General features: G+C 39.1%; 3 protein-coding genes across 10 annotated transcripts in view; all 3 read right to left on the reverse strand.

The window, feature by feature from the left end:
• Window positions 1-4,306: 4,306 nt before the first annotated feature.
• arhgef9a (Cdc42 guanine nucleotide exchange factor (GEF) 9a) lies at window positions 4,307-88,876 on the reverse strand. Of its 8 annotated transcripts, none has more exons than XM_036523612.1 (13): window positions 88,332-88,876; window positions 84,415-84,556; window positions 83,737-83,822; window positions 36,278-36,457; window positions 35,689-35,778; window positions 28,490-28,690; window positions 25,615-25,794; window positions 23,200-23,432; window positions 18,777-18,906; window positions 13,710-13,841; window positions 9,681-9,924; window positions 9,086-9,154; window positions 4,307-7,221 (listed from the first exon to the last, which is right to left on the reverse strand). In XM_036523612.1, the coding sequence occupies exons 1-13, from the start codon at window positions 88,800-88,802 to the stop codon at window positions 7,040-7,042; spliced, it is 2,340 nt and encodes a 779-aa protein (XP_036379505.1). In that variant the 5' UTR covers window positions 88,803-88,876; the 3' UTR covers window positions 4,307-7,039. The 8 variants fall into 8 exon arrangements, with proteins under 8 accessions (XP_036379505.1, XP_036379506.1, XP_036379508.1 ...); XM_036523614.1 differs by having other exon boundaries at window positions 7,149-7,221; window positions 9,063-9,154; XM_036523613.1 differs by lacking the exon at window positions 35,689-35,778.
• LOC118774442 lies at window positions 88,828-108,703 on the reverse strand. Its single transcript, XM_036523788.1, has 3 exons — window positions 108,458-108,703; window positions 88,920-89,980; window positions 88,828-88,833 (listed from the first exon to the last, which is right to left on the reverse strand). Exons 2-3 carry the CDS (start codon window positions 89,934-89,936, stop codon window positions 88,828-88,830), a joined length of 1,023 nt encoding a protein of 340 aa, XP_036379681.1. The 5' UTR covers window positions 89,937-89,980; window positions 108,458-108,703.
• Window positions 108,704-139,268: 30,565 nt separating this feature from the next.
• Window positions 139,269-144,179, reverse strand: part of amer1 (APC membrane recruitment protein 1) — a 5,721-nt gene continuing 810 nt past the window's right edge. The window contains exon 2 of the mRNA XM_036524496.1: window positions 139,269-143,056. Coding sequence (XP_036380389.1) covers window positions 139,566-142,958 — 3,393 coding nt within the window. The 5' untranslated portion in view covers window positions 142,959-143,056 and the 3' untranslated portion in view covers window positions 139,269-139,565. The remainder of the gene's footprint in view (window positions 143,057-144,179) is intronic.

Below are 144,179 nucleotides of genomic sequence, written 5' to 3' on the forward strand. Positions count from 1 at the left end.
TAGATTTACAAACAAACATTTACAAACAAACTCTGTGATCTGTTTATAGTTACTGTAGATAGGGTTGCCTTCTAAATTAGTTGAAATGAAATCATTGTGCACAAGGAAAACTTAAAGTTTCACTCTCTCCAATAACAACACAAGAGGTGCGTTGAAAATTTGGAATGATATTTACATACTGACATTCAAAATCTGCATATTTCAATTAAAAAAATTAAACATTTATATTAGGAAAATAATATAATTACATTCAGTCTTAAATAGTGATATTTTATCTTGTGTCTCAGATATTTAGTATTTTTTTTTAGTTTCTATGATATTTACTTTTATTACTCCCATTGACTGAAACTAACAACTATTCTTTTGAAAGAGGCTGGTGATCTGATGTAAGACTATGTAATGGTATGATTTTATGTGTAACACCATGATTTAAATGTCTAATGAGGAACAACTAGCCATACAATTGCACAAAATTTGATATATTTCCTCCATTGCAACAAGTAATCACATGCTGCTGATGACTTTGGAGTACTTGCTATGATATAAAACTTCAATAATCTTTAATAAATTTAGTTTTGATGTTTTTAATTAAGCGTTCCCTTCACTGACAGACAGCTTACCCATTGTCTGTTGATACAAATAATTTGTGCAATTGTACATTTCTGCAGCAATCAGTGTGTGTCTAAACTATATTCAACTTTCAACACTTTCAGTGACTAAATTCCTATGCATTTTGTGTCTCCACCACCAACAACGACACAGTTTCATGGTAGACGTTGTGATTAAGTACCAAGCATATATAAAAAATGCCATGAAGAATATTAATGCCCTGAAAATTGTGGCTGTATATAATGCAACTAAGAGGCAATAGTAAATGTTTTCAATGAAAAATCTTTGTACTGTGATGGTTTTCAATCAATTTATGCATTGCACGATTATTGATTGTCAGTAAAAAGATGTCCACAAAACCCATGTTTTAGTTTGGATGTAGAGTGCCAGTTATTGAACTTATTGTAACTCATAAAAGATGAAATGCAAATGTCATTGCAGGGGGGTTGTAAGCAGGCTTTTGAGTTAACTGTATTAAGACTGCTGCAGAAGACTTGCTGAGTACATGTGGTATTAATCCTCTCTAACTAAAACTTTTTAGTTTCATAAAATTAACATTTTAGCTGTGTATCATATACATAAATTGCCAAAATTTATGCTAATGCTATATGCTAATTCTGGTGCAGTTTGTGGCCACTGCTCATGGAGCTCAAGAACTCATGAACTGCCCAGAAGCTCACATGTTACACAGGTTTATTTTTGAGGTATTGAGGTATCCATTGAAAATAAAAAATAACACTTTTTAAAACTGAAGAGAGTTCAGAACAAAATGCACCAGAATTCAATCAAAGTCCAACTCTGAACCCATTGGTTAAAGCAGTATATTTTTCCCATTGATATCTATCTATCTATCTATCTGTCTGTCTGTTGTGGGTGGACTGATGCATTCTTCTCAGCTCTAGGAAACAATGAGAAAAATCAGAAATGGTGACGCACAATGCAGAAGATATGGCACTTATCCCAGCATAGATATACTTTGCTCATTTATGTTACCAACATAACTGCAAGCGGATAGAGCAGGTAAGAGTGAGCAAACGCCACACGTAATGGAACACTATGGTGGAGGATGCAGACATTGAAAAACAAACTTACGTTCTGATGACATAAAATAAAACATGACTCTGCTTTTAGTCACATCACCCTGAAGGAATGTGAACTATAGCTTGTATTGTCTAACAGTTGTGAATCGTGAATCAATTCATATTTGCAGATTTGGAACATGACTGCACCGTATTGCTTTAAGCTTTTCAAGTATACATATTACATGATTAAGATTGTCTGTTTTTTCAAAAACATAAAATGCTAACATGCTGACAAATAAGATGGTATATTAATTTATTACTTGATGAAATGTAAGCATATGAGGATTAATTTTCTGTATGTTTGCAGGAAAAACATCTGTGGTTCCTTAAAAATACATTTTTACATGATCAAATGGTAATGCACTGTGTCATTCACTTTCCAATTATTTTGTATCTCACATTTGAAGCTTGATGGAGAATGAAAAACAAATGATGTATTTACTTGGACATACACTGAAACACTTTGGTTAAAGTATAAGTTAATTTACAAACACACTGTTTGATGTACAATGATGTAAGGCTACAAAGGATATCTTCATTAGTAGAATGGGTAATAATTATTGATGAGGGTCAGGAGAGGGCAATATAAAGTTGAATAATGAGCAGCATACTGTAATTAGAAGTGAAGGTAAATTGCACTGCAGTCATGGTGTTTAATAGCATTACAAGCTGCTCGAATTAACATTGTAAATTTGAACATTTCATACAACTACAAACTTCTTACAATGCCAAGAGGTCTCCCAAGGTAAAATATCAGATGTTCCAAAAACACTGACATTAGTAACATAACAGTACAACAATGAAACAATAAAAACGTATTCTCAGTTCTCTGGTGTTGCAGATGTTGTTGTTCACTAAAAATTTCAAGTGATCATTGTTTTATCATTATTAACAAAATATTTTTGTTTATCAAAAACCACCAAGCTCTATTAATATTGTGTAAAATAATTAAAAGATAACATTTTTTTAGCTGAAGTTTAGGGCAGTGAGACCCTACTGTACCAACACCCTGTACTTGTATGTAATGTGAATGTGTAAATGAGTGAAATATACATACACATATCCTGGATGATAGAGTAATAATCCTGACACATTCCAACATATTTCATGTGATTTAACACATTACAATGCTGTATCCATGTCATGTAATCAAAAGTATGTATTCAGTTGATTAATACAGATACATAATAGTATTTTCAACTTTTCAGAATTCATGAAACCTTTGATACGTAGTAGTGAGGCCTCCAATCTAAAGTCTGCAAGTGGTACACAGTGTTCACAAGTTATACAATGTGTACCTGGTACACTGCACAGTGTATTGTGCAATACATGTATTTTTCTCACATTTTTATCACATGAAAACATGGGGAATACATTTTCCATTTTAGATGGTGAGGTCCTATCTGAGCATCTGTTTTCACCTACAATCGGGATACAACAAATACAAGACACAACCATAGTAACAGATGCTATGGAAACATGGCGATATGAAAAGAACTGATTGTGGTTCTCTTGATAATGGAATAAAAAAAAGAGCAACCCAAGCAGATAGTTGTCATGCAGAACCTCTGTTGTGAACATGCATCTGTTTGAAATCTAGCCTGAACCTAGACCTTAAAGCACATGTTACTCATAACATAATGATAATTACAAAATATATGATATATCATCTTTACATCGCATACATGATTGTACTGTTTTTTTGTGGTTTTTTTGGTAGTTATCTGTTTATACAGCGTAATCCTTCTGGCTGTTTGATTTGAGAACCTTTCATTCTAGCTGATGCAGTCTGAAAGAAACTGGATTTTAGTGGTTTGAATATTTTAGTGGTTTCAAGAAACTAATACTTCATCTTGTCATCTGCAACACTGGGTCACAGGAAGAGCCATATCCAAAACAAGAAGAGACGGCAAACAGCTCTGTGCTGAGTCACCTCAGTAATGCATGTAATAATTTCTCAGTCTAACAACAGATCATAGAACTTTCATATAGCAATGTACATATCCTGTAACCTTCAGCAGGACATGTGAGATATTGTATTTCACTGCCAAGACATGTACACAAAAAAAATTGTCAGCTGAATAATCAAAAAGGCTTGGTTCAATCAAGCATATTGGATCAAATATGTGTTAATAAATTTTGTTTATTAGTTCATCACTTTTGCTTAAAATGAATGCATCCTTATACTTTAACTTTATTTATTTAAATACATATATAAAGACATTTGTATATATAAGAATTATTAATTTTCTGAGACAATCCATCAAAATACTCCCATGATATTTCTGACTGTATCTACACCACACTCAATGAGGATCTGGGACCACAAGATTGTACTGCATTCATGAATTATTGAAATGACTGCACCCAGATTCAAAAATAATAAACTGACTTTAATCCAGACAAAATTATGTATGCTTCCTGTTATTTTCTTCAGAAAGCAAAAATAAATGTATCTAGTTCTGTACTATCCAAATTGTTTGAGCGATGCATCTAGTCACCAAGAAGAGCTATTTGATTGTACAGAATGCATATTTCTAAAACTGATCTCAAAATGTCAGCTACAATTTCATGAATATCTCTAAATCTTGCACAATGTTTTGGTATGTATCATTTAGACTTACGTAATTCTAACACAGGTTTCAGTCTCATGGAGGTTGGAATTTTTAAATGTCTGACATCAAAAGGACTAACACTACTTCTCTAGTTTAAATCTACCCATCCCTGCAAATATTACATTTTTGACACATCCCAACAATAACGGCCCTGGAATCATGGTTTCAAAACATCTGCCATATGATTACTTGCTAAATAATCAAAATGCAAATTTGCCACATGACTGCTGAAATATATTAACTAACAATTAAATTATTTTGCTACTATTATATAATACACCGTCACAAATGAATGACAGCTGCAAAAGAAAAGCATCTCCCAAAAATGATCATCTAGCAGTGATGTTTCTGGGATGCATTCTGTAGACCTATCACAGTTACATTACGGATAAGGTGCCGCTCAGAACCTCATTCTGGTAGCAGTTAATGCAGTTAAGCATGAACATTTCAAAATGACCTCAATGGACCATGACAACTGCAACTGAAATAATCATCATGTTAGAAACTGCAATTCAGGCATCTTTTGAAATAACAGAGTAGGTGAATCATGTTTTAATAACAGCACCCGCCCACCAATGTGGTTCAAATAAACAAAGCTACACAAACAGCGAAGCTGGAAAGAGAGCGTCTACGCATGTCAGTTTACCAAGGGTTTGGCTGCATCGCTGAATCTCACTACACCTCAAAACCAACCAGAAACGTAAGAGCTCCAAGGCACTGTTAGACAGGATCAGCGTCTTCTGTACTGAGTTTGAACAAAATTTCCAACTATATAGTATTCTAGTCTAGGGAAGAACACGATCCTGCTTTGGAGATTTTGCCATCACTTTAAATAATAAATGGAGGGAACTGCTACTTTTTTCACTGCTTGAATTTCTGATTAATTTGGCTTGAAACGAACAAAAAAATGTTGAATCCACAAGGAGCCAAAGTAAAAATTTTAAATCCATTATTCAAATGAAGGCGAAATCACACAAAGATGATACGTCAAACCCTGTCCCTACTCCTAAGGTTCTCATGAGTTATGAATAAAACACATGAGGTAATCTCATCCCATACACAACCTTCTGAGATTGCCTAAGAGTGCTTTGGGAGCATGTCATTCAATTGGTTTCTATTGGCAAGGCCAAGCATTGTTTGTTTTGTGTACATTACATTATGTATAATGAGAATGAAGGGAGTGCGAACATAGCATCTGCTTCCTACAAGTATCTCTTCTGAGTGGTGTGACTAAGGGCCGCAGTGTGACGTACTAATAAGGAGCGGGGCTTCTTGCAGGCTGCAGGTTCAATTGCTGGGTCTGGCGCTACTGTTGCACCCTGGATAAGAGTGTCTGCTAAGCAAATGTAATGCAATGTGATGAAGTCACTTCATGAAACGATGACCTCTGGATAGAGTATGGCAATGCAATCAAGTAAGACAAAGTAACTATGAAGTGCGCATGCTAGCTGAATGGGTGACATCCACCAATGCCAACACAAACCATGTTGGCTTAGCACCACCACAACCAGGCTGCCAAATTTCATTCCAAATTCATTTTACCCAATACAAAGCAGAATTCAGTGTGCCTTGCTCTGTTCTTGTCTTGCTCTGGGAGATTCATTTCTTGATGTCCTGTGCACAATTAAGTCATTTCATTCCATTTTAGTAAAGATTTCTATATACTGGTTAACCTGGTAAAACAAAATAAACACTTTTGCACTTAAGCAGATATGTAACCTCAGGCCTCTTCCTCACAATGAATGTTTTGTTTTGCTGACAATGATGCCTAGAAAGGCTAAAAAACCAATTAACAATCACTGACATCTGAATTCAGTATAATCAGAGCTTTAGAACCCACCTTGGCAATACACGTTGTAAACTGACACAATATAGAAAATAAAAATAAACAAACAAACAAAAAACATGGTAATCTCTGCTTGAACTGAAATCCCTGTATAACATGCAACAAAACTGTGGTCCAAGATGAATCAATACCCTGTCTACAGCATTATGTATGTCAGTGTTGAACTGGAGTTAGGGTTGTTGTTTTTGTTTTTTTTTCCCTTGACCCGTAAGAATATCATTGCACATAGAATACCTGCTGAGTGGACCTCTTCATGCAGCAATCAGGAGAACACTGGAGATTCAAAGAATATGCGCTAAAAGTAATGGCAGTCTAAACTTTGCTTTGATCAGCCAGAAACAGCCTTTCACATAGGTAATACTGACACCCCAAAGAAAACCTAGATAAAACGATAGAAGCAGCAGAAAAATGGCCACTGATATCACAGTGCACTACAGGGAACACCCAGAATGGCACAACTATTGGAATAATTAGTGCTTTTTTTTACGCCTTCCACTGGTGATCTTTCCATAACTAGGGTCTCTCCAAGGAAAACGGCTGTCAGTGTTTTCTTTTCCCAAGTCCAAAGGGCAAAGTTCACAAGAAAACAAAACGACCACACAGAATACAAGAAATGCAGGTGTTTTGGTCTACTGATCTATCAGGCTCCAAAAATCTTTTACCATGGTGGTCGTGGTAGCAGTAGTAATAGTTGTAGTAGCAGTAGTACAGGTAACAGTAGAAGTGATGCTAATAGCATGGTCCTCAGTCAGTCGGATGTTTATAAATCGATAGCAATCCAAACAGCTTTGGTCCTTTTTACCCCCAGGGCGAGTCATTTTTAAGTTATTTTTAGTATAGTGCTTCTCAAAAAATAAGGTGGTCCATCTAAAAAGGTCTAATTTCGCCTACTTTTTAAACGGTGTTAACCTGCTGAAGTTTTGCCAGAAGGGAGACTGGCTCCTTTTGGGTTCGTTAAATTCAAACACCTCCGATTGTGCCAAGCCGTCTGCTACCATGTACTGTCCTGGATTCATGGGGTCCTGGGGAGGGGGGTATGAAGGGGGCACATATCTGTTTTGACCTACACCTGGATGACAAACAGAGGGAAACAGACATAGAGCGATAGAGAGAACGAGAGAGAGAGATAAAGAGGGTAGATGAATATAGTCATTTTATGACATGGTTATTCACTATTAAACATGAAACAAACAAAGTCACACATGTTGGATTAAAAGGATGCGTGCTGGCTTTAAATGCTATAAAGCACTGGGCCTCAGACAGTACAAGAGCACTAGACAAAAGATGACAAAAACACTATTGGGATAAATTCCTGTTACCTGCTGTATTCTCAGCAATTCTTCAAGTTGTCTGAATGATTTGAAATGACCACTGGACAACATCAATTCACTAAATATCAATCAACTAAGTTAACAGTTTAATAAAAGCTTTGGGGAAGTCATCAATTCACATTTCACAAAGTTGCCATGGCATCTTAACAAGTAACTATATTTCTCTGAAAATAAAGTAAGCTTTTAGACCACGTCATTTTTCCACTGCATACCTGCCTGTCATTTTCGAATTTGGCAATTATGATACAGAAGCTAAAAGCGACTGTTTGAACAGTGATGTTCAAACTGAGTCATTCTCCTAACAGCCAGAGTGCAGTGTGGCTGTTTTGTATTTCTTCAGAAAGAATATGCTTTGCTCTGGCTACTGAGACTGTAGTTGCTACAGTAGTTGCCATGGCATCTTGACAAATAGTTACTATTCTACATATAATGCTCTCATGGTAAATGAATATACCTTTATCATTTTCATACCATGTCCATATAAAATGTCCATCTTTCTCAAGATGATATCTACAAATGAATCTGAAAATTCAAAAGAATACTTCACCTTGTGTTGCCAGGACAAATTATTTCAAACAAAGATTACGTCATCTTGCTATGATGCAAACGTAACAACATAAATGTTGCATTTGCATCAAACGCTAAGCAGACACTACATTATTACTAAATAAGTTCTATGCATTAGAGAACTTCATACCTTTCACATTCCATTAACATGACAACATAAAGAATGAAAAAACATGCAATAGAACACAGAGACTGGAGAAAGATCACCTTCCAATAAAACGCAACGAGCTGTCGCAATTAATCCTTGCTTGATCAATGCATGATGAACTCTGAAATTACACTGTAGTTCTGATGTAGAATAACACATAAAATGATACTTGCAGAATCTTCATTGCTGTTTCTGTGCAGTTACATTGTAATAAGAGGATCTGTGTTGGCTGTAATATCACAATATACATGGTATCACTCAGGGTGCAGAAGCGAACAAAGCACTGGAGACTTTTTGAACCCTACCTCTGCTGTACTTATAAGTCATGCCTTCTTCACTTTCAGTAAGTGCTACATCATCCATTAAACACTGATATGCTAACAGCGCACAGGTTATTATCAACAGACAACACCTCTCTGGTGTTTTCTGGCGTTTTTTTTTTGTACCTAACTGTCACTCTGATTATATCTGTGGCCAGGGTGCATGCTTTCAAAGGGTAAAACCATAGAAAAAAAAGGCATTGATACTTTTATATTTATGAGGGCTACACTGCAAAGATTATTCCCTTTATAAGTACACCAAGAGATTTTCAGTTTACTTGTGAATGACTGAGACATGGATCTCCACAATGCAAACACTGTTAACAGACGCTTTTCAAGCCCAGTGACTGAAAGGGTTTCATTATTTTTAATCTAAAAGCCTTGCAGAAAACGATGATTGCTGTCATAAAAAAATGTAATACTCAACAACAAAAAAATGACTGCAGCCGGCATCTCCCTTTTCACAATGCGAAAAACAGCAATGAAGAAAGTGGGTGACAGGATTCAGGACGACATTAAAGAAGAAGAAGTGCTAGGGGATCACCTGGTATCGCTTTGTTGCCTCACCTTTCTGCTTAGTCACCTTGCGCACTGTCATTGCAGCTTGCCGCTTCTGATACTCAGAAATTTCAAACCCTGGAAATCAGAGGCACGCATCACACAACACAAATCAGTAGAGCACTTTCATCGCTGACACCCCTTTGATGTATAGATTTCCATTCAAATGCTGGACAGTGTGAATCCCAGGGGACATATTCAGTTGGACAAAGCCAGCATGCACCAAGCCAACTGTCAGATGTCAACTATCAGATGTTTCCGAAATGAATGGGCTAACTAGCCAAGTATTTTTCTCTCAGTATACCCCTAGCTGTCTTTCCAGTTTTTGTTGTAGAACCTTGCAATTATTCTTGTATTATGCTATGTATGTGCAAGTGGTAAAACATTATACTGTAAGCAGGCTAAGAGTAAACTACCTCAACAGTAAAACCGCTTAATTGTTGTAATTGCAATACATTACCTTAATTGCATAACATGACATGACTTATTACATACACAATAAAGTTTTTTTCCACTTATAGGAGAGGATCCATTGCAAAGCAACACAAACCACACACTCAGCAGTCACACCTATTAGACTGTAAATGGTTAGCATTCCATTTACCTATTTTTTCGTCTTCTTGCACCATTTTACGCTCTTCGTGGAAAGCCCTGAGCCACCGGATTTTCTCCTCCAGCTTCTTGGCCAGGAAGAGGTGGATCTCCTCGGTGTCCTTGTTGTGTAGTTTGAAAGCGTTCTTCACACTGACGTTGAAGTCATCGTCCCTACCGTCGTCGGCGTCAATCACCTCATACCTGTCCATGTCGATGCGGCCCTTGTAGTACAGGATGTCCCTGCGTATCAAGTCCTGGGGGGGGGGGAGAGAACAAACGAGGGCATCACTGTTGTCCCTGCCGCCAGTGACGCCATCACAGACGTACCATTCAGTCCCATCTGCCCCAGACGCCTGTGAGTCAGCTCTCTCACTGCTCCTCACTATGGGTGTAACGTAAGACATTTCTCTCATTAAAATTCCTGGAGCACGACCACATTGGAAAACGCTTATGGGTGCTATCACCGGACAGACATCAGGTAATCAATGTCCTACTGCTCAGTCAATCCAGGACATCTGTGCATGTCAGAAAGTCAAACAGAGAAATCGCCTCACTTCCAGCTTGCAATCATCAGGTTCAAATAGAAGACAACTCAGCCCAATGATGACCGCTCTCAGAGAGCAGTATGAGGAACTGCTGTCCAGTAGGGATTTTTGCTTTCCTTTAGGAATGTAAGGATTCATTAGACTAATTCAGTCATTAAAATAGTTAAAATAGTAATAAATGAGTATTACAATATCTTAAAATATATATTTTAAAAGAGATGGTCTTTCCAAGATCCAAATTTGAAACACTGAACCGCAATAACAGTCTAAATTCTTTAAGGCCTAAATGACAGACACGGGAAGAGGTGTGATATTGATAATAATGCATGGTACTACTACTACTACTGATAATAATAGTAATAATAACTTAAATTACCTGTATTGTTAAGTTATTTGTTCAAATACTTTCATACTAGTTTCTGGAAAATACTCTAGACAGTAAATTGGTCTGTTGGAATCTGAAAAAATAAATTTGCCTGGATATAATTTTTTTCCTGACATGTACCAAACCTTCATTAAAAATAGTAAATGGTTTCATACAACATCTGTCATAGCAGAAGACAGTGTTGAGAGTTAATATCAAAGCCAAGCACAGACACTGTCCATAGCCACATCCTCAAACACACCCACCATCAGCTCAAATTTCATATTTGTAATCCAAGCCTCTTGCAACAACATGGAAATCTTGGAACACTGTGAAAGGCCTCGTTTTTGACATGAGAAGCAACCCAGTGTTACTCACATTGTGCAATTACAGCATTTGTTTTCTTAGCACATGTCCTTATCCAGGGCAATCAGCATACGCAACATTTCCCCATTATCCATTCACACAACTAAATATTTACTGAGCTACCTCATCTTAATTGAAGGGAACAACAGCAATGTCCCTCCCAGGGTTCAGACCTGCCCCCTTCTGGTTACAATCCCAGTTCCTACACCATATTTCCAAATTTCTGTTTAAATGTTGGAAGCATTGAGACAAACCTGAAAATGTTAAAATCATCTTCACTGTAATCCCATGTGTTGTTTGGCATGAAATATTTAAATTGTCATTTGCATTGATTCAAATGTAATGTTAAATCTAGGCCCAGGTTCAATCTAACACTGTGCATTTTCTGTTAGTCGTTGCCTAGTAACTAATCTGACCATTTGTTCTTTATTTGGAAAACACCTTCTTATTAATTACAGCAGCCACTTAGAGTCTTGTTGTGTAGGGCACAGACAAACAGCATTGCAGTTTGATTGAACCTAGACCCAAGTTTAAAATGAAATCTCAATGCTTATTTTCAATGCTTACACAGGCTTTGTGAGTGCACTTTTCTTCTATGACTTCTATAATTACACCTCATTAACCGACGAGATTCCAACAGATGTGCTGTCATTTCATCAAATAAACCATGATGTGTCACGGTCAAAAATAAACCAGCTCACAGAGCTCGTGTCACAATTTCCTAACTATTCTTAGACTGTGTGGGAAAATGCGTTGATGGCAATATGTTTCAGATCTTGGCTTTCAGTGCTACATTAGTTTTATTTCCACAACTCAGTGGCATTTGGCACTGTGTACTATTACAGCATCCATAAAAAAGTTATGCAGACCTAATAAATATAATAAATGAATCTATAGAGCTTTACTCACTCTATCTTCCCCAGATTTCCCCTGATTTCAACATGACAGGTTATTTTAATGTTTTGAATCAGGGAATTATTTCTGTATTATAGGTGGGTTTTCCTAACTTGGTGCCAGGCCTCTGTTTTGCTGGTTTGCTTGTTTGTGTTTCATCTAAATATGCTAAAGGCTTTTATACAGATTGATATTTGAGTGATTAATTTGCTAACATATGAGACTGCCCTGGCTTTTAACATATAGATGTAATTGGTACTTGATAACATGTGTAAAACAAAAACATTATAGCACAAGGTGAAGTGTAAAGAAAGGAATTGTGTTTAAAGAGAAAAGCTCCTTAAAGAGAAACACATTTAGGAATGTTTTCAGTAACCGAGAAGACTGATTAAGAGATTCACTGGCACAAAAAAACAGATTACTCTGTGAAGCCAAAAGACTCAGTGTGTGGAGGTTTGTTGCTTTACAGCAGACAGAAAAGGTACAACACACGGCTTATACTGCTGAATAGAACAGATGTTGCAACATGTTTTTGCTTTCCGTGAATTAACATTGAGGTTGACAGATGCACATTCTGCTAAAGGGAAGGAATTTACTGTGAAGCTGTTGAGTGAGTCATCTGGATCAGTATATGTTCAAATGTCAGACCTGTCAGAACATAAATTCAATATCCATCCAATTGTAATCACCCTCTTCAGAATGTTTGTTATATTATCAGGTATTTGATATGGAAAGTGTTCCAAGTGTAACAAGTGCTCCTTTGCTGGTTCATTTAAGCCATCTATTTGCAAACAATTGCAAACAAGAGATGTTCCTCGAAATAGTTACCCTGAGCCCTTAAGGAATTGTTCTTAGCAATTAAGGTGAAAGGCTATCAATTGCATAAAAGGTGTTTTTATTTGAAATCAAACATAAACTGAAATTTCTCAAAATAGGTCTACTGGAAAACCTATATTTTTCTTAAAATTGTATTAGCTTCAGCTAAGGGTATCTAAGGGTAACTATTTTGAATAACATATCTTGTTTACAATCATATAGATGGCTTAAATGAACCAGCAAGGAGCACTTGTAACACCTGCCATATGAAATACCGTCAGTCTCCATTTCCACAGAAACATGGACAGCTGACCAACTTGCTCTCTGGGAACACAGACACGGGACAATATTGCATAGCACAGAGTACTATAAAACACTGCGGACATATGGTCAGCTCTGTTTCAGCTGTGGAAGTTCTTGTCTATGTCTCCTCTCCAGAGCAGGAGGAGACCTATTTACATAACTACAGATCTGAAATATCCTTTTGCACCTGGTTTACTTTTTCACAGTATTAATTGACTGTGTTCTACATATAGCAAATAAATGAACAGCTCTGTCATTGGCATCCTGGTGACAGTTGCCAGCTCCCTTTACTGTATGGAATCCTCCCAATGGCATCAATATGTGTGAAATACTTGTGTGTGATAATGTAAATCTATGCTGCATATTGACCTATGTGAAGTTTGTAAATGTCCATCATTCAAACAATGAGGACGACCATCTACAATACATTTATAGCATCCATCATGAATAAAATAAGGAACACAATATAACTGAATCAAGTATTTTGCAATACAATTTAAAGGTGACTACCAATTCTGTCATTTGCCCACCAAAGTGAACCTGGATTTGGAGCTGAAAATATGTAAAGATGTGGCTGACTGCACACACATGGTGACCAGGGCAAAAGCAGATGGTAGAAGATATATATTTTTTATATTAATAGTGGAATACTACTACTATCAGTAATGATAATAGCCTTATGATGATGATGATGGTGATGATGATGATGCAGTTTCAATAAGAATACATGTTCAAGTATGAGATCCCTGACCTTTTTACACAGAACCATCTGATGGTCGAACAGGAAAAAGACCCTCTGCTGGCTCCTCCCATAGGGCTGGTAAATCCAGGACATCTCTCCAGTGTAGACCAGCTCAGAGCTTCTATCCAAAATGTCATCGCCCTGCACAGAGACAGAGAGGTGAGTTATTCCACTCATTTCAAGCCTCTATCCTAAGTACAGTGCTGACAAATATGTTGTTCAATTCATTATATTTCAAATGCAATTAGAATATATTAATGCAAAGCAGAAATATACTGCGATATAGTAGAAAGGCAAAAAGTACATATTGTAAATATATTAATTGAGCTAAAAATTATATTCTGGAAAACATATTCTCTATATATTATTTTTTTGTATGGGCAAAACAGGTAAATGTAAAAAATGTTTAGAAAATTTGGTTAGGCACTGTCGATACAGAGTTTTTTGAGATGCAAGGACAAATTTGTTCTACCACTAGAAGCTACCATCCATCATTTTGTGACATTGTACTAAAAAGAAAGAAAAAAAATCAAATACTGGTACATTTTGATAAATAATTCAATATTCTTTTATTAAATGCCTCATACCTCCTTTGGTTATGTTAAATTCCAGAAAGATCTAATTTTAGAGATTAAAGAACAAGGTAAAATTCTTTGTCCAAGCACTTAGCTACCATTCCCATATATTACATGTTTTGTGCATTATTCAAGATGCCTAATTAGTTACAAGTTCTGCGGAAAATAATTTTCAACAGTAAAACAGGTCAGTATACAACCAGATGGAGCCCCATTGGACAGGACTGCTTTGAGGCTTTGAAGTGATTCAATCATCTGAGAGGTCTCCATTACCTGCAGCAACACTTTGCTGTTTCTGCCATCTCTTTATAAACAGACTTTATAAATAATAAATGCACATCTTTCAATTCTCAACTGGTTTGCTTCTGTTTCGATGCTATTTACGTTTTCCCTATTTTCGCCATAAGAAACTTAAGAAATGCTGCACATACAAGGGTAAAAATAGGCAAATAGATAAAAATGCCACAAAAGATTAACATCACCAGCATAAACATACACCTGGTAGAACATACAGAGGTATGATACTGTATATAAGTGAGTCCTTACACTATGGGTTATAAGAACTAAAAATCATAACCTTTCTAATGTGACATATTCTTTGGGGGGTTTCAGCGTGAATAATAACATTTCAATGGGATTGTAAAGAAAAAAAAAACACCACCTGCTGCCTAAAATGTTCAGTGAATGTTCTGTAAACAAATGACCATTCGGAAGACTAAGGGCTATACTCCATATAACTGCAATGTGCTTGTTCTTACCTGTGAGTAACACATTTATAGCAAAGTTATTTATTTTAAATAATTAGGTGCTTGGCAGTGGCTGAAATCATGAATGATGTTATGTAAGAAGCCACAGAAATGGTAACACTTAAATACTTTACTCAAAGCTAAATGTTAGGGACAAACAGTGCTGCAATTAAATTAATCTGGTCCTGAGAGACATGATGGACAAGCTGAATTCAACAATGCTGAATACTTCTGAACCTGTAATCATGTCAGTGATTGAACTTTTACGACAGTCTTTGTCTAGCATATACAGAAACTGTCACTTGAGAATCAGGTTCAAAGTGGCCTAAATATTTATGAACAGAACGTACAATGATGTGAGCTGATCTGAAGTTCAGGTTTTTTTAGTGAAACAGTTTAATTTCTGCTTTAACGATGAAGGAGTCGACAAACTCACGCACAACACTGTATTCATTGGGGAAAAAAAGATTGCCACAGTTCCTCCTCTTGTTCTGTTTTGTCTTGATGTCTACCGGGTGGAGTGCATACTCATAAATGCATTAATCAGTCTCTTTGGTCGGCTCGCGAGAGCTCCATTAGTCTTTTCAGAGGACGCGTTCCCTCATTAGCACCACAGTGAGCTCCTTGCTGGGGACTGGAAGTGATTGATGAGATCATCAGTCATGACCAACCTCTCCAATAGGGCCCCCCTCCCCCAACCCCCTCCACAAAAGGTCACCTTCTCTCCCGGTTTGCATCTGCACTCACTGATTGGCCTGTGATCCCCTCATCTGGGCGCCTGCCTCATGATGTCTCTTGTCGTAGTAGGGAGGAAATGTAAGCCGTGACTAATGAAACAGCATGTAGCAGTTACTCTACAGCATGTTGCGCTGCTCCTGGTACCATAGATTAAATCAAGAGTCACTGGCAGCAGCATGCCCTCAAAGGCTCCGCTACAGGTACAGTTGTTGCTCATGTGCAATACAGTTTTAAGTATACACAAAAGCAACAAGGGCATTTTGATGCTTTACTGAAAGTGGATTTAACTTGACCGCCTTGACCTCATAGATTGACTTGTATGGATCTTGCACTAACTGCTTGTAAACAAAACTATTAACTAACACATTGAAATGATCCTCTGTTCTTTTAAAGAGAAAAAAGGTATTTATGAGTGAGGATATACTTGTGGTTACATGTTTTCTCTGATGGCTGAATGTGATATTTGACCCTCCAAAAAAGGTACACAAGAGCTGCTGTACTCTTCTCACACTACCATTTGCATTCACACTGCTTTTATGCAGAGGACAAATACTCAATAGTTATGGGTTGCAAATGTGTTGGCAGGTATGGATCTCATAGTTTCACAGTGCACCTAAGGGAAGAACACACATGCATACATATTAATGCTGCATATGTTAACCAGGGATGAAAAAATCCTTGGAAGCCTCCAGTGGGATCACAGGGAAACTCACAAATCCCGACAAGACTTGCTCAAATGGTATGCAGTCACAGAACTGTCAACAGAAAAGCCTCTTTGAAGGCTGTTAAGAATCCTAAAAGAATGGGCAAATGGCATCATTCAATTATTCAGCTTTGTACTGCAAAGGCTAGAGAGTAAACAACAGCTGCATGAATGTTCACTACCAACACAAAAAGGAGGCAGCACTCTTTTGAGGAGATTTGCTGTCCTTCACCTGACATGAAAGGTGTCACTAGAGAAGTATAAGAGTGTGTGTGTGTGTGTGTGTGTGTGTGTGTATGTGTGTGTGTGCGTGCGTGAGTGTGTGTACAGTGTCATTCTCATGCCCTACACCTTAAGTCTCCCCCAGACCAGAGTCACAGATTCATGGCACAGATCTTACCAGGGGGGTGCCAGCTTGATTACACATGTGCCCTCTGATCCTGACAGACTCTGGTATTATGCAATACAGACTGCACTTTAATAACACAATGAGAAGCACGCAGCATCATGGGAAATAACCCCTGGCATTCCTGACACATGTTATTACATCATTCCGCTTCTCTGTCTCAGCAGTCTGGAAGGAACCTCTGGCTTTTTTCCCTCCCTGTACCTTTGATTACAGAATCAGCCCAGAGGTGTGAGGAAATGATTGTGCATGCAGCACTTTAACTCGCAATGCAAATGGTCATTTTTGCTGAGAACATCCAAAAAGAGAACAGCAATTCTCAGATACAAGGTCGATATTACCTGGCATCAGTACAAAAAAGGATATTGCAATGCGCAGAATAATTTTCCTCACATCAAAAGCCAATGGAAATTTAGAAATGCTACAATTGCTTTCCTGAGGGAAGCTCAATAATGTTCTTTTCTTTCTTTGCTTTTCATGAGGCTAATGACTTTGAGATCATAAATTTAATTGCAATCTTTTTTCATGTAAATAGTGTTGGTCTAAATTTCAATCAGTGATACCTCTTCACTGTAAGAGGATGTTTTGCCTCCTTAATACTCAGAAATATCATGGGGTATAGTGTTAGCAAGTTAATGTGAAAAAGATAAAGAAAACAAAATGAAAACAAAACCTGCCAAAATGGCCTTTGATGTGGACACTATTATTTCCACAAAATGAAACTATCAGCACATATGACTACCAACTCATACCTGTTTCAGAGGCATCCAGCATGATTGACAGCACAGGTAGGAGGAAGATATTATTTTGGTTAATGTTGAGGTCATTTTAGTGTATTCTTAATTATATTAGTTTTCCATACTTATATAATAATATAACATTAAAATGATGATTAAAATGACAAAATCAGATTTGGTCAATGCCAATTTAGGAGGAAACACTTTCCACACATGTTTTACTACAAAAGCTGGGATAGTGGAATATGGACTTCCCCAAATAATGGCAACAGAATGCGCACAACGGTTGTTATTTGGCAACACAAGTGAATATAAACAGAAATGTCCTTGTTCATTTTTTCTTTGAAATGTCTCATTTTTCATGCTTACAATTGAACCATGTCAAGTCAGCCATGGCCAGACAGATCACCATATGGCCCTGCATTCTAAATAGATTCAAGTCAAGCGCAGGGTATCTGGCATTGGCACTGATAATAAATGAAAGCTGCTGGTGGCACAGCACTCATCAAACGCCAATACTAAAGAAAAAGCAATATCTATTTCTAGCTTCAAAGCCACAGACCATATGTCACATTGTCTCAAAAGCAAGCTCGTACAGCACTGTCACAGCAGAACATTACAGATTATGGAGTATTCTTACAATGTGTGTGGCGATAATTTCAAATGGCACTGTCTTTGATTTGTGCAGTGGTCACTATTATTCCAAACTTATTAACAATACCTTGCTTTGATCCTTAAAGAAATGTCTGACATCACAGGCACCAAAAGACTGTAGAATTTTTAAGATTAAAATAAATTGCCCTTAAACAACACAACAACTTCCACTGGTGTCAGTGAATGTTTTGTTTGCCTTGCATGCATCTAGACTGGCTTTAATACATATGTACATACATCATAACAACAAGCTGGCTTGTAGCGCTATTAATTCATGGCCTTGGTTACAAAATCTTATAAACATAATGTATATATGGTAAGAGCTAAGCAACACAGTTACTCTTAATATCCGCCAAATAATTTGGCTACTCCCAGGCTAAAAACACCCATTTATGTCCATGTTTCATTTTAAGGCACAATTCTATATCTCAGTCACGGTGGTGCTGTTAGGAATCAAGCCACTGGAAAGAACTGACCACCACTTGACTTGACTGTGCTGGAACTGCATTGGCCCTACCTCCCAGTCCAGGACAGACGCCTGCCACTGTGCTATTTTGTCGATGTTCTCCAGTCGCCTCTTGCGTTCATTGATCTGCTGGGTGACATTCCTCATGACAGCAAGGGCAGCTGCGACGTAACGGTAGTCACTGCAAAGAGAGGGACACACATAGGCAGTGTCACAGCACTGCAGCACACCTGTGGGGAAGGGCACGGACACAGACCTCAACAGCTGCACTGTCTTTACATTTACTGCAACAATCACCACCTTACTCTTCTGTGTTTGAAATTTACTTGCATTTCATCTCGTACACTGTAACAATGGACAACTTACTTTATAAACACAAGTCATATCATATTCAGAATCTGAAACAATGACAAATTTAACAGACAGAGCAACAGTTTTGTTACTGTTTTGCATTTTTGCTATTTTTCACCCAACCTTCGGTAGTCACAAATGATGACATTTAAGCACACCACCACTGCAACAAAAATCATTCAGTCCACGCAGGAGATCAGGGCGAGGTGCAAATGCACACATGCCTACCATGCCTATTTTTTACACGTCAAGTCCGACATTGCACCAGGAAGCAAATGCTGTCAGAGAATAGGTGCACCGTCCTGAAGCACAGGCACCTGAGGCAGTCCCAGGGTGCTGACAGCAGAGCTATGTAGCCCACCAACCTGTACCTCCACCATAACAAAGAAAATCTGTTATATTAATGTGGGCTCCCTGTACTACTGTAGATAAACATGATCATTTGCACAGGGCCCCATGTGCACATTGAACAACTGATGATTCAGCCCTAAAATCATTAAAAGCACGAGTGTTTCAAAATGACATTTAAACTGATGCTACCCTCCAGGGTGACCAGCACAGCTTTTTTGGCATTACTCATCAGGTAACCATGACTACAACCTGCTGTATCAGGTCCTACAGGGAAAGCAAGGAAAAGTTGAAGGGTACTCCAGATAACCCAGGTGCTACGACAGAGATCTGATACCAAGATGGTGAAGCAGAACACAAAATGACTAGAAATGACCATTTCTAACAAGTTACTATGTTAGTTGAGGCATTGGAAGAAGTATCTATAATGTAGCAGGGTTTCTTTTCCAATCAGCGGAACATGAGCGTAAAAAACATGGACTGGTCTCTTTATGCTTAAAACAGCTGCAGTCATAATTGCAATCACAAGTAATCTAATTTTAATAAACTGTGTCTATGTCTATAAAAATGTATTGAGAACAGTGCTGAAGACCTTTAAGTCAATACTGATGACATTCACAAGCTTATTTGATCATATTTCAGGATGTAAGCTCTTGACTGGCATGAGCATATGCATGGACATGTCCAAAATATTAATAGCAGCACAAGTGGTTGCTGTGTTACTCTGAACAATGCTGACAAGGCAGAGAGGAAAGTTGATTGTCATGAATGACTGACTCAAATTTTCATTGACATATTTAACTAGATTTCTCATTTCTGCACCACAATTTCAGTATCTATTTCAGTATCTATTTTTCTATTTGTGTGCATCCAGCTACTACAGGCGAAGCCTTACATCACTTACAGTTATATCACAAAATGATGTGTCTCCAAAATTAAAGAATATTACATATTGTGACATTAACATGGTTACATACAAAGCTATGAAGAATGGAGGCAACTGTAAAATATATTTCATTTATTGCCTGTTTTTGAAAATTGAATAGCATAGTAAATTCGCCACATTATCCTCTGCCAAGTTGCATGACTCAGCTGGATTCACTGCTCCAACGCAATCATGTAGATTGGTGTCTGCTCTATGTTCATGGCTTTAAATATATATCAAGATTATATGCCCCTAAGTAGCAAAAATATTTTAAAAGTTATAACATAGTGTGACATGAGTGCTGTCACTGTGGTTGAGTATGCGCTCTGACTGCCATACCAACAACCCTCCTTGGTGTTGCGGTCAAGCTGCAGGTTTGGTATCCTGTAGACTCGGGTTTGAGGCTGGGTGGGGTGACTGTTCTCGCCCTTCGCTACACATAGTATCTCATATTTCATTTCATCTCATATTAAGGAGGCAACTATTCTTTTATGATTACATCTGTACCTAGCTCAAATGATTTTCTGTCATTTTAACAACAGCTATTGAAATTATACACTTCAAAGATTTTAAGACATGGCATTTACAGTAAATACAAACCAATTTATTGTGATTTCAAATCACCACAATGAAAAATAAATAGGAACAAGTGATAACAGCTACAGATTGAAGGTAATAACTATTGGCGAATTTTCTGCTGCACTTGTAGTTAGCTTTATGATTCAGCATACAAAAATTGACTCCATGTTTTCTTACAGTGCAAAAGGATTGAATATTATACTTATTTTGGGTGATGTTCACCAGTTGATACCCCTGAAAAGCAACACAGCAGTTAAAACACGATGAGATGTAGCAAAAGGAAACTGAATCTGACATGGCTTAATTGTGAGACATTCAGCAGCACCAACTAGAAGCAGAAGCCCCTGTTTTGCTAGTCATATGTGCATTTAATCACTCAGTAATTAAACTGGAGGAACTATTTTCTGTGAAAGCCACAATTCATCAGGGGGGGCATACCAACTAATCCTACAGAGAGTTGACAAAGTCTGTCCTTCTTTTCCACATATGTATCAGGGCAAATATGTCTGGCAACATTTGACACTATTAAAACCTAACCCTGCGCTCACACCGACAGTGACTTTATCACTGTATGTCACCAGATCACGTCACTAGCTGCAGCTAGTCGCTGTGTATGCACTTTTGTAAGTCGCTTTGGATAAAAGCGTCTGCTAAATAAATAAATGTAAATGTAAATGTGTTGCTGCCGCTTGCTGCAGCCAGCTTGTGGGCGTTGCTAACATAGTTTTGAGGAAGCGGGCTACAAATGTATTTACAAGAGATGCATCAATTTTCTAAAAAATGTATATACTAATAAGTATTATAAATATATATCATATTTTATATTTATTTATGTTATATTTACATTGTCTTTGCTATATTCATCGTGGAGTTGTATGTTCGTATTTTCTTAAAGGCAAGCCTATTAATACATATCGCCCAATATATGCGTGAACTCACAAATCAGGTGCATTCCCGCTGAAAAAATATGTTTTGAAGGGAATTTATTTTCCTATAAAGAGGGTGATCTTGCTTCAAACACTACCATTTCACCATGGACCGCAAAGCAGCATTCCCAATCGCCGCTATGAGAACTAAAATGCTAATATAGGAACTAAAGCTAAAGAAAACGTTTCACAGCGAAAGAATATAAGGATATAACACATCTGCCCTGATTGGCCGTCGCTCGACTCTGCCGCTGCTCATTTGCATAAAGTTGAACTTTGCTTAACTTTTTTTAGTCACCAAGTTGTGGCAATGAGACGTGACGTGCCACATCGCTCAGTGTCGCCCAGTGACCATTGGAAATGAATGACTTCCGGCTGCTTTGTTGTTCGTAGTCGCTGCCGGTGTGAGTGCAGGGTAAGAGGGATACTAAAATCATGACTGACATATTGAGGAAATCAATTTGCAAGATCTTCAAATCCTGCTTTGGCTCAGCCCTGAATGCCTGGAATAATTTTTACATAAAAAAATCAATTCAGTGGGGCAAACCCTGTTCAACTGCAAGAATAACATTATTCTGCCATTTATTCCAGTTCCTGTTCCATTCATAATACCTTTTTTCAAGTTTCAAAACCCTTCTAGAGTGCATGATTTTTCATGTTTGGTCTGTGATTAAGAGTATTTGGGGTCACAATTTCATCAAATTCATAGTTTGAGAAATCAGTTAAGCTTCTATAAAGAACAACTGACACAATAAATTGTTTGAATGAAGATAGCACTTAATCTTCTCTCCATTGCACGGTACACAGTAACACAGTACATTCTTTGGATTTAGTTATTATACTGTTAAAACATCAATAAATGTAGTTTTTACAAACTGTAGCATCATGTTTCTGGAAAATTAAGCTGTTTTACTGGTGTGAGTGGCTTGTTTTAAAATTCTGACAAAATTAAAAATGAGGCAGGTGATGAATGACTATTTTTTTACTCTGAACATCCTGACCCTGAACCTGATTTTGATGCTTTATTATTTTCCCTGATCATTTTTTGAAATTTTCCAGAATTTTTACCAGAAGAGATGAAAGGCTTCCTATTAGGCATCTTGGTGCGCTGTAAACTTACCTCCAATTAATGAGAGCTCAGGCTAGTTGCTAGGTTACTATTAAACAGCGAAGGGCCTGGTTTGTGGGCAGCACATTCGCATGCAGATAGGTGGTATAAATAGGATTGTGAGTGTCTTCAAGGTTTTAATGCCTATTATGCATTGTGCATGCTAGCAAGTTTCAGATGGTGCCTTGCATCACCTCCTTCAAAGACAGTGCAGAATTCTTAGCTGCAGTGCAGTACCTGTGCTCTTGTACGGTGTACTTGAGCAGCTCCGCCAGCTGCAGCGGGTACTTGCAGATCTTCTGCACGGGCGTCAGCAGGAAGCCGTCGATGGCGATGTCGATCATCTGCTGCAGGAGGCGGCACGCCTCGAAGAAATGCTGGTAGCGGCCGTCCTTCATCAGCTTCGACAGCTCCATGCAGGCGTCCAGGTGGTTGTTGCAGTACTCCGAATAGATCCAGAAACCATCTTGCTGCAGAGCAAGCGACATGGAGTGTGGGGGGTCAGATCACAGCCGGACGGCAAACAGGACGGCAACTTTCAGCAAGTGAGCCGACCTTCAGGTGAGGATAGCACAGGTCAACCGTCCTCTCACAGTGTCAGCTGTCTCTCACCGCTCGTAACAGATAGACATTCATGCAGATGATAATCAAATTCCACCAGCGGAGTACAACCCCCGACACAGACCATATTCACCTCTAAATTCTGTTTTCCTTGTATTTTCTTGTTTTAGAATGCATGATAAGCGCATTATGTTAGGGGTGCCTAAAGAAAAACTTACCAGTAATGAAGCTTCAGATTTATGAAGGTTCATTACTGGTAGGTGAACCTTCATTTTAATGATATATGTCTAATTTGAGCTTGAAATTAATTTGAAGTCTTCAGAAAAAAAGTGTTTGAAAAATAACCCCCAAAAAAGGGTTTAGTTGGAATAACAAGCATGCACCAAGTCCATACATGACTAATTTACCAATGCTTAAAATATCCAAACATTTTTTCCTGGGATTTAGTTATTCAATGGACCAACCTAGCAGGTATCCTCTATAGCTGGTTCAATTCAACTGAAACATTGATTAAGGAATGCAGAATTTAGAGAATTCAATAATGAGAGAATGCCACAGAGTTGCTGACCATTTCTGACCAAGACATGAACAGGTATGGATACAGGACAATACACTTAACAATGTGCTCATTTTCAAGATAATTTTAGCGCAGATATATTAATTTGCATTTAGATTTCCAAAAAACACCCTCATTTCTGGGTTGTAAAGGCCCACATAAATTAGCTTTGGGCAAAGATATTGCCCTCTAAAAATAGCCCGCTCTATAAAGCAGGTTTAGTGTCTCAGATAATTGCGCATCACATGCGGGTGTACGCAGAACAATGGAGTGCAATGAGCAAATCCGAATGTTAATTGAAAAATTCTTTATCTTAAAATTTAATAAACATGGTCTGGGGTTTGGTTAAACAGAACAATAGAATCACATCAATGCCAGATCCCAATTGTTATTCTCTGCAGCCGATGGAAGCTCAGTGAGCATTAAAGTCTTTGAGTAGGGTGTCTGTGTTATTGTTCACGCCTTTGCTTCATGTCTCGCAAGAGACATCACCACTGACTCGGTAAGAAAGCATCGGCTGGATCAGGGGCTCATGTGGCAAGTTTCCAATATTATTCTAACAATACAATGCATTCTTTTACTGCATTACAAAACAGGGGTCTTAAATTGTTTTAATCAGTTAAAGTCAATAGCTCATAACATATAAAGGAGAGTTTTTTTTATAACTGTCCATGACAATTTGATTGTTACATGTGATTTATTGTCAAAAGAATGTCAAATGAATGAATAAAATGGATGAACAGTGCTTTTTCTTTTTTGTGAAATGTCCTTTAAATATAAAGAAAAACAAAGTGTCACTGTCACTAGTGCCATTTTGAAAATGACTGTTCCTGTGTTGGCTCCAATGCCAGAGAATGGTCAGGCTCCTTTGCTAAATGTAGTGGGCACAGTGGTAAGGCGCAGGGCTTGTACACCATAGGCTGCTGATTCAAATCCCTGCTGGGAGACAACCGTTTACTCTCAAGCAAGGTCCTTAACCCATCATTGCCTCAGTAAATATCCAGCTGTACAAAAATGAATAAAACCTGTACAAGTGGGTTGTCTTTGAGTAACTTAAAAAAAAAAAATGATCCAAGGAAAAAATGGTTAGAGTTCCATGCCAATACATCAAACATTTGAAGAGGAAATGTAACACCCCCCCCCCCCCCCCCCCCCCCACACACACACACACACACACACCATCACCACCACTCATTATAGATGCTAATACTTCTATTAAGGAAATTTTATCCTTTTTGCAACATATTTATGATCAAAATACAGAAACAATAGAAAAATCCTGTCCATAAACATATACATTTGAAGACTACAGTATTACTCATCATCTAAGCTCTGTTTCTGTTTCTGTGAGAGAAGGACATTCATCTGTACCTGACTGTTCCATAACCCCAAAGAAGATGTGATTTACAATAAACAAATACAAAATAGATACAATAATTATAAGAATTATAAAATAAAATACTGAGTATTGCCTGACCAAAATACAGTCTAAATTTCTTATTAAAAAAGAGATTAGCAAGGAATAAAGAACTTACATGTTCTAAGAAGCAAGGCCCGATTTCACTGAGATGAGGTTCCTCTGTGTTGTACTGCTTCTCAAGATCCCGGACAAACCCCATCTGAAATCTGTAGATGTCTTCAATATTCCCAAATATGACCTTCAACTGATCATCATTGAACATGTCTCTTCTCTTTTTGCATTGCCTCAGATACCCCTGAAATCAAGAGTATGACATCACAAATGAGGTACAGTCAGACAACTAAATAAACTGGGTAATCTATGTAAAAGTGATATTATTTGTAAGGAATCATGCAGCCAAGAGCTGAAGTCTTATCTACAAACTACAAACTACAAAGCTGATGACCAAAATCATTTCTTCATGAGAAGAATGAAACACAGTTTTGTAGGTAATTGCACACAAGACCTTATTATCAGCTTCAAATTAAGATGAATTACCACTGATTTTAGAGTGTTATAGTATTTCAGATAAGATTTTCCTGGCACAAGCAATGCATTACCATGTAGTAGAGAAACGCTAGCTTAGCCATCCTGTCTTTGTGGATCTACATAATTCTGAAGCCTACAGAAGAAGAAGATTAAGTAAATGCAGAGAGAATTTATTGAACCTGTCAGGAAATGCATAACTTCCATAAGTATATTTTTCAGGTTTCAGAAAAATCTCTTAATATGCCAGAGCCCTCAACTATGAAGAAAAACTGCCTGCCTGCTTGTCCACTAGAAATGATAGCCTTTAAATCAGTGTGACTAAACTAGTACGACAATCCTTGGGACTTTCAAATTCAATGGAATTTTCTACTAAATGATTATTATTGCAACATAACACTATAACAGCATAAACTGAACACAACTGAACTCTGTGTATATTAATCAGCTGTTGCCATTACTGCAAAACACCGCCACCCCCCATTATGGGCAGGACTTATTAGGCAAAACGTTGAATCAGGGTACAGAAATGCAAATTAAATCTCTTTTAAACAACTTTAATCCATCCTAAACTCTGGTCCACTTGACCTTTTCTGTGAATATCCTGCAAAATGGAGCACACAGGCAAGAATGACAATCTTAAAAAAACTGTGCAACATCAGCAGAACCTATTTGGTTAAACGACTTTGTTGCTTCGCTTTTTTTCCACCAAGTTCAGCCTTAGTGCCACACAGCCTCTGCAGCTCTATGAATATTTGATCGCGATCTGTGGGGATGGCTTCAGACTCCATTCATGCAAGGGCTTCAGTTACGTAATGCGACTCCTATCCTCTGCGGGAATTCAGCGCTACAATAACATCTCAAGCCATTCATGAAAAATCAGACAATCTCACACTAAGAGACCATTCATGCTTCAGTAACCATTTTCAGCCAGATCGCCGGCACATTAAATATGCTGGGTGATACGTTTATACATTTTATCTATTTACTTTGGTGTGTTTGTCAACCAGGTAATGTGATGTATATTTAGTTACCATTACATAACATCCTAGAGCTGACCGATAAAAACAGAAAAAAGTGAAAAGTTGTAGGAATAGAGAAACTAAGAGCATTTTAAGTACTTTTTCATGTTCTCTCCTGAGTACATAGCTTGACAAAGACAGGCAGGACATAGACAGATGAACTGTGTGCTACTATATGTGTTGTACTGAGACCCAATGGGATGGAAAAAGTTGCTATTTCTGAGCTCCACACTCATGCCCAAGGTTCATCACTCTGTGCCTTCATTTCTCAGGACCAACAGCCAGTAACATCAGAAGTGAAATCTGCACAGGGATGTCACCTCGCCCGCCTTGTTAACTTTCATGACTGCTTACAGGATAAAGGAATCTGATATTATGGGATATAAGCACGCTGTTCTTCCTCCAGCACAACATCTGTTCTGTTCTTCCATTTTTTTAATGATGGATCAATACACAGTTTACTGAAAGGCACCTAATCAGTGAGGCATCTTTCTCTCATAATTGGGAGTAAAACAAATGTAAAATAAATGACATTTTAAATTAGCCAGGAGGGTTCATTTGAAGAAATTAGGATGTCATGCTCCAGTGGCAAACAATGCAATGGTGCTTCTGATTTGTTTTCTCCAGAGAGGAGAACAACGCTCAGGTAATGTATTTAGCAGCACAGCTAATGCACACGTATACGATCGCACACACGGGCTGATGGCTCCTCGACGTTCCCTGGGGTTTATGAGGGTTTACTCAGGCTAACTTCATGTCTGCCGAAAATGAGTTGAGATTTACGGGCCCAGCAGTGACTGAGACACTGACAGGTGGTGTGTGGGGACAGGATGTGGAACTATACACATCCTGTCCCCGCACTGTCGCTATACTTACTGTATGCACTCTTGTACATCGCTTTGAATAAAAGCGTCTGCTAAATAAATAAATGTAAATGTAAATGTACTGAATTCCAGATTCTGCAAATGCAAGGAAAAAGCACAATGTGGTGATTTTAATGCATGAAAATGGTAATAAAAATATCTTTATGGGCAAACTGTACATGTACTATTTCAGAATTGGCTGCTTAACAGAGGCAAGTAGACACTTTAAGCATGCAGCCACACACGGCATTCTCAGTCTCCTAATGTCTTGTGTGCACCCTTTACATGCTTTGCAGTGCCTTGGACACATTATTCAAAATATATCGCACATAAAGAGACACCTGTAAGTAAAACATAACAGGCTGAGTTAAGATATTCAGTGGTGTGCCCCTAAAAGAATGGTCTATGTCATTAAGAAAAATCAACACAATCGTTCATCTCAATACACTGCTGCATTCTGAAAACTTTTCTGCTGGTCAAGAATGAACGGTCATCTCCAGTTCTGCTGGGAAGCATTGAGAGAGATTTGCAATGTGGTGTGAGAAGGCTGTGGTACTGAGTACCAGCGTGTGCAGCTCACCTCACAGATATCCTTCAGGTGTTTGATGTAGTGGCGCTCTGTGCTCATGATCTCATTGATAACGTTGGCTCTCATCTGGTCCCGGTTCTGGAGTGGGCGTCCCAGACACAAGCAGTCGTTGCTGGGGTCCAGGTGACCGTTCTGAACCTCGCTGGTGCCTTCCACTGCCTCTACAGCGCCATCTTCCTGGTTCACCCATAGCTGGAGACATTGAAACATGACACATGAGCCTTGAAGGTGGTTACCGTGCTCAGCGTTGCCACAGCGGGCCACAGACGACAAGCAGTAGCACATCAAGCGAGGTGGTGGAGCTCACCTGGTGTTTTATAGGCCCTTGCGAGTGAGCCTCCTTCTTACAAGCAATTAAAGATGCAGTTGGCTGCACCCTAAACAATGCCATCGATCTACACAGTATTACTCCTCTATCTCACATCATTCATTCAACAATTTACTGAATACTGAATCCTCATTAAAGTGCTGCAGTGAAATGTACCCTTCGGTTGAAGTCAGATTGGTTAGGCAACAGAGGTGGGGAGGCAAAAAGTAGGTGAGGTTTCAAAGGACAGCATGAAAGCACAGATGAAGGTTAAGAGACAACAGCACCGGGGGAAATGTTTTAGTAGATGGGGTTCACAAGGAGCAAAGCCATCAAAAATGTGTAGCAGGTGTAAAACAGGGCTGGTAGTCAATTCATGTGACAGAAGGTGGGCCAGTCAGAAATTCTGAGATAAAATATCATCTGCAAAAAAATCTCCTTGTGGGGCCATAACAATCTGGCCTTACAAACTATTCTGATTACCCTCTTGTCTTTGTGCAGTTGGCATTACAGAGAAAAAAGGATGGCAAAGCTTTTGTTCTGGACCCAATTCAGCCCTGCTCCATTTAAAGATGATGTTAAAAGGTAGCAGTGCTCTAAAAGGTAGCAGTGGCTTTAAAAGCATATTTTGTACAGACACTGGCAGCACTGCAAGCCTTGTGTAATACTCCACACTTGACCTCCCTGGTATTCAGGGTCATTGTGCTCATCTCACTTACCCACAGGGTTCAGATCCCCCCCCCCCCCCCCCAATCCAACAAAGCATATAGCTGGTCATGTCCTCTTCCAAGTTACGAAAAAAACATGCTTTTTTATATATATATGTGCTTTTACCATTGCATGGTACTGTGGCTCAATGATCATTCACATTTTCCATGATTATCATATACTGATATAATCTATTTCCTTGATTTTAACTGTATTGTTAAAGACAGAAAAAGAGAAATAAAACATACAAAACGTTCATTAGAACAAGACAAAAATGGTCTTGTATCCTGTGAGTGTGGAGCTCAGTGAACACTATTACAGATTAAGTACCAGGGATCAATGTTGATGTGACAACCACAGATTGTGCGTAATGCTGCAATCACTTTTTGCAGCCTTTCAATTCAGTGCTAATCCTGCATTAACCTTGGCAGCAGAGCCTTGTTTCCGTGGCCTCTTTGTTTTAATTGGGAGAAAAGTGCAACTTGACACCAGATGCATATTGCTTGACTTAAAGGAACTGCTCAAGCAGCTCAATGGATTATGATTGGTTTTTTAGTTGACAACATTCAGCTCACTTGCCATGTCTGCGCAATATAACCTATATAAAATAATTGTCTGAATACTATTAAATTGTTTAATTTAATTTAATTTCAAAGGAGCATAACAATAATAACAATAACAATAATAATAATAATAATAATAATAATAATAATGCACCTAACATGGCCTTGCAGATGAAATATTAGTAGTATTCAGCTCATAAAGAAATATGAACATATTAATGTATTTTAGTTACGTGAGTCAATTAAGGGACATTAAATAAGTTTAGCAGTTGTTAACGGATGTAAATCCAGATTCAGCTTGCATTCCATTAAAAAATTTGGAATCTATTTTCACAGATCATAGTCCTACAACATCCAAGCCGCATGACTATTACCATGGCTGTGGGGAACAAACTGAATGTGAGCATTAATAGGGCTTGCGTCCAAACTTGCAGGAATACAAACTAAGGACATACCACTAATGACAGCAGGGGCAACCCCAGCAAGAATAAAAACAAAGAATGCATGAATTGATGATTTAAAATTCTGAGATGACCACCTTATGTGCAAGTGGTGGAGGAGGTAGGGAAAAATTCTAATATTGTTTAGGAAAAGAAAACCTACATGCTAGGACGTGCATCCCCTTTCAATGGCTAGCTGTTTGGGCTGCAAAGCTAAAATGACATTGACTACACCCTTCTTTCAGAGCATTTGTACTTAATTAACGTGCGGAACGTTCCCCAAGTTTGAAGGGATGCGAGAGCTGGAAATGCATTAGTGCGCTGAACTGTGAAGGGAACTGAAGAAATGAAACTGTCACTTTGTGTAGTCCTCAAACAGGACTAATTTTGGTGTTTTGTCGCCAGAGGACATTGTTCCTGCTCCTTGGGTGGCTAGGTAGCTGTCTATCTGCGTGAATCGGAATTCACGCATGCCACACAGAACAAAGCACATTCCTAAAGATCGAAGAAAAAAACGAAATTCCACTGGGGTGCCAAGCGTGTTGTGCTGCATTAATGTAGCCATGTGCACCATGTGGTGCACTCCACAATCTGCCGTTTGGAAATGTGCATGCTTTCAGACATCCCCCTCAATCTGTCCTCGTCTCTTATATGAGCATAATTATACAGCACACACATATATCATCCTAAATGCATCAGCACCTAGCAGTACCACAAACTGAGTGATGCTATGACAAAAAGCAGAGTCTCAGTAGCCATTCAATTTTTCATTTGCTTAATTAAGTAAGTTATGGGGCATCCACAGGGAAACTTGCATTGCATGTACTTCACATGTCATCAGGGATGCATCTGCAGATAAGATATCTTGCTCAAGGGGGCAGCAGCAGGTTCCCCATGAAGGATTTTCAGCTCTATCCAACTGCTGCCCATTTCTAAAGAATGCAGCCTGGCTTCTGAAGTTAAATAAACCCTGACAGCGGGTGACGTCTCACAGCCAGGTGAGGCCAGCCTTTCTGTGGAAATGCACTGTGATTTATGATGAATTCCATGCCTTAGCCTGCAGAGGAAGACACGCATTGCCTCCACAGACGTAAGTCTCACTGGGCTTTAAAAAGGATTACCCATGCCACAGAGATCTGAATTATCGGGGGATACACACAATACAAGCACACAGAGCATGCCATCCCTCTGGGCGCTTGTGTCATTTTTGCCTTGTCTGCAGCAGAGTATATTGTAATGTGGCTTCCCTACAATGTCTCTTTCGTTCTTTTAGAATGAGTGACTGCATAAATATTGACTGAAAAACTTTGTGCATTTGATGCGATTAAAATTCAAATTATGATAATGAGCGTTTAGGGATGTGATATGATATCAAGAGAAGCTGGGCTCAGTGGACTAAAAATTTGCCTTTGAGTCTCAAGGGATTTGTATCTCAGCAGAAGAAGAAACCATCTGCCGAGTTCAGAGTTCAGCCCAGCTGATTGACGGCTGTCCAGCAGCTCCCTGAAGGGAAAAACCTCATCGAGAGAATCGTGGGAAAAGAATGGAAAGAATGTCTCTCCATGCCCAGGATTTGCAGCTTACCATTTAAAAGGCCAGGGCACCTCATTGTGTGGATCTGACCATAAATATGCATGCTTCCATTAAAAGCATGTCCGTTGCAGGGTAGAAATGAAAAAAAAAAAACCACTGTGACATCCAACAGTGGGAAATGATGATCCTTTACGCATCTCGTATATGGCATATACCAGCCGTAACAGGGTCTATTTACAGCACTCGCGCTGTGTGGCCCTCACTCCATTTGACACAAAGCTCTGTGATAAATTGACAGGACAAGAAATCTGAATCCCGGAAAGCACTCAGACCTCCGAAACATACGTTACTGAAAATAACTTCTCAATCTTGGTTATGTAAGAGCGTTATTAAATGGCTCCTCGTTCTCAGCACAGATCCTAATGCATTTTCAAAACATGCTCTTTCACCGATAGCTTTTTCCTTCACCTGTTCAATAGGCCCTGACTGTCCATTCATTGGCCATACAGGTGCGGTTGCGTAATTGAGACCTAGATCTCAGTCCCTGCATTCTTGTGTAGAAAGAAAGAGGGAGGGTCAGAATGAGAGACTCAGACAGAGGGAGACAGAGAAAAAAATAACTGGTTATCGATACAACAGGCTACTCGGCTTTGCAATTTCATTAGCATTACACAGGGAGACTCCATATACCTACTTTAATAACTCAGAATCCAATCTGGCTAGTTTTGAACTATTTCACATATAGAGTTTTGTGCACTTTAAATTAAGTATGTTTCCAAGGAAATGTCTATTTGACGCTATTAAATTGCAGAATGAGTTGACATTTCACAATTTTAGATTTTACATTGGGACCATATATGAAACATATAAATAAATAAGAACGTAATGTAAGATTTAAAACTGAACCATTTCACCTCTGAAAGGCCAAAACATTTACTTCTATTCAAAAGGTAGCTTATCAAAATATTGTTCTCGAAAAGAATGTATATTAAAATGAAACGTCATCAAAACAATTTTATTCTGCCAACAATTTACTTAAACAGTGCGTTATGCACATTGTAGTATTTTTCATTTGAACCTTTTTTTTTGTGGAAACAAACTGACAATAGGACAGCTGCAGGAATAGCTCCAATTGAACTGACATACAAGTATTGAAATGCTTGGTCTAAAAATGTCATTTTAGTTGGCCAAGAAACATTTCAACATCTACTGTATTTTTACAGCATTTGAACAACAGAGAAAGCCTGCATAATGAAGTGATCAGCATCTAGTCTGTGCTAGTGAAGCTAGAGGTCATATGGACCTTTTCCTATTGAATCCCCTGGTATCAATATTTCACATTAGAGAGTTGCATAATCCTTAGAAGTCATTATAGCTGGGCCTGCCACAAAGCCGTAATAAATCTGTGGCTGGAGGAGGTTCTGAGACCCTCTTTTAATTTGATGTCAGGCAGGGGGTTAGAGGTTGACAGGCCGGTAAATTGTGAAGCCTATTGATTTACAGGTCAGGTGTAAAGAAGAGACAGGGAACAGACTCATTGCACTGTGCTGATGACTCTCACTCCCCTTCCCCCCACTACCAGGGCCCGGGACAACATGCGCGAATGGCATAGAGCCAGCCTTCCCCTCCTCATCAATGTGAGTTTCTCAGTGACAATCCCCACAGTAGTATGGGGGCCTGGAATGAGCACACAAGCATTGACTGACAATCAAAATTAACTCAAAACAAGTTTTTTTAAAAAAATCCAAACCATAATTTTGTGCATAATGTGCCCTTTGTCCCCCACTGACACAATTACCAAGAACATTTCAGATGGTTTGCGCGTCTGCAAGATGTTGCTTTCCATACTACTTTACATTATTCATTTGCTTGGCAAATGCCCTTAACTGGGCTAATTACCATACTATCGCTTCCACATAATCTGTATTTATACAATCTGATACTGAAACAGTGCTGGTTAAGCACCTTGTTCAAAGAGGCATCACCTGGGATTTGAACCAAACATCTGGTAATAAGACCAGTTCCCTCACCTGACATACCTGCCTTGCATGATCTTAGTTTTAAGCATTGATTGTGCTGTATGTTTCTCTCTCCATAACTTCTACCAAGGATTTGGCCTAAATTAATTTTCCAGGAGATCAACAGTACATTTATTTTACATGAGCATGCAGGAAATAGTGGACTTTCTACCTCATCTCTGATTTGACAAACTATATATTTACTGCAAAACCAATACAGTCCATTTCGATGATTGAGGGCTACTTAACATACACAGCAGTTCCTACATTTTTATAACCATGACCACAGAGCTTTGAATTATGATATTTTCAGAATACAGGTGCACATTAGTAAAGCTATTGATTAAAAGGGCTCAAAAGCTGTTGGATATATCCATGCATTTACACTCAATGCTTCACTAAAGCTGCAATGTACTTGAAAAAATCATGTCTGTTCTGCTTTATTTTTGTATTTTGGGTCATCATAAGGTAACTTAGAAGAAATACAACAAAAAAGGCTTTTTAAGTGTTTTAGGTCTTTGTTTCTCATAATAAGTGCCATGACACACACACTAATGTAGAATCTTGTGGGATTTCAACAACAGAGAAAGAAATCCTCTCATCAAAATGTTTTAGTGCTGGTGTAATGACAGATCATTCACTGACAGTCCAGTTCCACGTTTGTACAGCATGTAAATTTAAGGGTACAAACCCATTTTCATGTCAAATTAAGGTGAAATTCGAAATCAGATATAAAATTAAACATCAAGAGTCACCTATCTTGAATTAAGAATAAACAACAGGTAAGGTCAACAGAAACATCCAATGAAGTTTTTCAAACCTACGTATGTCCTGTTTGGTAGCTGAAACACCAACACAAACTATTCCATACCTGAAGACACAAGTAAATAAAGTAACAACAGAAATATAATACATAGAGTGAGACTCACTTTAAACAATCATGTGAAAAACTAAATGAAATGAAACAGGCATGTAAGTTTAATGAGTTTACTTCCCACTGAATTGAAACGCTGATGGCAATTCTTGACAGGCAATAAACGTGTTTACTGCGCAGTTTAAAAAAATATATATATATAATAATATTACATATATGTAAGCACAGTTAACAATTTATCCTTATAGTATCCTGTTCTGTTGACCTCAGTATAATATATATATACACACACACATGTACACACCGCTATAATGTCAATTAAGAGCACTGGGCACATCTACAGACAACAGAACTGTACAAAGCAACTGATTCAAATTACAAGGCTACTTCATTTCAAGAACTAAACTTGAAGCTATCAAAAATCTTTCAAACATAGTATTCTATGGAAGTATCAGAAAAGTTATCTGAAAAGCTTGTTTACCACTTTTGATGTAGTTCTCTAGAATCAACCCATCTATGCTCAGAGTGTCAAACTGCTTTTTATTTTTACCTTGATCATTCAACTTCCAGTTCCGCAGGGTCTAATTGGAGCTGTAAGATCAGGCGTGAATGTGGAAGCATCGCTGTTACGTGTTAATCGAAGCACAGAATGGCAGAAATGGGGGAGTCAGATGCACTAGGATGCTCATGAAACCACTGCTTTGACGAACTCAAAGGGACTCGATGACTCATGAGCTAAAAACGCACCTTGGAAGCTGTGTTTTGGAACCTTGGAGCTGCTATAGGGTTGATATAGAAAACTTGTTTTGTTTGAGGTTGAGGAGGGTTGGGTTCGACCTTCAAAAAGAACAACAACAAAAAATACACTTTGGTTCAGAATCCATGAGGTACAGCTAAAAATTGTCTAAATGGAGATGGAAATGACAACAGCCCCAAAATAGGAAGACAGGAAAAAATCACTCTTTACACTTTTCGTTTTACCCCTTATTTTGGACTTATTCAAAATGCAAAATCAGAATATTATTTCACAATCAGCTCCATTACTGCATGTCTGCACTTCCAAGATTTCCTCAATTTGATTCATGTTTACAAAAATTCTGTTTTGCTTTGGTAAAAAGAAAAACAGACACAGAAAGTATTATCAATCACATTATTTCCCTTATGAGTTGAGATTTCCAGCCTCAAAATCAGCACATGCTTCCATGATAAGGCAACTGTAAATGGAAGTGATTGATGGCACCAAAAACACTAATGAATCTTTTTTTTTTTCACAAACTGAAGTACTAAACCAAAGGATGTCTGAGAACGAGTGGAGGTTTTTTAAAGATGTACTCACCCTCACAAAGCTGGCAGGAAACCATCCCTCCTCGTCGTCTATTTGTCCCCACCACCAGTCCTTGTTGGAGGCATCAAGAACCTTGATGACGTCCCCTGCCTTAAATGCCAACTCCCGGTCGGCCATGGTGACGTGATCCCATACTGCCTCGGCGCTTACGATTGAACCTCCACTGATCAACTGAATGGGGGTGGAAGAGGAGGGGAGATGGGGGGGGGGTGTCAGAGAGAGATAAAAGGCTTGTGAGTTTAACAAGGCACTTGCTGCACACCCTCCTCTGTCTCTCTCCCACACATTTTCTTGCTGCAGCACAAACTGTTATCACATTAGGCTAATGTGGGCATGGGTGACCTCCTTTATCTAGGAGAAATGACTGAGAGTATCATTGTTGCATTCTTGACAGAATCCCAGCATCGGTGTTAACATTAAAGAGGAGGCTGCTGATTTGAAAACAAGGCTGGCATTGCAATCAAACTGAAAACAATACAGGGAGACAGAGTGGTGAATTACAATCTAAAAAACCTGGAAACCACACAGCTTTTGAGTGTGGTTTCTTGTTTCTGTATATCAGCAGTAAACGCCCTCAAGATGGTGCATAAATGCTAAGGCTACTTCCAGGAAGTCTGGGTGAGGGAGTGGAGTTGAGGCATCCATGCATTATTATTACAGTAAGACACATTTCCATCATTGCGAGTGATAGATGAACAAAACAGTGTGCAGCATTACGCAAATGTGAATATATGAAAGACTTAAGATGAAGGATAGGCTATGAGGAAACACACAGTGATCGTGCATGCCCAAAACATAGATACAACAGCTACATAACGAGTCGGACAAATCTGGATAAACGTATACATATGAAACGTACATAACGCATACATATGAAAAGCATTGACAAAACGTTCTGTGAACAGTGAGCCTCACAGACTACCTGCACAGAACCACCATAGAAATGTCATTAAATTGTGCTTGTTGTAATCTACGTCAAGTGCAAGGTTCTGCATTTTTAGGGTAGCCTCCTGTACAGTTACTGTACGTGATGTGAACAAATAAAGGCTGGGCTTTCTTCATTTCTTGCCTCAGTAAAAAACACTGACTTAAGGTGCACCTCCTTTCATCTTCTGACACAGACTGTTGAAGTCTAAACTTTCACCCCCTCAAAAGCAATGGGATACTGTCCAGCCTGACAGAGAACAGGACAGCACATGTAATCTCACACATTCAAATGTGTCTGTACGGGCTGAAAGACAAGTGCATATGAACATACCACTCTTTTGCACAAAAAAAAATCTGTCTCGATGTTCTGTTCACTGATCTGTAAAATTTCAGTGGAACAATCTGTACAATCTGTTTTTTATGACTCACAAACATCTGTTTACTTTTTTATGCACCCGTGAGAGAAAACACTACCTTCACAGGCCAAAACTGCAACATAAAAATATGGCGACACTGCTGCACCGTGTATCTTCTCCAAGAATTACCGTGCTGGGACTTAGCTAACTATGCCGAGAGAGCAAAAGTCAAATGAAAGGAGGCATACTCAAGGCATCTCTCTGGTCATGACATAGCTCTAATTGCTAAAACCTTGGGCTCCAACTCATTAAGCACTTCCACAAGGCTAATTAAAGCAAGGTTTAATCTTTAAAGCCTATCTCCTTACATTTCAACATTGTTAGCCTCTAATTTAAAATGGGTCTTGAATAAGTGTGTGAACTTCAGAGACCTTTTCTTGGATGTGTCTTGTGGAATAAAGGGGTAATCTAAAACTATTTTTTTTAAAAAAAAACAGGCTACATATTGCTTTATTTTTTCCTGTAGTATTTTCTGCAAGTACAATATTAAGAATACAATGTATTATAGCACACTGATACACTACTGTATAGTATTTTATTTCTTTATGTGACTAAATTTAAGTGAAAGCAGCAACAATTAACACATCAGCAAACATGTTTCAAACTATTCTTTAAGCAGAAAAGATTGTACATAAAATAATTTTTACTGTTTATGTTTGTCCATATAGTGGCTGAAGTCAGATTTTATTTATTGGATTGGCTCATTTACATTTAAGAACCATAATATATTTCACCTCACAATAAAATATTTATATATCTCCTCATTCACATTTATGTCTGCTGCACGGTTTAATTAACACTGAGACTGCCACGGTACCATCAGCTTTCCTTGCATGAGAGATAACAACATCCTGTGTGATTATTCAGTTTTCCTGACATGAAAGAGAGAGAGAGCGACAGATTACTATTTCCTGTTCACGCCACTTGACAGTTCAAGGCAGAACTCAATGGCCCTTAATAAGTAGCACTGGACAAAGGAAAAAGGCACCTGGTCAGGTGTCCATCCCTCCTCCTCAAGAGGGGACTTCTCACAGGCCTAAATATCGAGAGCAAATGCATTTGCACCCAAGTGCAATGATGTTAATACAGCAATTATATAATGATGTTAATATAGCAGTTATATAACAATTCCATATAACAAGTCCATATAAATGCTTACAAATTTACAGTGCTTTTTCATCAAGTACTATTTGTGCACATTGCAATATTTGCATTTTTTGCATCTGGACTGTAGTACACTAAGATGGATGTATATGGCAGGCTGCTTCCATTTATTTTATTTTTTTCTTCTGGTGATATGACTGATGGACGGGGGGATAGCAGCAGCAACCTTAATGTTAGAAAATAGAGTACGATATCTCAGGGTAAAAGCTCAGTATATGAAGGTACTGTTTGCAATTTGGTTGCTACAGATTTGCAAATGGTTTTTGCAATGTCCTAAGCCCATCAGAGGCAGTACCCTGCATATTCATCTGCTCTCCTCAGCAGCACGCCAGGCATCTGCACACAGTTTGTGTGCACGCTTCCTAAAAGCATGCACTCCAACATGCATTTTTGTCAAGTTTTTTCATCTATCTAGGAACATATCTGCAGAGCAGCACTATTTACTAGTTAAAACTTAGGAAGTGCAAATAAGACATCAAACAACTACGCACCCACACATGGCTGTGTGAAAGTAAGAAAGCTTTGAGTGGCAAAGAATTCCAGTTTCATCTGGATATTATATTCAAAACATGTTTACATGTTTTGCCTAAAAAAAGCTTTCTGGACAAAGCTGAAGTGAAATTTGAGTCAAAGTCAAAGGCCTTTGCTTTGAGCGTGTCCACCAGCAGTGGAGCCACTGCCCTTGAGAAGCAATTCCTGTAACTCGTCCAGCCATTTGTCACATGCTGAGGAGGGCAGTGTTTTCTTCACTGCTGCGATAATGCTCTCATTCAATGCAGTTCCTGCGGCCTCCTGTGACAATTGCACAGCCAATGATGTTCACAATTACACTTGCGCTCCACAGCAGGAAGGAGAGCACGGCATGATGGCTACAGCCTCCAGATGCACATAGTGACCTGATGAGGGCTGAAGGGTAATGATGTTTAAAGCACACTGGCAGGAACCAAACAGCAGATTACACTCACTAAACCTTCTCATAGAGTTCTAAAGGAATTTACAAAAGGCTGCTATTGCATAAACAGTTGTGATGTTTGAAAAGTGTTTGGAGGAGAGGGGAGGTTAACAATGCTAACTTTGTGAGCATTTGCAGGAGCATATTTGCAAAGGAGGACAGTTTAATTTTTGGTTTGTAAAATACTGTTCAAATTTACATTACTGTAAAGGAACTAACAAATTGAGATATAATTGTCCAGCATGTGATGTTATCAACAATTTTTTTTTTTTATTAATCTTTCTGTAAGATTAATTTTCGTTATAAATCTGTAAAATACAATCCACATTGAAAATGACTTGAAGCAGTCAGTCCTAAAAAAAGTCTCACCATCAGAGGACCGCCTGTTTACAAATAGCTGCATCTGTGACAAAACCACTGAGGCGTGCTGCTGGAGCGACGCGCTGATGGATAACGTTTGTAACTGCAGAGCAGAAAGCATGCATGTTCACACAATCCCCGAAATCAAGAACAGGTTAAAGGGCCCGGTCTGATGGGAAGAGCAACAGACATTAGTCGTGCACATCATCTGCCTTCCACAGGGAGGTGATGGATGAGGCAGTTTCTGGGAACCTGTTTCAATGGACCTTTTCATTACCATTCCCAGGCTAAATTCCACAGATTACCTCATCTCACTAAGATAAAATTTTACACAGCTCTCACACTACACTCCCTAGTCACTACCAAACATATACATGGCAAATCACAAAAAAGGCACCAGGGGTCCCCAAAATTACATCACTCAGGTCAAAACCACTGACTTATACACAAAACAACATTTTTGGAGAAAACTACTGATTAGAATCCCTATTCTACAAAGGGAAATCAACTGATAAAAATAAGAAGCCTTTAGTGAATGTTATGAAACAAACATGATATGACTGTCTGATGCTTTTCTTCCAACGCAAGCCAATAAATATCCTAGAGCAGAGAATTAACCGGCTCTCTCGATTAAAACCAAGCAACTGCCAATATGAGCAGACAGCAGCGTTCTGCTACAATCATCAGCAGTGGCACACAGCTCCTCACCCCACATTCTTCCTGCTGTCATGTTTCTTGGCAGATGACAAATCCATCCCGTTTGTGCGCAGACAGACAATACCAATCCACCAGTCTGTTTCAAGCCCTTCCAATCTAAGCCCGTGAGAGGAAAAAGTTCTCGATAAAAACCAAAATCCTAACAATCTGGATCATCCATCAGATACTGGACCCAAATCACCACTATGACCTGACAGCAGTTAGCCTAAACAATGGATACTGACCTCTTAAAAACTGCTTTAATACACTGCATCCTAAAGAAGCTGAGCCAACGCTTTTATATCGTCCAAGAAATTGCTGGGGAATACATTGAGACCGGACCACTGAGCAGGGAATGTGTCCATAAATGGCAATCTTCCCGTTATGGCTACCAGGATCTGAGAAGCGGGCCTCAGTTGTTTGATCCTTTGGTGTTCCTTTACGGGGAATCTTTATGTCTGAATGCTTTTGGAGTGCAGGGACAAAATAGAAAAGTGGTACTAAATTTAGCAGAAGTGGACAGGAATAACTCCAATAGCTTACACTGTTCCATAAACAGGAGCTGACTAATTTTGTGTTTTTTAACAGTTAACAGGTGTTAACTGTTTATCTGTTCGGGTATAACACAAATCACAACCCTTCCCAGCTGTCTCCAGTTCTAACGCTTTACAGACATTCAACTGGATCAAGTATTTTAAAATGTTATTTCTTTCATTAATCACCGCTGCTGAGTATTCATTAAAAATACATATAAAAATTGCATATGCATTAGCCATTAATCAAAGAGGGTTGTGGTATAGAATTGTGAAATTATTGTATATTTAGCACTTACTAACTTCAGAATACACACTGATTGAGGTGCTACCTACCAAATCATTTATCTCCACCAGTTTTATCTATTTAGTCTTTGTGTTAATTGTTCACTGCTTGACAGCCATATTAATTACCATTTCCATTGTGATTTAAGAGTTCTTTGAGACCTGCACTACTTTTTATGCCTTGCCAATCTCTGAAATGGACAGAATTCACAGGTGAAATCTTTAATATTGGCCTGATTATGTCTAATCCATGCATAATGCCCAATTTTCCATGTGCCCATGACCTACACTAATATACTGTTAATGTTGTATTTAATTATTCAGTTCTTATGATTTTTTTCCCAGATCATAGAGTTGAATCTGGCACTGCTCATTGGCTAGAACAGCAACACATTTATTTTTAATTTAAGAATTTACATTTTAAGAGCTGCAGGGATGAGACATCACATGGATTGTTTGTTTAGTACACACCCAGGGAGACCTGCATAGCTAACATTTTACCCATGATTCATTCATGCAGCTTGTTATTTACTGAAGCAATTCGGGTTAAGGGTACAACAGCAGGGCCCCGCATAAAATTCTAACTTACAGGACCATGTTGTGTGGAGATGACAAAAGGCTGGTGACACACCTATGAGCATCTTTCAGTTTTTCAGGTTAACCATTTATACAACTGGATATTTATTGAGACAAGTCAAGTACTTTGCTTAGCAATGCAACAGCAGAGGCTCACCTGGAAATAAAACCTGCAACCTTTGCATTACAAGCCATGCTGCATAACCTGCCCACACCTGCACCACGGCCACCTCTAAGAACAGAATAGTACAAGGACATCAATATTAAAAGAGGCAAATGGCACAGAAGACAGCTGTGGTAGAGAAAGTGTTCGTGCTTTGTTCAGGAAAAAGTCTACCACAGAATCACAAGATATTCCCAATCAAACATGTGAGCATGTGGTACCATGCAGCATGTCAACTGCAAAGACAGACACTTGCTGCATTCTTCCAGCTATGTAACTGACTTTCCCCAGATTCGCATGACTGCTCCTAAGCCCCTCTTCCCTCAGCAGACCAGAACCTCAACACAACACATTCACCACTGCTCCTGTCCCTGCTAAAAACAAAGATAAATTGGGCAGAAGCGTCTTTTACCTTGTTCCAGCTGGCTCCATTTGGAGAGAATATACCTACTCCTCCCCTCTTTACCGTGTCCACACATGTCCCTTTTTTCTTAGATTTTACCTAGATAAAATGGGAATGAATCGAGTAGGGGACAACAGCATGGGCAGTGGTGGCGGTCTAAGGAGAAAAGTGTCATATGGGCTTCAGCCTCATGTGAAACATTGTCACTGTACATTTGAGCAAGATGTTTTAACTCACTCCCTCCTGCATAAATCCACCAGTGCCAATGACTTCAGAATGTGCAAGGCGCAACACTTCCCAGTTCACCTGAAACGGCGCGTTGCTCACAAGCAGTTCTTGTTCAACAAGCTTGGATGGATCTAGTCCGATCCCCATTTCTCCATTGGAGAAAACGCTGAAAGAACTGCAATATCTCCTCAAGTCCTGCACTCTGTGCCACAGAGTGACTCTGCCATGTGTCCATGATAAAAGGCATCTTGGACATTACCTGATCATAGCTAGGCCATGGTGTGGGCCTCACGCAAGCAGATGCACACTGGTATTTCTCCTTGAGTTTTACATACACTCGGCTGAAGAGGGCTGCTACTGGTACATAGCACTGGACTGTGATTTGATGGCAACTACAGAGCTTTCCAAATTTTAGACAATAAAGGTCACATTTTAAGATGCAGAAGTTTCATTTCAAAAGGGGGCCTCACTGAAGCTATACAAGAAAGACTTTTCTGCAGTACAGATACATAAGAAAAGCATGTATCAGAAAACAACACAAAGCCTACACAAAGCCTAATACACAGAGGAAGTGTAGTATCTGCTTCATCTGCTGTTCTAGAAATACTTCCTTGCATTTAAAATAATAATATACTGATAAGCTCTGTAAAACTCCAAAGGAGGTGTGGCAAGTGTCAATACCTCACATGAGAATGGAATAAGATATGCTATTACCAGTGTTTATGTTAAATCTCCATCCCTAAATGATATCTCCATGTATTTATCTCTAGCACCTTCTACTAAGTGTCAGTAAAAACAAACAAAAAAAAACATCCCAATGTGACAGTCAACTCCTTAAAGATGCCTCACTCAGACAGACCTCTTAAATGAAATTTGCAAATAACAGCATTGGCAGGAGTGACTGACATTTACAACTAACTGGACATTTCTGTAAAATGGCTACACATGCTGTTTGGGAATAAACTGTTATTCCTGCTGAGTGGACACTTGTAAAACAAAAACGTAGTAACAGGAAAGGTGCATTAGCCTCTTCAAATAGGCTGTATTTTATCAGTGGCGTATGAGGTTCTAAATGTGAATAAATAAATATGTAATGAATATGTTCACTCCACCGCAGCAATGGGGTAAAATAGTGTACAGATTTGGTTCAAATCAGTAATATGTCTGCAATGCAAACAGAAGATCCAAAACGTGAATAAAAAAAAATAAAAAACAAAAAGCATATTTCAAAAGGGAGTGACTCAGACTTAGTATAGTCTTTTCTCATAAATAGCAGTGCTAACAAGATGAAAAAAAAAAATTCAGACTTTTCTGCGTCTTACATTGTGATTGTGAAATATATCTAATCTACTATATCTAATAGGCACCATACCCTGCACGGTCAACATGAAACACAAGCAACTACTGTATGCAAGGTACGTTAAAAGTAACAACATAAGTGAGAAAGCTAACAAAACATTGTAAATTACAGGACTGTAGTGTTCATGACCAATAATCCAAAAAGGCACTCTTATTTCTACTGTTGGCCTTGTATTATGCAAACTAAAGGCGTTTTCTATATTGTAATGCCCATTTCTATTCCTTCTTCTTTAAGCAGCTGGGGAAGTGAAACTCATATGAGCATTACCCTCTCCTGTTATGTAAACTACTATTTTCTTTTAATCTCAAATAGTCGATGCAGCTGTTCTCAACCTGTGTCCCCATTACATATTCCTGACCGCACATGTGGTCCACATTAGCGAGGGATTCAGGTGGGCTGGGAAATGCTAGCTTCATCATTGGATAGGGATATTTCTGGAACCAATGGTTACACAAAATGCTTTGGTGTCTGAAGTAGTTACATAATGGTGAAATAAATTGCAGCATATTGGGTGTATTTTCCCAATTAGAACTGAGGAAAATACTGTTCAATAATTAAAGCAGGGAGCATCAAAACCTCTGAACTACTGAAGAACAACTGCAGTTTATTCCACCATGAGGAGGCATTCTGTATTGAATTTTTGCTTCACATGACCACTGAATAACATATGTATAAACTGAATACACTTCAGGGTCCATATCATACTTGTACCCTGCCTTGTTAGCAGAATCCTAAACAGCACTTAGCACTGCTTACTGCTATACATAACATGGCTTTTTCTCATTGCTCTCAATGACAGATGAGACGGTTCTGCTGTCATAAGTAATTTCAACAAAATACCAGGAACCTACCAAATTATTTTCAGCTAACTGGTCCACTGCCAAAAACAACAACTGACCTTTAAAAACTAATTTAAGCCTGTGCTTCACTTAACCTGTCAACATCACATACTGGCTATACTGCATGCCAGCCCAGGGCCTAACTTGTAACAGAGACATAAAAAGTAGACTACAAGTAAAAAGCTGCCTTTGTTTTTACTCTGAATCAAAGGAAAGAAAACAATAGAAATGGTTTCCAAAAATAAAAAGAATATATCCACCCCAGCTGAATGACACTGAAGATTCAATAAGATCAAAGCCATTCACAATATGATCAGACAAAGTGAGTGTTTTTTTTTTTTTATAAACTAAACAATAAGAATGTGGAAAGCACTGAAATATAAATATGGCCATGTCCTCGCTATCATCAGTGTGTGTGTATCAGTTATGAGAAAACAAAAAGTGCTGCTTTTTTTTAAATTAATCACTCAAAGTTAATAGCAAGCATATTGCAGATGCATTGAAAAGAGGCCAAAGTCTGGAACACCTGGATATGCACACAACATTTCCCCGCTTTCATCTAAAATGCTTTTCATTTTCTCATTTATCAGCAATTCTAATTACAACTTCTCTGTTAGAAGTGGAATCAGTCACCGGTGTGTGTCTCGAAAAGATATTATTAGTGCATATGTGCACTATTATTCGTGCAGACAGTTGTCAATGTTTTTTTTTTTTTTAATGAATGAATTTAGTCATCCCACACAAACTCCAACAATGCATGCCCTGTGTTTTGCTCATGGCAAAATGAAGTATGTCTGACTCCAGCACACACCACTGTGAATACACTAGGTGGACTTTACAACCCACCAGAACTGACAATTTAGACCTGCTGAAATATAACTACCTTCACCAGTTGCAAATGTCCTGCAATAAGGTTACAAACACAGTGTTAATTCCATCCTTCTGATTAAACCTGGAGCTCATTCAAATCCTACACCAATGGTTTGGTTCTTTTCTGTCTTTGTTAGTTTTTCTTGGGATTAGTGTTTCCCAGTCCTTCTATTTGCAGCGGTTTTTAAGGGAATCATTTATAATTCTACTCTCCTTACTCTATGTCCTAATTCTTAGAGAATTCATGGTGCTTTACACCCTGTCTGCTTTGCAGCCCCATTCCTGAGCAAGTCAGATTAATGGACATGTTACATAATCAAAGTCTTTCTGACTCTGCGTACGAAAGTCTTATTTAACTGAGAATCACAGTTTGCAGTACACGCATTCCCAAAGGTACAAGAATGTCTTAGATCATTTTGCCTTGCATATTCAATTTTGCTAATATGATTGTTCTCACAACAAAGAGGAAAGCACAGATGCGCACCATTCAAATTATACATCGTTACATCCCTGTGCATCAACACAATACGTTTCATTCCAGGTGAGCCATTTTGAGTAATTTTGATGTAAAGTTATTAAAAAATATTTTTTTTCTGAAATATATATGTACTACATGCATTCAACGTGTTTTATGTATTGCAAATTACACTTAAGTATAGAACAAATAACCATGAGTTACTGTATGCTATGTAAACACTGCATGCTATCACAGTACGTACAATACAAACGAAATGTATAACCATTGTTGTGACATATTCATTATTGTCTTCACAGGTTAAATCAAAACTTGAGTTTAAATGCCTTAAATGTGTTTTAAAATCAAAAGCAAATTCCATTAGAAAAAAGAAAGTATGTCTTAAAAATATCTATACAATGGCAGAGTTCCCTGTTTATAAATGTTTATAAATCTCCAGCTAAATATGTAAAATATAACTCCCCATAACTGAATTTCTCAAAAACAAAACAAACAAACATATAAACACTTAAAGAGGTATTCTGTTAGAAAATTGTAGATAATTAAAGCCACAGGTGAGTTTCAAAGAAAAACCACTAACATATAACATCAAATGGATGTATACTCAATAAAGGGATGATTCTCAGTGCAATTTTTTATTGATTTAAAACATTATCATATAGACTAAAGCTAAATAATAATGGAGTTTTTTAATGGAAAATGTGCATCTGGTAATTAATCCATACCTCCAGGCAACATACATTTCAGGGGAAAAGAGTATCACCTACTTTAATTCAGTTTTCTAAAAGCATGTTTGTCACAAAAAAACAGCCACACTCGCCAATTGTGAATTAAAGTTTTTTTTTTTTTTTTTTTTTTTTTTTTCTGACATCGAGGAAACTATTTTTCCCCTTGAATTAAATAAGTGTTTATCTTATTAATGTGTTGAACTATTCAGCAAATAGGATTTTTTTTTTAACATTGAACCCCTCACCTATGACTGGCAAATATATTACATAATATGTATAAGTCCTAGGTGTCAAGGCCAATTGAAGTTGTTTTAAGAAGGAGGAAATGCATGTGCAGTCAATTATGATCTGACCTAATTTTTCACAGGCCAATGGAACACACCTTCAGATGATTTGCATGTTGTAAGTCTTTATAAAGATAAATATTCCTAAAGGCAGAGCTGTGTTTCCTTCAAATGACATTCTGCTGTTCTGGAGGCAGAATATTAAATCCTACTTCCCACTGAATAATCAGAATACTACAAAAGAAATAATTGACCATTACGAAAACATTACACAATTCTATTGGAGCACAAACATACTGTATAGTTTGAAGCATCAGGGATCAACATTATTGCATTCTTAAAAAGTCAGTAAAACCAAAGATTGAACAGAAGCGCATATATATCCTTCCTTCCTAATAGGCACAAGCTTTGTATGTCCACGCTAGCATTTCATATGTTTATCACTAAACCTGAATCCCACATGACTGAAATGTGAATCCCCCTATTTCCCACATGTTCCACAATAAAGGGTTATTTTTAGCTCCACATGCAACTCCACGTGAAGTCATCACCGTCTGCATTAAATATGCATGCCTCTGTTTTGCTATGACAACCTGAATTTTTATTCCCGTACATGATCTTGAGAACAGCCATGAGACTGATAGCTTAGGAGTGACCATAATCAAACATTGAATACTGCATTCCTGTCACAAACACAATATCTTTGAAGGAAAATCCTTCAATTGGAAATGGCAGGGGACATTCCTCATCACATGTGGGTTGCTTTCAAAATCTCGCCATGCCTCGTTGTATGTTGCCTATGAAGGAGGTCCTAAAGACATTTTTTTAACAGAGAGCGCAGCAACAAGCAAACTACATGTGCTTATTCAGAGGGCAAACCAAAAACTGTATTTGTTCATGCTGACGAAGCCTAGCAATTGCAAAATGTGCCCCAACAGTGGTGTATATCAGCAAAGCAACAAAATAAACAAAAACACGTTCTATTGCGATGTTTATAAGAAATCTACAACAGGATCATCTGTTTCCACCAGTAACAGAAATTTCAAATTTTAAACATGACAGCTTGTGTAGGCTACCTAGCCAAAGTAGCCAGGACAACAACATAAGATTGTTTTGTGTGACATGTTTAATGGAAGGGAAAAATTCAAACTCATCTCTTCATCTTGCAGATAAAGATAGTGGACCGTATTAATTTCAAAAATATGTATCTACATATATTCCTGTGTGCCAGAGGGGAATTTCACAGCGTTAACACTTGCAGTTAAATTTTTTTCTTATCTGAAAAACAAAATGTATGTCTTGTTTTGCTAAACTACACTCTACTAATTGTATACAAACGTATAATATACTGAAATAGAACGTTCACAATTTAAAAGGGAATAAGTAACCCCGTGCTACCAAAAACAATCTGCTTTAACCTGTTAATGAGCGTCCATCCATGCGTGGACCTTGCCTAAGGTAAATGGTAACGCGTATACTATGAGAGCATTCTATCAAGTGAAAACGTTCAAATCCTCAACTATTAAGGCAACCGCAAACATCCTCGCAGTAAAAACATCTTTTGAGAACACTAGCAAATACAGCAACGTAATCGTCTCGCTGCACTGTAGATTCTTTTATTGAACGTATTACGAAAATTAATGTCTGTTGTGGTTTCTGTCATTATCACAAGGCCCTTGCTTACAAAGACAAGCTTATCAGTTATTAAATAGATAACGCACCGTCAGTGTGAATTCGTATAATACCCACTGAAATATTTATCTTCACATCGGTATTAAATATAATAAGGCGACTATTTGGTACGATCTGCATCAATTGGCATAAATAATAAACAACCGATCAAACAGCATTATCCCATGATACGCATTAAATTCTGTCGAAACAACCTAAAATTTCCATACATTGACACTTCTTAGTTTCATGATTGTCTAGATAAAAATGAATTTATAACACGGGGTGGAGAGGAAGATAAGGAAAGCAAAACACTAGATAAAAAGGAAGGGAACCCTAAATCACAGACTAAGCCTAAAATATCTACACAACAACAACCACTGCCACCATCACCACCTACGCTTACAGACATACTCAAAAGACAAGACATGGACAAAATATTTAGGGATAGATATAATATACCAACGTCATTCATATCACTGTGTAGCCATGTTGGAACGCCGGGTGTCCCCCGCTCTGTATGTGCGTGCACTCGCTCCCTTGCTTCCACTGTATATTTGCTGTATGTATTTCAGTGCAGGCGGGCAAACAGTGGCTCAAGTGTAAAATCCATTAACGCGAACCCAAGAAGAACATTAACAGGACGTTCACAAGGACCAGCACCACGATCACGGTAAACACAACCACCGTTTGTACGTCCAAGGTCATGGTGCAATGCAGGAGGCTGTAATATTCAAGATGTTGAGCTGGCAGGTTGTTTTCGGTTGTCAGCCTAGGTTCTGTGTAACTGTCCATGCATCCACCATTCTAATAATAAAAGGAAAAAAGATACCAACAGCCTTTCTGTTCTTATAAGCTTTTCTTCTTACTCTTTCTTATCGTAGCTCATGTGTAAAGCTGGCCAACAGAAGCATCATCATCCTCACCATCATCATCCTCATCATCATCAGATCTCAGTACCGTTAATGTCTCTTCTGGTCTAAACCCGATGTCCGCTGGTTTCCCTCGCGCGGTAGATACTGTAGTTATAATGCGCGAGCTCGGTGTGCACTATTCTAACGGTGGCGCAAGAGACTGGTGCTGCTGCAACTCCCAGTATGAACAGTGAGCAAAAGCCGACGCGGCTCTTCTTGCATGCTAATCAGCAACCGGAGCGAGGGGACTCGGCAATCAATCAAATAAAAGAGGGAGAGTCTTTACAGTTGCACGGCGAATATTTAGCCGTCAAGTCTAAATCCCAAACCTATTAAAGCCGTCCGCCTAGTCCTTAACAAAACAGACGTGGCTCTGGATACAATGCGCCACATAAGACGTGTTTTGTGCTTATGCGTTGGTAGAGCGCAGATAGTTGAGCATCTTTAAACACTTCATCACTTGCTTTTCATAAGTACTGCCGTAAAATGATGACTTACACTAAAAACAACGGCACTATTCTTTCATTCAATCTCATTACCTATAGTGTGCACGTTCAACATCACATCGTCCATACGTTGTCAATACCTGCACGGATAGTCACAACCACCAGCAGCAATATTCTTCCTGATATTTACATGCAAAGCCTAATGGTATTACTATTAGTATGAATTCGTCTGGAATTTCAGTCACGTCCCGTGAGTCATGCACGTTTTATACCCTCTCAAAGCAGAACAAATCAGTACAGATCGTCTTGTACAGCCGAACGCAGAAGCTTTATTTTCCTTTTACTGTTTTATTTTTCCTCTCCCGATGCACAGTCCGTGCGGCTGTCACTTCTGCTCCGCGTGAGTTCCGAGTTCCTGAGCTTTGAGTTCTCTCGACACTGATGCTGATCTCGGTAGCACTGCCTCAGGTCCCACAGGCGTAATGAATGGAGAGCTTTGCATTTGTGTGTGTGTATCCAAACGTGACGACCTTAGAGTCCACTGCTTTTATCAGGAAATGTTACCCTTAGCAATGCCGTAACGATCCAAATTTAGAACTTGCATAATATGTAGAGAATACACCTTCCCCATCTACTGAAAACCACGACATTTGCAAATGGGATTCTGCATGGTGACACTGGAGCTGCCCCTATCCTATCGAATAAAAAACTTAGTTAATGAGGTCAAAAGTTAGTAGAATTTTGCAATTCAGGGATTATATGTGACCTGGTCATGGATTCTACATATTGTAATTCCATCAATGTATTTAGAAATAGCCTGATTCTCACTAATAAATCATATGGGATAATGCACTTAATTATTATAAAGAAAAGCAACAACAAAATTAGGAAGGTAAAAAACTTCATCTTTCACTGACTGTGAGTCAGAAACACACATACACACACACACACACACACACACACACACACACACACACAAGTAATATATAGTTGTATTAAATGTTAAAAGTGTAATACGCTCAAAGGCTGACATCATGGACCATTGGGTCTGGTTTGGGGAAAACAGCATTTTCTCCTGTTGTTTCAGAAGATCCTTGATTGCACCTTGAGAGCATGACAAGGTCCTGATTCATTCTAAAAACCATAAAATGCACTACTAGATGTCCATCCTCGTAGAAAACATGCTGGACTAAATGTTGCTGTCCCTTGGCAGCCACTAAATTCCACAATTAGCTGATTCAGTCTGTAAAATAAAGGTAGTATACTGTAGATGACTTCACAGAGAGCTGCTTTTAACAATATCAATTAATACCATTAACAATTCACTCTCTATGTAATGAACCTACTTTACTATATAGACAGGGATCACAAAATCCAACCATGATTTTCAATGTGTAGTTCTGCACAGATACCTCTCTATTCCAGGAAAAAACATGAATCTGGTTATAATACAGAAAGACAAATAGTCGTCAGAATGGTTCATCCAAATCACTTCCCCCAGGTGAAGACTGGAATCATTAAAACACCCTTGAGACATAACATAAAGCACAGCAAAGTTTAAGAAACCTTGTGGTCAAGTTTTTACCTAAATTGCAATGGCTATGATTTAAGGCCAGAGGCGAATCAAAGAGATGAAACAGATGTGAAGTTATGACAGTTCAAAGTGGCTCCAAAACCTCCTGCTAACATCTTCAACTCCCATTAGCCCCATTGACAGTGCTAAGTGGCTCCATTATTTTCCCCCTGAATGCTGAGTGCAAAGCTGAGTGATGGAATCTCGGTCATGTTAATGACATGCAATGTTTTGATGCCGTCTGCACCACCAGTACCACCTCCCTCACCTACCCACCCAACCAAAAAAAAAAAAAAAGAAAAATTGTATGTGCTCTTCCACTGGAAAACTGAATGATTACTCTATAAAAGCTTCAAGTGGGTGTGAGGGGAGAGAGGTTTGCAGCCTTAATGAAGAAGCCTCAGCTTGCTTCACTCTCCCACTCTTCACCTCTCACTCTCTTCGACCTGTGTATTTTCATTATGTTAGTATTTCATATGCATTGGAGAAGTTTAGTCAATCAATACATTTATTCGTGGAAGCATCACTCTTTTATTACTAACTACCATTATTCAGGATCTTAATTGTTGTAGCTAAATATTTGATAGAATTAAGAAAGAAATGGCATTTAATAATTTGAGTTTGAGTTTGAGAGTTAATCGCTGAGATTCAGTGAATACGGTGTACTGGAAATGAAGCCTTGAAAAATAAAAAAGTCTTTTCCCTTGAAGTCACTTTCTGAGAGAACTAGAGCACTGTTTTTCAAAACATGTGGGTTGTGTTCTCTAATAATGTGGACAAATGTACATTTTGAATGAATTTTTAATACATCAAGAAAATAATGTAAAAGATATTAAACATCATTTATATTTGCATGTATATGTGTTAATAGGACCAAGTGTAGAAGTGCCAGTCCAAGCAATGATTGCCTGGAGAGCAGGAAATTAAGGACTATGGGCTTTAATCCGAGGCTTCAGTGTGAGTTGTCAGCACACAGGGGACAACAAAACAACTGCATGACAACGGCCAGCAGGGAGAGATTAGCCCCGTCATCCACATGCTGTCAAAGTCAAGCAAGTGATCACACAGTGGGCGAGAGGTTAGGTGACAGACTCAGAAGCCCAGACAGCTAACACGATAAACTCCCCTCCCCTTGACAAAGGCCTTGAAAAGTATTCTGTAACTTCTTGGTCTTTGCAGGTACAGCTGGGTTATTCTGAGAACGGATTGTGCAGAGCAGCTCTTCATGGATACAGCCTCGATGAGCCAGCAAGGCAGTTGGGCTGTGATCGTGGAGACGTTTCCGAAGGAATCAGCGTTGCACCCCGCTGTAGGAGCGAAAGCGACAGCCAACCCCTCATCATGCAGTTGTTCTGCTCAAATGGGGCCCGTCACAGCAGCAGAACCCTATTCCTCAGGTAAAAGAGATACTCTGAGAATTCAGAAACTGCTACCTTATTTACAGCCCAGGGAAGCTGTTCCTCCGCACGGTAGTGACAAAAGGACATGTTGAGATGTCTTCCCTGCAGTGAGCAGACATCCCTTGTTGCTGCATTCCCCATAGTAGGTAGCTAAAATGCTACCCACTTGGCTTGAATGTTCAGAAATGTGCAAGAATGAATGGGTATCTGTATCATGCAATATTCCCATTATGATAAAATCACCAGTATCAGCTTGTAACTTGTAATTTCACAAAAAGGAAGCACCCTTAACAACACACAACTTAGAGGCGCATTATTAACTTTCAACTTGAATTTGAGTTGTGAGTGCACGAACAGTTTAGTAATGTAATGTTTCTCTCTCTCTCCCACTCTTTTTCTTATTTTAATATTGAATGAAAGCCAAAAAATCAGTGATGATAGTGCGTGGAATGCCAGGTGACGATGGATCCTTATTACTAATATCTGTCTAGAAATTATTTACTATATGAACCACATTCAGACTCTTGTTATATTCTGTTTCTTTTACACACAGGAGGACTACAGAATATATTATTCCTACCCAACTGGGTAACTAGTTTATTCAATATCAGCACATGCATTAACAATACATCCACTTAGCCCTGTTCTCTCTCTAGGTGCAACAACAACTTAGGTCCATGTAGCAACATATACCTAAACAATAGTTCCTATTGTTACATTCTTTCTCTTTTTTGAGGTTTTCCTCTTTCAGAACAGTTATAACAACCCAATGTTTGCTTTGCATCTCATTACAACTTAAAAAATATATAAAAAATCTTTTCTTAGCAACTAAGATCTTCATCATAAGGCACATTGACAGCTACTGTGGACAAGGGTCAATTTTTCCATGCTGAATACCATAGCTAAGAACTCTTTTTCTACTTGCTCTGTTTGTGTGAGTGCCCTGCTTGCAAATGCTACAGGCTTACTCTTCTCCATGACTGCTGCGCCCAAACCTGTGTCTGAGGCATCGCACTGTACGGTCAGTTCTTCATCTGGGTTGTAACATTTCAGCATTGGAGCATTTGCAATAGTCTCTTTCAGTCTGAGGAAAGCTTCCTCATGTTGTGCTGTCCAGTTCCACTCAACGTCTTTGTGTGTCAACTGCCTCAACACCTGACAATGATACGAGCGATGAGGGCAAAACTTGGCCAGGTAATTTACCATACCCAGTGGCCTATGGACTGCTTTCACATCAGTTGGTTTCGGCATCTGTTTGCTGGCACGGACTTTTTCAGGATCTATTTTTAGCCCATCCGCCGTCGGGAGATGTCCTATGTACACAGCCTCCTTTTGTCTCAGTTTGAACTTGTCTGCATTTAATTTGATGTTCTTTTATCTGCATCTACTATGAAACAGTCTCAGCTTCTAAACATGATCATGCTCAGCTGCCTCTTGTGTCTCACCTTGTCCCATGATCAGCACATCATCTACAATAATGTACAGACCAGGCAGATCCTCCAGCGCTTGTGTGAGCTTTTGCTGAAAGATCTCAGGAGCCAGACTTATTCCCATGGTCATTCTCAGCCATCGGTATCGTCTGTATGGAGTGGAGAATGTTGTCAGGTAACTGGACTCCTCTTCCAGCTTGACATGACAGAAAACACTTTTTGACGTCACACACCGTAAACACTTTGGCTTTGGACAAGTCTGGGAGTATGTCTTCAATAGTTGGTAGTGGAAAGCGACTGCGCTTCAATGCCTTGTTCAAGGGTCTTGGATCGATGCATACTCTTGGCTTCCCATTCTGCTTTTGTACAACGACCATCCCATTGATTTGTCCATGCTACATTCTACTGGTGTGCTGATTCCTCTGCATTGCAGGTCCCGAAGTTCGTTCCTCAGCGGTTTCATCATGGCGACTGGGACATGTCTCTTTGGCAGCTGCACAGGCTTCACCATGTTGTCTACATGTTGTCTACCTCAATTCTGTATTCTCCCCCAAGGCAGCCATCACCAGTGAACACATCAGCATACTTTTATTTGTCCCATTTTCCACTGTCCCCTTGTGGGCTTCTCTGGGGTAACGATGCTGTCTATCGCCAGAATGTTCTCATTGTGCACTTTCTATTAGTTTCATGGCCTAACTGGCTCTTTTGCCAGGCAGTGGCACAGTACATCTTTGTCCACCACCTGGAACTCCAACTGGTACAGTTTCTGGTTTCTTGGGTTTCTTAATTTTACTTACATTTCCCCAGTGGCCTCAGTTTGCTTTTGCTGTCTTCAAGTTTTGTGTTTGGATTAAGCAGATTGATTGGGATGATATTGCAAGTAGCACCACAGTGAATTTGGGATTTCACAACATCTTTGCCCAGGAGCATGCCAGCAAAAAACTGAGTGTCATTCACTTTGTTAGTGTCCACTACACTCACATTCTCTGTCTCTGCTTCAGTAACACAGAGAATTTATTCATATTCATCACTCACATTGTGCTACATTGTGTACATGTTTCTTTTTTGTTTGTTTCAGGCTTGCTCTACATTTCGCTGCAAAGTGGTTCTCTTTGCCACACTTTTTGCACTTCTTACCGGCCTATAACAAGGCCTATAGTATCAGCAACAAACTAAAATTGCCCTTATGGCAGCATAAGGCTGTTGCTGATATTGAGAACTCCTTTGATGATGATGTCAGTATGTTTAGATTAGTATAGAGGAGGGTCTGCTTTAGCAGGGGCACCATCTGCTTTCCTGTGAAATATCTCAAAACAGCTCAAAAATTTTGGCAGCACACCAAATAAGCCTCAAGTTTCATCTTAGAACATCACACATTGATCACTCACTTTTATGAACATCCCCCATTGATCACTGAGAACATCATTTTGAAAAAAAAAGGTCTTTACACTCATGTTTCTCAATTTACTAGACAAAATGGGCCAATAATGACAAAAAGAACGATGATAATTATTCAACTGCCCTGGGGTTTTAGGGGTAATCATGCAAGGGCAGAAGTATAAGCCAATGACAGAATTACAATATAGGATGTCACTCTAAACACGAGTAAAATCTGTCAGTTTTGTTGAAGAATGACACAAGTGAGCTCAATCCACTATTCCACATACACATAAAAAGGGTTCCATAATGAAAAGAACTATTATATAATTTTAGAATTGTGCTAAACACGGTTTCCCCCTCTGTAAAGCATTGGCAGCTTCTGTGTGACATTTAGACAATAAAGGTCACATCTGAAATTCTAAATGTAATATGAGGAGAAAAATGCTAATGGATTCATGAATATTAATAACACTAAAAATGACTTTGTCAAATATGTCACATCTCTCAGAAGACAAAATGGTCACTGGAGACTGGAAGAACACAGCTATTGGTCACGACCTGATATTAACCAACAGCAAATGATGTCTGCACTCTGTAATGTAATTAATCTGGTGCATGTGTGCCTGTGTTTGTCTTTGTGTCTGTATGTATATCTCCGCCACAGTAGCACAGCACTTGCAAGTCACAGGATTTTGATAATGCTCCACATCTGTGGCTTTTTTTTTTCTTTCTTTTTTTGGTCTGGTGACCAGCACTCCAGAGGAACTGTTGTATAGCACAGTGAAACAAATTGTCATGGAACATGTTCACTGCGATCCCCTGTCAACCTGCATCAAGCTTCAAATTTCTTACCAGGGAAAAAAAACACCCAGATATCGATGTGAAAATAGTAAAGCAATAAAATAAGCACATCTCCCTGATAATATAAAACAAGCTGCCATACAAAAACAAAGGATGAGAGCTGAATTTAGGGCAGGAGTGGATGAGAACAAACTAGCTGACAGGTTGAAATATTCTGAAAAAAAATTACACAAAAACAATGCAATGACCATTTTTATGAGGGTACAAACTGATGACTACTAAATGGATGTGACTACTAAATGCTTCACATTTCTGAATGAGATGTTGAGACTGATGCTAAGATTGATAATCATTACGAATGGAGGCATATTTGCATGACCTATTTGCATTAGGGAACAATAGTGCTTTGCAGCACTAATTTCACAACACTGAATGCTGAACTACGTTCAGTGTCTTATTTCTTTCATTTCAAAACATGTTTGAAAAAAACCTTCCCCGCATTCATTAATGTGTACTGAGCCATCGGCAAGGTGCAGAAAAAGGCTGCTAAAATTTTAAGCTGAAAGCTCTTGCAAATCAGTAATAAATCCCCCTGTATGAACTTTATGCCATAATTATTTTAAAGAGGTCTACTCAGAGTTGAGCTGTCAAGAAAGATGTTTGTGGGGCTTCACCTATCACGAACACAAAATCTACATTAAGCCTCAACCCACATATGGGCACCTCCTATTTGCATAGCCTTCGACTGAGCTTGACAGACGACCCTGTGATGCCTGAAATAGAATGCTCAATATATATTGATTCTCAGCCTTTGAGAAAAAAAGAGAGCAACGAGCCATTTCCCAGTTCTGTTAATTAATAAATCACACTTTTTTATTGTGCCAACAAATTTATGAACACTCTGCTTTGTTGGCTTTGGTCAGAATCCAAATCAGGGACTGATTTAGTCTGCTGTGCATGTCTTCCATAAAAAAAGACTCAGCTGACAGTTCCATGAGCTACAATTATACAATTACTACTCTTTAATTGAAATTACTCTTTAATTGAAATGGTGAGTTTAGTTGGGTCAAATGGCCTGTTCTCATCATAATATGTTCTTATGTTCTTATAAACAGATTTGCATTAGGTGAGTATTTATTAGTCTGAGAATAATTATTTGGATTATCCCTACTTTGAATGAGAATGTCCATAATTCTCTTGCATGTAATTTCCAGATATTAGGATACTAAATGCTGAAAATTGACTTTGGGCAGCTGAGTAACTGTAATCATTCCAAACATGTACAGAATAAGTATTTTTCTTTGTTTTGTTTACCATTCCTGATCTTACCTTTGCAGAATGCAAACATAAACATAGGTACATAAACAGGTCTAAGTACCAAATACTGTTCATGAAAGGTTATACACAGTTTTCAGATAAATGTACCCAACAATCTTTGTTTAAAACTGATATCAGATGAAATGTGCATTTTGATCATTGCTGTTCTCAGAAACATTTCATAATCAATTTATTGTGTTTTTAATGTTCAATAAATAACAAACACTTTATTCTATCCAAATAGATACTCAATAAATGGGTCATTGTAAATCACAAAAATTCCATAATTCTGTTTAGAATCAGCAACAACTCTTCAGTTAATAGCAACTGTAACGCTAACTGTATGCTATGGAAATTTAAAATAAAAAATTCATATGCAACCACAAAAACAGTACTGCAGGGGACATTAATGAATAATAGATTGTTCACTGATTGTTGTACGTACACCATACATTACTTGCACTTGCTTTATATAAGTTATGTAATCAACCTAGTAAGGCATCTACATGTTGAGAATATGACAACAATCGATGTTTAATGATGAGACCAGGAAATTCAACCCAGCTAGGCTCTACATTCCAGCTGCGGTGTAGAGTACATCTGATGTTGTGTCAAGCCTTGTTTCAAACACTCTTAAGGGTCCTTTCACCCTCGATCTTAATAAGGTATTGCATCGATAAGTTTCACAGTGAAAAAAGTGCTTGTTGATGTTAACGTAATTCTTCACACTGCACACGGCGCTCTACAGTGGAGTCAGTGTTCATTGGATGATAGGTGCTTCTCTGCTGACATCCTCCAAGCAACTCAAAGGTGCCTGACAAATTGCAGGGTGCCTGAGAGTGGTGAGATGAGGGGACCCTGGCCGATATACCCACCCTTATCCCTGGAATTAAGCCATTTTTTCCACTGCTGGATCTTGTACTCAAGCAAATCCCTTAACCCCTGAGCTTCTCAAGAGCCCTTCTTGCCTGCCTTTTTTGTGTCATTTTCTAGTCTATGTTCAAGAATGAATCTCCAGCTTACAATATCATGTAAATGGGAAAATATGATTGTATTCACAAAACTCCAGTTGGGGTTTCCAGGAACACTTCACTCAGGGACAAGCTGTCCATCTGCTCCACATGTATTGTGTTATCTAGATCAATTTAAATTGTTCCTATTCATCTAAAGTGCCACTGCAGAGAGTGTACCTGCAGCTGATTAGATTATTGTGCCCCAGGTTATTCGATTTCTGGGTTTGAAACTGTCTCTGTATGTTAAAAACCAGGAGAAGAAATCAGTGGGCTAAAAATGGAATATTGTAGTGAGAGGATACATAAATCTCTCATCCAGCACAAGGGCCAATCTCCAAGATGCTCAGACCCTCAATTATATCTTCCTTATAAATGGCACTGATTAGCATGATTATCATTCCTCTCCGGATTCAAAATGAGCTCTGTGGTTTTCTCTACTTTCCTTTGTTATTTGGAAAGTTTTGTGCACGTTTCAGTCACTTGCTTGATTGTACATATTCAGCTATAGTTTTTCAAGGAGCATTCCCCAAAGACTGCATTGTTTCTTGCCTACAAAATAAATCTATGTTCATCTCTTTAAAAGTGACTACCCATGTTAGAAACTGAAGTTTTCAGATGTTTATTCCAATGCTTATGAATTTGAATTATTAATTTGATCCAAATCTAAATAAAGAAAGTGAGCCAAATCCTATAATAAATAATACTACCGAAGGCAAATTTCACATGCACAATTAACTTCTCACTGTCAAAAATACAATATATATACACTAATATCATCATGTAAATCAGAGATACGTTGTCAGAAACTGAAGTTTCACTTGTATTTACTATTATGAAATTCATATATATATATATATGTAATTTTTTTCCGTGAGGTAACATAATGGAAGGATACAATTACTTGTATTAAAGACCACATATATGTGGTCTCCACAACATATTTGTAATATATTTTTATAATGATCTACTAGTGTGACTATAACAAGCACATGGATTATGGATCCACTGGGATATGCAGCAAAGTCCAAAACAACCACAGAGCAGGTCCTGAGAAAACACTACAGTGATTGCTAAATGTCTAGTAGTAGATTGGACTAATGATAAATTAAATTGGTTTGTCTGACACAATGCATGTTTTAAGAAACACCCAGTTGTTCCCATGGTAGAGTTCAATAAAAGCATGTTTGCCAATAGATGGCAGTGTTACAAAAAAGGACTTATTTTTCTTCACACCAACAGCAGCTATGAAGTGATAGCAATTATCTCAGCCCATGCATTTGAGATATTAATGCCAAGATGTCATTATCAGTGACTCACACACTTTCTTTCATATCATTTAATTCTAATCATTTGATATAGTTATGTAAAGGTAATGGTTATCCTTTCCACACCATCACCAGAGGGTGGGAGATTCAATGCCCAGTCCTCCCAAAGACTTTAAAGTGGTGTCCATTATTACTCCTTCATAGCAGAAGATCAAGGTAAACCTCAGTCCTATTCAGATACATGCATTGTCTTCATTATACATTTGCTAAATGAAACAATTCAAGCAATCTTCCTAAAATACAAGGAAGACATTAAAGTTTCAAATTCCTTTCATCTTCTCCCACCACCAAAGTGCACCCCCAAATCCACTTTAATTTATGTAACTTAATCCCAAATTGATATGAATCACTTGACTTTTCCCACAGTTTGTTGTGACACCCACATATGGTTCTATTTCTAGCTAGATAAAATGACATCAGTCCTGTTGCTAGGTTCCCTGCCTACCTTCAGAGTTCCATTAAATCAGACCATTTGACAAAAAGTTTTTCTTTGGCTGTGAAACTGGTGATAAGATGCAGATCCTTTACAAGGTCATTCAAGGTATTCCATATAAATTCTGACACTGTGTTCCTGTGACCCAGAATATTTCATTTTGGACTGGATTAATTTTGGATCATTTAAATTTCCATAGACATGAAAACAAACGATACAACTGTCTGCCTTAATTAGAAGGCAAAGCTTGAATGACCTATCCAGGCACAACAGGAACAGCTTTTCTTCATTCACTGCATTCTGCATTAACTGGACTTCAAAGCATTTGTTACAGTCCCAAGATTATTTCCCACGCATGTAGCTGGCCCCCTCGAAATGACTCTCTTATACAAGTTCCAATGGATGTGTGGTGGTATGGTATGGTATGGTCCAGTGATAGCGTGCAATTTCATTGATCCAGCCTTGTAAAATTCTGAAAGAGATACTGATATCCTGATGAGTGCCAAGGCGGCAGACACAAAGTGCAACTGAACACCCAATACAAGGACACCCCATTCAGGTGTGTGACGTAACATCACTTCTTGAAAGCTAAAGTTCAGTCCAGACCACAAGTTAGGTCTACTTCACTGGATAAAGGGAGACCATAATTGTGATTATTCATGAGATTCAAAGACCCACATTCAAGTTTCCTGGATACCTGATTTCTCTGCAACCTTTTTCTGTTTCTATTTTTATGAGAAACTCAACATTTGCATGACTCTGTCTCTCTTCTCACAACCTTTTGTTGTGGTAGCACAACTTGATAAGCAGAAAGCCATCTATCCTCGCACATTCAAACAACCTTGGATTTCAGCCATGTTCTAAATGTCTCAGGAGATTTTGTCTAAGAAAGACTGCAAGCCTGTTACTCCCCCTTTGTAAATTGCTCTATTTGTAGTCCATGATTTGGTAATGGAAGAGGAGTACTTCTCCACCCATTTCCCCTCAGCACCATCCCCGAATTCTTCTTTTGTTCCAGTTCTGTCTTCTCCTTGGCCACACCGGCTTCCTACTTCCTGCGCCAGAGGTCATGTAGCCTGTTTGAAACGGGCTAAAAATAACATGTAGAACAATTCCTGAATGCAATACTGGGAATCACCAAGCTACTGTTTATTCATTTAATTTTCTGTGCCTTTATGCTTGAGAAGGTCAGATTTTGTGGTCATGACTTTTGCAATCACTACACAATTTGCAGAGCAATTAATTTGCAGAATAGTCATTTATCAGAATTAGTTTAAAGCTGGCCGCTTACATCCAATCATATTCAGGTTATTTGTCACCAGGCTATTCTGAGAAAAGAATATATAAATATATACTCACTCAATGAAATATCAGTCAGTGTATAAATTAGAATAGATTGGAATTAAACAATTAATTACATTATAAATATGTTAAGCAGAGCAAACTGTGCCAAAAACAATCAACACATTAAAATTAATGGAAGGCATGGTACATCTCAAATATTATTTCATGCAACTTGCACAGTGTATCTTAGTTTCTTAAAGGTGAATAACATTATTATAGATCCAGGTGATGACAGGGTGGACTTGCAGATTTCCTTTTAAATTAAACAAGGAACAGGACAAAAACATCACAAGGGCAATACAAATATCTTCATTCTCAAAATATAACCAATCTGATCAGCTTACATAGAGCTATCCAGAACATGGAGGTTTCTCTCTGCTCACACAGCTAGCCCTGTCTTTGATGTTGAGAAATGATTAGCTTGGTAATTACAAAATACCACATGAGTACAAGGGAGAATCTGTGCCCTCAAACCATGCTCAACCTGCTTGCCTCAGAATATAGCATCTAAACTCCATGCCTACTAGGCATGAGAAGAAATTCTATAATTTTGATTTTCATAAAATCAGAAAATGGCAAAATATTTTGTGGCCCAGATAACATACAACAAAATAAGATTACCATACAACGGAGATTTAAACTGGCTAGAATGTAATACATTTTTTTTCCAAAAATATCATGTTAGTGGAATTTTAAATTGCTTTACTCATTCTGTCCATTAGTCCTCAGCAGTCATATGACAAAATGTATTGTGTACTTTGTAACATTAAAATGAAATACACAAAGATGTCTCAAAGGCCAGCATGTTAGCTAGCTTGTCCACTGGCTGGCTAGCAAATACAGCAGTACCATTTAGGTAATGTTAGGGAAGTTGTTATAAATATTGAAACAAGACGCAAGGCACTACTTCAACTTGTCTACTTCAACTTGTCTATATCTCTCTTTTTACTTCATGTAGGCAAGCAGACTTCAGCCAATTATCCGTATGTTTTATGAAAGGAATATGGCACTCAAACCCATCGGTACATGAGGGATATTGACATGGCTATGGGTTGATATCTGGAGAAAATAAAGAAAAAGAAACATATTTTGTTTTCCTATCAGTTTTAATTTTGTCTCATTTCATTGGGATAACTTCATCTTCCGAGCTCCATTTCATGAAACACCATCATCTCGTAAGGTGAATGTTTTTGTCTCGTGCCTAACGCCTGCTACAAGACCTGTGTCCTGTCTCATTGTACAAGAAAAAAAATACAGAGGAAGAGAGATGAGTAGTTTTTGCATCTTTCTCTCCCTGTACTTCTCAAGGACAAAAGGTTGTTGATTAAGAAAACTTGTACTGAGCTTCAGTAGAGAATTCCGCCATACTGGGCCATTTCTCTCTGCAGAGCTCATTCAGGACGGTGCTTCTGGGCCTTGCTTTGGTAGAAGTAGAGCAGGGCTGATGGGTGCTCATCCTGGAAAGAGTTCAATAGTCTACTCATTCTGACAGCAGTTGGACATATGCCTGGCGCCTAATGAGTTGCCATTGAAGACATTTTATTTTTACTCTTAGCAACATGAATGAGAACTAAGTGTGTGAATGGGTCCATTTGCAAGCCTAGTCAGAATGTCATTAGCTTTTAAAATAATTTGAATGTATATTCTAATATGTTGTTGTGTTGGTCAAAATGTCTGGTGAATATCAATCAGTGGATGAAGTAATATAAAATCTACACATCTTTGAATTCTGAACCCTCTCTACTGCCCTCAAACATCCATAAGATTTCTATCTGCTCATTGTTATTCATGAAGAACTACTGTCACCCTCAGCTACATTACATTTTCACTTGATTTGTTGCTAAGTTACAATGATATGATGCTCGTGAAACGAGTAATAAGACAGGAATTCGTTCTATCACCAAGTTTCTTTTGGCTGCAGCTGTTCACATCAGAATGCACCTGGACAGACTGCAAACACAATGACAAGACATGACACAAAAAAGGTGAAATGCATCTATTTTTGGGAACAAACTATTCAAAGAGGCATCAGCTGCAGTCTGCCAGTGAATATTGTGCGTTTGAAAAGCCTCTGTAGGATCAAATGTCTCATTTTCCAGATGAAAGCCTAGAAATGTCAGATTCTGCTGGTGACACGAGCTGATTTGAGTCAGGTGCCACGGCTCGAAGTTGTCTCTGAAGGTGACTGTGCTGATTGGTTTTAATTTTTCAGATGCTTTATTTTTCTTCACAGAGCACTCAGCAGCTAACACAGATCTATGCTTGGCACACTCCGTGCATTAGTATTCAGAAAGTGGCAGAAGGAGACACGTGCTGGTATACTGTTGAGAACAGATTTCTGAGATCTTTTTTTAATCAGGGATTCTTCTTTTATTAATGTATTAATGTCATATGAATCTCAGAGCTGCAGTCATTGTAACTGTAATGCCCTGTGCCCTCCACTTTGTGTAGCAAGTTAAATCAGGCATTACTTTTTTCTTATAATATTGTGACTCGGTGGTTGCTGAAATTAATGAAAAAATGTCACATGGGAATAAAAAAGTAACACTTGGTTAAATTCTAATATAAGCTTAAGGAAAAAGTTGGCATTGAAGTCAGACTGAATGACCCCAAAGAGAATGATACAATTCATTACTCTGGAGAAGATGGAGTGTTCACTGGTGCTGGCTTTCCAAACACTCTCCCCAATGGTTGCCCGTATACACTATAGATATGAATATGTACAGATGCAACCATTGAGCAGTATTTGTAGTTGTTATGTGCTACAATTTGTGATGGCTCAGGTTTCATGTCAAAATGAGACAGCATTCCAGGAAGCCTGAGCATCTGAAGCAGCATATGTGGACTGAGGCTTGGAGGCACAATCGCCTTAAATGGTTGGTCACTCCCGAGTCAAGGAGGAGAGATACTGATCTTTCACTGCAGTCTCACAGCCCATGGGATGGGACGAGCCATCTGATCCTTGAGGAAACTAAAAATAAAGTCTCTGCTCTGCTTAATCACAATATAAATCACTATGGACATGCATTGAAAATGCACATTGTGCTTTACTGTCATTTCAGCCAAACATTAAATGCAACCAATCTTGGTATTTTTTTCCAGACAGTGTGTGTAGATCTTCTTCAACTGGCAATTATTTCTAATTTTATTTCCTTGTTTACTGGACATGTAACAGTTTTCTTATTAGAGCAGCCAGTATTTTTAATTATTGCCTTTTGAAAGTGTTACCGGGGAGTCAAGCAGCCGGAAACAATTTACCGTGACTCTGGCACTGCAGTCTACATACTGGGCATACAATTTAATGGTAGCTCATAAAGGGTATAGGGCATTAAAGTCAAGTGCACTCTGTATAAATGTCCCCCTTCAATTTAAAATGGGCTGGTATCTTAAAATGTACCAGGAGTGGTTCTGTGAGACAAAAAGAACCCAGGGAATGTGTATAGCTGCACATACCAAAAATCTATAAATCAGCCCTGCAGGATCCATTGTATGTTTCAAATAGCTAGCTAAGCACTTTCTCTGGTATTTGTTTCTGAATGCTAACGGGCTTTGCCTGGAAATTTTCAGATTTATTTCGATCTCTAGTTCAATACATGTTAAATGTTACTTAAAGTTTAAAACACTTTAACCTGCCACCTTAGAAGCTATTTCTGTGGCACATAGTTCTCTTTATATTTAATGCTTAGCCTAAAGATATCAATAAATTGCATAACATCCATCTTCGAGATGCATCTCCTTTCCAGCAAGTCTTTTTTTCCATAAAAGTCAGAGTGCAGGGGGATCTCTAAAGTCGAGAAATCACATACCTGGGCTGTGTGTATACAAAGCTCTTAGAGCAGTCATAAATAATGTTATTAGTAGAGAAGGCAAAAATATCATACAGCACCATTCATTTATGACAAAATGAATAATGTATCCTATAGAGGGAAATGCTTTTTGAAAGTTTCACGCTACAAAGGACAGAGTGTCCATCCATAGAATAAAAATAGAAATTTGGACTGGAGTTGCTTATTACATGTACTGCTATACCACCTTCTGTCCACTAAGGCTTTTAATGGCACTACAATATGTACACCCTCAGATGAGCCGTTGTGGTTTGAGTGCTCCATCCTTCACTGAAATTCTGAACATCATGCAATAATTATAATCTCTTCCCCTGTTTCTCAATTAGGTCCAAACAGGCCAGGATATTGTACTAAACAACATGCACTTCACAGTACAGTCATTCAAACTCCTCTGTAAGGAATGAAAAATAAATAAAACCTTGTCAAATTCATTACCCAGTATTAAGGACATTGTACATTGCCGTTAGCTTGAAGATATCTCAGGATCAGTAGAACATCATTGAGACCTGCTACCATCTCTGATTAATGATGTAATCTCTCTCCTTGTGAGCAGCAGAATGAGGGGTATTTCTCTCACAAAGGTGAAAACAGGCAAGGATAATATGGTGATGTAAACACACTAAAACCCCTGAGCAGAGACAAAAACTACTCCAGTAGCCAGCTGCTGATATGCTTCATGCGGCTGTTTATTTTTAGATTTTCTGTGCTTGGGAAGATGAGAGGATCCAGCTGCCTGTGCCTCCATTATCAAAACTGAGCAAAAAGTGTTCTTTATGTCTCCAAAGATGTCCGTATGTCTCCTGCTCTCCAGAGTATTAAATATGGATTCTGCTGTCTAAAAAACCCACTCACTCATATTTAAATTAAAATCTGAAGATTTTATATATTATTTTCATCAAATCAATGCCCAACAGCCCTCCCAGACCAGAAAGAAAGCTTCCACATACATTCCACATGCCATACATTTCCCTACACATCACTTTCAGAAAGCACTTTACTTGATTTCAGAGATGCATACCACACATGTGCGTTGTGTATTAGCAAGTGTGTGTGTGTGTGTGTGTGTGTGTGTGTGTGTGTGCGCTCATGCGTGTCTGTGTGTGAGTGCATGTGCATATATATGTGTTCCATTTGTGGCAGTGAGTGTCTGCATGCAAGTGTGGGCGGGTATGCATCTGTGCATCTGCAAGTGTGCATAACACAAGAGAGCAGAACTCATATCTACTCTAAATCAGTGGAATGAGTGATGGCAGAAGTGTGAATTCCCATCCGTGCATCTCATCCCCTATTCTCAAGGCAAACCGAACGCAGGAGATGCACTCATATTTTAACTTTTGGTTACAGTGTTATGTCTTCTAACCATCTCAGCATTATTAATATGCACAGATGCATACATAGCAGCTACTTCAAAATATGTGTTTAGAAGCTGCTGAGGTCAGGCATTAAGAAAATCCCCAAAGACTGAAGCAATGATTTCTTGCCTCATATTTTACAAAAATTACACAACACATGATGCTGCAGTTTCATTTAACTGAAGCTAAAATGGAAACCTTTGCAATTCTGGGAACGTTTTGTGAAAGGTTCCTTCTCGGTATCTGCTGAATACAGAATAATGTCTCTGTTGACAGAACAGATTATTCACAATGAAGGAGGAGTTTTCCTCAATGGAATCTCAGATCTTTCCGACCTTTGGAACAAGCTGGACTACATTATTCATTTGACCAAACAGGCTTTCAGTGAATGGAAAAGAATACTTTGCAAGAATATTCTGCAATCCTTAAAATAATATCTGAAAATGTCTTTAAACAAAGACTAGACACAGCAGCAATGAGAAATTAATTTTTTCTAATGTAAGGTGGGATGTGGCTTTTAGGCTGTGATGAAGCATTTTTCATCCATTAAAAGTTCTGATCTCAAAGAGCTATCATTTCAGTAATTGCCCTAGATTATTACATTTGTATACTTTTTTAAGTTAGTGGAAGTTGTTTTCCTTGTTTTTCATTTTCTTTAAAAAGGTGTATGCTAACTCATATAAACTGTATAACTGTACAAAGTAATTTGTGGCCTTTCATTACATGTTTAAATGAGTTGAAATGTAAGATACTAAATTCATTACAATTCTTTGCCAATTAATTGTAATGTTATGTTGTTAATTTGTTAAGAATTGACATCAAACATGCACACACGCACACGCGCACACACGCACACACTCACACTCACACATCTTTAACATCTACATACATCCCAGTAACATAAACAGCCCTTAGCTCTGATTCATTATTTTTAATTCATCAGCACTTTATACAGTATTATGTAGACTAAACCCAGTATACTCCAGCATAGCATTGTGACAGCATTTTCCATATGCATATAGATGTCCATCATTTATTGAATCAACTGCAACTGTGAATCATTTCCAGTTTCACTCTTATTCTGCTGAAGGGCATGAAGTCATATACTGATTTCATTCGAATATATGTTTGTTACATACACTATGCTAGTACTTGCAATACTCATACATGCCAGAAATCTTGCATCTTTAATCTTGCACTTTTTTCAGAGAAAGTGTTATTCTAGTCTCTAGATTGAAAAGTATGGCAACACTTTCTGAGGTGTGGACATTGCATGACTCATGTGTGATGCCACCAGAGCAGGGTGACAAGCAGAAAATGAGTCTTCCGCCCACAGCTGGCTCTCACAGCCACTGCCTCACACATCAGATTTCTGAGTGGGATGGTAAATTCAAGAGTCCTCCCATGACCTGGTCCACCTGATTACTGCCTGGGATTTCAATCAGTGTACCCATGGGGCACCACCTAGAACACAAACCAATGAGAGCGAAGCCAACTAGGAGGTGAACCCACCATCTGCAGTCTGAAACCTAAGACAAATAATCTGTCCAGTTAAAAGGATTAAATTAAAGGGCAACTATGCAATGGCACCTCAAAAATGTATCTTGCCTGTGAAAAAATGGTCCCCAGAATATATGGTTCTTGTTTATTGCTAATAGACACCCTGCAGTTTCTTTCAGAATCACCTTATAAATAGCTTCAAAATAGGTGCCCACTCATTGCCTGAGCATAAGGAGTTTCCCCTCTCAGCAGCTTCATTTAAAATCAACAAAAAAGAATGCGATTCTGCAACAGCAGAAATATGCCTCCCAGTTTCTGGAATGACCCAAGAGGTCAAACAGAGGATAGTGAAGCAATGCTTCCGCACAGCAAATGTGGTAGGCACCTACGAAAAACCAAAGCAATTTCTTTCTGTAACCTTCACTCAGGATGAAGTGCTTTTGAAAAAAAAAGGAAAAGAAAACATGCTTTTAATATTTGTGTCTGGCTATGAATAGAGTGTGTCGTGACAAATCAGAGATCCATGCAAATTAAGCTTTGCACCATGAAGTGGGGGTTGGAGCTGAGGGAAGAGTTTTAACGCATTACTGTTTGGAGTTTGAGACGGGGAAGTCACGTCAAAGGGGGTGATAGTATTGGTGCAGCATGGCTGGCATGCATGCGGGGTTGCCACATCCCACCTCCAATGGACAACACCAGTTAGGTCAAATGGCCATTCTGGACAGCCAACAGCACTTCTGCAGGTGCATCTAATGAGTGTCAAGTCAAATGTGCAAACACGAGACAGCTGGTAAAATGGAAACACCAAGGTGGCTGAACATGCGCGTCAATGTTCCAATAAACAGTGGCCAATTTATGGCCAGCTTTGAAACCCAAATCATTTTTCCCGACTTCAGACTGTGTGATTGGAATCGTGCTCAGAAGGGTCACACTTTACCTTTGGAAGTAGAGCCAGATGTCACGACAGCCAGTGCTAGTAGCAGCTGCATATTATTCAGTCACTGGAGAGACAATTAATGCCTGTGCCCAGGGTTTTGGAGCCAGGAAGGACACAATAGCACACCAGGTGTTCACAAAGATGCACACACTTCCAAAGCCAGTGTGGACAGAGAACTGAAGCAAGCCTAACACATCACTGCATTCACATATTGTGTTATATCCCACTATTACAGCTACGTTTCCAGGTGTCTGCTGCTTGAACAAGATACTTTTTGACCACAGATCAGCAAATGCACCTCGCAGAAAAGCACTTTTTGTTGTTACAATAACAAAATACAGCACCTGAGGAATAAGTATTGTATGTCACTTACTAGGAAACACCAATAAAATGGCACAAATGTTTACTGTGCTTTTCTGTGCCCTGCCAACATTCAGCTTGGTTTTGATCGGAGACCAAATTTAGCTTTGAACAAATACGCCTGCACGTGTCACTCAACTGTGTAACTGAGAGAAGTGAACGAGGACATCTCCTGTAGAGGGAATTGCTGGCACTTGGTGTGGTAGCAAGTCCTGCCTGATCTGAACAGAGTAAAAATTACTTCTTTATTAAGGCCCTTAGTCAGCAGGAGCCATTGCAGGAAAAATCTCATCCTGACCTACATACAAGAATCGTGTTTTTGTAATAAACATTGCAATGAAAAACAGCATAGAGTTCCCAGAATGAATCAATGAGGCTTTGGCACCACATCTCTGAGAGAATGTTCAGGCCATTACTCATTGCCCACATGTCATGGAAGTCCCAAGGAAAACACTTATGGTAATTCGGAAAACAACTCATACCTGCATCCTCCATACTGGACTCGTTTGCTTCTTGACAAACTCACTAAAGATATAACTAAGCATTCAAATAACCTATAAACGCCCATCATTTAATCTTTCAAACAGCTATTCCTTTTCATCTGATGTAACCTACACTGCATGGCCCTTGTTAGTTGATATGGAAGCCTGATTGACACAAGCATTCATTGCCTCATACACATGCTGTGAGTTTTTATTTGTCCTGTGCATTCTTTTTGAGTGCATTCTCACTTCACATTGTAAGCTTGCACTCTTCAATTTTTGTTCCTGCCAGTTAAAACATTTTTTCAATGAAATTATGAGTGATGGTCGGAACTGTGTAATTAAATCTTAGTTTAAAGAGAATACAATACTGAGCTTTAGTGAAGGAGGTTTCGAAATCTTTTGGAGATGCTTATTGCATATTAACGATTGCTAATCTCAGAATTCTCCACTCTGAACATTCTTGTAGGAAGATCTGTTTCTGCATTGTTTAGTTTACATCATGGCTACCCAATCACTTGGAGCTGAAGATGATCTACAATCCCTAAAAGATGATCTACAATCCCTAAAATTCTGGTCACTTTTTTGGTTATCAAAGAGGACAAAAGAAGTCAACTGAACAGTTGTATTCTGTTGGATGATGTTACTCGTTAAGAAACATTCAATTTTGAAAATTGTCATTCAAAAAATTAACAAAGCCTTTGTAGCCCCCAGTCAGAACTGATTATGATTTACGCTCATTCTGAGTTTACTGGTAGCTACACAGACAACAAACCCTTGCTCTTTTTTCCTGAGCTGACACCTTATTCGGTTCTTCTGTGAGTCTTTGGAATCGTTTCTGAAATCATCAGTGGAAACTGATTCAGAATGAATTACCCAAGGAGTGGTACTACATCAAGTGTGTGGGTTTGCATGAACTCTTATATAGGGTTTTTGAAGACTTCTGATTGTAATGCTCTGTTCCAGCTTTACAGCGTTATTAATGACGTCTAACCAAAGCAAATTTTGCTAACCCTCCCTTCCAGCACGATCACTGCACGCGTAGTGAAATTCCAGAATTTGTCCCAAAATTAAAACATACTTAGCATCTTCACCTCAATTACATATACAATTTTTAGAAAGTTAAAAAAAACAAATTTGGGATGTTCATTAAATTTTTATGGTTATTTAATTTCTCATTCTTACTGATTGTGAGATGCTCCAGTCCGTTGCCTAAGCACTAAATCACCTCATTAGCAAGAGAGTTGACTAGACTCAAGTGATGAGGTGATTCAATCTCCTGAATGTCAACCCCGGTGAAAACCATCCTGGAAGATACAGAAAGGAAACAATCTGTCCTGATTATCAAGACGACACCTTATTGCCATTGGTACATTGGAGACTGGACTAACTCAGCACACCATCGATTGCCTTTCAGGGTTTTGGATGCAAATTTTCAGCAACTTCTAACATGGCAGCCAAATACAGAACATCAATGACTGGCCATGATTGTGGAGACTGACAGACCATAACACCTGATGCCATGGATCAATTTCATGATCACTGTGCTTGATATTGTGTTAATGTTGCACCACCAATTTTGCTGTATAAGAAATGTCAAGTTCTGACCAATGCAAAGCATCAGGAAATCCGGTTGCCATCATGCACTAGAAGCAGACTCCAGCAGTGGTTAAACAGTCATGCCCAAGACCATCAAACATGGTCTTACCCAACACTTCGGTCTGTTGTACAATACAATTAGCATAATATTCTGTGCATTTGCATCTCACCCACTGGTGTCCTTTAGGGTTGGCTGTACAAAGCCATGACTGATTGCATGAGAGAGCCTGGCTCCCTGGCTTTCGGGTTCACCTAAGGTACAGCTGAAATGTCTCATTCTGTTGTGCTGATGAACACTGGTGAGCGCCGGGCCATTGCATGCCTGCCCGGCATACAAGCGATGACTGTGTATCCACCTCCTCACAGTCTATTATTTTTTTCCACTCTCTCATTCAATATCTGGTACTATTTTTTCTCCTTTATATGCCTGTCTGAAAATCCTGTGCCAAGTAACATTTTCATAGATTCAAATGAAAACATTCGCTCCCACTGAAATGGGAGGTGGGTTTTTGTTTTCTCTTTTCTGTGCTCTGCAGTTCATTGTCAACTTTAAAATGAATTGTTGACAATTCCATAGGAAAAAAATATTTTTCTAAAGGCTGTGATTTTGGGATCCATATATTATTGGCATTTTTTCACCAGCAAAGTAAATTTGACGTTTTGAACTGTGAGTAGATAGCAGCTTTAACTGCAGAGTTAGAATACATATTAGAGGGAAAAAGAGCACAGCATATTCGAGATGTATCTTATTCCCTCTTCTGCTGCTCTGAGGGCTCGTTGGCACCGATCAGTGGGTGTATGAAAAGTGTCACATTTCTACATATCAAAGAATTCCACATGACAGCATAGGACAAGGCTGGGAGATCCCTGTTGACTTTTTTGTGGGAGCATATTTCCAGAGATTTGAAATGCCACATTTCATTGCTTCCCATCGTCTTCTTTGAAGGTCACATTCACCGAGTTTGTTCAAATCATAGGGATTTTCACCGTTACCGTGATCCTTTTTTACATTTGAGTCCAGTTTGAATGCTGACTGAGGCCAGGGCACCCGTGTTTTAAGGCTACATATTTCCTCTCAACTATGTATTTGAGAGGAATTATTCTCTGACATGTAACTATGGTTTTTAAGTGATCTGAAAAAGGAGCTAGAAGCATGGTGCACTGAAGCAATGACCAAAGGAAAAAAAAGGAGAAGGAATTTTTTTCAAAATAACATCTGACTTCTAATTCAGCCATGCATAAAGTGCTAAATAGAAGCCATTTCCCCAAGTATTAAAGTTATAATTTTGTATGGATTCAGTGCAGCAAATCATTTGTATGGACTATACAGATGTTCAATGCACAGACCTATGAAAATATGTTAGAAATAGTGTCTATTATGTAAGTGTTTTTTTTACATTTTATTTGATTACATAACATAATGATAAATATGGTGACTTTGTTCTCATCTTTGAAAGCAGCTAATTTAATCCCCTTTTAACAGCCAAAAATAAAGGCGCTTGGCTCCCAGCACATCCAGTCTCCTTTACAACATTCTTCAGATACTTAGGCTGTCATATGTCTAGGCAGATGTGTTAATAGACTTCAGGTTTTAGCTACATCTTTGAATGGTATGAATGATATGAATATTTTCTGCAAATGCATTGGACCACAATCAACAAGGATTATAATCCAGTTTTCCAAATATTTTCCCCATTAAGTAGTTAGTTAGACATTAAAGGTTAATATTTAGCCACACAGTGCAGTGTGTATTGGAACAATATAGTTTAGCTGAGTACATTGATTGGAATTATTGCTTTCTAGTTATAATGTATCAAAAAAGTCTTTTACATTGTATCATGATTACCTAGGACTCTACATTTATTTTTATCAATCATCAAAGGAAATTCCCATAAGTCACTGAATATACAGTGACAAATTCCTGACCATGCTTGTATCAATTGCATGACAAATTTTACTTGAAGTAAGTGAAGTGGCTATGCTTGTTTTGTTTTCTTGTTGTTGATTTGGGTTTTGAATAATTAGGTAGAACACATTCATTAATAGAGTGTTGCTGTAGCTGTATTCAAATTCAAGTTAGTTTGTTAGGAAAAATGATGTGTTTTACCAATATCTGATATTACTGTAATAACATTAAATTACACTTTGCTCCTCTAGTTTCATAAAACTGTAGAAATGGCCGTTATAACATGACCACCAATTCCCTGAAATGTCATTCCAGAACACTCACCAATAGCATTTTACATGGCAAAATTTCTGCAAAAACTTCTTGTGAACTTCTCGTGAAATGGTTGTATCTACACTATTCACAAAATGAAACTGAGTGCACAAAGTTTTGAAAGGATTACACCATATTTTATTCTATCACCATACTTTTTCACCATACTTTATTCTATTTTTACGGGATGAAAGACGGAATTCCTCAAAATGGCAGTCTTTCATAAATACTCAAACAGTTGTCAATTTTTTTTTTTGCTCAAAGAAAGGTTAAACACATGGTTGAAAAAAAAAAGGTTGACACATGGCATTCAATCTAATGATACATACAATCTTTCAAAACATGGTGTGTTATCTGTAGTCTGAGAATGTAGTGTTGTGTCTTCACCAATACTTATATTATTGTTATTTAGTAGACGTTCTTATCCAGAGCGACTTACATTGGTTAGTTTTTTTACAATGTTAACCATTTATACAGCTGGATATTTACTGAGGCAATTGTCGGTTACCTTGCCCAAGGGTACAACAGCAGTGTCGCAGTGGGGAATCAAACCGGCAACCTTTCAGTTACAAGTCCTTAACCATTACACTACACTGCCGCCAATACTTCATTGTTTATTTACTTGAAAAATAATGTCAATCCATTAGCACTTACACTGAGATACGGTATCAAAACGCATGATGACATGTGCTGTCAGTTAGGATTAGATCAGGTTTTCGAAAGACTTAAAGGGCTCTGTCTATGCCTTTCAAATGATGAATAAATGTAATTTTTGTATAAATTGTTACAGCTATTTTATACCATTGTTTTATACTATATTGTGACAGTTAACTTGTTTCTACTCTGTATGTCTTTAAACTGAATTAATTCAGACATTCAGACATGGGCTATATGATGCTGAAAGAAGAAATGGACAATACTTGTGTCTCTATTACAGTTTAATTGGATACTTATTTACTGTATCCACAAATAGATAGAAGTTAACTTGCATTCAGTTAAATTCGGAATATACTTAAATAGGTGAAAATGGCCTCGCAGCTTTTATTTTTATGAGTGTGCAGTTCAGAGCTGCAGCTTTGATAAACAATGAATTTGCTAAAGAACCATCAATGTAAGCAGTCATCTTTGCTAAAGCCACTTATGTCAGATTGTCAGAAAGAGAATTTTACACCTGGTTTTTTGATCATTCAAATTTAAACAAAAGCTATACAATTTTAAATTAATTACAATTCATTAGACTAATAAAAATGTCAGTTTAATTAAGCTTTTTTTTGCATTTCACAGAATATATGTGTTTTCAGGAAAATATGATATATAATGTATTCAAATATTAATTTGAATAATACTCCAAAATAATAATCAGATGAGCTCTAAAGAGCCTTTAAAAAGATAACATGTTCAGCACTATATTCACCATTCTTAGCAGTTCACTCAGCTTTTTTTCCTGGAATACACCTTGATTTATTCACCATGAAAACCAAACTGTCATTAAATACCATATTCCTTTGACATGACAGGACACACAAGATAACTTTTATGCTCTGAGCCAAAGATATCTCAAGTTCTGCGACAATAACATGGGTGCTCCCCTGGGAAAAATAGCTGGTCCAAAATTAGGACAGGCAGAGCCAATGCAATCAGGGACAGGAACTAGCAAGGAATGCAAACGATTCCAGACAGGGATAAACAACGGGCGTGACAATTCAGCCAAGGCAGAGGTTACATTTCAGCACACCAACAACAGGCAGTTAGAACTGCAGGTTCATGTCTGAACCAGAGAATTCTAAGTCCTGAGAGCAGGAGACACAAATAGAACAACAACGCTCACATCGGGTTACAGGACGGAGGCAAAGGCACGAGGACACAAAAGCAGAGTCTTACCGATGGCCTCTTAGCCACACAGTGAAGGAGCATCCTGGATCAATGCTTGCAGCGAACAGTTGTATGCTCAACAAATCTGGTGGGAAAAAAGGGCTTGACAGTAGTATTCTTCCTCAAATAATCCCAGCCTCCGACTTGGTGCGGGGTCCTCAAAATCTGCACTCGAAATGCATTTTGCTGCCTGAATCTGGGATATATAACCGTTCACGTTTTGGAGGTAGGCACCAACATCTGTGCAGTGACTTATTAAATTCACATGCTTGATCAGAGGGGCAGGGTTTTTTTTTTCCCTTATCCCTTCTTCCAGCCTCTATTCCTCAGTGCCTTGTGTCTCGCTGACTCATCTGTTAATAAGTACAGTTGCATATTAAAATGAGTGCAGAAATGAGCCTGTCTCTGGGCATTATGTGCCATCAACTCAAAAGAGAAAATTGCCTTTTATCAGGATCAGGCAGACTGAGCTTTTTTCCCTGCAACATTGACAAATGTGTTTGCTTCCATTTTTTTCCAGAATAAATGATGTAAACAACAGTGAGGCTTTGCTGTTTTTACTGCTGTAGTTCCAGAACAAGCTCTCGGGGGAGAATGGAAAGGAGAGGGGAAAAAAGTACTGTGGAAATCCAGTGAAATCAAAGAGGAGGGAGACTGCAGCATTAAGAGGAAGCTAATCCACTGCAGTGCTAAATCTACATACTTCCACAGCCTTTGTAGTTGGGCGCTGTGCGGCAGTGACCCATCCCCAGCCTATCTGCTCATCCTAATGAATTTTGGGGGTCTAATTCTCCATTTTAATTTCTCAAGCTCGTTAATAGTTCTAACTTTCGTGATAATAAACATAAGACATGCGAGCACACAAAGGCTCTCTCTCTCTCTCTCTCTCTCTCTCTCTCTCTCTCTCTCTCTCTGTGTCACTCACTCACACACACACACACACACACACACACACACACACACACACACACACACACACACACAGACACACACACTCACAGAGCGTTTGAAAAGATGTAATGAAGAAAGAGCCCAAGGTCATTATGTCATGGTGATGGGCTCTCCTGGAGGATCAGGTAATCAGCCGGTTCATAAGTTTACCTTGTTTGTGAATCAGGTGACTGTGGCCATTACCTGCGAAGGACAGGAAGCGCCCACCTTTGAAGTGGGTCACAGAGATTAAAAGCAATAAAAGCCAGGACAGTGAGGGAGACAGAAGTTACGCAATGCACAGAATGTATTTTTCTGTGGCAAATTCCTCCAGGCGGCTTCTTATTATAAAATGATGGGAGAAAGACTATTCACAATAAGAATTCCAATTACTCATGCACAGTATATGATATAATACATTAAGCAATGCTGTTTTTCCCTTTATTTTTAGAATGCGTATTGATGAAAATGTTTTTGAAATGTCACATTCCACAGGGGACTTTTTCAGTTTGATTTCTGGTGGGGCAAAGGTACGGAATTTCCTTGTCTATTTCTTTTTTTTCATCCCCAGGACTGGACATTCTGTTACAATGATGCTTTTCCCAGACTCTGCTAATATTTGTGTGCCATTTCAAACGAGGAAGCAGAATTGTTAACCCTGAAGTGTTTTTCCAACATCGTTAAGAGGTGACCTTGAAATAAAACACACTCCAGTAGCTAGCTAGGCATCTGCCTCCTGGCACCTTCTAAAACAGAATGCACAATAGCTAAATGTAGCAGCTGGAACACCCATATGATGAACAAGATTAGCCTTACAGTGAAAAGATGTGGATAGCCAGATGGACAAAATTGTCAGAATCAGCTGTTCACAGTAAATACAGAAGAGTTTACTATGATTACATGTATGCCAGAATTCCACCTATATGTTTGACAAACAATGGCACACCACTGTATTGACTAGCAACATAAAAATTACCGTAAATATCTACATCTTTAATGCCATTATTTGCATCTGTGTGTACAGGAGACATTACTTGCCAACACCAGCTCAAATAAAATATTGAGCAACCCTTTTTTCACTGTGCCTGTACATTGTACCTATGTTCTGTGACTCAGAGAACAGGGAAGAGAGGTGTTAGACCTGTTAGGTCTACAGAGAGAATGTTTACTGCCTTGCTGAGCAGTCTGAAATTCATTTAGCCCAGAGACATGGAAAAATGAGGCTAACACACAAAAAGCAGGCTGCTAATTTAGATAAGATAGATAAGAGGCTTGTGGCAAATATCTTACACTGAATCTTTGTGTTTGTTGATAAATATCCTTCTAATGTCTTGCTGGAACTCACTCTACCTGTTCTCCTCTTTACTATAATGTTATTTGACAGTTTTACATTTTTAAATGTGGCAAATGCCTGGTTCATGGAATAGATATTCATTTGTGTGGTTTTGGAATGCAGGGGGTTAATGTGTTAGCTAAATCATAAAGACAGTCTGATATATTTCTGGTTGCTGAGTAATCTACTTTAGGACAAATTTGTGAGGTAAATTTGGTTATAGTCGGCTATAGTCCTTTGAGTCCAGAGAAGGTGTTTTTGTAAGAAAATTATGTGGTTAGTGCAGTCTGGTTAGTAACAAGACCACACTCATTTGAATGGACCCAAATGACACATTTGCAGAAATGCATACTAACAATTTCAAACCATGCTGATCCAGTTGCTAAAAGATGCTGTTTATCATAAAATATTCTATTATTTTTTTCAACAATAATAATTATCATCACATCGTCATCATCATCACTATAATCATCACATCATCATCATAATGGCACAGATAAACTGCAGTAGCTGTGTTGCTATAGACATCTCATCTAGAACACACAATGTACTCAGTAAACTTCCTCAGGATTTAGTAAACTTTTCTGGAATTTACATTTACATTCATTCATTTGGCAGACACTTTTATCCTCAGCAACTTACAAGTGAGGTAGAATACAACACAAGAAAAAACCACAAGGAGTCAACATATTAGAAGTGCTGCGTGACTAGGTTTCAATGGTTGGCCAGACAAGGTACAAGATAGCTGGTAGAGATAACGAATGCATTAGATTACATTTTTTTCAGTTCGAAAACAGTTTTGAGACAAGAGAAATTCCTTTAGGTGGTAGTGTTTCAGGTGCTCAGGTGAGAGCAGGAGAGCTGTGTCTTCAGATGTTTCTTGAAGACAGAGAGGGACTCGGCAGAGCAGAGGAAGCGTGGAATTTCCACCATCGGGGGACAGAGAAAGTTCTGGATAGTGCACGCATGAGAGTTCTCAGCTGTGCACTCAATAACCTAAGTCAAGTGAAAGTGCTGATGACACAGCACAACTGTGCTGCATCTACTCCATAGTCAAAGAAGCTATCAAGTGCCTAAATAGTGGATAACATTTGGAAAACTGCATTTGATCTGCTACATCATAACAACTGTTAACCATTAAAATGGGGGTATTACTTAGGCTATAAGATGAACTTTCCTTTTTGATACTGACTTACTTTCTCCCCTGCAAGAAACATAAAAGAGGGAGTACAAAGAGTTCTCCATGGCTGAATGGCTATTCATTAATTCCTATGCTGTGGATTTCTGATTTCCCTACTGTGAACTACCATTTTTACCTGGGGCTGTGAGGATGAAAAAAAGGACACTTTGTCACATATCTTTCACATACACCTTTTAACCAATGTGAAACAAGATGAATTTCTCACACCTTGTTTCACACCTAGGCGATATATCAGGAGGTGGAAGAATACCAAATGCATGTCAAAAGGGAGTGCCCTCAGTCCTTTCTATGACACAAAGCCTGTCATTGTTTTTAGATATTTCAACCAACTATTAGGAGGAATATACAATGCAAAAGCTAGTCGACAGATAGGTAACAAAAGTGAATGCACACAGTCTATGAGAAATCACTGATCTCATTTGTATTTATTACAGCAGCATAGTGCCACTTTGATGAGAGGAATTGTTTGAAGTAAACAGTTGAGGATTGCACTGTTTTTCTCCAGAATTTCTTCTAATAAATAACCGGAATCCTGTTCAAAATATTTTCAGAGGAGCACTGCTGTGGACATCCATCGAAAGAGGATTTTCTGGACTTCTACACCTCCTACCCTGCTTGGAAATGTGACAAATCAGACACTGATCATGAGGACATATCCTCCCTTGCAAAACTGTTATTGCATTGTAACTACATAACATTACTCAGGTCACCAAAGACAGCATTTTCACTGATGTCTCTTCTGCCAGGTTATTTTCTGACCATGACAACTTTTTGGGCACTGGACATGGTTCCAATGAGATGGCAGCCCTGTGTATATAAAATCACCCTGCCACCATTGCTGGAGCACAGGGCCTGTAGTAGCAGCTGTTGTCACTTTCAAGTGTCACATTCAGATACATAACTCATATGGGGGGCTTTAAAATGTACTTTTCAGAGTATTTTCAAGAGAAAACTTTGAAGAGAAATTCCATCCTCATTCAAAGGATGTTTTAATGATGTCCACAAAATCTGTCAGAGAACCTGAATATTTACAGTTTCTTCTTGAGAGGAGCAAATATGTAATGAATTTTGAAGCCTGATTACAAAGACAGCCATTACAAATCACACTAATTACTGCATATTTTGTGAAAATTTGTGTGTGATCCAGCTGTCAAAGGTGTTTACTAAAACTAAATATGGCTGACAACAGCCATAAACATATATATTTAAGTGTAGCTAGCTGTTAACAACATGTTTTGGTATCAGAAAGAATACAGAAGTTAAAAAGCCAATCATACATTATATGATTGTTATGATTGCTATGGTTCACCTAATGCTCATCTAACAGCTTGCCGTCTCCATAGACTCTCATCTTCATACATTAACAGCTGTTCCTGAAGATGAAAGAGTCACGGATCATGGGTACTTTGCCACACTTGCAATCATTTGGAGGCACAAGCAACCATCACATTCACAGAGTTAGTGTTCTTTTGATTTCTGTGCTTACATTCACATAGGGCCTAAGTCTGAACTAGAAGCATTTAGTGCACACTTCACTTATTGTGTTGCGTAGTTTTTGTGGTTTTGACATAACTAATGTACCTGTAAATCTGGCAGATAACAAGAAAAATCGCCAAAATGGAAGTCTGTATGTATATACCAGCCATATAAATTACAATGTTTACATGCATTGTTGACTCTGTACATGTAACAGCTGACTTTCAGTTGAGTTTTGAGGAATCTTATGGGGGCATCTGTGCCCTGTAACACTCCCCAAATGAGCTGGTTGAAGCATCCCAGCACTGATAGTAGGATGTAACATATTGTTGTCCATCGTCTGAACTACTCTCTTAGTGGTTCAGATCACTAGCTAGCTGGCAAAAGAGTCCAACATAGTTTCTGCTCTGAGACAGGTCAGCTCTCTAACTAGCTAACTAACTAGCATGCTAACTAACTACAATTTCTATCATAGTGAATGTGAATGGGATTGAATTAGAACATACCTTGTCCTTTTCAAACACAACGGCGCTAAAGTGTACTGCAGTACAACAAATACATTTTGCATTTGCTAACTAGCTAGTTGTTGCATTTTCAGATAAAATGAGCTGGCTATTTTCATACCCTCCCTTATGAGCTCTGACATATAGGCCCACACTGTGATGATTTTCAGAAAGGTGCAAATGGTAAATTATCGCAGGACACAGTATGGGATGTACAGCATAACAGACAACAGATATAACAGTAAGAATATCTTACCAAATCACCTGAAAATTTACTAACAAGTTAAAATATTGCCACCACCCTCTGGGGACTATGAGGTTTGGTTGTGAGATGCCATGATGTACCCCAACACTCACTGAACTGACTACATGACGAGGACCAAGAGAAGTGGCTATTTTCAGCATGAATGGAATTACACTGCAGATTACTAGTTTCCAAGTCTTTGGAGAAGAGTCATGAATCATAAAATGCTGCACTGTCTAAGCAAAGATGCTGGATACACTCTGTCTGCCAGCTCCGTACAATTTAAACAAAGCTTGGGCATTCCTTGTGCCTCACCCTCACCCTCACCCTGTGTCTCAGCTCTGCCTTCTTTACCATTGCCACAGAGAGGGGCTGTAATATTTTGCACCCTGGACCTCCATCTACTCCATCTCCAAAACCACACTTTTAACTCACACAACACTTTGGTTCACTCACAGCAACACTGCACTTAGTACAAGAGACAGCACAAGGCAAAATGCAGATGGTGAGATTCGAGCCTCGGACACCACTGTGCACTTTAAAGAGCCTGAAGAAAGGAATTGAAGCACAGAGAGAATCTGACTTTTTGAAACAGGTTTTTAATAATGTTTCATTTAGACATCTTGAAAAGAGATATTCAGGTGGAAAACACTTCATTCCCCCTTTGCCCTCGTGCTTTCCGGTGCACATATCGTGTCACTCAAATTACAATTAAAGCAGCCGTGACAGGCAGCACCCTCATGGCTGAACCAAAGTTAACACCTGCTTTCACCCACGTGTTTAAATACACATCCAATACCTACCGCAAGTGCTACCAACCTTGCCAAATCACATTTGGTATTTCCCATGCCTTTATCAGCATACTCTCCTCCCACTATTTTGCAGTCCCAAAATACAGTTCCAAAAATACATATGCAATAAGGCTAACCAGTAAAAGGCTGTTGCTCCCACTGCTCTCACATTTCACATGCTCTAATGTGCCAATTTAGTACACATGCTTAAATGCTTTATTGAACCATGTGACAGATCAAAATGCAGCAAAAATCCTGTATAGACATACTTTCATAAATACATTTAGAACAGTTGGCATGGCCTCTATGATTTGATATGTTCCTTTAAATAAAATCCATTATAATAAACCTGATCACAGGTTTTCAGCTGCCACTTTGTCTTTCCTTCAGACAAAACAAGCAGGGCCCCAGTGAGAATTTCATTGACAGTGAAAGAAGAAAAAGACATATCTGAAGAGGAGCACTGTGCACATACTATAAACAGAAGTTCGCTTCACTTACAATGTTGACGTGCAGCTCCTCGGACGCATGTCTCGTTAGCCTTCTTCCACTGTTGCCCACATGTCCTGGCTGTACAGTGACCCCAGCTGTGGAAATAATGGACAGCTGATATCACACACTTGGGCACCTGCAGGCTGTGGTCACTCTTGTGTGTCATTATCCTCATTATCCACCATGCTGTTGGGGGACAATCACTGTGCTTCTTTTATATTTCACTCAGTTCTGTGGATTCGGGCAAATTATGTTTTCCCATAATTAAACTTCTAAATAAATACAAATATCAATATTGAGTAAATATTTGGAGCCTAGATCTGAGCTGGCAGAGGAACTCATGGCTTATCAGCTAATGGAAGCATGCATTTAGGATTTAATTAACAGCACTAGTGTATCCTGCATTGCTATGTCCACTGAGCTGAGATGTAACTGATGTCTCTACACAGCAGGGATGGTGAATCTCCCAGTGCTCAGCTCCTGCCTCTCGTTATTACACCCTGTTGCCTCAGCATGTGCTGTAGACAGCACTTTTTTAGCTCTTCCCTGTGAGAAGCTCTGTAACTAGTTTCATTTGGAGAATCTGTGGGCATGGATTTCTTGCCTGTCTGCATCTATACTTGATTCAGGTAGTCATTCTGCAGTGTACGTGTGTTTATGTATTGTTCTGCGGGAATGTGTGTGTACCCGGCTGTGGTGGCAAGTTTCTCCAGGTTGTCTGGTTCAATCCAGAGGGCATACGCTGAGGCAGTGGGAGGGAGTGACATCGTAGAAGCGCAGTTTTGAAAGGAGGGTCCCGGGGGGAGAGGCCAGGGGGGCCAGAAAGTGGCTGAAGGAACCACAACATGAAATCAGTGTTCATTCATGAACCAAAACAACATGTAAACAACCTTCTACAACATACAGTACACATGAATGAATAAATATTATATATGAACATTTCAACTCCAACAATAATTCTAAATATTATTACTTGAATTGTTCCCTGCTGGTTGAGAAAACTGTGATTTTAAAATATGGAATAAAATTGGTCTATATTTCATGCTATTAGAAAGATGAGTCTTAATACACTTCGTACATACATTAAGACAGACTGAGTATGGCAATAGCTGTCACAATACTTTCAAGGTAGACTAAAGGGGGATTTATCTATTTTCAAACTGTCTTCCCAAGACATATATGAAGGCTGACTCAGAATAGTCTTACTAAGTTCATTCTGAGGGTAAAGTATTCCTCCATTTGTCTAGAAGTGATAAGGGGCTGCTATCACACCTAAGGAAAATTTCCAAACACAAATGCCTGAGAAAATATTTAGGTGTAGTATTCTGAAGAATTATCTTTGAGGCTTATTAAAAATGCAAAGCGAGAGGACAAAACGGTTATCCACCATCATCAGATTTCATGGTGTACATTAAAAACATCAAAACTACAACCATGAGCCCTGAGGTGTACCTGCAGTCAAACAATTAACAGTTTTACTGTTAATTGTTTTACTGTTTAAGAGGAGGTTCGTATGTAGTACAGGGTTAAAAGGATGGGAAAATGGCATGTAAGCGTGGAATTGGCCCAAAGCACAAGACAGTACAGATAAGAAGCTATGACATACACCCTGCATATCTCCTCATCGCATAGGCTAACGTTCTGTGTCAGAGTCTCCACTGAAGCAAAATGCACACATGTTGTTGATTCATTACCAGGCGATGCTATATTTGTAAGTGAGTGGGTGGTGGGCTGTGGGAGAGCAGCTCTAGTTGGCTCCTCCACAGTCTTCTCAGAGTACACATGGGGCGCGGCTTTACAACGAGCAGACAACAAACACAATAACATTCTCACCACATTTCCATAATGCCGCATTAGTGGTGTGGCATTACCACAATGTCACAACAACAACTGCCTGAGGACTGTAGCTCTGCCAGCACTTCCACCACAGTATATCACTGTATTCAGACCCTTCACACAGTCCGTCCATATATTGTTTATCGATAGCACAGAGAGACAGTAATTTGGAATTTGCAGGCATGTATCTGGTTATTAATTGCACAGATATGTTTTATTTATTCTGACAGTAAATTTTACCTTTACATTATAAATAATTAAAATGGGGAAAAATGAGCAAATATTCTTACCTTACTAGACTTGGCATTGCATTAAACAGGTATGTCTTTTATGTGTATTTGATGATACTAAACACTAAGATAGCTTACTCTTCTCACCATCTCTTGCAGAATGCTACGCGCAACAAGCCAGGAATGGAAAGATTATCCTCAGTATGAATGCTCTAGAAGTGTCACATTTTCAGTGGATCATATGAAGTGCTGAGATGGAATTTCCCAGAACACAACTGAATAAAAATTAAAAAAAAAAAAAAAAACATTTCACTCAAAATGGCACCAAATGATCAGAGTGGGTTGTTTGGAAATGGTGGGCTTAGAGCTGGTGGTTCAATATTTGTGTGTAATCATTTTTAACAACCTCTAAAAACAGCTTGAAGCTCTGTCCTAATTTGTGAAAGAAAAATCTGGATTTTACTTCAGCTGTACAAGGGAACTGTCCTTTAATCAGCCCACATACAGTTTTTCAAAATTACAGTCTTTTAGGGGTCTGTGTTATATTTAGTTGTAGGTGCTGAATACTGTCAGTTCACGCTAAGATGCTGCATTTGTATATCTGTGTGAGGCATTAGGAAAAGTGTGGCCACATAAAATGGGGGATGGCACTTCCTAAGGGGAAGGGAAAAACAGACAAGGCAAGAAACATGTTATTCGGAATGGTGGTGGAGGTGCTTCCGACAAGGACAGAGCAGGGTCTCCGGTGAACAAGCAGCCTTTGTAAAACCAGCTCAGCCTGTACACTGGGAAACACCTGCTGTTTCCACAGTGGTGTGCTCTAACTGTGCTGGCCCACTCAAATGATATGAAGCACTTTGCATTCAGCATTGCAGCACAGACCAAAGCTGGACCTGAGGGACCACATTTTAATTATTAATTTTAAGAACCCCTTTTTTCCTTTTCTAAACGACGGCATTCAATTGCTAACACCTGAATGGCAATGATTAAAAAAGTTTTTTTTTTATGTTAACTTCCTGTCATTGTCAAGCTGTGTTACCCCACGTCCTTTGTGCCAAGATTCAGTTGCATAATACAAAAGCAAGGGCGTGTTTTTGAAAATGAAACCTGACAAAGAACACTATGCTAGGATCCAGCCGGCTGAATACCATCGAGGAATGTCTGGGTCATTGAGCATCCCTGAACAGTTGGAACAGTCGGCAAATCTGACAAATCTGAGTCATAACCAAACCCGGGATTGAGCTCTCAGAGTCAGATTGAACACGCTGATTGGTGGCCACAGTGTGGTTTTTCATTCACAGGGATGCAGGCTCACCCATGCGGACAAATCAAATGAACTGTAGCTTGTCGTGGCAGAGTGAGGAGCTTTTATACTTTATTCTTGCTGGTTCATTTCTCTCAGCCACCCAGTAGATGGAGCAAAAGCATTTTAGTATGTATTCGAATAAAAGCCAAAACCACAATAAAATATTACACTTTTCCAAAAAAGAAATTCAAAAGGAAATAAAATTTCCATTTGCTGACTTTCTTGAATGTATCTAAATTTATCAAATAATAATTGCAATAATTGTCATTACAATCTTCTGATACTTTATTTTGATGGGAAATGAAAAGCATCATAATGAAAAAGATGGCTCCCATCACATCTGGCAGTGAATGACAAAGGACTATCCAGCACAGTGAGTTAATCAGGGAGAACCTATTAACACAGCATCAGTCCCAGGAGGCATTTCACAGGCCCCAGGAATCTCTTGGCGTTAGTCTTTGCAAAGCCATTCACTCTCTCAATAGGCGCGACAGGATTTAGCAGGCTAAAATGGATGTTGCCAATATCAATTTATTCAGTGAACATACATTCCTATATTCAGCTACACGACTGTAATTAAATTGCAACTGAAAAGTGATACTGATGTCCCTTTGAAGCAATTTATTAATATCCTTCTTAGGTCATCTAAGGAATGCTGGTTTAAGGTTTCATAAACCTGCCGAGAGCACCTGTTTTATTATTTACTGCATATATATGAGGAGACTTCTCTATCGCTATCTCTCTCTCGCACGCTCTCTCTCTGTCTATTTATATAGATGCATACATTGCAAATTGCATTCATGATACATTACATTGTAATTAATACGTTGTGGATTAATTAAACAATGGCAGGAATATTATACATTATTTATTTATTGATTTATTGATTTTGGGAGGGGGGCATGGATTACTCAGCCCAGCACATGGGGGAGCTACAAAGCAGCAGTAACATTTTATGTTGTGAATATATGTCTTTTTTCTTAAAAGTTATTCCCATCCATTTTAAGGAGATTCCATGCATCACCCACTATTTTTGACTGTACTGAAGTTATTGACATTAATCAGACGTTTCTCTCAATTCTACACCATCTGTGAACCATATCTGATACCCACTGATTCAACATTGCAGCAGTGCTGAAATGGGCTGTACTGGTGTTTGATAGTTAAGTAATTAATCAAGCACTAATTAATCAAGCATTAATCAATATTGATTAATAGATACAACATCTTACCTTAGGTGCCTTCCCCAAACTATGTGATTTGCCTTTGTGCAGGTGAGTTTCTTTGTTTTCTACATTCTCTTTCCCATTGTGGTCCGGCTTCTGATCATGGGAAACTGAAACATTGACAGAATCCATGTCACTCTCTTCCTCAGATGGACAAACACCCAACCGAGTTCCTGTATCAAGAAACAATCTGTTCTCTTGGTTTTCATGTCCGAAGTCATTCTCTGTGGAGGCTTCACAGTTGTGTGGTAAAGGGGTGGGAACGTCTGTCTCTGAGGACGGACACCTATTGGAAAGGTGCCCATTGGGGCTGGGTGGTTCTGGACAAGATTTCCACGATTTCAGAACTACATGGGGGCACTCATCTGGTGTTATGCTCATGGAGGATACCACCTCACACAAGCCTGAATCTGAAGACAAAGGAGACAAGGGAGTGAGGGACACTGCTTTGCCTTCATTCCCCAAGGTTAAGGACATGCTTTGAACAAACACGGCTGATGCCTCAGGGCTAGGAGAACCCAGAGGAGAGTGCTCTCCATCAGGCGGGGAGAAAGACCGCGAGGAGTTTCTCCACTTTCTGGCTGTCTCAGCCACATTGCTGAAAAACCGGAATAGGCCTCCAAAATGGCTGCCTTTATTTTCAATGCCTGTTGGGGGCAGTTTGGGGGTGGGGTTTGAATCTTTGACGCACTCAAAGTCGGCAGACGCACAGTCTGAATCAATCGTTTTGTCAAAGGTGTGAAATTCTGAGTCAAAACTCTTTTCCAAATGGTGGGAGCTTCCTTTCCCTATGAAAGAGATCTTTTTCAGGTAATTCCAGACATCTGCCCCTTTGGACTTCCTCGCACTCTGTGGTGTCTTTGAGCAATCACTGAGGCCATGCTCCTCATGCCCACTTGAGTTGTTACAGTTTGAGAAGTTGGAGTGATCTTTCTTTGCGTAAGACACTCCTTCCTGTGACTTACAACCATTTTGTTTCCGTGATAAGTCTCTGGGCTCATTTTCGGAAGTACTAATGGAGTCAATGTCCTCGAATGAATAGTCAAAATCTTTGGTGCACCCAGCATAAGAATGCCTTTTAATTTTATTCCTGAGGAAGTTGCGTGGTACGTACATGTGGGTGGAGTCATCCCTGCAGAAAGACTCTTCCTCAGGTCCCTCCCCTAAGGGGCTGTTCAGCTTAGCATTGGAGACCTTAGCCTTAGATTTAGACTTTAGCTTCTTGAGAGACCTAACTTTGTCCACAAAGGACAGCTTGGGTACAGAGGCTTCGCCTGGTAGGATCATGGAGTGAGGTCGTCTCTCACACCCAGAAGGAGGCTTCCTCCTAGCAAGAATCTTCCAGATCCCTGTGTTTTTTGGCTTTCGGCTGAAGTCCACCCTCTCCTTCGCCAGGCGCTGACAGGGGCTGGGACTGGGACCAGGACTGGGATCAGGACCGGAACCAGGACCAGGGATGTCCACCTCCTCGAGTTCTTGAACTCGCATGATGCCCATCTCTTTCTCCACATCCTGGGACACATTATATACTTTGTTGGCAAAGCCGTTGGCATCTTTGCGCTCAGAGATTGGGCTGTTCACGTCATCCATCCTCTCATCTTGGACAGTCATTCAGTCATTTTGCAGAGCCTCATGTCTCACATTCACCTGGTTATCTGCAAAAAAAGAGACTTTGTCATTTTTTTTGCTTTGATTTTTCTTGATTTTGTCTCCAAGCCAAACATTGCATAGCTGATGTTTTCCTGAATACCAGGTCAAAAGTTCTCTGTAAAACCAGTAATTTGTAAATAATTGCAACGACTTCTCTTTCTTTCATTCGTTTTTTTTGATGATGTGGAACAGAAAAGTACAAAATTATGAAAGAGCCTCTGGTTTGACAAATTCTTCAGAGAATTATACAACCAAAATACATTTCTACCCAGTCCCCTTTATCTGTCTGAGTGATCAAATTTATGCCAAAGCTAAGATATGCTTTCAGTTCAATGGCAAACCCTTTATGAAAAGCTGTGTCTACTGTAGTTTTATCTAGCACTTACTCTCCACAAAATGTGTTACAATCAACTGGAGGTATGATGTGTACTTTAAAGCAGCGTTTCTCAACTCGTGGGTCATGACCAAAATTTGGGTTGTGGCAAGTTCTGAAAGGGTCGTGAGCCCGTGTTGGAAATTTAAACATTTTAAAACCAGCCAGCTCCTAAATGCTGATCCATGATCAGATTTCCCAGCCCCAATCCTAACATTAACCTATATAAATGGATCCTGGATCTGCAGTTGCTTAGCACAAAACTACTGAACACTCAACCAATCAAAAAAGCCTACCCCCATTTGTTTAATTTCAAATGCACTGGCACGTCCAGTCAGATTTGTTTGATACACATTGATTGGCGTAGATTGCAGATTGCACTGCGCGCTTGATCACTGCGCTAAACTCTCGCATGTAGGCCCCACTGACAATGTTAGCTAGCATAACTAGGAAAATGGTCAAATTCTTGAAATGTACTAGCAAACCTCCTTCCAGACCAAGCAGCACCAGCTCGCGGGAATGTTCCTCCAAACCTAAGAGGCAATATAAAAGGACATATGACCCAGATTTTCTCAAGTATGGATTTACCTACACTGTTAAACATGGTGAGCACAAGCCATTGTGTGGCTAAAGAAAGCATGATGAAGCCTTCGAAGTTACAGAGGCATTTAGAAACAAAACATGCCAGCTACAAAGATAAGCCTCTGGAATTTTTTAAACGTAAGAGCCAAAATCTTGAGGCTTCCCAAAAGACCTTTGAGCATATACGTACAGTACAGGAGCAGGCACTCTGTGCTGCCTATCTGGTTTCGCACTGAATTGTAAGTGTAAAAAGATACTGTTGCAGAAGAACTTATACTTCCTTATGCGATCAACATGTGCACCGAACCCTTAGGTGAGTCAGAAGCTGAAGAATTAAAGACATTAAGCAACAGATAACCAAGCATCTCTCAGCTAGCGACTGTTTCGCTTTACAACTCGATGAATCCACCGACGTGGCTATGTACGTGCGGCATGTGTGGAATGATGACTTTGAAGAGCAGTTTTTGTTTAATGCGGATTTGCCGAAATCCACCACTGCAGTAGAGATTTTTTCCGCATTGGATACATACTTGAATTCAGTGGGGCTGAGCTGGACAAAGTTTATTGGTGTGACAATGGACGGAGCAGCCTCGATGACAGGCAAACATTCAGGGGTTGTGAAAAAAAAATTGGATGTAGCTGCACCGAACGCAACGCGGAACCACTGTTTTTTACACAGAAAAGCATTAGCTGCTAAAGACATGGTACCGGAACTTCAAAAAACACTGCAAGAGGTGGTGAAAGTTGTTAATTACATCAAGCATAGCACCAAGAATGCAAGGTGTTTTCAAGCTTTTTGTCAAGAGATGGGAAGTGGGCATGAACAACTGCTGTATCATGCTGCGGTCTGCTGGCTCTCCAGGGGCTAAGTGTAATCCCGAGTTTACGAGCTTAGAAGCAAGTTGGCATCTTTTCTTACAGAAAAGAAGTCAGATTTAGCAGAATATTTTAACGATGACCTGTAGATTGTTCATCTTTCTTATCTTGCTGACATTTTTGATTATGTGAATACACTGAACGTGTCATTATAAGGGAGGGGGCATAAACGATTTGAGCAAACTGACAAAATCAATACCTTCAAAAAAAAGTTGACTCTGTGGACCAAGCATGTTATCAATGGCAGGCTGGACATGTTACCGAATGTGTGTCATGAGGTAAAAAACCTGGCAGATTCAGATAGCTCAGTGCTGAAAAGGGTGATCAGTGACCATTTGGAGAAACTGGATGCACAGTTTTGCAATTATTTTCCAGAAGAGGAGAACATGCTGGTCCAAGAATGGATAAGGGAGCCATTCGGAGTTGACGTGGAAACCGTGATTTTGTCATCTGAGGAAGAAACTCAACTGGTTGAGTTATCATGAGATCGTGGCCTTCAAAAGAAGTTCTCAGAGTTGAATCTCCCTCAGTTCTGGTGCAGCGTTGCAAGCGAGTATCCTACTCTTGCTAACCATGCAATCAGAGTGCTTTTGCGTTTCAGTACCACATATTATGCAAGACTGGCTTCTCTGCTCCCACCCAGCTAAAGAACAAAAGCAGAAACAAAATGAATGTTTAACATGATCTCCGGATTGCACAGTCTTCAGTTACCCCAAATTTTGACAGACTTATTAAAAGGAGGAAGCCCCAGGTTTCTCGTTAAGAAGAATTGGATCATAAAATGTAAGTTGACAATTATATTTCATAATTAATATTAAATTATGTTAACCCATTTTTCTCCTACTTACAAATGTTTGAATGGCTTATTTAAGATCCGAAACAATCACATTTTTTCAATTGTCAAACTGTAGTAGGCATGATGTTGAATTTGAGAGAGCTGGCTAGTTTTACTACTTTATTTAGTTTTACTACTTTACTATATAGGGTCATGACTGAGCTGGCATGTTAAAAATTGGGTCGCAATGCAAAACAGGTTGAGCATCACTGCTTTAAAGCATTCATACTTACAGTACAATGCATGCATTTTGCTGTACACTTAAAAAAAGAATCAAGATCTTTCATTTTCCATGCTGATGCCATCTTAAGAACAAATTGTTCACCTGCTGAAATAAAAAAGCCATGGGCATTTGAATATTTATTAATTCATTACCTTATTGGCTGATGGTGCCTGCAGTGAGATTTCTCGTAACTAAAACAAGGCTCCCAGCAGAAAACGGGTAACTGTCTTTGGGAAACCTATTACTAACTGGGGCTGATAATTCACTTTGTGGATGGTATGTAGCTCTGTGAACATGTTCATATTCAAGTTGTTAATGGTGTTGAGTTGATATTTAGTTTTATTGATGTTTAGCCTGTTTAGCCTCTTCACAGTATACATAGTCATACTGTATGTGACAAGTAAGGCTAAGATATCACACGGTATCCATCTGTTGATATCAACAATCATCTTATGCAAGTGACATACCAAAGTGTTCAGTATTGAACCAGCTCTGAGAAGCTGAGCAGAAGAGGGCTCAAATCTACTGTGTAATGTGGTGTTTTCAAAACATATGAAAGCCTGTTTTTATTGAAGCACAATGTTCTTTGTACGTACAGTAATTTAAAAAAATAAGCAAGCATACTTTTTACTAATTTCATTGACTGTGAAACTCAGAAGTGCTGCTTGCTTAAATTTTAAGGACAGAGCGCAAGGTGGCTGACTCCTAGAGGCCTTTTAGGAGTCTTCTCACACTGCATTAAAACACCCATTATGCATATGTCATTGCAGCTAAATTCACCTAAGGACAGTGTATTAGAATGACACAAACACTGCCATACAGTGGTGACTTCATACTGTATACAGACAAGAGAGAGTATGTAGATTACCCAGGAAACCTGGGTGGTTGGGAAAGCAGATTACAGGAACGGGTCAACAGTGAGTCAGTGTAATACCACTGTGGTACAGTAGCAGTCCAGTCGCTTTACTACAACTCTGAGAAGCTTACAACATGCCACCCACCCAATATATAGTTTCCATGGAGACAGACAATCCCCCTGCAGAATATTAAGATGTGATTACCTTGATATGAACAACATATCAACAAATTACATCATTTTGTTTGAGATATTCTGAGCAAAAGAACAGAGCAAGTGACTATTTCACTGTCTTGGGGGGGGGGGGCTGAACCTCACTGGATCACAGAAAGAACCATCAACACAGTGAAAGTCATAAACCTAACTTGTCAGGCATTTGCACAGCTTTAAATGAGGACATGATGCCTTTATGAATGTTCTAGCTGACATTACAGCAGTATGGTAATGCTGACACAGTAAAGGTATATGACAGCTTCTGTATTAAACATCATTTTTGGTGTATTCTTGTTTTACAGCTTGTGGACTGGTGTGAAATGTACATGAAATTACATATTTCATCAGTCAAGGAAACTGACTGCTCAAATTCTTAAAATGTATTTCTTGATTTTACTGTCAAAGGAAGTAAAATGCTTACAATTTACATTTCTATGTTCCATGACATGGAACAAAGAGAACAGATTTTATTACAATAACTATGTTTTTGTACATAGCCATTAACTTCAATTAATTTCATTGCTTAAATAATAATCATTATTTAAACAAAGCCTAAGACAATAGAAATATTCCATTGATGACATGAACTAATTAATAAATGAATAATTTAGCTTTTAACGTAAGTCTGGCTTTGTAAATTATTTAGCATTGTATTTTATGAACATATCAGTAAATATAACTTTCAGACACAGGGTGGAAGTATCATATATGAATGAGAGAAATAATATTGTTTCACAAATCTGAATATGTATTGATCCTGCACATCATGGGAATGAACAGTTTTATGTGAAACATTATTCAGAAACAAAACCATGTAGCAAAGCAGTGCAGTCTGGTAAGAACTGTTGCGACATAGGTCAAAGAAGCATACTGCTATGATTTGAATTATGTAATTCTGCCATTTCATTCATGCTGTCACTTAAAATTCAATTTTATTTGGAATACGTTTTGTGTATATCATCAATTTATTTGAAAATGTGAGGAAAAACATCCCCAGTTAGTGTTCGGAAGATATTTTCACTTGTTTGCTTATTAACAGCTATAATTTTCAATATAAAAGGAATTCTGTAACATTAAGAAATACATAAATAACAGGTAATTCTTACTGCAATCAAAATAACACATTTTTCAGGGAAAAACATGTCCTACGTTAAGAATCAGAGTTCTTTCCCAATAATTACACTGTCACTTCTGTCTGTCATAATGCCAAGCGATCACTTGAAAAGCCTTTTAAAAATAAAAGGATATGCTCTGTAATTACAAGTACAATGTTCTCAAATGCTGGGAATGCATTCTTTGTAGCATCTCAGAGAAATTACTTTGTTACAAAGAAAAAGTGCCAAACCCTTCTCAGCTAGGAAAAAGAAAGGTAATCTGTTTTTCCATTGGTCCAACACATGTTCTAGTAACATTAAGCAGACAGCAGAGCATGCCCAGCTTATCTGAACAAGCCATTTTTCTTGTCACATTACCTTTGTAATATCACCCAAAGTCATTCGAGTGGTTACATTTACAGAGAAGACAACTACATGCAGACTACAATATTTAAACTAAACATAGCATGTAATGGACATGATCATAAATGGGCCAAAATTCATTTCCAATGGTGATAAACAGATGCTGATATTGCCAATATTATCAGCCAATATTAATCTTTTTGACAGAACACACATTGTAATTTACACAATCAATATTTCTGATAGTGTATTCAATTTCCTTTGTGCATAAACATAAAACAATTCAGACTGTGCCAAGCAGATTTCATTCATTGTCATGTTTATCATCAATCCATCAATGGAACCTATCTGGTTGCTTTACCTTGAAGGCTGCCTTAAACATTTGAATAAAACAAACGTCATCTAGTCTGTACAACTTTACAGTTAACACAGGTATATTGCTAAATTAGTCCAAGAAATACCAGTCAAGAAAACTATATAACATTGACAAACAGATAATGCTAATAAACCTCTATATCATCCACATGACCTCCAGGCAATCTGCATCAGCTACAGGCCTAATCATCAGACATTAAGTTTAGGATCTCCTTGAGGTAGACCATGGCAAGGAATCCCCCACTAGTAAACTAATGATGCACGATTTAAAGAACAGACAGCATTTCAAAGGAAGCAGGACCACTGTACTTGAAAGCCAGCTACGATCACTCTTTAAGCTTTCATTCTAGGGTAGAAAATGTTTGTGGATGAGGTTATGGGGTGGACCTTAGGTGTCTCTGTTCTCTTGCTAGGTCAACTACAGTTTTATTTCACACACACACACACACACACACACACACACACACACACACACACACAGAAATTGGCTGAGATACAAGCACAACAGGCTTCTTTAACAGCACACTCTCTGCCTCTGACATGGAATTCCGTGCTGACAACTATAAAACAACCACATACCACATCGGTTTGGGTGGCCTCCACTCCGCCAAGGATTAGCAGTGGCTGGAATAAAAGTCAATGTACTCTATAATACACACAAAGGACCCAGACTCACAAGTCTGTCAAAAAAAATGCAACTACCTATTTTGGTAATACTGCGTCCTCAGACTAGTGTTGCCACCCTCTACCCATTTAAAGCTAATCCTGTCAGCAACCAAGCTAATTTCGTGTGGTTTGGTTGACTTTGTAAGAATTCATTGGTTTTAAGTGGTTTCTGTTCTGTCTGTTCTTATCTTGTAAGTTATATTTTGCTATAATTCATGAAATCTCCAAAGGAAAACATTTGTCCAATGTACAGTTAACAGAGTTCAAAATACACCATTCAAGCTGTGCTGTTTTTCCAAGATATAATTATTGTTCATTGATTCATTGAGTAGCTGATCCCATTGAATATATATTTATGCACAAACTTGCTAACACAGCCAGAGAGTCTGTGTATTTGTTAAACTTTAAATTGGCTGCTGTTCTCAGATATGTAAAAATATATATATATACACAAATGCTTTCATAACGTTTGGTGCACCAAACCAGATTACTCAGACTGGTGTTTGTTTGTCAACACCAACGCTCCTGAACATGACCACACTATGACAGTGACCGAATCCTCCATTATCAATAAAGAAAAAAGGACCAATAAACATACATTTCCCACTAATGCTCCTCTAAAACATATTTTTGGATCTTAAACACAGCCCCTTAGGTGATTAATATTCTTCTTAAATATTATAATAACTTCAGAGGAGCACTGAAACAAGAGGCTTATAAAAATACACATTCACATTAATGTTTCCTTAGTGATACAGACCTGGTCTTCAACGTCATAATTTGTTTAACACTTTCCACACAGGACTTTGAAACATGCATTGTCATACATTATAAAATGTAAGTAACGGTGTTCAAAATTCAGTTTAATCCATCAAGGTAATTTGTGCAAATGAATGCTTTGGTGAGCTATTCAGACCTCTCCTAGTTGGTGTGTTGGCCATAAAAGTGCCAATGGTACATTATCCAGACAGCGGCAAACCCTCTGCACACCTGACAGATGAACCCAGTGACCCCCATGGAATCCAAATATCAGTCACTGTGCTCCATGGGACTGAGAATCCTGGAGGATCTCCAGTTCAGCCTGCCTTCAAAGGATCTACTCATCCTCTTCATCTCCCTGGAATAAGTGAGTACAGAGGCCAGTGGGGGGTGGGTTGGGGGGGTTCTGTAAATGTTAACCCCTTTTTGGTACAAAATCACACATATAGCCTATAGAAAATTGCAATGCAATTGCAAAATGTCTAACATAGGGACACATTTTGTCCACAGTACACACCGAGCAATGTAAACAGCTGACAGATGCTCCAGAGATGCTCCATGTATGAGTCTTGTGGAAAAGGTATGCCCATGCCATCATCATGCCCCCAAGGACCACAAAATCATGCTGATATCAGCTGCAAGGTCCAGCGGGTATGATGGCAAGAGGGGTCATGCTGGAGTACTGAGCAAGCCCCCAAGCGGTTTGATAAATAATGCAACTGGCATACTGCTGAAGGTAGGTGGTGCATAAATAAATAACCAGCCACCTAATTACAATCTATTATTCTGAGCAGATTTGTGTGAAATGCAAGGAGAACAGCATGTTTTAAAGTAAATCCCAAATGATGACTCATAATTAAAACAGAATCCAGTTTAGCCAAGGAAGGCAAGAGAGAACAATCCTTGTTAAACTTACACAGGCTAATGCGAGCCGATGGCAGAAAATGTTTACATCACTGTCAGCCTTTGGGGCTCAATCACTAAGTGACTACATTCACTAAATTCACTACATGACACTATCAGGACGTTAGTAGTTAGACTTCAACACAGCAGGGATTTTTGTCATGTCTGTGCTACCTCCAGGTGCACCCCAGCTCAGACTGGGAGCGGTTTCTGTCAGCTCACTCTCTGATAAAGTAAGTGGCCAAGGGGAAGCAGATGTGATTAATGCGAGGTTATGGAATGAGGAACCAGGATGTTTTTGTTCACACATGCCTCCTGTAGATAAACAGTGAAGCAAAGGTCTTTACTTTTTCATTTATTGTGTCACTGCAAGAAACTTTACAAAATGGAGGGAGAAATAGAAAATGTGTTCAATAATGGCTGTTTTTATTCTTCAAGATTTGTGTTGCAGTGACAGACATTTCCCTAATCATATGAGAATGCAAAAAGTGCCTTAACTACCTACACTGCACAGGTGGTGGAGATGCTGATTTATGCAGCTATAGATACACTGCTACAGACTGCAGTGGAAGAACTGAGCGATGCACTAGGCTGGGGACCCAGTATTATATCACAATTTTTGTACGACCTTTCAATATTTTCAGCGGTGCCATATATCGTCTGATCTGCCTGACCTGCCTGCACTATGCTGCTTCAGCAGGTGCAAACTGTATTTTTCAAGAGAACACTTGACATTAGCTGCTATAGCTAGCTAGATAACTTGCATGCAATCTTGTTAGCTAAGGTAAACTAGCTGAGAACTAACAGTACTAGCAGTGAATTAAGTAGTCTACTCTAATGTTAGTGAAAAAAGACACATACTGCTAGCAATTGTATATGTTGTAAATATAGAGCTGCAGAGCTAAAGCTGACATATTTACCAGACTACCAGACTAATTTATGTAGTGCGTTTATTTTGGTGCCTGCGTGTGCAGTGCTGGTGAGCCCAGACTCTGGCAGCACGTGAATGGAAGTTGGTTAATCTTTTCTCACCGGCTCATCTTTGGTTATAGGGAACAATATGCTAGCTAGCTAACACACATGGTTATCTAGCTGGCTATATTAACCAACTAAGCTAACTCAGTTATAACAAAGAGCTAGCTATAAACTAACTAGGGGGCTCATATACCTGTAATTTTCTATAAGTTAATCAACTTCAATGTCAAAAATGAATCCTCTGACTATTTATTAGACGTCACTGCTGTTCAGTCACTTGATCAGTAGAGTTCATTTTGGGTCTTGACCCAGAGGTTAAGAAGCACTGCAGAATTTTCTAGCTAGGAGGGACCTGGGGGGCAACCCTGTATAAAGCTGTGAAAAGTGCACGGGGGAGACAAAAACTATGTACCTTACAGCACTCTTGACACTGGTCTGTCAATTTAGTCCATTTCCGTGGTCACAAGAAGTCAGTTATTGGTCAAGTGCTAGGGTATTTTTGGTCAAAACACCCAACACAACCCACCTCATTCCTTTTTAACACAAACACACACACAACTACTTATGTGCTTGCCATCAGCCAAGCCCACATAGACTATGGATTTTGCAAACTGAAATGTTACATTTGCTTTGAATCATCACTTGTCTGATTGAACAAGTCACTGGCCAGTTTTACTTGCCCAACACATGCTTTTATTTGCCCTGGGCAATCGGACAATTGTTAATGTAGAAACCTGTATCAAAAATATATGTGGGCCTAATACGGTCACTATTAAGACTCTCACCTCTGTTGCTTTTCAAATGCACTTGGAATGCAATATACCTGTCCAAATTCAATGAAGAAAATCTCCATTTTACTGTTTGCAGTCTGAAACAATCTGGTCCACCTGAAACTGGTTGTAACTAGTAAGAATGAGGTACAAATAAAGTTATGCATTTAATCTGAACTAAATGAAATTGCATGTATTTCAACAAATATGCCTACAGTCATGTCACTGACTATTTGCACATTCTGATATACATGTAATAACACTGGTTTACATTGAAACATACCTGCATTTACTGTTGGGTTTGGATTGCACAGCATGACATGAATGCATTGCATTGTATGTATGTAAAGTATTGAATGACTGACGGAGAGATGATGTTCAAATTAAGGATGGCACAACAAAAGCTGAGTGTAAGTGGAGTTATCTGTTGCTCTAAATATAAATCATTGTATTTGAAGAGATTATTTACATTTGGATTAAAACTGAATTGAACCTGTATTTAATTGTGAATGCTAGCATGATCAATGAAGCATACAAGAAAAATCTCTTAGTTATTCACATGCAAATGGTGTGCTTTTTTTTTTTTTTTTTTGATTTAGATGATGAGTGAGGCCTTTCATAAATTCATCTATTGCAACACTGCAATGTCGTGTAAAGATCATATATGCTTTTAAATTATTTGTTGGTGAATCTGAACTGAGCTTTAATTACAGAATGCCTGATTCATTTTACTTTAACATATGAAATCATGCAGTCTCTCTTTTGTGTTAAATATTACTTTGCTGAATGTTATACAGCTTTATGACAATTATTAAACATCTATTTACATACTGTATCTGGTACATTAAATATATGACAGGTTTACATTATGGTATACTACGAAGTTGGTTTCAGACCTGTAGCATATCAGTGTGTAGACTGCAATTCAAGAGATATGGCCCAAGTGAAGGCCCATGCACATCAGACACAGAAAAGATTTATGTCTGCATCTCAAATTACAATATAAAGACTTCTTTTTAAAGGCTTCTGGGACATGTATGAACAAACACTGTAGTGTACATTTACAGTTTATTGTAAAAACAAATTTTAAGATATGGACAATGCTTCAAAGAAACACTGAATTTAAAACATTTTTTCTCAGAAATTTGTAGTCACACAATTATGTCACACAACATGGAGAAGTAGTTTGAGCAAAAGCTTGCAGGGAGTTAAAGACTGGCACTAAATCATATAAAATGTCCAAGTATATTTTTGTACAAGCAGTAGCATTTGCATGCATTAATGATGAAATCAACATAGTGGGTTTGCTTCTCATGCATATGTAATTTATTAGCATCTACATATGTAATTCTGGACACTGATGTGAGAATCCGAGGAAAGGCGAAGAGGGTGGAGGAGTGGGATTTGCAAATGAAGTTATGAGGTCATGTATCAAGTTACATAATCAGCTGTTGCAACATAAACATGATGTTAATTCTTAAATGGTATGAAAGCAAGTGTTCAGAACTATACTCGAAAAGCAAAAAACATGCAATGCAAGCAGTACCTTTAGTCCCAGTCCTCTCTTATTGACATAGATAGCTGAAACCATGATCTCAAACATATTGATTTAGATAATTAGTTATTTTCGCTGTATCTATTCATATAATAATTATCTGAACAGAACAGATTGCATGAGACCCTGCATGAAATGGCAATCATCAATTATGAGCCTTGCAAAATTACATAATTACCACATAAGTGTAGGTAAGCTCAAGCAAATATTCCTTGCAAAGTGCATAAGAGTCCTTTAAAAAACACCTCACACCTTATGCTAAGCTAGAGCTCAGGAACGGAAAGACAGGAAATAGCTGTTTTTTTTTTTCTTTTTTTGGTTATTTGCTTTAACAGTACAGAATGATGGGGAGTGATGAATCAATAAAAGACAACAGTCTGGAGTAGCAAACAAGGTACATAAAGACAATGAGCCCCAGGGAGAAATGTGTGTATTACAGTGGAAGTCTCAGTGCCTCTGCTCCATCATTCATACAATACACGCAGAGTTGTTTACACATAATTCTGTAAAGTTTATAGATGTATGGCATTAGTGTTTCACAAATATTACACAAACACAAGAAATCTAGGTTGTGCTTTTAATCAAGCATTTGCACACCAGGGGAATTGATGCAAATAGCAAATTTGTCTCAGAGTTTACTGTAAGAATCCAATCATTTCTTGGTCTTGAGGCAGAAGTACTTAAAGCATTGTAACAAGGATTTTAATAAAAAGGGTTTTTACAGTACTTCTGCAGTCACTTCCTCCATGCCCCAATCCAGTGGTGTAGTCTAGTTTGCAGTACTGGGTATACCGTGATGATTCCCCCCACCCCCTCCCTCCACACACATGCACATCCCAGCGCAACACCCAACAACCTCATAACCACCACCGTCATCACCAACGCATACTGTACATGCATTCACACACAATTCAGGCCATTCCAAAGGGCTGGGCGTGTATTTTCAGAGGATGAAGCCTATTTATTTCAAGCAACATTACATGTTTAAAGTAGCATAGTTAGGGTTGTGACGATAACCGCATCACCGCAATACATCGGTCATGAGACGCCTACCGCGGGGTTGAGCTCATTACCGCATCACGGCAATTGTTTATTTTTTCAGTTATTAAACGCTCGTTCGCGATTAATCTGGAAACTTTAACGCGTTAATGTTTGAACGCAAATGAATCATATTATCAAATTTGACCGCGGCTTCCTTACGTAATTCCAGCGCGAATATTTACCTGGCTGAATTACTGAAAGGCGTGGCAAACGCAGATATGCTGAACGGCAACTTTCGTTTTAACCCTTTCGCATGCAACTTATTTGTTATGGTATGTAGCGCGCGAGTTACCTTATATGGTTCGTTATGGTTTCATTTGCTTTTTTGCAAGTTTGCAAGTTTCTTATAGATTTCAGTTAGTATTTGCTGTATTTTTAGAGTTAAATCGCTGTTTCCTCAAAGCTAAAATTAGCTAGAATTTCTCTAATTGCACCAGTTTAATCACACCGGTGTGACCTTACGCGCGAAAGGGTTAAACCGAAATTTGCCGTTCAGCACATCTGCGGTTTGCCACGTAAAATAAAAAGACCGTTCGATTTTTTTTGCAGCACTTTATACAAGCAGTGATTGTAACAGATAGCCTACCGATATCATGGATGTTCAATTATGTTGCATGTTTAAAAACCATTAGCCTAATGTTCCCTTACCATCTTCTTGTCATTTGATTTGAAAAATTAAAACTGTTTTAATGCGGCTACATAGCCTACTTGTTCATGCTGCTTCAGACGCCATTATTGAATAGCCTACAGAATTATGTGAATTAAAATACTAAATGTTAAATGTTAAAATGTGAAATATTTGTAAGTTTGAAATCACTTTCTAAGTTGTAATCAGCCTTCCCAAGAATTTCGCAGAAAAATAAATTCATGTTCATGTGCAAACGTTATGGGTTGGCTTTCTGTGTTGTGCGGGGGTCGGAGGGCGGTAAACCGCTAAATCGCGGTAATTTGTTGCTTTATTACCGCGGGAAGAAAAAAATCATTACCGTCACAGCCCTAAGCACAGTGTCTGTGGGGTGGGGTAAGAGGGGGTATCCAGACTACAAAGCTTTCCAGATGTGCATCTTCGCTTTGCTTTGCACGTGTTGATTGGCTGGAATAGTGTATGGTTCGATCGAGCCACTTTGTTTCCCCTTTACAGAGCCAGAACTGTGTAGGAACACCGGAGTTTTTTGAGCGTACATAGGCCTACAGAACGGACAGCTAGAGGACCGTGAGGAGAAATTCGCTGAATTTGACAAAAAGTGTATTGGATTAGAATCGTGGAGTGCACCTTTAAAGTCCGCATTTAACCACCTGACCACTAACATTCACAGTTCAAAGGCTTGTGCATTGAATGCCTCCCAACAATAAAAAAAATCATAGCTATATCAAACACAGTGGGTAACAATCATACTTAGTAGCTACTTTCACTTAACTACACCTTGGAATTAAGTACTCTACTTTTGCATTTACCAGCGTACAGCGTATATCTGAGTAGTTATACTTTCACTAAAACAAAGTTCCCTACTTCATCCAACCATATCAATATCACATGCAAAACTAATGTTAACCAGGCATGCCAAAACTTTTCATCTCTGAGCACCATCATTTGATTATTTATCTGTCTAGCTACGTTTTGTTATGGTGATGTTTAGTAGCCTGAAAGAGGAAGGTTGGGCGAACACGGGGGAAGAGGAGGGAGATACTGCTACTGTGCTAACTTAGCTACTTATTGGCTAGCTAGCCATTTTAGTTAGCAAGACAGCTAGATTTTGTGGTTAAAACTATGGAAACCATTACTCACTAGCTAACTTCAGGCACCCACTAGACATGGCAGAAAATATAATTCAATACACATTATCGCACATCCGTTGCTGTTAGAGTAATATATACCAGCTAATCAGCTAATGTTAATCAGTATGAGATTTTCACTCAGCAGTTGTAACTTTATCAGACTCCTTTTCTGCAATCTCAGGTGCCAGTCTGCCAGGATCAGAAACTTCAGCTTCTGGCTTTTGATGATGTGTTTTTATAAATTCCAAGAGTGTTACTTGTTTTCATTTCATTTTGTTTTGTTTTATTTCATTTAACTTTATTTCAATATCCAAATTTTATTTTAAAATCCCGAAATCACACAGCTGCAGCGGTCGCATGTATGAACTCTAGCTTATGAAACGTGCTCACTGGTGCTCAGGGTGAGTGAGGTGGGGGGAGGTGGGGAGGGCTGTCTGATTTGGCGATATGAAAGTTTTTTTGTTTCTTTTTTTCCATATTCGACGATGTTGACCTGCGTATCACGTAGACTACACCACTGCCCCAATCACAAATAAAATGGATAACTCTATAAACGTAACCATGAATTTTATTACATTCATATATATTTTATGGTAAGTACAGAAAGCAATCTTTTCAACATTTTGTTCTGATTCAAAGATCTGTTATATGGCAGGCATATCTACAAAACTCTGACAGACTCCATTATGTCATCTCATAACTATCACATCAGAGAGATGAATGTTGGTATCTTAACAACAGACAACAAAACAATGCACACTTGCACCAGAGGACACATAAAAGCTTATGAAATACTTGTGTTATCAAGATCTGACCTAAACTCTTTCTGTATGTCAAAATTTCTAGGCCTCTTTTGTCCATAACTAAAGAGCAGAGTACACACGGGGAGCCAGAGACCTAAAGTCATTCTGACAACAGCAAAGTTAGGTGAATTCCACAAGACACATTTATTGGGATTTCACACTGGCAATAGTAGTAATGGAATTCAGAACATCTAGGAAACAAAGTGCAGTATCTCAGGCTTTTGTGCTACTAGAAGTGACTCAGAGAAAATGTGCCTTTTAAGTCATATGTAGTTTTTCTTTATTGAATGTCAGCCTGTGCTGCATCAAATTCAAAATAAATTAAGATAACTAGGTATCACATTGTGCATTTGATTTGGTAATATTTTGAAAACTGAATAATGTATTATCAATTGCCAGCTTGTTGAAATTGTGTGCATTTATCAATATGGTCTATATCCTTGGAAATTGTTTTGCATTCCCCTTATCTTAATACAGGTGTTTCTGCTTGGGGTGAGTGTTACTCTCTCCACCATTGAAAACAATTTCAATTCAACTGCACTTTCTCAATGACTTAAACCAAAAACATCACAAACCAGAAAATGAGATTACATCTCATTTTTATATGACACGCATACCTTGACCACTTAATGTGAGAATTAGCATGGCTACAATTAACAGTTGTGATCTAGAGATTCCAGAAAACCCAAAAGTAATGCTGTGTCTTCATGGGCCAAGGTATGCATGCAGAATAGCCAAACATTAAGTAGGAATGGCATCCTCCACATCACACCCATATTGTCATACTGCCAGGAAGTTACACCACATTTAAAGTAACTTACTTGCCTTTATGCCATAAATGAAACTATAACAACCATATACAATTCAATAACCCAAACTAAAAAAAAGATCAAAGCCAGGATAAAATATTCTTTCTTCTCATCTCAAATCATTTTAGGAGAGTACAATCACAACAGCAGGCTTCTACAAATCCTTGTGTCAAAAGATTGGATGACCTTATCAATCGTGGCTGCATTTCAACTGAAAAAAAAAGATAAAGCCTGATGTATTAAGTCTTATACTGATAGGAGACCTCTAAACCCTCCTCAGGTTGCTCTTAGTGCTTCACAAAGCGCCTGCAACATTCTAGGGCAGCCATGTGGAGCAACAACTATTCCAAAAATGTTCTCTCTGGTGGTGAGGGTGTGTGACCTGCAAGCTACAGTAGCTAGTGAATCTTTTACAGCCAGTGAATCTCCTGCTCCCTCTCTGCTGCCACTTTGTGTTGCTGGGAGTTTGTTATATTCTTACTTATAATCCCTGTGACTTTTATAGCCGTGCAAATTTATACACTGGAGCACAGGCATCAGTGTGGCAGAATCCACAAGATGTGGTAAGAAACTCAGCACCTTTTGCCCTTTTTGCCTGTGGAATCCATCATCAGGAATTAAACTCAGAGTGCTATTCACCACAACCTTTCAGACTGGTCTGTCAGATACTTGCTTATATCATATTAGTGAACACAAAACATTGCTTTCATTTTTTAGGGAACAACACCAAACTTTAGAATAACACACCTACACCAAACCGTAAACCCTTCTTGATTTTAGAAGAAAAACTACAAAAAGTGTCACGCTTAGTTTTTTCCTGGATATCACCATGCTTAGGCTTTGTCTGGTCTTAGAGTGATTTTACTTACTGACACTTGTTTTTTGTGATGACTTGCTCAGCGTGGACCAGACACTTTGAAAGGGCACAGTCTGTTCAGAGATGACTGTTGTTAACAGGGCAATTGAAGATACCACTTGATCCCAAGAGCAGTGCTGTCTGACTTGTTACTCCTTTTAATACAGTTGGACAGTACGTATATCAGTTCTTATGAGATAAAAGGAAGAATTCTAAGCCAAAAAAAAAAAAAAATCAGCATGTTTGTCATGTAATAAAAAGACAAAACCCTATTTATTACTTACACATACAGTCAATATCCAAAATACATTATAATTCCAAATATCCCAATTCTAAATCAATGTTATACTACTTTTCACTACACTTTACTTTTCTAATACCACATCAGCATGTTTACATTCACACAAAGTGTAGAATTACACTTGTTATATTATAGCAGTGTAGTGGCAGTCAGTTTTTGGAACAAACTACTATGTAATCCTCCATAAAGGTCTTGCTTCCTGGAGATAACTTAGAAGGCATGTGGTGCTTGACACTACTAAGCCCAGGTTTAAAAAGAAAGGTGTGATAACACCTGGCCCACTGGTCTGTCTTCTATTCCTTTCATACAAGTAAACAGCGGACATGTGGGACTTTCTTGGTGCTTTCCATCAATCTGTTGGTTAATCTTGTCTAGTTAAAAGTATCCTGCTGACGTTAAGCAGTGACGTAAGAGATTTTTAAACTATCACATCAAACCAAGTGCCACCGAATATAATTTACGGTACGGAGCATCAATCCACAGCATATGTATGTCTGAAAGAAGATGTACTCAATGATACTTAATGCTGGATGTGAGTCTCGGCTTGCGTGTGTGTTTCATTTACGCCAAGGACTATCAGAATAACGAAAACAAAGACTTTATGACCACTTTATACAAATCTGATTTGACTGTCGTCATTTGTGAGCGTGTACAATGTGTAAAGCGAATACAAATCTGTTAGACGCCGCAAATAGAGACAAAGGCAAAAGACTGAAAAAGGAATTCGAAAGAATTTCCTGGGACTACAACATGCATACAGTCATCCTAAGTTAAGTGTAAGGGTGATAACGGTATTGTTTTTTTTGTTTTTTTTTTTTTAATTGTGACAAAGTCGCTACACGCATGGCTAGGCTCACTGCCACATTTCAAAGAAACAAAAACTGACAGCACCGTAAAAAAATCTTTGCTACTAGGGGACCTGGCCAACTTTCCCATTCCAGGCGATTTGAACCTGTTTTTCAGCCTATGGGGAGAATGCAAACGTACCAATAACACTGGAACCATAGGCTACTATTAGAATGTGTGTCGTATCAACTGACAAATTAAAACGTGAGGGTACCACATCTAAAATAAAAGATATACTCATGTGTTTTGATCAAACATAATTACTTCTCCGTCAAATGACATTACAAAACAAAACTCTAGTAAACAGGAACAATGGAAAAGGTCAAATATAGTGGCAGATTGATTTTCTTTAATTAAAAGAGGATGAAACTGTTCATCCGAATGCCGTGGCCTCGCGCTGGACCTGTTGTTGACAGTTGGACAAGAGTTTTCACGGACAACAGGAGGACAGATATCAACTCTCGATATTGTTCAGCAAATTAAAGATTTTACTTGTATATATATATATATATATATATATATATATATATATATATATATATATATATATATATATATATATATTCGTAGCCTGTACACAACAACAGCCTTCCTGATAAAAATAAAACTAAACAGCGTGAAGTGTAACTCACCAGAGTTATCTTGCTTCTGGAGTTGTGCGATATCCAAAACTGAAAAATCGGTCAGCTAATTACGACGTCGCTACTGTACGGAGAACAGAAGAAAGAAGTTTCACAGTATCCAAGTGCCATCCTGTACGAATTAGTTTTGGTCATGTTCCTCTTCACCCCAAAAGGAAAGAAATGGTTTTTAATACTTTTTAAATCCAGTTCATTTTACAGCTCTGTAGCGCGAAACAGCGTACCTTCCTATATCACCGGCAGTCAACCAAAGAACAGAGCATGAGTTTTCCCAAGTTTATGTGTTCTTTGGCAGGGAGCTCAGTGTAAGTGCCAGACTGCTGCACTGTTTGGTCAGACGCTGACTCACGCACGCACGCACAGACGGTGCACTTGAAACTGGAGTGTACACACTGTCCTTTACTTTTGACCCCAGGTTTGACAACCACTGATTAACAGGCAGTGCTAAATGGTTCATACCTGTCGCTGTTGTTCATGTATGAGCGAAATGTAATCAAACATCACTAAAGCAATTCATAAGGTTAATCAGACTGATATGATTCGAAAAGTACTGAACTCACCTTGAACATGTAAGCTATTTTACATAACTTTACCCATTGTGCTATATAACATTATGTCTAATAATTGCACTGTGATGATTATACTGCAACAAACTCACACACAGCCCACAGTTACTGGCAATTATTTCTGTTACTGTACATGATAGCCTGACTTAGGAACAAACTTAAGACTTCAGTCAACTTCAATTCCCCAAGCAATTCAGACTTATTCTTTTGAGTTGTTGCTCCTTTGGTAAATTCAACAGCAATACAAACTGTAGTCAGAAAACACACCACACCCAAACTGACTCATTGTTATCACATGTAACTACACACACACACACAAACATATGTATATTTGTATATGAGTGTGAGTGTGTGTGTGTTTGTGTTGAAGGAATGACAACACAAATTTTGGGATTTTTGAAACTTCTTTCCTCAGACAAAACATGTAGTCTAATTGCATCATGGGAAGTTGCTCCCTCTGCACCACCTAGAACCCATGTGTTTGATAAGAAAAGGCTTCAGTTCAGTAGTCAACATAGGAAAACATCAGGGAAAATGCTGAAACCTAAACAAGCTTTGAGGGTGGAGTTATGGAAGACGAGATGCTGGTGGATCTAAATTTAAACATTGTCCCGGTTTGAGGCTATTGTGATCACATATGCACCCCTCCCCCAACCCCGTTATACACAGGAAAGACTGGAGCTTACATCAATGGGTTAAACAAAAAGATACTCTCACACTAACAATGACAGGAAGCCTGCTTCACAATATGTAAATATCTCCCGGTCTACACGTCTTTCCATCTGTGTGCTGTAACAAAAGATAGCCCTGTTTCTCTGCCTTTTTGTTGTTATTGTTTTAACACAGTTGGGGTGTTCAGCTGGCACAGGCATGGCATGTCATAGATGTGAAGCATTTCATCATGATGATCATTTTGGTTATCACTTATTGGCTACAATTTTCTCTGAAAACATTTTCGCCTTAAGGTTCCATTGTCATATAAGTTCCCTGTTCAGAGTTGAGAATCCAGTTATGCAAACAACCAGACTCAGTGGTGCATGCCACTGGCAACCAGTTAATGAAACGGTAGAAAAGGGCAATCAGACTGAAACTGACTACAGAAACTACAACTTGAATATACTGTATGCTTCATTCACAGACACTAACCACAGTTTTGTATACATGCTACTAAAATGCTTTAATATTAATGACCTGAGGCTTATTTGTTAATGTTAATGATTGATTTGTTGATTTGTTAGTGTTGCCTCTTTCATCATAAGTCATGTGTGTTGATAAAAATTTCAAGTTGCTTGAAAAAAAAACTTTCCTAGAAATACAAGTGCAATTGAAAAAGCAACACAAAGAGAACAAAGCATAATAATTACAGCTCTATGGCTTGTGATCAAAGAAATGTATATTAAAACATTGTTAATTATGGATTGAGACAATCTGAAAGAGTAATTTGAGAGTGCTCCACAATGTTGTGATTTTGAAAATACTGACTAATCACTCCTCAGTGAAAATGACAAATTGCTTGGTTGTGAGAAATAATCTCACACTCTCTTTCATTCTTCTCTTTTCACTCAATACCCTTGTTATTGGAACAAAAAGTTCAAAATACTTAAATTCACATAAATACTTACTGCAGTACTAAGAATGTTGAAATTAAAGCAGTTTCTAATAATGACGCACGGTAAATTAACTGTATGAATTGTCTATGCTATTCTATCTCCACTCTCACATTAATTTGTGACAGGAGCGTCACTTGCACAGGCGAAAGCAGCTCTGGCCTTCCTCTTGACTGTGTGATTCAACCCACTTCCTCGGCAGGGCTCCTTTTCCTGCTGTCGCCCCTTTGTCACAATACACATCCTGGACAATTCAACCCTCTGGACTCTTTCACAGACTGAGAAGTTAGCCATTCTTACATAAACACGTTTGGACACAAGTTGTTTAGCTTTTAAACATTTTGTTACAAGAACCAGACACACATTGCCACCTGTAAATAGTGCATTTAATCATTTAGATAAATGCAACCACATTTTTTTCCATACCTTGGACACTACCATCAACTGTATAGCTTTATTTATCTACATTAGCCCCCAGTGTGCCTTTCTTCAAATCCTCCTTTATTTACTAAGGTTTTCTGTCAACCAAAGCAGGCATTTAAAGATCAAATGACAGCATGCGCAATAAAAGCTTGACAGTTGAAAATGGACTTCAGAACTGGTATTTAAAGGGAAACCTGTAAGACACTAAAACTGTCTGAAACATTGGCTCACAGAAATCCACTCATGTGGGTATAATTAAAGGTATAAATGCGCTACTGTTTCTAAAATGAAACATATTTCCTACAGTTTTGATGTCTTTGGTTTTTGGTGTGAGTGGTATGATACTGTATGCAGCCATGTACATTTCTTTTGTGTGAGGGCATTTGTATCTCATGATGTCCAAAGTGGAAAGAGACATCAAAGGTATATGCTTTCAAGAGAATTTCTTGCCCAAACTGTAAAACTATATAAAATAAGATCTTAAACTTGTAGTATCCTGTTCTTTCCTTAACTGGACCATTGTGAAACTATTGTTTTGTGGGTGATGTCATGGGCTTTCAATTTGGTAGAACAATTGACCTCTTCGTTAACTTCCTGTGACCAATTCGTGCCTGAGTAACTTGATACAGTTTGTTGGAAAACAGGATACGCTATGAGTCTTGTTTAGTTTGGCATTCATTGCAAAAGGAGTGGTAAGATGCCGTCAGTAGTACTTTAAAAACAAGGTGTAAGGTAACGTAGCCATAGTTCCGTAAAAGGAGGATATAAATCTACATTAGTTTAAGTAACTGGTTGTGTACAACAATAAAAAGACAGAGCAATATGCCAAGGGTTTTAATGGTTCAATTCAATTTTCAAACACATCGGGCTTGCTCTTACAATCAGACCACAATGTAAGACAATTGCACTTTATTTAGTCGAGTCCTCCACAAGACAGAGACACTATGACTCATCAATTAATATGAAATTGAACAGAAAATGTTTTTTTCATGGCACCCAATTAGTAATTAAAGATTCATTTCAGCCCAATCCTTTAAATCCTGATGCTTAATGGAACATCTTAGCTCTTTCTAAATTGAATGTGCCAAGTGGTTATCATCATGGCCCTAAAACTGAACAAGAAGTATCACCCAGGACATAGCGATTGGTCACACATTACATCACATTAAGACACACCCCATTAAATTACGTGGTGGCACAAATTATATGACATAATGCGTTTTTATAACTCCCATAAGTGAAAACTGTATAAGTAGAAAACTATGTTCTGGAAATTAAAAGCCAAACTGCTTTGTGCTTTAACAGAATAACTTCCTTTGTAATGTAAGGTGTAGACATAAAGCAGAATGCATGATTTAGTTATTGTACTGAAAGTTTATGTATGGAGCATAGATGCTCTGGGGTCCAAAGCAGTTGGAGAGCACTCTTCTTCATCCCCATCTCAGTCAAGGTTGGGTGTGCAGTAAATCCTTCTAATCGCTGTCTGCCTCAGTTTAACCTCTTCGATGACCTTTAAGTTAAAGTGTCAGCTGTGATTCCAGAGGTTTGTGGGTTCAATCCCCAGCTAAGTAATAACATAGACTTTGGAGGGGAAAAAGATGGTGCTGGTTTCTCTACTTGGCACATAGCATTACTGAACTGTCTTGGGCACTGCCCCTGTGATGAATAGCATTTCAAGCTGCTTTGTGCACAGAAATCACCACTGATAAGCTCTGGCCTTGTGAGCAATTCTGTCTCAGACGAGGCTTCCATCCCTGGAATTAAGATAGAGTTACAAGGGCATTCCTGGCATTCTCTCAACTGCAATTTGCATTCTTCTCATAGACTTCCATGTACTTCTACTTCCATATATAAATAAATGTTGTCATAATCTCCCCCTCATGCAGCTTGCAATTGAATATCATCATACTTCGAAACAACCTTGGATTGACCTGGGGTGGGGGTGGGGGGGGGGGGGGGGGGTCGCAACCTGTCTTATGTTCTTGGTGGATCATCTATCTGACATTGTGTCTGATCTGTAAACTCTTGCTGTTCAACCTCTTTTTTTAAGAGGTATCAATGTCATAGACAAATAAACACATGTGTGTGTGTATGTATGTGATGTATGTGTGCGAGTGAGCGTGTGTGTGTGCATGTGCACGCTTATTATTGTCTTTTACATGTTAGGATTAGTTGTTTGACTGGCACAGCAGCTTGTATAGTCAGCGAGCTTTGACCTTTCACATCCCTGCATCAGAGAGTGGCAGCGCGCTGTTTGTCTTTCCTCTAGCCTGTGCCCCCTTTGTGTTGTAAGGGATTCTTTGCTCATCTGCCTGACTGAGCAATGTCCAGCCTTAGTGTCTGTTCTGTTATTCATATCCACTGGGGCAAGAAGGAGTGGCAGAACAATCAAATGTGAAGGGCTTCCCAGCCAGGGTTAAAATTTTGATTTCATAGCGACCAGATTGGTGTCTGAGGAAGTGTGATACTGTCTAGTTGTATTAGTATGTTCTGTATGTGTGTGTTTGTGGGTATGTGCGCATGGGTGTGTTTGTGTGTGTGTGTGTGTGTGTGTGTGGGGGGGGGGGTTATATCTCTTAAACAGATTTTGCTTTTAGAGAGGCTTTAGATCTCTCAGCTTTGTCAAACTTTGACCTCCAACTACTGAACAGATGAGGTGCGAGTTAGCCTTTCTGTGAACAAAATTGTAACAGATCAAAGATGATCTACAAGTGTAGTGTCTCTTACACCTCTAATCTTCTCAGATCTGATGGGTGGGACATTGCAGTTCCAGACGTTTACTGTTTAGGAAAGAATATATGGTTAAATTTGTGGTAGAAACCTTTTTAAAAAATCATATCCAGCAAGCTTTCTTTGAGAAGGTATCATTGCCACCACAGCTGGCAGTGAATCCTTCTTTCCCTAAAAGCTGCATATATATACGAGAGTAAGAGGCAGGGTGAAAATTAGCAGTATCAGGGAGAATCAGAAAACAGGAAAGTCTGCTACAATAAACAGGATCAAAGGAAGAGAACTGTGCTTCTGCTGGAGACTGCTTCCGCTCTCGGCACAAAAGAGGAAATGACAGATTTTTTTGGAATTCTTCTTAAGAATGATACCAGTCTCCCTGCAGGAGAATAAAATGCCCAGTTTCAGGGGCACACCTTCATCGGTGGCTGCTTTCCACATCCTGTTTGTGCTTTGATACGTTGTCACATAACATTCCAATTATTTTCATTTTCCTCAAGACTGAAGTTAAACAAAACTTTGACCAATCTACTGATAAAACTAATAGAGGCCTCATATGGCTAACTTGGCAGAGGGTAGCTGATTTTACTCCAGACTGAAACTACTACTTGTATCAGATTTCTAAATGTCAACAGCCTACCAGCTGGGATGACACAGATTTAATTGGGCTGTTATGTTAGTCATTTAAGATTTTGCTTTATTTGCAGAATGGTGCCTTTGCTGATGTTGTAGTGCACTTGTTTTGATTCATTTATATGTTCCCTCACAGTCAGGTTATCCACTGTCAGTCTGAGGCAGTTTTCAATTAGGTATAGTTTCAAATACTGAGGCATCAGCAGAATGGCCTGCAGTCTCATCTGTCCACTTGGGGATATGCTATTGATGTTTACCGTGTGCTACAGCATGGACGGGTTGGCTTCTCTTTATATGAGATTTTGGCATCTGGCTTCAAGCCTGAGGCAGGATTTGTAGGTCAGCGCAGAGATGATCTCCACATCTATCTTATGTGAAGCTACTCTGTGAGTTTCCTGAATCAAAGGCACATACCTAGTGATTCAGAATAACAAAGAAACATCTCTCCACAGAAATAAAGGTCAGATCTGAATCTGAATTTTGCTGAATTCTTGAAATAGAAAGCAAATTATTCACTCAATGTCAATGGACCTTTTCAGTTCCCAAATGTGCATTGAAAACTCTGGGATTTTTCTGTCATATTTTCTTGAAAAATAAAATCCAAGAACTGAGCTGTTTTTAATATGATACTCAAAAATGGGAGAAATAATATCATACTCAATGAATGGGAGACCGGCAGATTCCATTCAGAAACTGTATCTATGTACCGTGTCTATGTGGCATATACACCCCTGTAGTTCAGTGGCATGAAATATATCCACAGACCAGCACTGTCTAAATTAGCCTGGTTAATGTCACAGTGGTTGGTGGTGTAGTGTCATTGTGCCTGTAAATTAAATATCAAGCCCCTTCATAGCCTGGTGAGGAAGCAAAGCTTAGTCCTTCATTTATAGGCAGCTGCTGTGCTCTGACTCTGGGAGAGCTGCCTGTTAACTTCTCCACCAATTGCATCCCGGCCTAGGAAAAAATGTATGTGAAGGTAGCCTCCCCTGGGGTAAGAGTACAGCTCCCAGGAGCTGGCTGTTGCTGACTCATTTGGAGAAAAATTACATAAGCCTGAAAATCCAACCCCCTTCTCACAGCTGCAGTGTGTTTCTAAAGTGCTGGGAATGCAACTGGATTTGTGTGCTTCCCTTTCAGCCAGAAATCTGAGCCCCCTCAAAGGAAATCGGATTGAATTACGCCGCCAAACTGCAGAGACTGAACGGGGTTACCTGCCATCTCATTACAACACATAGTCAAACACATTCAGTCAAAAATCATTGAGGGACTGCCTTTTGGGATGTAATTAGCTGAAACATTGGTTTAAGCAGTTGTTAAAAGTGAAGGGTTTGTGTGTAAAGTTTTACTATTTTGATCTCTGTGTTTGCACCATAAATGGAGTGGGTGGTAGTTTTCTTAACCTGAGGTCATTGGTCAAGACCATATCAGCAGTAAAGTAAAAAAAACTGAGGGGAGCTAAACTTTCAACCTGCCCCTCACTGACCTACCCGATAAGAGCCAGGTGTAGAAGCTACGTTAATATTTCAACATTTTCAACAGATATAGATGTCACGTATTGAGCTGAGGTCCAATGTTACACTCACCTATCTGTGAAATGTTATAATACATTATAGGTTTATGGAAACCATATTAGAAAATGAGGTCTTTTTCAGTAGTTAATACTGAACTACATGAAACACTGTCTTCAGTTTTCTTCATAATGTACCCAAAATAAAAGGGTGTAGGGTCATCTAAGACACACATGTGACTTATGCACCAGATGTTGCAGCAAGTCATTGTCTTACCGTAACATTTGTTTTCAAAGATAATGACATGTATTACTATGCCTTTTGTTCATGGTTTTTTGCAGTAATGGGATAACATCTCATCTCACTCTAAATCTGTAGCACATACCACAGTGAGGCACATCAGCTGTTTTTTGGAGGGGATGAGGGGATGATAAGAGCCATGCTGAAGCTTGATTGTACCCAATTGTGTACAATGTCTGCTGCATTACATTACAATACATTGCATTACATTCATTCAACAGACACTCTTATCCAGAGCAACTTCCAGCACAAAAGAACAGTGTTCTGCTACAATGTGTACTTTATACAGTAGCTAAGATGTCCACTAGTTAAACCCTCTTGGTTTCCAATTTGCTTAGTGATACGAAGATTATTCCTGATTGACAACAAAAATTCCACTAGGACAAATCAGGGAGACTGCTCCGGACTGCATCTAATCGGAACAAACATGCATAGCAGATCAGACAGAATTTCTCACCAAACCATCTGGTTGCATAATCTACTCTGTCTGTCCTGGCCATAGGTAAGTGTCCATAGCAAAGGCACCGTGTCCATCTTTCAATGAAGTTCAAGTTCTGATTTGGGAAGCCGTGTTACTGCACCATCTGCTTAAATAGAAAATATATGAAAAAATCAAACTAGTCAAAATAAATTTTTTCTTTTGCTAAAAAATTTCCCCAAATTTATTTTAGAATATAATGAATGTCTCTCACATTGGAACTCATCATTATTTCTGTTATTACTATAGTAATTCTAAGCCTCTCCTTGCTTTCTGCTGCTTGGTAAATAGACCAACACAGTGTTACATTTCTACAGCTGTTGTCACAGCAATACATTTACACATCTCAGAATCGCATCCATTCAAATACAAAAAAGAGGGAGGGAGTACTGCTGCATATATGTTCAGTGTCCCATATCATCTTCTTTACAGCATTCTTTAGCTGGAATCAGACATGTTTCAACTTTTGACCCCTGCTATTTACCAACTACATAACAGAAAATTTCACAGGAAATGTTTTATGACTCTGCAGATTGCTTTTCTGAGGACAAGTGGAAAAAAAGGGTGAGACTCCTCATGAATTATTCATTGATGTGTTCATTTAGAGTATCAGATCTTTGATGATGTGAAAACTAGTGAGAGATAGAAAGCTTCAGTAATGGATTTGTCTCTATGTAGCAGTAGCAGGTCGTTTCTCAATAGATGAAGGAGCCAGAGGGCTTGTTTTTCATGCCGTTTCTTTCAGGAAAAGTTAGAAATACCCCAGGAGTTTGCTCACTGCTCTTTATCTGCATAGAGCAGCAGAACTGTGAATTATTGAAACAAATGATTTGTCATGAAAAAGAAAAGAGATGGCTGTTCCCCTTTCCTAGAATAGCTCTGCCATTCCTGACAAAGAATAGGACAGGACGTTACATCATCACCAGGACCAGGTTTGCAACTTACGGCAGTAGAACCATTATGGCCTCCAGTTGTTAACATATACAGTGCGTTCAGAACGAATTCAGACCCCTTCACTGTTGTCACATTTTGTTGTGTTTCAGCCCTCTGCTAAAATTGTCTAAATTCATTTTTTCCCCTCATTAATCTACACTCAATACCCCATAATGACAAAGTGAAAACAGGATTTTAGAATTTTTTGCAAATTTATTAAAAATAAAAAACTGAAATATCACATTGGCATAAGTATTCAGATCCTTAACGTAGAACTTAGTTGAAGCACCTTTGGCAGCAATTATAGCCTCGTGTCTTCTTGGATATGATGATAAGCTTTACACACCTGGATTTGGGGATTTTCTGCCATTCTTCTCTGTAGATCCTCTCAAGCTCCGACAGGTTGGATGGGGACCATCGGTGGACAGCCATTTTCAGGTCTCACCAGAGACCGTCAACTGGGTTCGAGTCCGAGCTCTGGCTGGGTTACTCAAGGACATTCACAGAGTTGTCCCTAAGCCACCCCTGCATTGTCTTGGCTGTGTGCTTAGGGTCATTGTCCTGTTGGAAGGTTTACCTTCAGCCCAGTCTGAGGGCCTGAGCACTCTGGAGTAGGTTTTCATTAAGGACATCTCTGTACTTTGCTCCATTCAGCTTTCCCTCAACCCTGACCAGTCTCCCAGTCCCTGCTGCTTGAAAACACCCCGATAGCATGATGCCGCCACCACCATGCTTCACCGTTGGGATGGTATTGCGCAGGTAATAAGTGGTGCTTGGTTTCCTCCAGACATGACGCTTAGAATTGAGGCCAAGAAACCAGAGAATCTTGTTTCTCACAGTCTGAGAGTCCTTTAGGTGCTTTTTTGCAAATTCCAAGTGGGCTTTCATGTGTCTTTTACTAAGGAGAGGCTTCCGTCTGGCCACTCTGCCATAAAGCTCAGTTCGGTGGAGTGTTGCAGTGATGGTTGTCCTTCTGGAAGTGTCTCCCATCACCACACTGGATCTCTGGAGCTCAGCCAGAGTGACCATCGGGTTCTTGGTCACCTCTCTTACCAAGGCTCTTCTCCCCCGATTGCTCAGTTTGGCCAGGCGGCCAGCTCCAGGAAGAGTCCTAGTTGTTCCAAACTTCTTCCATTCAAGAATTATGGAGGACACTGGGCTTTTGGGAATCTTCAATGCAGCAGAAATGTTTTTGTGGCCTTCCCCAGATCTGTGCCTCGACACAATCCTGTCTCTGATCTTGGCAGGCAGTTCCTTCGACTTCACGGCTTGGTATATGCATTGTCAGCTGAGAGAAATCATATAGACAGGTGTGTGCCTTTCCAAATCATGTCCAATTAATGTAATTTACCACAGGTAGACTCCAATCAAGGTGTAGAAACATCTCAAAGATGATCAAGAGAAATGGGATGCACCTGAGCTAAATTTCAAGTTTCAAAGGGTCTGAATGTCAATGTGATATTTCAGTTTTTTATTTTTAATAAATTTGCAAAAAAATTCTAAAATCCTGTTTTCACTTTGTCATTACGGGGTATTGAGTATAGATTTGTGAGGGAAAAATGCATTTAAACAATTTTAGCATGAGGCTGAAACATAAAATGTGAAAAAAGTGAAGGGGACTGAATACTTTCTGAATGCACTGTATGCTTGTATACCAAAGGAAATTTTCATCTATTGCAGCCATTTTCTCTCTTACGAAAAATCTGAATAGTTTTCCACAATTAGATATGCAACAGCAGAACTGGTCCATCTTCATAATCTTAACATATGACATCTTTGATTTCTATGCAATTAACTGTAAAACAGCTCCTTGTATGATGTGTGCAGAGCAAGCAACTATAATGCTCAGTGTTCATATTCATACCTTTGTGTAATATCTTATAAATAAAACAGTTCACCGACTTTGTTGATGTGAGGAGTTTGCAAACAGGCTTGAATAAGTGACATGTGTCATGTCTCAAAGAGTTTGTAGTTCATTGAATATAAGGCGTTTTACCACATCTTATTGCATGGCAAACACCAGCTGTTTTTTCTGAAACCCCAAAATTTCCTCAAACATGTCGGATATATTAAAAATATCATCACACCTTCCAAATGTTCTCTCCTGAGTACTGCTGAATGACCAGGTGAGCTGTTCCTCCTCTTTTTGCTTCATTACACCTTAATGAGCTTGCAGTGTTGTGCCATGATTTATTTTCAGTCCATTGTTTCCTGAAATGGGGCTTACAGCTCAGTCAGGAGCAAACCACTCTCTCTTATGCTCTTAGGTCTTATGTGCTAATGGAGGGGTTGGGGCAGACCTGCCCGTGGTGAAAATTGTTTTACTGAAATATGAAACGAGTACATAGAATTGTTATATTATAATACAGTGAATGATGTTACAGATAAAATGAGCTTGCTGTATTTACAGAAGGGTAGCCTCCTTTCCCATGTAGCACATCGTAATAAGAGAATGACACGCCAGGAGGAATGTATTGCCAAACCATTGGAGGTCTTACTATCAAACTAACACCACTAAATATTACTAATGGTTTTGCTAACTAGTGGTTGCAAGATGCCAACAACATAACCTGACACTTACTGGAACGACCTTGTGGTCAGGACCAAGAGCATAGGTTATAACTGGGATTGCAGTGCACATTTATGTACCTTCCAGATTTTCAGAGAAGAGCCAGCATATGTCATGAATCACCACTGTGTCTGGCCAAAGTGGACCCACTCTGCCAACCCAGTACCATGTAAGTGAGGTCTAGTGATTTGTTTATGCCTGGCTCTCATCCTCCATGAGCTGTGTCTCATCTCCACTGTCTTTGTTGTTGCCACAGAGAAGAGGATGTAATTTTTTGTGGTCTGGATGTCTAGCTAGTGATTTACCTGGTTGACAAAGTGCCCCAAGATACTTTTGGACTGTTCTTACTGCCAGTTATTTCACAGTGCTGTACCCTGTCTGGAAGTAGCTACGGTTTAAACTGTAGGTTGTCAAATGGAGGCTGATCTCCCCTTTCAAACTGCAGTAAACAATCTTGCTTTGTATTTGTAAGCTAGCTAAACAAATAGATTCCACATTTCGTAGACACAACTGACTACCATCTGACTACCAATTCACTTACCTCTAGAATGTAGAATGTATGGTAGACAACACCTGGTGTTTTGCTCTTAAAGAACATCATATGACAGGGGAGATTTTTCTCAGTTATTTGTTACTGCACATATTACCAGTAAGCATGTTAGGTTCACCAAATTCTTTGATCACACGCTGGTTTAGTTAATTATCAAGAATTTATTTCTTCCGCACTTGAGTGTATCTCAATGATACATTTCAAATTGTCTATGCCTCCATGTTTCAGATCTCAAAGAGAATACTGTGTCATAGAAAACAAACAGATTATTTTGACAGTTACAGTTTTTTGCAGGGTAATCAAATGGGGTGAATTCAAATATAAAATTCAATATTTGTAAAATAGGAATGTGGTTTTCTATCTTTATTTTGACACTACGTAGCCTGTCTAAAAACAGTGCAGTTTTTACACACAATCACCACTCTGGCATAGTGCTTATTCCACTTTTCATGTGCATAAGTGTAGTGGAAAGAAACCTGACTTAATCGCCAAGTCAGAATGTAGCCTACATGTCTCACAAATTTGTAAGACGCATCTGCATTGAGAGAAAGACACTTTCATTTTGGGAAAACTCTGCCAAAAATATCTACCAGTATCTATCTGTAAGTATCTATATCAAATATTCTATATGCACATGGCCCATGTCTGAATTCATGTGGTGGTCATAAAAGTGTGTAATTCTTCTGGGAAGCACATACACCGGGTTTGCCCCATATTTAATTCATTTTGATATGATATTTATTATGAAATATATTCTTCAGCATGCACATATTTTAGATAAGACATGTCATATATGCTATATATTTTGACGTATTAGAATAAATTCTTTACATTCATACATGTCTTCAGACATTGGCATGCTGTACGTAGCCATGTTTTACTTTGTCATAAAGGTTGATTAATCTTTCTGCAGTTAAACCAACAACAGGGGAAGGTAAGTTAGGAAAGCCAATTAGATGAATCCAGACAGAAGTCATCTAATTTATTGATCCTAATTGCAAAGCCTAACCTCATTCCATGTCCTGTTTTTAAGCAGCTATCCCATTGCTCGTTTAACCTTTCCATATACACATATCCACAGTTCCTTGCTTAATTGTGTTCCAGCAGAATATTCATTTCATCCACACTTTATCATTCTGAGTTGCGGTGATGAGGAAACTGCCCGGCAATTTAAATTTTCTTTGTCTGTTTCACAGATTAGAAGCCTGACAAGACGTCAGAAGCAATCCAGGCACATGCAGAGTTCAGTTCGCCCAGGGCTGCTTTTCATTGATCAAGATGCCAGGCTCCATCTTGTAATGGAACGAGTGTGACTGAGGCCTTGCTGACACACACTGGAAGTAAATACCACTGCCCTTCAGATCCTACATGTTAATGAACTTGACAGGAAGTTCTCCTTTGATTTAGTTTAATGTCTCCCCAAGCATTTTTCAGTGGAATTGATTGGCAGAAACAAGACAAATACATGGTGTGAGTACCAACAATGGTGCACATTCATCTAAAGCTGAGAACATGAGTCTGAAGAGATAAATGAGACAAGCCTAAATTTAAACCAGAACCATTTACTGGGGTGATTATGAAGCTTGGTTCAATACCAGTTTGAACAAGTGATGGAAGAAAGTCTTTTGGCAAGATGAGTGAAGTCCTTCTTGGTTGGTTAGACACCTTTAATAAGATTAACGCTTCAGTGTGAGGAGAGATGCAAATGTTATAGGACTGATTTCTGCACTGCACCTTTAGCTCAGAAAGACATTGATTGTAGATGTCCCAGTGGGTATTAATGGGTTGACACGGGGCAGTAAATAAAATTGCTCATGATCTGGGAGCTTCAAATTGAGGAGCTATTATTCAGTTTTAATAAAGTTGAATGTGCTTCTGGATATTCTAAAAACTTTGAATTATGTTGCACAGATAACATCGTTACCGGGAGCGCTGCTTTGAAATCCATGCACAATTTCTACTTTCTCTGTGGTGGGCGGTGCAACAGTCACAAAAGGGCCTGTCTCAGATCATTCGGCTCCTCTTCACGCACTTCCCATTTCACACGTTGTTTATGGCAAAGAAAACCTTGCATCCAAGTTTGAAACTGTGTCACCCTTTCTCTACTCTGTGTCTGAAGGCTCATTTTTATTTAGAGTACACGGGTACGCTTTAAATGGCTGAAGGAAACGCTGTGGTTCTACTATACAATGTGGAGGAAAATATTTTCCTGGGGGGATCACCGAATGCAGAATTGTTCATTCAATTCCCTGAATTTTTGGTGAACAAGCTTCACTGATGCAGAACATTCAATGTGCTTCTTTGTCAAACTGGTGAATTATTTATGAAGGCCTGGGGTCTGCGGAAACATAAATGCATGTCTGTAAAAGGTGTCTGTCACATAAATCACCGATCTCAAGCAATTAAGTACCACACTGAGAGCTTCTGTTTTTAGTTCCCTTCCACTACACCATTACCCAGAATCCACCTTGCTCCATTGAACAGTGACTACGGCTGAAGAGAGTCAGTATGAGCCGATGCTCTCTTTGTGACAGTGTAACATTTACTCATCACAAGGCAATCTGTTTCAAGCCAAAACAAAACTGAATGAGTTTTGCACACCACAGTGCAAAGTAACAGCCATGTTGGGAGAAGGTTGCCATGGGAACGATATTCTTAACACCTCAGTGCTGATAAACAGAACATTGAGGAACTACCCTAATCTGATATGTTATCTCAAGTGAGGGACTCAGTGCTGCAAAGACTAGCACAACATTGCATAACTACCAACACCATATAAGAAAGCATTATTTTACAGTAAACTGAAGAAAACTGACTTGTGCTGCTTGGGTACAGAGACATATTTAATATCCCTTACTACAACAGCAAAGGTTCTTGTATTCTTATTTGCTTAAAATTGTCAGTTCGTTTGACAATTTTGTAAAAACAGAAATGTTAAAATGAGATGCAAACCAGGCTTTGGAGATCTTTGAAATCTGGCATTGAGTGTGTTATAGTTTAACAAAGAATCCATCTGCTTTATCTGCTGATATAAATAATACAGTTGCTAGGCAATCATATTTCTGAAATAATTTACCCCTCTTCACCGAGAGATTTTCTGCCATTGTTGACACAGTTTAATTCCAAGCTGTTTTGATGGCCTAACAAAGTCAAAAGATACTCAAGCTATGATTACTGCGTTTTAAAGCAATTCTTGGCCATTGTGAATACTAATTAAAAAGTTATTTCAAGCTGTGTGAAATATATGGCTTCAGCCATAGGAAACAGGGGAATTCTGATTTATGACAAAATAGACCCACTTGGGCACATAGTGCAATGGATCCCATAATGGCTAATTTTATAGTAAAACTCATTGCTCTTGTGTATGCCCAGAATAAGATAAATCAGATACCACATGTCATTTTCAATTAAGATTAGTTTTCCCTGCTGTTGAATTTCCAGGAAGGAACTGAGAGAATTACACGCCACAGTAGTCGCATGAGTTCTTGGCAGAGAGTGCCACCAAATGGTAACTCAGGATTTGTGTCTTCTCAATGGCTGTCAAAATGTGTCTGTCCAGTAGAGGGCGTTGCTACCACTTACAGGTCACAGTATTATAAAAGAAATTCAAGATCTTAATCAGCATGATTCTGGTTACAATTTGATCATGGAAATCATCACAAACTAATGCATTAATTATCAAGCCATTATTGTTTAATTCGTCTTTCATCACTTATTAATAAGCCAGAGATAAGTGTGATTTCTCACTTATTACTGAATTCCGATCATTTTCAGATTTGCAACTGTTTCATTGAAAAAAGACTGACATTTTTTAGACCTCTATTTCAGATGAGCAGTTCATAGGCACCCAAGTCCTTTTGATTATACACTTTATTAGGTCTGTGGAAAACATTTCATGTTCAAGGTCTTTAAGTGAAAGTCAATGGCTCTCAAAGAGTGGGCTTGTCTCTGTGTGCAAGAGGCCCTCGGGAAGATCTCAAAATGATAGGGTAAACAGCATTTATTGGAATCATTAGAGAGCAGTAGAGAGGACATGTATGTGAGCAGTATGTGCTGAAACACATATCTAAACCAAAGTTTGCCTAGGACAACGCATGTATGATAGCAGTGCCAATAGATTCCGACTATAGGATGAAATTGCTAAGCAATGCATCAGGGTTGATCATGCAGGAAGAAGAGGGGGGATGGTGTGAAAAACATCAGTGACAATAACAGAGCAAGACTGTATGTTCTAAATCTCACCCGATGGTGTGGAAGGCATGAAAATGTAAGAATTCCACAGAAAAAGGAACACATGAACGTATTCCCCTCGGTAACAAATATCGGATCGGAATTGGAAGTTTTCTTTCAATGCTTGGGATCAGCATCAGTGGTGGGACAGCTAATTTTAGATCTGTCGTCAAGGGCAGAGAGTACCCTGAGTCAGGCAAAGCTTGCAAACGGAGGCTTTTGGTCCCCAGGGCAGCGGGTATTACATTCAGAAACACTTGCTGCACTGACTCCCCAGGAACCAACAACGTGTGTATGGCCTTTGAGGTGTGAGGAACTCCTCAAGCCTAGGAGTAAAGTGTTGACCTCAGAGACTTTATGCCATAACACCTCCAGCCAAAAACACTATGTCCTCACTATCAATAGGATTGGCCTGCATTCAAGTATTCGCTTCTCAGCGGTATGAAAATACCTGGGCGTTTTTAGAAACACGAGGCTTCCTGAAAGAGAAAACAAAACAGAACTCTTCTCTATGTCTACACCCAGCTTTTGAAGGACATTGCTGGAACTCTCTCCATCGACTCTTACGCTTACAAAGACAGCCATGTTTAGTCCCATGGGTGTGATTTTGAGATGCTGTCGTAAAAATAAAAAAAAAATAGTGGCTATACAGGGATCGGCAAGAAATCTGTTGCTCTGGCCCCCCAGGGGATATAGAAGGAAAAAAGAGCTCATCCAGTGGCAGTAATCCCATTCTTCTGCACTGCAGTGTCAAGCTGTTGCTACACAAAGACTGGGCTGCATGTCAGTATATCACTACATGTCTGTGCGGCTCAGAGGCACAGTGAATAGCAAATCGGAGAAAAGAAGGTCTTTCAGTTCTGACATGCAGCAGCCCTTTCCTCTACCTATGACTCCCCTGAAACCCTGCCACACCCTGCAAGACCCAGATTCTGTTTTTGCTCAAACCGATAGCAGGAAAAGATAACTATATGCATATATGGAAATATATACATATACTGCATAAGTGCTAAAGAGGGCTTGGTTATGTAATTCTCTTGAGAGAGTCAACATGTGTAAGGTGGAGCTAGAAAGATGCATCAGAGACTCATTAGAAAGCAGAAATTCCTTACACCGCACCATTATCTATCCTTATAAAATGATAACTTCATTCACCGCTCCCTGCTCATCGCAATGAGTCGTGAAAACAGCCAATCATCTCACACTGAGCACAGAGGGGCTGCTTGAGACAGTTTCCATGGCAATGACAACCTTGCCAATGACGTGGCAAAGAACTTCAACTGCTGCTTTCTAAAAGAGGGCTGGCCTACCTGCTAATGCAGAGAAAGGCTAAGCACAAATCTTTCACAAAATGCACAACTGCAGACTGAAAAGAGGTTCAGACACAAGTTAGACCTGGCCAATTCACATGACCCTCGTGTTGGGTATGATGTGCCTAATTATCATCCAACTGCAGATTGAAATAAATATGACTCGACCAGCTCTCAAAGTGAAGCCAAAAAAGTTTACGGTTGTTTCACAATGTAATCAATTACAGCTGAGAGAATATTGGGTTTAATGAAGGATTTTTGAAATACAAGACCTTCTGCCTGCTTTAGTAAAGGATATTTTCTGGTTCAGAACAACCACTATTCCCAGGACATTAGTAACATGAGTTTAAGCAGTACGTTATGCTCTGCTCTGGCTGAATTTGAGTATTGTAAAACAGTGGCATGAACCCCTTCAAATGAATTGATTTATGTTACAATTACAGCATCTGATGAGGTAAATGATACTACAAGTTGAAGCTTTTTATTTATCTCAGAGTTGGTTTCCATGCAGTCAAAGCTTTGAAAGATAACTAATCATTCATGAAAACACTGAGGGTCTTTTCATCTTCAGCTGCTTGCGTGCAATTACTCTGAAGCACATTTTTCACAAATGAAGATCAGACAAAAAAGATGAGGTGCTCAAGGTGCTCTACAGCCATTTGCACCAACACTGAAGTGGTTGCCTTGTGTGCTTTTACTAAACTCTTGTGAGCTTGTTCTGCATTAATTTCCTTTTAAACCCTGTTCCTAATGATGCGATACCTTCCTCACTGTACGTATTTGCCTTGCTCAGTCACTCTATACAGCCCAGAAAGGCAAAGCTCTCTGATAACACACATACATAAAGTGGTAAAAATGGTGACTGACTAATAAAATGGTAGTTGACTACTAGTAACTACAGCAACAGATGCAAAAGAAGAAATTATCGGAGAAATTTCTACTGCAATCAGTGAGGTTGGATGTAACCCACTTAAAAAACCTAGTGATCACACTCAAATCAGGGTTCACTGGTTCAGTGGCCTAGTGAGTCCACCCTGAACTCTAGAGGTGTGTGGCTTTAATGTATATTTTGGTCACCTAAAGATGTATAGTAAATGAAGACAAGCAAACTGTTCTTTGGATGCAGACAAATACAGGTAAGAACACATTACATTTAAATCTGTGCTGACGGGCACCTGGTGTTCTCTGAAAAAGGCCAATAAATTTAGTTACTATTTTATATATTATAAACTTCTCTTGAAAAAAGGCAATAAATATTATTTGGAAATACAGGGAATCATTTTAGTTGGACATACTCTTCCAAGCATATATCAAGTATGGTTCATTCAAAAAGTATGTACTATTTGAGTAAATGCAGATGCTGCCTACATGTGGTGACCCCACATCAGTTTCATCATTTTCTACTAAACAGTTAAGGTTAGGGTTATGGTTGAGCAAACTGATCCAGGATTGGTTAAACTTGCCAGGATGCCCCACAACCATAGCCCCGCAGCTGTGCAACAGGAAGCCCCTTCTCCTGTACTCTCTTGCAGCTCAGTACGCAGGAGTTGCACTGTCCCATCACAATACAAGAAGGGCACAGATGCAGTTTAACTTACAGAGGAATTATCCCACTGCTACAGCATAAAAATACAAAGTCATTATCTTCTGATCTCCAAAGAGGAGTGTTGTCCTCCAGGAGGTTTTTCCTATGCCCTGTCAGCAGTGATATATGAGGTGACATCTCAGGCATGTTGAACCTTGCTCACTTTGTCTCCAATTATGCCACTTGCAGTTAAGATTCCTAAATAAAGTGCTGGTGTCTGCCTCCAGTCATATGACAATTTTCATAAGGAATAACCACATGTTAAGAGCTATAGACATACATTACTGTTACAACTATCTTAAAGCTGTCTTAAAATGTGTGCTGAAATCACACAAATTCTACTTCAAACTTGATGCATCCAACATATTTTCAAGTAACGTCGTTTGGAGTGATGGTTAAATTATGCTAAACACAAGAACTGACCACTGTGTGACTATTATTCTTTGAACTATGTATGAAATATTTCATTTGTTTGAGAAATATGTCTCTTCCTTAGCTTGCAGGGACAAACTCTCAACCATTTAGCAAAGACCTATGTACAGGGCACAGGATGTGAATGGTTCTGTCTCCTAAGCTACCTGGGCACAAGGACAGAGTGATTAATTTCACATACTGAGGCACCCAAAAGGCACAGTGATTCATTAATAATATGCAATTCAGCAGTAATTGGCCTTTTCAGAATCCACTTAGCAAATGAAGATTCACTAAAGCCTAATTACAACCTTATTTTTCAATGGGGAAACAGCATAAATAGAATGTTCTAAGTGGGAGATGTCACGAGAGGTAACAGCTTAGCCGGAAGTCAATACAGTGACTGAGCATGGCAGCTGGATTCACACCACAATAAGAATACATACATAGCTATTGTACATTAAAAGTGTTACATGTACAGTTTGGTTTAAATGCATACAAATTAGCTTTCAAATACAACATGACATTGAGGAAGTCAATGTCAATGTGTATGTTTGAGGTATAGAAATATCCCTATGTACAGACCTCATTGTTTCCAATTCCAGTAGAGGAGCACTGTTTTGAAAGTTTCAGAATGAAATAGAAGAGTGGATTTAGGCATGGCAGTAATCTAGGAAATTCTGAGCCTGGTGGCTGTATTTGACCAATGTTCCTAAGCACACCTTGGCTGGAGTAGGAGATAAAATAAAGCCTCAGAATAATAATCACCTCATTAGGTTTGATGCTGAAAGACAGCAGGCTCAATTCCCAGCCACAGTACAAACTTTATAAGAAACAGAACTGTCTGTCTGCTTGGGACACATTCTTTGTGAGATGAGGACAGCTGATGGTCTGATGACCTAACAGTACACTTTTATATCATTGTGCTCAAAACCAGATTAAATGTGATAAGCTCCAACTGCATGAGCTGTGATTTGGGCATGATTTCAGTCGAGCCTGATTTACTCAGTGAATCAGTGAAATGTGAAAAGACAAGTACTCTCTACATGGACAGGCATTGACCAAGAATACAGAGTGACTTTCTTGTCAGTCATTGTCACCAAAATATTCTCAATGATATATTAAAATATTCCCAATTTGATAATAATTTGATAATCAGCAATCTGCAAAGTGGAAAAGTTCTTGTGCAATGCATGAACTGGGGCAGGAGTGGGACCAGAACTCTGAGGTGTGGCAGAACAGAGGTAGAGAGAAAAGGAAATGGGTGGAGCGATAATGATTCTACAGTGATGTGGGCTGTAGGCACCTGTACCACTATGACAGAGCACCTTATGTAACTGGGAGCAAGGCAGCTTTCAAAGCAGCAAACTGCAGCTTTAATTTTTGTCTGACAGTTTTTTTGTCAAACTGTCAGAATTACAGAAAAGCAGCTAAATTCAGAGCAAAAGTCATCAACTCAAAAACAATTGAATTACTTCATATAGCACCTTTATCAACTGAACTACAAGAGAGTACACTGCTGGAAAGCAAATCATCTTCAACATCAACATTAAAAGCAAAAGCTTGCCAAAATTTATTTAAGCTTAAACTTTCCATGGTCACTTTGAAGACCTCCTTTGTTCTGTGTGCTGGTGTTAGACATAGCCTTTGGGAATCTTGACAGTTTGTGTCCTTTGTGCTTAAAAATGGCTGAATCAATCCATGGCACAAACTCAAAGGGGCAGAAGGTAATATCCTGACATGGGCTCTTTGTGTTCAAGCCAACAATGTTTCAGTCAGCATAGATCTGATAGGTCATGACAGTTTTTGAAGAAGGGAGGGGCCATTCTCTTAGTGTGTACATGCCTAGCAATGGATTGAAGGGACTGATGCTCGTCTTCCAACAAGCAGCAGCACACACAGTCAAACCATGACCTGGAATTGCGCATGAAAAGTGACTGATGCTGACCGTTTTCACTCTGTATATCTGACACTGTTTCAATGTGAAGGGTGACCAGAGGATGTGGTATGGTATAATTGATACATGTACGTGAAAAATAGATTTTGACACGTACGTCCAAAAAATAGACCCCTTTTTGAAATTTTTGTGGCTAATTCAAGGCACTGAGTGTTCTTTTTTTTCCTCCCTTGCCTCGCTGGGGCATTTTTCCATTATTGGTATTTAGATTGAATTTATACACCTGTGTATTTCTCTAAATGGGTGATAGATATCTGCGCACTGTGACTAAATGTAACTTGCCCTGGAAAACCACACATCCCTAACACACTTCAACCATACATCAGTTGTAGGGAATGTTTTTGCAACTTAATCGATACGGTGCTTGCCCCTTTCAAACATGACAGCAGTAAAATGTAATGTAGTATAATAAAAATGAATTCAATTTGTATTAGCTTTGTAGCTAGGTAGTTAGTGCATTTTCAGATAAGATGACGATAACATTTCACAACTATGTCACAGCACCATGGTTAAGATTCAGAAAAAAATGGGAACAAAGTGTTAAATGCTTGCAGGACATGGCGTGGGTCACACAGCACAACAAGACAACTTCAGAAAGCGTTGCACTGGGCAATTTACTAGGTAGCTAAAAAAAAAATTGCTGCCACTTGTGAAGACTAGAGCTTTGGAGAGAACTATGTCAGGATGAACCACGATGCTAGCTGCAGCTATGCGACCAGGACCAAGAGAATGTGTTTTTTTTTTTGAATGAGCTTAGCAGTAACAGAGGTGTGAAACTCTGTGCAGAAGCACTTAAGTGGTGTTTATGCACATATATCTCAGTCTGAATTGGCCCCAATGTTACTGTATTGTTTGCATTCTCTCTCTCTTGTTCCCTCCTGGTTAATGATGGGGTATGGGGAAGAGGCCCTTTCTGCACATATAATTGGTCTTACCCCCGAACAATTTATCTAGCCTTGGCCGTAGTCTAATTCTGATATAGAGACATACATCATGCAAAATGTTGTTTTGGTCTTGTACATCATGCACTGAAATGGAAAACTCTCTTGGACTAGGCCTGAAAGCATAAGCCTCAGTGGACTTTTGAATAGGCTGCTTGGGAATGAGTCAATTGGAGATCAAGGTAAGACTTCATTGAAATGTGGCTTTGTTGCTCAGTAGCTGTAACTCAAGGGAAACAATTTGTCATTCTCAGAGGTTGGGTTCACATATTTTTTACTTACATTTAATTAACCCTCACGGTTGCATTAGTTACTTCTGCATGCATTGTATCATCTTAGGTCAGCTCATTACACTCTTGATTCCATCATGGCTTCCTTGTCACACTCACACTTGAGTGTTCACCCTACCCCGACATTTCAGATTTCGTCCACTTCCTGTCAAACTATGCGCCTGTCTCTTTAGACAGCACGGGGGCAATTATGTGTCAGTGTCGGAAAGGCATGAGGAGGACGTCCTGCCTCTCCAGCAAACTCCACAACGCATACTTCACCACAGCATTTTTATGAAGGACTGTCAGGCAAGCTGCTAACTAACGTCAACCACGCTCAGAATAATTCATTATATAATGCAAAACTGCTGGCTGTTCTCCAGTCTAAAGCAGCTGAATAATTCACGGATAAACAGCACTTCAAACAGCGGGTGACCCGGCGCGTCATGTAGAGTGAGCGTGGAGACACAGAAGTCGATGGAACATGAATAATTACACAGCATCTGTTTTTATCCTTCGCCACATGAATGCGCAAGAATGGGATAACGATAATTGCCTCTGTCGTGAGAACAGGGAGGACGCTGCTATTCAGTTCACTATTTACATATCACAGCTTTCAGGCCCCAGAAACTTACTTTTCACAATGCATTCAACATAATGCGTCTCTTGAGACAAAAACCATTGCCAGTGCATTTTAACACGGTCTATTTGCTGTCATACAATTCATCTCAAATGAGTACCTCTTCACACAACATGAAAAAGATCCCCTCACTAGTATGGGCCCTCACAGAAATTACAGTCATTCCATGGCAAAAAACAAGTGTAAGAACGGGGATATAATCACAACTGCCAGAAAAGACTGTGAGGATGACCAGCGTGTCCTTGTGAACCCACAAACACATGCGATACAAAGCTATGCAGATGTCCCCGGTCCTCAGATTAACAGATGTCGCTCTGTAAACATTCATCAATTGTTTTTAAATCCCTCACTGAGAGGGCAGTCAGGGCAGCAGCGGGTGTGAAGGTGGTGTGAGGGTAATCCGTCAAGCGGTCTACTGCTGGGAGACAGGCCACAGATGTGCTTAAAGAGCTCACTACCGACCAGCCGGCGGCTGGCACCATCCAACACCTCCCACACATGCCCCAACTGGCATTACATACAAGCACTGAACACTGAACAGTGCTGTCCCAGTCATAGTGGTATGTTTTTTTAATCAGTGGAGTCATTAGAAGTCTGCACGCAATTGTTGTTTTATTTCGTAAACATGTTTCCGGCTCTGTATGGTTTTGGTAGCAAGCGTAGGTCTGTAATGTCAACCTGACACAATGACTGGCTGATCTTGTGGACAAATGTGATTAAAATATGTCAAAGGAATATAAGATCATTCTGTTACTCTGTAAGGCAGAAGATGTAGCCCTTTTTTTGGATAGTCCCCTTTGTCTGCTGTCCCAGTAGCCACTCTCCCCCTGCTCATGTGGTGGGTCTCTCTTAAAACCTTCACTAGCTCAGTCATGCATTGCAAGGACTGATTAAAGCTTAAAATTTAGCAATCTGTGATCCTCTTGCGTAGCACACCTTCAGATTTCAGATGGAAGCTTCTGCTGTTTGCATTGCTTTTTACTTAAATTACCTTCCTTGACTTCACCTCGCTTGTGTATCTTCTGTTTATTCTCTTTTGTGCCTGATTTCAATGCCACAGAAGCTATGCAAACCTCTTTGTATGCTACATTCACCTGATGAGGTCTCTACACTGAAATAAAGAGTTAAAAGTTAATTTGTTAAAAGTTAATTTGTGACTAGGTTTCAAGGATAAACAACACCAAAACTGGGAGGCGTTATCCTTTAACCTAACTCTTTAATCTATCTACTGTTATTTTGTCAAAGATGAGGTTAAGCCCTGTTTTTGGTCACCAGCAGACTCCCGCTGCAGTGTATGTATCAGCTACTTCAATCACTATAATTGGCCCTTAAAGACAGCGCACTAACATGCATGTGTGCCTCAGCTGTACCCAAGTATTTGGATCCTTGATCAAAATTGATTTGACATTTTTCACATCAATCAAAGTCCAGCCACTACCAGGAGCTAGTCATACCTCATTTATCCCATTGCGTATTGCTGTCACTAATTGAATTCCCCTTTCATTCATTCACATGAGGACAATGATGTCCCTCTTCAGTTACACAAATAAAAGCTGTCTGTGTGTCAGCTAATTTGACATGTTCCCGCTATTTCTAGTGATGGAGTGACCCCTCTAGAACCTGACGCAGGTGCAGGGCCACGTCTCCATTATTTGACTCTATACACCCTCAGATTACTTTCACTGACTAATTCAATTACAACCATATTTGCTCTCACTCTGCAATAATTGCATTTGTGCCATTCTTATCAATATGCCTCTATCTCCCGCAATGCTGGATTCATCACTGGTCATGAAACACAGCTCTCCACTGACAAGACCCCTGCAAGGACGAACTGAAGGCCTCCTTGTCTGTGAAGACATGTGATGATCCAGGGTATGGGGAAATAAACCCCCGTAAATGTCCCAGAGAGACATAGGTCAGCCTCAACAGGGCATTGTAGAAAACAGAACCCAGATTGCTACAAGGTGGTAAATTCCTCTGCAAGATTTACCAATATTTATTGAAGTTTTTGCAGATTATTTATACCTGCCCCTGCCCCTATACCACTCCTCACAGTGCAGGGAATGTGTGACAGACATCATCTGGATTAGCTGCAGTCACTTGCTTTGTTTCTCTCACCACATGCTGCTCCACTCCCTTTTATACCTGTCACACATCCTCTAAGATTTTTAACATTATATTGTAAAAAATCTGTTCTATATTTAGATATTGTTCTTTTTATTGTATAAATACACACATTAATCACTTGTTTACTACATTATTACATTATATGTCTTTTTTATGTTGCAAACAACCCATAACCCAGCTTTGCACCTACCAGTTCATTACTGGTTCAGTACAGTATTCATGGACTTCCCCATTTGCAAGGATCTCACGAATGTATCCATTGCAAATGGTGCGGATCACATGTACATATTTAGTGTTTTGACCAAGCAATTTATTTCATTATTCAAAGTTTCAAACCACTGGCTATAGTAATTTAATCATTTCAAAGTGTTTTAAAATAGAGGAACAGTCAGGGTGACAAGGGGCAATGTGGGGCACATTCTCTCCATAATGATGACTTTTCCTGGAACCAGCAGTTTTACACTTCTGTATACATGAGATAGCTTGTATACATCAACTGGCAGAGAAAGCACCACAAATGTAACACATCCTATCACTCTTCAAGGTCAGGAAGCTCAGGATCAAAGGCAACCAATATTTAATTATACATGCAGCTTATAAGTGCGGCCTGCAGCCGACAACATGTTGCACTGCCAACACTTGTTCACTTGCATCAGCCTGCGCTATAGTATTGATTCTGATCAGCTGAGAGGTGTTAACTTTGCTGATGGTCAACTTTCACAATTAACAGCACAGGAACTGAGCCAAATCAGGAAACACCATGAATTCCTGAAGCTGGACAAAATTATGCAATATCTCAGCACCTCTTAAGAGCTTCAGACAACTTCAAACATACTGAGCAGACAGAGGTAAGATAAAATTATAATAATATTTTATAATAGAAAAATGGAGTATGTTAATGTTAAAAATATACATAGGCGGAAAATGCAAATTCAAATAATAAGAATGAAACTAAACTACTAAAACACTTTAACTTGGCCAGGCAGAGATAGGACACTAGCCTCATTTGAAAATATTGGGGGCACTTTTATGATTCTGAGGTTAGGACCAGAGAGTAGAGAGATATACTAAAATAGTTGTGTTTATATATAAATACTTTCAAGCTATATGTACTTGCAAAAATGGTCACAGCTTTTTATTTTTATGTTACTGAGCTTTCATTCTCTCAGGACCCTCACTGCTTATTTAGCGCTGTGACAGTGGGAGTGTACAATCATATCTGCAGAAAATTGTCAAAAATACAAATTTTATATATCAAAAATCTGCTAGGGGAGATGCTGTGAAAACATGTTCAGAATGCAAACAAAACTACAGCAAATCTCTGCCATTCATTACTAGACCCAGAGGAGCTCGGTGTCTCAAAGCCATATGGCCCAGAAACTGATTATTTAAATAGCCAAACAGGATAGGTGTTGATGTTATATGCTTCACTCACCAAAATGCTACCTCTACTTTATAAAAATAATCGGCTAAACAATGCAAAAAAAAAAAAAAAAAAATAGGGGATTGGGGTTTAGTATTTCTTTTTTATTACAGGAGATTAACTGCAGAGGCAAAAAAAGTCTCCTGGTTGTTATGGTAACCCGCTGACTCAGGGATGAGTGGTTTTCTGTTTGTTTTGCATCAGCAGGTAAGTAGAAAGAGCTGCAGAAAAATGCAGCTGAGGGACCCAAAGAATCAGTCTACCACCGAAACGCGGTCACCAAGCATGGATGCTGAGGCATCCATGTGATAACAGCAGCTTACTTTTTATTTTACTTTGTTCTTGGGGAATATATACCCCATTAGAGTATGTGAGAACATGTACAAGGAGAATTTTCAGCCAAACATTAATGATTAACAAACTCATATTTCCTATGTAAACTCATCTATTTTGTATTTGGTAATGTCTTTAAGAAAAACTGGGCAGGGATCAAATGCATGTGCTGTTCAGAAACTCAACTAGCATTGCAATAAAAGCCATTACCATGCAAAAAAACATATATGCATTAACTCCCAGAGAAAGGGCAGCCAAAGTTAAGCTTTCCCAAGCCACAGTCTTCATGTACATCAACAAAAAGCATAATGAATTTAAGTAGAATACTCGAATCAATAGTCTAGGATGGTTAACGAGGTACATCAAGACTGATATAGGCTCCCTGAGGACTTCTGGCTGTTGGATTATCTCCAGTGCAAGCAGTTTGACCCGAGTTCCCTGCAGCCCATTCAACCCCTGCAGTCATTTAAATCTGATTTTAAATGAACTTCTATTAGTCATCAGCATGACCCGAAGCGTGCTATGCTACTAGAAGACCAGCAGTCAACAACATCATAGGAAGAGTGTGAAGAGGCAGAATAACAATTTCATTTTGTCACACAATGTCATGAATTGCCATCTATTTCAGTTATTTAGTCTTTAAAGGGGAAACATAATAAAAGCTTTAAGAATCATCTTAAAGTTGGGAAATATTAATGGAAGCAAGTTTAATGTGCATCGTTCAAGTTTATTTTAACAGCGTGTGGTATACAATGCCTGCCACCATCACTGGAGAGAAAGACAACATGAGAGTGAAGGATGAACATATTCAGGGTTCAAAGCATGTGACATGAAATCTTTAAAAAAGAATTAAGATTTCACTCTGTTAAGTGAAGATGCTCTCTCTGGCTGAAAACAATAATAATAAAATTGTACATGATGAATTAAGAATAAGGATTACACACATAATGAAAAAATAGTCTAAAGTACAATATCAACATTTCAGTTATAATGCTGTCAAATGGCACTTTATGCCAGCAAAGACACGAGACCACGAGAGTTTGGGAATTGGACACATGATACAGTATAGATTATGCTGACCTATAAGAAATCTACAGATACAAGTATGACTATTGATGAGGCTGTTAAGTAATGATATGGCAGGTAAATTTCACTTCTGCAGTCCTGTTGAAGTTAATTGTCTAAACACCTTGCACAAGAGGACATGAATTTTTTTTAAAAAAACCTCACACAGAATGACTTCTAAAAGAAGCTGACTATAGTAAAAAGGAGTGTCAAATCTCAAACACTGAAAAGAAATTCAATGGAAGAAAACATTTACAAAACTGTAACATGCTTGAATGCTTGTTTAAAAAAGAATATGACAAGTAGTGGCTTTTATCGAATTATTACTGGAGACCGTTTTCCATCTGCAGAGATTGGTAGTTTTACCCATGTCTTCAAAAAGTGTTCTGTAGTTCTTGTATGAATGCGCATTCTTTGGTTACCAAATAGGACTTGGCACCGAGAGGCAGATTGTTGGTCATTGTGTGACCATGATTTCAGCAGCACTAGGTTTGAACAGTGAATAGTCAAGTCTGCAAAACATGATGGATACTACTGACTGAACATGTGGATGAGAACTTCTAGACTGATAATCATCAACAGAAGACTGTTTTTTTTCATACTGTGAGCAAAGTCAGTAAAGTCAAAATCATAACATTTTAAGCAGAAATAATCAACATCACAAGAAAGACCCACAAACGTGCTCAGAACAAAAATGAAAATGGGCCATTTCACAAGCAACATAGGGATGGCTAGTGTTCCACTCGAATGTGACTGTGTGACATCCAAAAGGCACTTGAGTGCTACACTGATACAGGTATTCAACATGATCATTTGTAGTATGAAAACATGTCATTTGAGTCATGAACAATTTAATAGCAGTCAAGGCAGGGTACAGGCCTGTATGTCATACAATCCATTTTGCTGTGAGACTTCCATGCCTTCCAAAGAGTTTTCCATTTTTTGCTTGACATTACAATATTCTTACTGATTCCCCAAACTTCATTAAGCTATGTGTAAAGAGCACTGCAGTTGATGCTGGAATGGACTCTACACCAGGAAAGAATAGATTTAAATAACATCTTGTAGGTGCTCACAGATGTAGGTTAATCTGTGTTTGAATTGTCTGGCTTACTTAAGCATTTGAAAGCATCGGAGTGCTTTTCTCTTAAAATGCATCAGTGAGATGAGTAAGAGGTGTCCAGACTCTAGCCAACAGTCTTTATAAACATTCGTCGTCTTTCTAAATAAATAAGACATACATTTATGTGTGAAAGATAGGCCATGTTTTACATGACATAAAAATGCCATGTACGCTTTGGGCTATAGAGTTGAGCATTTATACGCAAGGCATAGAAACACAAGCCATTTTATCAAGCAAGCAATGCTGAAACAAAATCATTCAAAAAAAGCATCCACAACTATGTTTATATGTTCAACCCCAACGTTCACTGAAATGTTCCCATCAAAATAAAGACAAACGGAGAGTGTATGTTTTTTCCAGCAATCACTTGGGAATGCATCCCAAAAATAACTTTCTGCAGTATGCTACAGCTTTGCAACCACAAATACACCTGCAAAATCCTCTCAGTACTTTTTTTTGTTTTAAACAATCATCTTCACTCAAAAACTGGCTAAGAGACATACTGCCTCTTCGAGAGTAGTTAAATATTAATGACACACAATACCAGCAGAAAAAAAGACCTACATCTAAACAGCACCAAAGAAAAAAAATTGTAAACATCAAAAACATTGTAACATATTTCCAAAGTTCCAAAGAACCTAGGCTTAAAAAGGAAAATATAGCCACTAGACAAGTACAGCTACCATGTTTCTAGTGTCAGGCGCACGTGGAACTGCTTTTTAAATGTGATCCCGCTGTTCTTTCAGAGACATTTTCCAAAGACAAAGCCCCTTCAAATGTCCTGCAAGATGCTAACACTTGCACCTGAGCAATGGTTGTACATGTAAGAGAGATTCACAAAACACCTACTATAATACATAATTCTTACATTATTTTCCAGTACCTTCTAGAATGAGGCAAAAGAGCACTTTCCTTCCAAGAAATTTTTTTTGCAAACAAATATTAGCTTACCAGATAAAAATAGCTTCACTAAATGCTTCTCATTACTCTACCTTTGAAAATACTGGCATATGAATATGAAATTATGAAACAAAGTTCAAATCTAGGTTCATTTTTAATAAGACGAAGAGCATAAAACAGGCTGAATAATTACGAGGCTGGATTTCAAAATTGCTAGCTTTTTGATTGGTGCAGCACTTTGCCTCATGATTTTTTACATCACTATACAGTACAATTAAAGTACATGAGGTGTGCTGTTAGCATTCCTAAAAAATAATACATACACAAGTGTCAAAAAGGGGTAAGCTATTAAGCCAGTTAAGTTATCAGTGGGGTAAACATACAGCAAGGTGTCTTTGGTGGCATGTGAGAAGACAACACTGGCTACATACAAACACAATAAAAAAATTTAAAAACCTAAAAGCTTTATGTGTATAGGATAATATCTATGTAGTGCGTTTGTTACATTCAACAGGCAATGCCGCATCAACTGCTTTTCTGCCTTTACTGATGAACTCTCGGTGCTCCTGGAAGATGGCTGGTTTTGATGCATTACTGATGTCAGAGTGAAAATGAGGCACCCCTTGGGTGACCCCAATGGGTTTGACCTTGGTGTGCTGATGGGAGGAATCCGAGTACTGTGTCAAGGCGTAATTCTTCAAGAAGTACGCCTCACTTCTGTCATCTGATGTACAATCAGTTCTGTCACACAAACTCTCTCTGGACGTCCCCGTGAAAGTGCGCTGGGGTTGGTGGGAGATGCAGTCTCCAGACTGTAAGGGCAGATGAGATGGTCTAGTTAAGTGCCCAGGGCTCTGTGGCATAGTGTTACAGGCCACCCGGTCCTCCACTGCACGCTTCGAAATCTGCGGCCGGGTTTTCCAGTTAGGTGGGCGGCCAACTGGCTGAGCTTCCGGTCGCCTCATTGGACCGCATGGCGGCTTTGCCCTGTCTTTCTGAGCTGGAGCAAGACCCTGCACCTGGCACACCCTCTTCCCATCTGTTGAAGGGCGCATGAAGGACCCTGCAGACTCTTGCTGCTGTGTAACAACCATGAGATCAGTGCTATCCCTCGGCTCTGAGCTTGTAGAGTCCCCAGTCCGTTTGCGGTGGAGGGAAGACACCCTCTTGGAGTCTCTTTCTGTTCTGGTTACGTGATTCAAAGAGGGGCCAACTCTAGGCTGTGCTAGATACATATCACTCACCTCAAATTCCAGGCTGTCAGTGTCTAGAGACCTGCTTCTCCTGTTTAAGGACAGTGGGGCTGGCATGGGTTGATTGACCCTGGTGAGGCTGAGGTGCCTTGGGAGACTAGCAACCCCCCAGCTGTTCCTAAGAAACAAACTCTGGTCATAGAAGTTGAACATTCTATCATCACATTCAGCGAAAGCATCCTTCTGCAGGTAGCTTTCATCATAAGCTTCGTGGGGCGACACTATGTCCTCATCGGTGACCATCTCTATTTGGCGATCACATTCTCCCTCATTTTCCATATCAACAACATCAAACGTGACCATTGCAGGAAGTGCCTGCATATTCTGGGCAAAAGAAGAACTTGAATCAGAACTCTCCAAACCATCAGAGAGACTGTTGAAGAGCTTGGAATGTTTTGTGAAGTCCACCAAAGCCTGGGAAAAACAAACAGTTTGGTCATACTCAGTTTCTGCCTCAGTTTTGTTGGAGCAATGTGTCTTTCCTCTGTTCTCTGTCAGAGCGGCCATTTGATTGCTTTGCTCAGTGTATGATGACAATTCTTGTAAAGGGTGAGGCATCTTTGTTACATGTGTGCAACAAACTGCTTCGGTTGCTTTTATGTACGGCTGATCATGCGTCTTCTGACTGCTCCCTCCATTGCAAGAGAGAATCTCACTCTTACTGTCTTTCAGGTTGAGTGATCCCTGTTGCACACTTTTTCCTTTTTGACTTGTCACCTGTAAGATGGCCTGCTCCTCCTTGAGACCACTCTGATGTGGTTTGTTCAGTTTGGGAATGCAATCACTGATGCTTTTTTCTTGGAAATATCTGCCCTTGGCTAGCACAGCCAGTTCTTTGGATGCTTTTTGTATGCCTTGCAGTTCACAGCAGAGCAGCTCCTGCTGTATTTTAGCTAATCGAGCCTCCTCTGTTTCCATGAGTCCGGTTTTGTGGCTCAGCCCAGGGTATAATTTTGAGTCGTTGCTCTGCAGTTTAACCCCCAAAAATTCCAATGGATCTGGGGTGGGTGGCTGCGTCTCGAAGGTCTCGTCTTGGAGGGGGGGACTCATGAGGCTTTCATCTGGCTCAAAGAGCTCATAAAGAGCATCTCCACTGTAACTGTCCCTCGGTAGTCTCTCCTTGCCTAACCTACCAACACCTCGATCCACATCGTCATCTGGCCCAGGGGTAGTGGAATCGTAGTAACCCTCATCACTGTTGGGGACAGACTCCTGCTGGTCACTTTGTGGGGTCAAAACATCCCCGGGTGTAAGGGAAACATCAACAACAGCATGTGGGATGGTGTGATTGCAAGTGGCTTCCATCTCAGGAGAGGGCAGAGCCGGCTGCAGGACTTCATCATGCTCCATAAAATCGGGCTGCTGGCTGGAGGTGTAGCAAACGTCCGCCGCAGCCTCATTTTCCCACAAGCCCTGGAGGTAATCTTCATCAACCTCATCAGGGGTGGCCATTTCTTCCCCTCCACCCTGGTAAGTGACGTAGCAGGAGCTCCTTTTTCCGGCATTTCGACTACGCTCTCCTGAGACAGTGCTTTCAGCGACACTGTCATCGTCTTGATCGGCAATGATGTCCCCACAGCCAGTGAGGGAATCAAAGCTCTTCAAAGAGGCAACATCGCCAAAAATTAAGCTGATCTGATCTGAGGAGTGAACAGAAGGCTGATCGTTCTCAGCAGAATGAGTACTGACATTGGGGATATAGGTGAACTCTGAGTTTGAACAGAGTGTTTCTCCATTTGCATTCAGAGCCCCTGTCCTCTCCCCCACATCATTACATGTGTCTTTCAAAGACTGACTTTCCTTTAAAGATTGACTGTCGAGTTTGATTTGGGCAGTTTCATTTTCAGGCAAAGTTTCATTTGCAATACATTCATTAGTAATAATAAAGCGCTCTTTGACATTTACTCCAGTAGGCACATTGGGTTCTGCCAAACTACCCAGATGATGACTAACCCCTGACTCAGAGACAGGGACTAAGTCTTTAGGGATGTCTACAGACAATTCAAATACCTCGCTCTTCTCAGATTCAACATTTTTATTCTTTTTATGACGTCTAATGCTGCTAAACAGCCCCCTCAGTCCCTTCATTGGACGAGGGAAGGACAAGGATTTTTCCACACCCAGTTTGTGATCACCAGCCTCCGAGGTGAGCAGGTGGCACGATTCCCCTTTAGGAAACTCTGTCCTTTTCCCAGGGTCGTTCACGGTATGTGCACTTACAGAATTGGTCAGGGTCCTTCCAGCTGAACCCTTCTGGCAGTGGTACTCAAAGTCCCCTGATGGGACGCATCCTGCACCTCTGCCTTCCTCCCAGCTGACTTTGCTGATGCAGTCATGAGTTTTGCTCTTGCTTATTCCTTTTTTCGAAGACCCCTTTCCTTGTGTTTTGTTCCTCCCGCCAAAGAAACTGGGCAAGGCACAGATGCTCTTGCGTCCTCCGAAGAGCTTGAACGCGGTCTTCCTCAGCTTCCCAGGCGGCTGTGGTTCGGGAGGACTGGCATCAGGGGACTCAGATGGTGGCTCGGCCTCAGGCTGCAGGGCCTCACTCCCCCTAGCTGTCTCCTCGCAGGCATCAGACAAAGGCTTTGTTTCGCTAGTCGGCTCACTTCCTCTGCCGGGCTCCATGGCAACGCCGTCTATTGGAGGATGCGCTCAGCTATGAACATGGCTGAAAACACTGCTGTCAGGGTCTTCTTCAAAACCATGTGATGCCATCTTCTTTTCTGCAATTTAAACAAAAGAACACAAACAATCAGGGGGTTAACAATCAGGCTACTGAAAGCTGTTTCTCATGACATTGCTGAATCACATGGCTGGCTCTATAACCAATTTCAACACGCACATTCGTGTTATCTTCCATTTGCATTATAGAAGTCCACTGAATTATAGCTCTAACATAAAAATGTGTAATACAGATTAGCAAACACCAATAGGCTTGCTCACTAACCTGAAAAATCTTAAGCAATATATTGATCAAATGCAAATATATAATCTCAAATTAAGGTATAACCTCAAACAATTTAATATCATGAAGAACTGCAACAATCCTGTGAGACTTTCATTGAGAAATGTGATTGGTATGAAATGTTTATTAAGGAAGCATCAATTACAAATTACAGAATAGTTATGAGTAATTAAAATCAACCAGGGGTACATGAAGGAATTAATTAACTTTCACATTAATGGAACATGTATACATATAAAATGCAGGAAAATTACTTCCCATGTCACAGGCACACTCCATTAAGAAAGAAAAAAAAAAAAACTCAGCAATGTTTATTTGCCCTTAAAAAATAATCTACTTTTCCTAATAGTTTGAATCCACCCCAAAGCATGCCATGAATGGCAAATCTCCCAGGAACACAATGTTCAAACACTCTTCTGCCCATGCAGATTTTAGATTTCTACAAAAAAGTATCTCAGACTATAAAGTGTCCACCTCAGTCTTACTTCTGAAGGTGTCTGAGATATCCAACTGTTTTCACAATATTTTCGTTTCTACGAATATTACACAAAGGGAAAACAACTGACTATCTCCTTTAGCACATGCAATTTAACACACAAATGTACAGGTGCTACAAGCCTTATGTATACATTTATAATCACCACAAATGCAGGTAGCTGCCCGTGGCAAGCACCTTATGGGCCAAATCCCGTTTGGGAAACCCTGTCTCTGGCTGGGTTTTTGTTTCAATCTGCCTCACCAAAATCTAGTCTTAGGGAATGTAGCTTACACAGATCTCGCCATTGTGTCTGCAGTTATTAAATAATGAATAACATAGTGCTTAAAGAATAAAGCTGTGGCTCTTGAATGAAGACTAAACCCCACAGTTTGTCTCCCACTTG

This window comes from Megalops cyprinoides, chromosome 3 (assembly GCF_013368585.1).
Source record: "Megalops cyprinoides isolate fMegCyp1 chromosome 3, fMegCyp1.pri, whole genome shotgun sequence".
Taxonomy (NCBI): Eukaryota; Metazoa; Chordata; class Actinopteri; order Elopiformes; family Megalopidae; genus Megalops; species Megalops cyprinoides.

Bases quoted from the DNA above. Each gene is read 5' to 3' on its own strand.
- arhgef9a (XM_036523612.1), bottom strand. From the start codon at position 88,802: ATGTCCTTAACCTTGGGGAATGAAGGCAAAGCAGTGTCCCTCACTCCC. The intron at 83,823-84,414 runs GTACACACACAT...TTATTTCCACAG, and splicing joins AAACTTGCCACCACAGCCGG to CTGGGGTCACTGTACAGCCA. The intron at 13,842-18,776 runs GTAGGGCCAATG...GTCTCTGTGCAG, and splicing joins CGTCTGTCCTGGACTGGGAG to GGCGATGACATTTTGGATAG.
- LOC118774442 (XM_036523788.1), bottom strand. From the start codon at position 89,936: ATGACTGTCCAAGATGAGAGGATGGATGACGTGAACAGCCCAATCTCT.